Below are 121,896 nucleotides of genomic sequence, written 5' to 3' on the forward strand. Positions count from 1 at the left end.
GTCTTCAGTCTTCTTTTAAATGTTCCAAAATATGGAGTTTCTTCTGAAGGCCTTTGTTGTAAGATTATTATTGATTGACTTGACATCTTTTGGAGTTTCTTAATGTGTAATAAAACCTTCCTTTTTTTCCTTGGGGCTTTCCTAGAACCATTCCTTTAATCTTAATCAAATCCATAACTCGAAGGGATACCTTTCTCCACATATTGTGTAGATTTCTATGAAACCTGAGAATCTAATATTACAAACAGTGCAGTAGACAGAGAATTGAAGACAGTTACAGTTAGTCTCCTCCAATGCCAGTCAAGATCCTGCTCCCATTGAGGTCTCTATCAAATCTCTTATTGGTTTCAGTGGAAGCAGGAGCAGGTCCATTCAGTTCAAAATAAGTCAGTCCTCATTTGCAGATTGACCAGAGCATCTGGGTGTCACCCTCTGTTTTCTCCCAGGGAAACATTTTAACACTAGTAGGGTTCTGGGGCACACCTTGAAAGACAGATTAGAAAAGTATCATCCTACTGCTTGAAAAGTCCAGGTACAGAACTTGATTAACATTTTATAACAACCTTCTGCACACAGGTTACTGAGCAGTGGTAGATGGGTTGCTGCATGTCACCTGTGCCAAGTTGGAGCATTCATGCTTCCTGAGCTCTGCTGTCCAGTCTAGAGTATAACATAACTCCCAAACAGAAAGCATTATTCTGTGCAATCCTAGAAAAGTGTAGGGTTATTGGAGGTTTGTTATGTAAATGGGCCCTGGATGTGCTGCTTCCTCCTGATCTACTCTCCCCTTTCTGCTTTTTAACCCAAATCAACTTTCACATTGAACCACTTCATGAAACCTTGGTGCAAGAATGAAGGAGACTAAATGCTGCTGAGGGAACTGGCATCCAACAGGAGCTCCGGGAGAGCAACTGTCCCAAACCAGGGGAATCTAATATAAAAGCAGAGGTGCCCTACAACCACCTCCGCCCTTGCCCTGATGAACTGGATGTGGCATCATTCCAGGTTATAACAAAGAATTAAGAACTTTGCCTGCCTCTTGGATTAGGAGACCTACAGACTTGCCATCAAGTGTGACCATTGCAAGGGGCCAAATGCTGCACTGTAACGTGTGTATAACTGCTCTGACTTCATGGAACCACGCCGCAGGCTTGATGCTGTGAATTGCTGACAAGTTGAGAGCGCTCTGGAATGTGCACAAACGGGCTCTGTGTGAGACAGGAATTTGGCCCATAAAGTTCACATAATACAATATACGTTAAAACAGCAACTAAGGACACTAGTGTCTAAGTCCTGCAGCAAGAGCAGTGCTGAATTAAAATACAACACATGCAGACCCTGGACCACATGCAGGACACAACTGAAGATTGTGGCAGAGTATTTAAACTTCAGATACATTAGTTGTAGTGAGTCCTACCTGCTCTCTCAAATGTGTCTAATCTGTATCGTGCATGTGACGTCTTTTCATCCATTTCAGATGCTGTTGGAGAAGCTGAACGGAACTGTTCCATGCCTGCTAGACACCACCACGATCCCAGCTGAGGAGCTGACCATGAAAACATCCCGCTCGTGTACTAACTCCGGGATCGGTGAAGGAATGGCAGTTAGCAATGTGAGGGCAGCCAATGGGGAGGCAACGCTGCACCCTTACCATCGGACTTTCTCACCCCACTTCCATCACTTTGTGGAGCAGTGCCTGCAGCGTAACTCCGACTTGAGGTACGGCCATGATGGGAATGCTTGGTTACGGATCTGCTCTAAACACCATTCGGGGCTTGGTTTAAAAATTGTTTTAATCCTGATCCCTCACCATGGCTTTTGAGTTGGGTCTCAGTATTGGAGTTTCATTCAGTGATCTCGGATCAAAATCATGGCTGTGTGAAGAGGTGCCCCATATGTACTGCAAAAACACTGTCCAGAATACCTATAAAAATATAGCCTGAAAGCGGTAAGAATATGTAACGCTTTCATAGGACCTTGCATCAGGGAACCCAAAGAAGTTCAGTTATTAAGCCTCACAACCTTCTTGGGAGGTGTTTTTTCCTCATTTTACAGATGGAGAAACTGAGGCAGGGAGGTTAAATGTCTTGCCCAGTGCTTCACATTGAGTTGGTGGCATATTGGGGAAACTAACTCAGGATTGGCAACTCTCATTCTCACTTGACCACGTTGTCCCAGAAACAGTTTCATTATCTAACCAGGAGAGCTCAGCTTGAGACTTCAATGAATAAAAGCTGAAAACAGAGCAAGAACAGCATTTCCTTTTCTAGTTAGCCAGGGCCGTGTTGTGTCATCTCGTTCTGTGATAAACTTCTCTGTAACTAGAATAGACTATTCATAATTTGGGCTATCAGAAGTTTTTGCTGTGTCCTTGGGTACAGCTTCTTTCGCTGTCCAGAGGAGAGGCGTATACAGGGCAGTGATTGTCCCTGTGATAACTGCATCACATGGCTTCTCAGTTAATGATTGCTCTATCTTCAATCATGCTGCTGTCTTACGAAAGGAGCTACAGATCCCATGGCAATTTGAGAAATCTTTAGGGGATAACCTGGTCATTCAGGCCAACAACTTTGCCTCTTGTGAAGCAGATTCTAATGGCAAAGGCGCTTAACTTCTTCCTTTGTCAACCCCCCTGGGGATGCCTAGAGGATGAAAGTTGCTACGGTGTATAAACGGGCGAGGCCTGTGGTTGAGATACAGCCCTGAGTCGGGAGACCAGGATTCTGTTCCAACCTTCACCGCTCATTTGCTATGTGACCTTGGTTAAGTCTCATCCCCTGTCTGTGCATCGGTTTCCCCACTCAGTAAAATAAGAATCATCTTGACCTATGACAGGGTGAGCTTGTAAAGACCCAGAGAAGAAGCTGTTAGAAGGTCGGTGTCATTTATGCTAATCACACTCAACTCTGGTATGGTGATTCATTCCCTTTTAATTCTCTTTTGTACAGGCCAAGTGCAAGCACCCTGCTGAATCATTCCTTTTTGAAGCAGGTAAAGTGGTTCATTTAACCTTCTGGTAGAGGCCTGTGGCCTTCCCTCAGCTGTGGGGAGCAGAGTCCTGAGGATGGGGGTGGGAGGATGTTGCTGTTAACTACTCCTCTCTGGATAGCTCAGCACTGAAAGCAGCATTTAGACTGGGGGTTCTCGCTAAATGCCTACAGCCAGGGAGACCCAAGTTTCAAAGAGCTTGGCTTGCATGGGTATCTTTGGGGACAGCCTACTAGTTGCACAAAATCATCTTAACTTTTTTTTCTGGTTATAATCCAAACTCAAAAGAAATCTCATTGAATTTTCCTTCCCCCTCCACCCCCTTCCTAATTTGTTTTTTTCGATTTCATTAAGTCCTGGTGTCAGTGGAGGAGTGGGTATTCTGGCAGCAGTGCCAAAGATCTTCCCCTCCCCCAAACTCTGCCGGCCTCTCCAAGTGGCGGAGTGCCATCAGCAGTTTCTGAATTGGCAGAGAGGTGTCACTAGAAAAAGACTGAGGAGGTTTATCACCAAGTTTAGAGTGCACAGTGCCAAACCCTGCAGCGCTCCTAACTCGGGCACCAGAAGATTGGGTTAGACGGACTGACGTCTCTAGCCGGTGGTATGTTGTGCTGCTGCTGTTAGCCCAGTCCATATTGTGACGTCATAGACGTGGTGCGAATGGTACTAATGCCGTAAAACCTTTGCCTGTGAGAATAGCTCAAACCAAAACTAACTTTCCCTCCGCCCTCAGATCAAACGTCGGGCGTCCGAAGCACTTCCTGAACTACTGCGCCCTGTCACACCAATTACCAACTTTGAAGGTACACGGCCACAGGATCCCAGTGGCATTTTTGGACTGGTATCCAGTCTGGAACAGCTAGAGGTGGATGACTGGGAATTCTAGAGCAACGTGGCAAATAATATGGTTCTCAAGCCCTTGAAGGCGCTTTCTGGACATAGTAATTTATTGACCTCTCTCAAATGAAGCCAGGATGAATGTTACATGCAGAAGAGTTTACATGACTATGGGTAAGGAACTTCACCTGGTCGTTTACTTGAGGAGTAGAGCCTGGAATCACCCTTGGACACAAACTAGCTGGAAAAAGGGATCTGTGTGTAGAAAATGCCGAATGTTTCCTGCCTGGTGCCAGGAGCCTCCCAGCTCTTGCTGTTGAGCACCAGCTATAGGCTGTATTAGGAGTTTTGCTCGCCAGAATTGAGTCAGTCCCAATTTGTTGGTCTTCATACACATCGTTTTTCCCATGTTACTGGCTCTCTACTGATCCTAGTTCAGAGGGTTCTGTGTGTCTTTAGATCGCCCCTTTGTTTTGTTCCTTTCCAAGGGTGCCTTTGAGACAAACTTGGGAGAGAGAAGCAATGCAACTCCTCTTAGACTTGGACATTCTCTTCTAGACCGCCAGGTTGTCACTGTGGCATTCTTCTCACTCTTTTGGCAATAACAGATTTAGCCTGCTGCTTTATTGAGAGGAAAATGGAAGATCAGACAGCACTGGAAAAAGATGTCCCCTTCTATTCCAGCCGTGCTCAGAGGCTTGGAGATTCCTCTGCAAGGCTGCATTCGTCTCTTCAAGGAGACGGGGTAGATCTTTGTGGGGTTTTTTAAACTCTTGCCATGTGGTGCTGAATGCCCTGAAGTGCAGATCAGAGCACCCCAGGCTTCTGGGACTAACCAGCCGCTCCTATCTCTTCATGTAGCCACCTCAGCCACCAGCTGCATTTTTTAAAAGTAAGATGTAGTTTTGAAATGTCTTTGAAACTGCACCGTACTATATTTTACAACAAATGCCATTTATCTGGCTGGTCCCATCCTGCAGCAAGGCTAATGTCACTGCATGAAACATGCTGGCCAGCTTCTGTTTCTGAGAACCTACCATGGGGGGGCGGGGGAGGGAATGGGAAGTTTGGAGCTTGCTCTCTCTGTGCGTTGCTTTCTGTGCAACTCTGTGCCCTGCCCTGGGCGGACCCTCTGCTGCTGTGGGAGCTCTCCCTTCCCTGTGGTGGTCAGGTTCTCCAGACTGCATTTTAAGGCCTTTTGTTCATCCTTTCTTAGCATCATAGATCTTCCTTCTCAATGAAGCACTGAGAATCCGGTCCTGTACCGGTGGTGACCGAGAACAGTGGTGCTGGCAACAGGTCCTTTTTGTGTTTATAAACTGTACTTGAACCCGAATAAAGTTTGTTACTCTAGTTTTGTTGCCAAAACAAATAAAAATGTAAGTATTTCTGAAGTGTTCCTTTTAATTCCTTAGCTCTGGCAGATGCTGAAGGGTCCCTCTCCTCCTTGACCAGCCTGACTTGGCCTGTGTTATGCAGGTCGTCGCACAAGATGATCACAATAGTCCCTTCTGGCTTTAATCTGTGAATCGTGTTGATCTGAAGGAGCAACTTGTAATGAAATGTGGTGGGCGGATATTGCCGTTATACCTGGCAACAGTGTCAAAATGAGGCCCGTGCCACTGACCTTCCTTTGCAAAGCGCTGTGACATGTACTGAGAAATGCTATAAAAGAGCAAGAGATTCTCGTTTTTGCTTGGACCTTCTGGTGGGTGGGTGCTTTACACATACTAAACCCCTCGCCTTTGCTGGATAATGTGCTAGGAAAGGGTAACTTTGCCCACCACTGAAGTGTGGTCATTTAACACCACAGCAGCGTGAAGGACAGGAAACAAATACAGTACCCCTGACCCTACACCTGGGAGGAAGTTTAGAGGCAGAATGTCATTACATGAATTGGAACGGGCCCAGGACACAATCCAGAGCCCCCGTTTCTGCAAAAGGTGCAGTGGGACCTGGCCAACCACAGACTTGGCCAGATGTCAGCTTAGTGTTGCCTGAAATGAGGCTGCTTCAGTAGCACAGCCACCTCCTTTTCTAACACCAGCCTGTGGCCTGAATCCCTGGAAGCACTTGCTACCAGAGGAAATCAGTGCAGCTCTAACCTCAAGGACTGGCCTAGTTTAACTTGTGACATCTGCCAGGGTCACAGTACAGTGTAGGAAGGGAAGTGGTTTATTTGAAGCTGTGTGAAACTAAAAGGGCTGTGTTTTTTCCCACCATGTGAATGGCCCTTGTACAGATGTAGCCGTCAGAAGTAGGCAGACCTAAAACTTCTAGCTAATGACCAACAGTGGGACCCTTGTTACTGGATTATCAGGGGGCTGTCTTGAAGAGGTGAAAATCAAGACACTGCTTTGAGACTCTTAACAGGTTTAGGGAGGAGGGGGAAAAGGGCTCTTTAACCCACATGTAGAAACAGCCTGGGATGATACCTAGGGAAACAAAAGAGCTCCAGGAAATTACACCTATTAAACTGCTCTGCTTAATTTAGTAAATGCCAGAAATAATCCTTTGTGCATGACAAATCCACCCTGCTTCACCCTCCCTCAGTGTATAGCACTGCCATGGTCAAGGGGAAAACCTTAGGATACCCAACCCCTGTTTTCAGAGGCATAAAGCTCCCCAAACTAACCTGTGAGCAACTCCTGTTGGGTTGTGGTGGTGACAGCCAGTCTAGCTGAAGATTGATTAGATGCCCTTTTAATCTTGTAATTTAGTTTAGATTTTAAATGCTGAAAGAAATTGTAGGACAGGGGGCTGGAGATAGCTAAGCAATCACATGAAATTCAGTAGGAGGCTCCAGCCTGAGCTCCTTTTCATTGCACTTAGGACATGAAGAGTGGAGGGCTGGGATGTTTTCATATAGTGTTGTGAGCAACATGTAAGAGGTTGATGTGGAAAGCTGAACCTCTCCCTCATGCTGTGGAGGGTTTAAAGACAAGTACACCCAGGGCAAAGCCTGTAGGATATGACAGAGCAGAGGGGCGGCTGCTAACAGGCACAATCAATGCTACATAAAAAGCAGACCAGAGTGACTAAATAAATGTGAGACTGGCACCTCTTTTAAAAGCATGATGGCAAAGATAAATGGACAAAGTAAAATCCTGTAGACATCCTTCACGGTGATGCCTGAAAGGGGGGAACATCTGACATTTCAAGGGTTGAGGTTTTTGAAAGTTTCATTTTGAACGCGGGGAACTGGAAACACCCTCATATTTGTGAAATTCTTCCCATCCTTCAGCCTGCTCTACTAGATATGTTTAGCCTCCTCCCCCTGCTCTAAACTCTTAGCTCCTGTGGTGTCACTCACCCCAGCAGCATCACCAGTTAAATAAACCTCACTAGGACCAGCTGGGGCAGAAGCTTCTCTGGGTTCATGCTTGGCAGGGAGCAGAGCCCATGAGTAACGTACCTGTGGCTCAAGCTCACTGGGCAAACCAAGGCTTCCTTGTAAAGAGAGAGTCTCACTATGACGACTCATTGTGTGATTTAAAATGCTGTTTGCTGCAGCCTGGAGGTAACATAGCCTCACTTGTAGTCCTACAGGCATGGAGGGTGGGGGGAATGTTACAGCCCAGCATGCATGAGCCACCTCAGCCTGCCCACCACCACCTTCTAGCACAGGAAAGTTGCCTGACTCTGTTATTCTTCTCAAGAGCCACCTGAGTCCTGGCACTGCAGCAAGGGCTCTGCTGGCACATTTTCTCTAGCAGTTGACTGGAGGCTGTCTTGTGCATTAGCCTGGCAGGGAGACACATCTTAGTCTCCCACTTTCACAGGTCAGAACCCGCTGGGGTGCTGACAGCTAAAGGAACTAGTCTGGCAGCTCAGCACAGGGGGTTTCCTAGTGATCCTTGCTGGTTGGGTTAACAGGCAAATCACCTGCCTGTGACAGTTTCCCAGAAGCAAAATCCAAAATGGACAGGTCTTTTCTATAAACTTTTATTGGGATATTACAAAAGCTTAGGGGTGGGGATGGGAGGGAGAACAGGGGATAGAGTTGTGCTACTGTGGCTCATCTCCATGCTCCGAGGGATCCGACTCCTCACCCTTGTGCTTTTCTAGCTTTGCCATTAGCTCTGCAAAAGACAAGAGGAGCAGGGGTGAGGCTCTGAACAGGCCCTGTGCTTCACAAGGGCTGCTGCTCCCCAGGACGACCATAAACAGCTCTCAGTGCCAGCTAAGGGCGAGAGGGAGCCATGGAGGGTAGAGTTGGCTGTTTGGTGCAGCTGGGTTGAAATGAGCCCTGGAACTGCAGCTCCGCACTCAGGCAAGGATCCAGTAAGGTGTCAGGCATGGGACGAGCCAGCGCAATGCCAACTGGGAGCGGGGCTGGAGCCTGCAAGAGGCGGGTTTAGGCAGATGGCTGCGATGGCTGAGGCAGGACTCGAGAGGTGGGAGCTAATCCCCAGCAGACAGAGGGAAACCTGATTTCTAGGCCATTCCACCACCTCCTGCCGCAATGGGATCCAAAGGCACGCGCTGCACTGACCCTCTGGATGCTCTTGGCTACTGTGTCCTGTCAGGTTGCTGCCCTGCCCTTAGCTTCCTGGCTGCTCCCCTGCCCAGCTCATCCCACCAAGGCAGAAGAGGAAAACTGGATCTGGCCCATCAGAAGATCTTCCCGGCCCTCTCTGTTGTTGAGCTCCATGTTTGGCCCCACTTGGCCAGCTATACACTGGGGAAAGAGCATGCAGCTCTTGGCACTTACAAGGAGATGGAGGCTGGAGACCAGCCCAGAGCTTTAGCCCAACTCACTAGGGCATCTGTATTTTCTGATCTGTTTAACAAGGTGAGTGATCCAGGCTGTGCTAAGCCAAGCCACGCCATGCCACCTGGAGAGGAGACGGCCCTCCCTACCCAGTGCAGTAACATCCACCCCTGGGTGGCACTAAAGAAAGGCCTGTGATGCCGGCGGGGAGAGGCACCTTTGGCTGGGTTGAAGACACCACTGGTTTGCTGGTCGCACACGTAGCAGCGCTTGGATTTGCGGTAGTGCTCCAGGGCGCAGCTCTCGCAGAAGTAGTGTCTGCACCTGCCCGGAGGGAACAAGGGGGCCAGGTTAAGTCTCCCACAAAGACTGCGGCCAGAGGAGATAGACCTAAAGTCACCATCTCTGGGAGGCACCTGGAGACAGGAGGGCTCTACTCTGCTCATTCTGTTGGGACCTGTGGGGGAACTGAGCAGCTAGCGTTCTCCCTGCCCCGTAGCAGCAAGCAGGCACCTGCGAGGGGCATTACAGCAAGGCTTGGCCTGCATGGGGTTGTTACAGTACAAATGCAGCAAAGGGAATGTCCCACAACCTGGAGACTTAGGAACAGCTGCAGCCCTCCCGCATGAGAACAAGGCCCAAGGCCTTATGCCCAAGAGAGTTGCCTCTGCTCCCAGGAACGGGGTTCGCTGCTTCTGCAGAGATCCCAGACCAGGGAGCATGACTGAACTGTTCCCAGGAGTCCTACATGGAAGGCGGGCTGATGCTCCAGAGACCAAACCCCTGGCCATGCTAACAGGACATTGTCAATCAGAGGAGAGGCTCCCAGGCCAGGCCCAAAGATCTCCCAGCTCACCACTGCTGGGATGGTAGGGTGGGATGCCTATCACAACACTTGGATTCTATTTCCAACTCTGCCACCAAATCACTCTTTGACCTTGGGCGAGTCCCTTTGCCTCAGTTTCCCCATATGTACAGTAGGGATAATGATGTTTATGAAGCACCAGTAAAGCATTGGGATGAAAAGTCTCAAGGCTGGTGATAAAAGCCATGCTTTACAATGGACAATGAATGCATTTTGGGAGCCTTGGAGGGACAGTGCTAGAAAAACGCCAGGGAAGGGTCCAGGCAGCTAAGAACTGAAAGGCCCAGATGCAGCGTCACTGTGAAGTGGGTAATAACATTGGCCATGGAGAGAGAGGGATGAACTCAGTGAGACTGATCCAAAAGCCAGATGCTTGTGTCCCCATCCCAGCAGCAGAGGCGGCTACTTACTTGGTAACCACAGGGTTCTTGAAGGAGCTTCTGCAGATGAAACACTTGAAGGGCAGGTCCTCGTCATCGCTGCTCACTTCATAGTTTTCCTCGTCTGCGGGAGAGAAAACAATTAACCACGGTCAGGCAATAAGGGGGCATCCAGGTCAGCCCGCCACAGCCCGGAGCACGAACTACCCCCAGCACAGGAAGCACACAGCAGGTGGGCCTGGTCCGTGGCCAGAAATAACCCAGCTTTGGCAGCTCGGCAGCTCTGATGTCAGCAGCTTGCGTGGGAATGAGAGATAATTAGGTCTAATGAGCGAACATGCTCGCTGCTTATCTCACAAGGAGCAGGTTCCTCTTCCTCGCCCACTCACTGCTATAAGCAGACACCAGTGAGGCCGCCTTCCTAGTGTTCCTCCCTGACTAGCTACCACTGAACCAAAGCCAACTGCTTCACACATAACACGGCCTCTGGAATTTTCTGCTGCCGGTCAGAAGCACCACCCAGCCTGTGGCTGTGAGATGCAGCAACTGCCACCACCTGAGCTACATAGCGGCGAGTAATAGCACTGTTTCCCATAGGGAAATACATGTGAATGTGCAGCTGGAAGGCAGTGAGATGTCACAGCAACCCCACTCCACAAGTTGGGAGATCGCTCACTCTTGGGCCATGAGCAACAGCAGATCAATATCCTTTTAGAGGTAAGACTACTTGGGGTGAAGTTTTCAGAAAGTACAGGATTTATCATAGCAGATCAGGCCATTAATTCCTCTTGGCCACAGTCCGCCTCTGGCACTAGGGCATACCTGATACTTCAAACCAAGCCTAATTCCTCTGTCCCCACCGCCCCCGGGAGATGAACCTGGCACACTGGGCAATGCTGCTCACAGAAAGGGTATTCATTCCAGCCCCTGTGGCGATCAGCCATCATCCTGAAACAGCAAAGTTGTTCAGTCCTTTCTTAGTTCTCATAACAGCAGCAATTACTGGACATAACAATCCAGCTGCAGGATTGGGTTCTACAGTCCTGCAACAGGGAATTCCACTGTTTTGTGACCCGCTGCAATGAAGAACTGTCCTTTTTAATCTTTAACTTAAACCTGTGACCCATCACTTAACATGTCTTTTGAGACAGGGAAGGAGCCACTGATCACTTCTCCTTTACCCTTCATACCTGAGAGCCCTCAGTCTAGCCCATTCTAAAATACCAATGTTGCAAGACCTCATTAGAACGGAATTGAGGGAGAGAAGGGAGAGGACCACTATTGTACCGTTGACTCCGTAGCGTCCTTCGTCCAGTTCACGTTCAATCTGCCAGCCGTGTTTATAGTCAGAGCGGTCGTGGAGGAACTTACAGCTGTCTGCCACAGGACAAACAGACAAGGAGTTAGCTTCCCTCCCACCACTCTTCAGTTACCGCCTTTTGCAAGTGGTTTATAAATGGATGCTTTGCCCAGGAGAGGGGTAACTCACCAGAGTGCAATCCCCACTCCAGTTTAATGCAGGGGCGTGGCTCATGGAAACTACAGAACCTAGCTTGCGTCTCGATCTGATCAATGGAGCTCCCAAGCACCGAGCGTCACATCCAACATGTAACACAAGCACTAAGGAATGGACAGAGCACATCCCCTCACATACTCTCTTATTTTCCTGCCAGAGGGAGACTTTCCCAAGCTTACAGAGGGACACTCAGTGGTAGAGTTGGAAATAGACTCTAGATCTCTGACTCCCAGTCCAAAGCTGTAACCATACGCCCATGCTCCCTTAGTCACCCCTGTCAACAATACCCACTGAATGGACAGATTCATCTTCTTTCTACAGCATTTCTTTTATCTTAGAATCATGCTGAGATCCTGCAGGCTGAGATCCACCTAGCAAGGTGATTACTGTATTTGAAGTTATAGAAATCAATTGCCTTGGACCCAGCACCTTGTACATTTACAGCACTATATAAACAGATTCAGGCTGCCTGGAGTCTGCGGCCATCCTCCAGAAATGTCCTGCTTAGATCCATAGACGTCCTCTACTCGTGGACCTGCAAGTCCAGGTCATTAACCATTAAATGCTGCCGTTGGCCTCTACAAGCATTTGGCTGGGTTGAGTCTGGCAGTGTCTGGAGAACTTGTGCCTGCCTAGACGTTCTTCTTAAAAAGGGGCCAGCTAGTTAGTTTGGGACTCAGGATGGGACATGGGTGCTGCAGAAAGGAAAAGGGCCATTCACCTCCAAAGCCACAGAAGCCTGTTTCCTTGTAGTCTTTACAGATGTCGGGCTGATAGTCCCACCGCACGGTGGCCCTCAGGTGCTCCGGCGCTCGGATGGGGCCTTTCCTGAAAGGGTGGAAGAATGCTTAGAACGGGCGCATATGAGATGCCTACAGGCAGGTTCTGGTTTGAATCAGTCTTCAAAGGGAGGGTAAAGGGGCCAGCCTGCAACACTGGAGACTCAAACTCTGTCCCCAGAACAGACACATTTCTGCTGCCCAGGCTGCAAGCTTCTCCACATGCTGCCCGGAGAGCGTGGCTCACTGAGCTAAAGAAATCGGGTCACAGATCATTGTTCAGCAGCACCTACCTGACCATTCCCGAGGAGGCGTTCCCCATCGATGTATCTTTGGGCTTCACGTATTTCTGATAGTTATTGATCCCCCGGTAAATTTTATCATCCTCCTTCCCTCGTAGCTCCTACATAAGGAAAGCAAGAAAACAGACAGGGAAGAAAGCTCCATCTCTCAGTCCCCTAGATCTGCTTCCTGACCCCACCAGCCCCCAACCTCCTCTGCTATCCATCCTCCCTCCACCTCCCTCAACTCCCTTCTCAGAGCACTAGGGATGGCCACAAAAGCCAGGAGGTGCCCATCGTAACCAGGGAAAAGGATTTATATTTGGCTTGTCAAACTTAGGGGAAATAAAGCTTCCTTCCACCTCTGTTTTTCAAAATCAGTGGGTGAATTTGGTGCTCCTGAAAGAAAGGCTTGGAACAGGACTGGCTGCCCACCACAGCTCTGCCAATGCACCTCAGTCCAGACCTGCTGCTCCCCACCCTCAGTCCAGACCTGCTGCTCCCCACCCCCATTCCAGCCCTGGGCTCTGCACACCTAGCTCTGCCAATGCACCTCAGTCCAGACCTGCTGCTCCCCACCCCCATTCCAGCCCTGGCTCCGCACACCCAGCTCTGCCTGTGCCCCATAATCCTGACCTGCAGCCCGCTGCTATCCCAGATCTGGGCTCCCCACGCCCAGCTCTGCCCGTGCCCCTCAATCCCAACCTGCAGCTCCCAGTGCTATCTCAGTCCTGCCCCACCAACACGTTCACACACATCCCTCTGCCAGCACACCTGCAGAACCCTGTTATTCCAGTCAGTTCTGCCAAAGCTGCTTTGGCCTGATTTGCAGCATCCCTCTTTCCAGGCTTAGACCTCTCAGCCACAGGTCCCATGTAAATGACCAGGCACCCATGGCTAATCTGCTTCTGACCGCTTGCACTAAGCAGGTCTATCTGAACCCAGGCCCTTCTCCCCTACTAACCCCTTACCCCCACCCCCAGCACACTTCAACTGGGAAGCAGCCCCTCGGGTCTCAGCAAACCCTCCTGGTGGGATGGACAAGGAGACGGAGTAAAGCACATGACTAAACAGACGAACATTTCATCTCCCGCCCCAGAGCTCTGGCTTTACAGGTCATGGCTGACTGACCTCCTGGATTTTCTGGCTGCGCTCAAAGATGGCCTGGGCATCTCTCTCCTTCTCAGTGTCCAGCTCATACACAGCCGTTGCTCCCATGTCCTCCGGACCTACAGGTTTCTGAAATGCAAGAAGCACATTTCCCCATTCACAGTCAAGAGAAGACTCCCACGGTGCAGAAAACTGCTCAGATCCTGCAGTCAGGAACACAGGATAAATGCACAGCGCTGAAGGAATGGGGACAGTCACTTTCTGCTTATACCAGTTGGTTGCTTGTTGCAATTCACTCTGGTATCCTGACAATGAACCTAGCCAGGTTGGTGTCACTTTGCCATTTCACTTCCTGGTTCTCTAACATCTCGGTCCTTCTATCTTCCTTCGTACTCATCCATGGATTTTATTCCCAAAGACAGGGAAGCATTTACCCCTATTTTGCAGGGAGTTGCCCAAGGAGGCCGATGGCAGAGCTAGGAACTGAACCTAGGTTTCTAAATCCAGTGCCCTAACCACTAGGCCATGCTTTCTACAACGGCTGCTGTGTCTGGATTTCTAACCCAGCTGTGGGCGGTTTGCCATTTAATTCCGTTAATACAGCTATTCGGTTTAGATTGTTTTTTTAATGTCCTGAAAACATTTCTCTTAATACTGGGCTTCATCAACCCTTTAAGTACAATTCTATCCAGGTGGGAGCGTCATGGCATCGGATTACAAATAAACTGAGCTCTGGAGTTTCCAGCAGAAAAGCCACACTCTTCTCCAGCACCTCCTTTCTGTTGGGTGGGGGTGGGGGCGTTTGAAACTGACAGCAGCAGCCCTTTCTCTGACAGCCAAGTGCTGAATAATAATCACAGCCCTGAGCTCGTCACAAGGCCCTGTACAAACACGAACTAATAGATCCTTGCAACCCCTGTGGGAGGCAGCTCAGCGCTACACCTGTTTTACAGAGGAGGAAATGGGGGCACAGAGAGGGGGAGTGGGCAGGAATGCACGTCAAAGCCGAGATCTGGACCGTTTCTTGCCCTGAAGAGCTCAGTGTAACTCAAAGGCCTGTCACTTTCACCAATGGAAGCTGGTCCAATGAAAGCTCTCACCTCACCCTCCTTGTCTCTCTAATATCCTGGGACCAAGACAGCTACCGCAACACGGCAAGCATGAAAAAAGTCTGTTTGCATTACTAACACCTCCTCAGATTAGCTAAACTAGATCCAATTGATTTCCCATACGTGCAGGCTGTTCCTTTCAGACTCTTGTTCAGCTCAGGGCAATTAAACTAGATAGGCCAGTGGCTGCTTCTCCTGCATTAAACCATGCTGTTCGGATTTCTAGTACCACAGAAAAGTACATGTTACTCCAAAAAGGCCCTTTGTGATGTTTATTTGGGAAGACAAGTCAAAATTTCTACACCAATAAGGATTTGTAGACACACACACCTCTCTTTTTGTAATTGCATGGTTAGAGCATTGGACTGAGCATCAGGACTCCTGGGTGCTGTTTCCTCACTCTGCCACTGACTTGCTGTGTGACCCTAGGAAAGTTATTCTGCCTCTCTGTGCCTCAGTTTCCCTATCAGCAGAATGGGGATAAAGTTAAAGAACTTTACAAGGAGGTCACTGAGTTCCTTGCTCCAGTGGTTGGGGTGTTAGTCTAGGACACTGAAAACCTGGCTTCAATTCCTTGCTCCATCACAGACTTCCTGTGTGACCATGGCAAGTCACTTAGCCACCTTGTGCCTCAGCTCTCCATCTGTACAATGGCGATAATAGCACTGCTCTTCCTCCTGGGAGTGTTGTAAGCATAGATCCATTAAAGACTCGGAGGAACACAGAGACTATGGTGAGAGACATTAGAGAGAGAAAAAAGCACCAGATGGACACGAAAGAGAGTTAAAAAACAAAACCTGATCCTGGGACCCAATCATAAAACCAACCAAACACGCCTTCTGGCAGCTGTTGTGCAGACTAAGTGATCTAACTGTGCCTTCTGGCCCCTTTTAAAGCCACGTGCTGCACTGTGCTTACCGCCGATCTCGTTGATTTGTAAGTGACCCCGATTCCTTGCGACTTCTCCTCATCGTCACTGCTGCTTGCCCCATACGAGGTCTTCTCTTTACCACTTTTCCTGGTCTGAAAGATGGGAGGGCAAATATATGAAGAACTGAGAAAGATCCACCACCAGCAAACTGAGCACAACACTTCGCCACGTTCCCCATCACATGTTGGCAAGAGATAGTGCTGCGGCCCAGGAAGGCAAACAAGTGAAGCTGTTGAAATCAGGGCCCATACAGACACAGCACTGGATTAATGCAGCCACCTCTGGGCTGGAAGGAGGGCAGAGCAAAACACCTTTGGTTCTCCTAGACCAACAGAGGGGTACCACAAAGTTAAATTACTGCGTTAAGAGAGCCAAGTGATAGGTTTAATTTGGATCTGTGGGCCTGCAATGTTAGAACCATTCATTTCCCTCAATCTACAGCACATCTCCAATGGGTAACAATAGGAGGTTGGAGAAAAGATCAAGCAAGCCCATTGCCAATAACTAAATCTATACGTACATTACAGACGTCTGCCACCATGCTCTTGTCAATCAAGGGTGTGATCCTGGACCCTTATAGCAGTGCCGGCAGAGGCCCCTAGCGTAGATGCTGCTGTGCAGACCAAACTGCATTGGTGCTGGTATAACTTTTTTCAGTTGGGGTGGTGGTGAAATAAGCTATACTGGTAAAAGAGCAAGCTGTGTTGATATAAACTGTATCTAACTAGAAGCCCTTTGCTGGTATAGTAGACCAGTAGAGTTATACTGGCAAAAGACTACCGGTGTCATCCTGGCCTAAATTTTCAGTTACTAAAGTTACTGTGGCATACTGCATCACTTTGGGTAAAAGTCACACAGGACATTTTAAGATCCTTCAATTACTGCCCCTTGTTGCCCATTTTCATATGCATTTACCTAACCTATGCATTCGCACACCTAGATTTGTAAAGTTGCGTCCTTTAGGTGTCCTCATTAGGCTTTACAAGATATTACGCCCTTGAGAGGAGAGGGAAAGTTCACGTCTCTCACAGTCGGGCATTGGCCAAGGAGGCCTGCAGACCTCGGAAGTCAATTCTGCACTAGTTACTGTCTGTTCACATTTGAAAAGATTTTCTCACAACCAGAAGGGCTCAAAACATAGGGTGTTTTTTTTTTTTAAGTGAGAATCTGAATTCTGCATAATCTGAATCTGTCATGGGCTCAGATCAATCTTATAAACTGGCTGGATCCACTCCAAAGGAGTGTCTGGCACTGCCATGGCTTGGCGAGGACGCAGTCTCGTGGAGCCGGTGCACAGAGCCTTCTGCAGATCTCCCCCATGGATTTCCTGGGTCCGAACGTGGGACCCATCCCGCCCCGCACTCAGCGGAGAGGTCTGTTACACGTGGAGTGGGATGCAGTGACTGGCCAACGCGTGGAGCTGGGCATCTCTGCAATGGGCTCTGTCACCTTCTGGATCATGGGGTTGTGGGCTTCCCGCCGCCTCTCCTTCCTGACCACCGTGCTCCCCTCATCGCTGCTGCTCCCTGCAGAGCAAAAGAGCCCATCAGCCAGAGGGGCAGGCGTGGCCAGGCCAGGCCAGGTCTTCAGCCCCCAGCCCCACTGGTGCCCCATTCCCTCGCCCCAAGGAGCACTCCCCACATGCCAGGCCCTGGGCATGGGGCTCTTGGGGGCCACTCAGCCTGCAGGGGGACCCGGGCCCCTCTCGGGGTCAGGCTGGCTCAGCTCCCAGCATGGGGGCTCCCAAGGCCCCTCCAGTCTGTCAGCCCCCCCCGCTAGGATAGTGGTACGGTCCAGACCCCTCCCCCCCCATGATATTCGCACCACTCAGAAACCCTCAACCCCCTTCCCCAGTGATAATGGAACAGTCCCGAAATCCTCCCCACTGCTAATGGGATAACCCCTCCCCTCGTCATATTGGGCCTGCCCAGAAACCTTCCCCGAAGATAATGGTACAGACCAACCCCGCCCCCCTCCATGGTATTGGGACAGCCCAGCGCCCACCCCGGCGGTACAAATGGCATGGCCCGGAATCGCTCAGTGATAATAGCACAGCAGGAAACACCCCCCCCCCGCGCCGGACAATGGCACGGTCCGGAGCGGGAGCGGGAGCGGGAGCGGGAGCGGGGCCCCTCCCCCATCCTCACCCTGCTCCTGGTCGCTGCTCGGGCGCTTGCGCCGCCCCCTGCCGGCCGCCGGGCCCCGCTTCTTGAACAGGAAGCTGCAGACCGGGGTCTCGTCCGCCATCTTCCGCCGTCAACGAGACGGGTCGGGCCGGGGAGCGGAGAGAGGGACCCACCGGCGCCAACGAGATGGGCCGGGCTGGAGGAAAGGGCAGGAGCGGCCGGCAGCGGCGCCGCGCGGCGCCCCTAGCGGCGGGGAGGAGGAATCGCAACCGCGGCCTCCCGCTCGCCGTCTGGGAGCAAGGTCTGGAGGGAGCGAGCGGCCGCCCAGGATGGGGGAGCAGGGGCAGGAGAGCCCCAGGAGGGGAGTGCGCGGCAGGGTCCGCGGGGAACTGCCCAGGATGGGAGGGGGCAGCAGGGGCCCCAAGGAGGGAGCTTTCACCTTCCAGGGGCTGCCCCAGAGGGGGCAGCTTCCCCTCCCCGCACTGAGTGGGTCTGGTGCAGCCCCCCGTCCCATGGGTGCTCTAATTCAGGCTCTAGCACTGTGGCTCCTGGGGGCGTTAATGAGACTAGCCCAAGGGGCCAGGCTGGGAAATGCCCCCCCCCCCGCAGGTGAGCGTGGCTGGTGCAAGCCGCGTGTGCCATGAGGAAGTGGCCTCCTTGCCTGTGGGGCAGCTGGAGGAAAGCTGAGCTCCTGGCCACTTGTGGCCACAAAAGATCCCCAGGCACTTCTAGTTACAGTGTCCGGTGTTAGCCTGGCTGTGCCGGCCAAGTGCCACCTCTGGCTATTACATTCTGCCCCTTGCTGCATCCTGTTAGCTGCCACATCCCAGCCTACAGGTGCCTGCGTTCCCATCTCCCTGTCTATTGGTAAAGCTCTTTGCGATCCCTGGACAAAAGGTGCTAATAGAAGAGATTATTATAGGCTACACTGAGTCAGTGGCAGCTGTTTCTGAATATTAAGAACACTGCTGTTTTCCAGCCTGCCAAATGAATGCTGAGGTGGCATGTATATCTGTATGCCTGCAGCATCTGAGAGGTTAATTCCTCCTCCCTGCACCTGTGTCTCATCTTCCCCCACCCCGCTCTTTTCTGTGCCTTGCCTCACTTCCTGTGAGCGGAAAACCTCACCAATGCAAATCGTTTGGTTCCTCTTCTTGAACTGGTCAAGCAAGGAGCGGTGGCTGGCAGCATGGGGTGCCATTCTCAAGTACAGAGGATTTAGGGTCTTTGATAGGGGATTTATTGGTGATCCTGGCTGGCTCAAAGAATTGGGAGAGGAGTGGGTTAGAGTTCCCTTTGTCTCTGGATCAGGAGTAACTACGGTGACCAGACCGCTTGATATTATCAGGAACATCCCAATATTAGGGGCTTTGTCTTATATAGGATCTTATTACTCCCCCCCCCCCATTACTCCCCCACACCCGGATTTTTCACATGTGCTATCTGGCCATCCTAGAAGTAACCAAAAGTCTTTCTTTGGTGTCCTGTGTGAAATGAATTGGTGCATTCTGCTAAGAGTGGATGTAATGCCAACAGATCCCATGGGCAGGATCAAACCTGGGACCTCTGGAGCTTAGTGCATGAGCCTCTACCACATGAGCTAAAAGTCAACTGCCTGTTAGCTAAGGCTGTAGAGCAGTTGCATTAATTGTGCTCTAAGTGGTCTTGGTGCCACTAGATGGGATACGTCCAAATTGTACCAGACGTCCTGTTGGCAGCAGAAAGGACAGAAGCTCGTTCCTAGAGGTGGGATCTCTCTTTCCAAGACGTGTTGATTCTCAGTCCTAGAGGGGATGTCCAGTTTGAAGGTATATTAGTGCCCAGTACAGGAAAGAATTGAAACACTCGCTTGGCCGTGTGTGGTCAGGTCTCCATAAACAGCCCTCATACAGCTCTGCCAATGCACCTCAGTCCTGGTCTGCAATGACCTCTCTTATTCTAGTCCCAGAGCCACCACAGCTCTGCCAAGGCACAGTCCTTATCTGCGGTACCCATTGCTATTCCAGTCCCCAGGCCTCTGCCCAGGCATCTCATTCTGACCTACAGCATCCTCGGCTACTCCAGTCATGAGCTTTTACTCAGTTGAGCTGATGCACCTCCCTCCTCCCTTTCTGGTACTTATACGGCCCCACCACGGGTAATATCTGAGCAGAACCCTCCTGAACTTTTCTTATGTCTTGTTGTGGATCATGGCTGCTAAGGACTATAAAAAGGGCCAGATTCTATTGTCAGTTACACAGGCGTCCTCTGGAGTAACCCCTGTTGATGGACTTATATATAACAGAGAGGCATCTTGCATGGTCTCTTACAATATGTGTTCATGACTTATGCCAAACTGTTCCACTTTGTGTTTAGCTGTGACACTTTAAGTATCTTTCCCAGACCTGAAGAACAGCTCTGTGTAGTCTGAAAGCTTGTCTTTTTCACCCACAGAGGCTGGACCAGTAAAATATATCACCTCATCTCCCATGTCTCTGTAGGAACCGCAGAATCCTTCTCCATTTTGTTCTCAGACAGATTTACACTTGGTTCTTTAGAAAACTCAGTTGGGTTCCCCATTGAGTCTTGGCCTCAGTTTCCTCTCTTTTAACAAGATTGAATCCTTTCCTCCTGGCCTTGTTTTGATGTAATGAAATGTATATGAATCTGTCCTTGTCACTGTTCAGAAGGTGCAGCATGTTCCTGCTAACTGATGTTAGAGGCTTTAGCTATTTAGGGATTGAGCAGGTTTCTGATCAAACAATGGGCTGCCCAGGACCATCTGTCACTCCCTGATTCTTCCTCCTTTTGTCTTCCTGTAATAATCAAGCAGGTCCCTGTTCTATAATTTAATCTCCACGGGCAACAAAACCAGACAATGCTGCTCAGATTCTCTGGTTTGTGGCACTCCTGACCTGGGAGTGGGGGGTGCCTATTGTCTCAGTGTGGGTCTGAAGGACAGGGCTGTCAAAAGCAACCTCTAATAATGGCTGTTCCCAGGAGAGCTGCACCTGCTGTTGGCAGCCTGCCTGAGCTATGGCTTCCTCCGTGGGTGCTGCAGCAAAAGGACTCATCAGTGGGGCTGGGGAAAGCAAACAGCAGGACTAGGGAGCCAAGATTTTCTTCTCGCACTCTTGTGGGTGTGTGTATGTGAATATACACACACACACGTACCCGCACACCAAACTATACGACACAAATTCATGCAAATAAATGTGCGAGCACAAACTCTCAGGGAAGAGGAGGGGCCATGAAAATGAGGGACCAAAGGGCTGGTAATTTCTGCTTGGAAGCTGTTCGTACGACCCCCTCAAACGCTCATACCACCACCCAGCTTCTGAAAGGGCCACGGTAAAAAGGAGAGAGACACAATCCAGATCTCCCTCCTCCCTTGTACAATCTCTCCCACTCCCCAGTCCGTTTACATACACACCTGTTGACCTGATGAAATCTCTGACCTCTGGGTGGAACTGTGGTAGCTCCAAGCCCTCCTGATTTCCCCAATATGGCCACAGGGGCAAGCAGATGGGGACCGGGGGAGGAGACAGTCATAGGACATGCTGGTGCAAAGGAGCAAGAGAGAAGATCACATCCCCTGCGTTACCTTATTCCCACTCCCCCTGTGGTTGCATCAGCTTGAGTAGAGATCAGGATGCCTGTTGGCCAATAACAGCAACCAGAGCGTAAGCACATGGTACCATCCAGCCCAGGCCTATCTGAGCTGTAGTAGCCCTCTGAACCCAAGGACCTTACAAACATTCATTTACCTTTATGTTCTAGTCCTGATTTTCTGCTGGAGAAACTGAGGCACAGAGAGACATGACAGGGTCCCACCAAGGAATCAGTGGCAGAGCCAGGACTAGAACTCAGGAGTGCTGGCTCTGTTCTTTGTCTCTACTGGAAGCCGCACAATACAGAAGGATGACTATGGAGCTGGCTCTGGCCAGGCTGGGGAGTTCTCTGACCAGTACCAACTCCATCGCGTGGATGTTTATGGTGTCCGGCCTGCTGGCGAGGGGAAGTCGCTGGGGGAGGACAGTATCAGGAAGTCAGAAGTGTGTGCAGGTGAACGTGGGATGTGATTTACACCTACACACACACACTCCAGCCTCCTCCTTGCTCTGCTGTTCAGCCTGCACCAGTGCTGGCACCTTGCTCGTCACCATAGCAACAAGTAATAGAGCTGAGCATCATTCTGGAGCTTTGCTGGGTGTGGTGGAGGCTGAGCTGGAAGAATGAGCCTGGCTGGGGCTGCAAGAAGAGGGCAGGAACCATGAATTACCATGGGGCATGAGAATCCAGCCTGGGATCCCCATGAAGGGAAAAAATGCCAGGTTACCGAGCACTAGAGGATGCCCTGTGTAACAGAAGGGGGAGATGCCGAATGCCTTTTATTGTGCATGCAGCAGGGCTACTCAATCCCCTTTGTCTTAGCTGGGTAGCTAAGGCTCCTTCTCCCCAATTCCTGCCAATGCACCTGATTTGGGGCCTTTCTTCCACTATTCTGGTCCGACGCCTTTAACACTGGGAAAAGGTGGGTGTCCTGGCGTGGAGTGGAGCAGAGCATAGGGGGTGGGCTGCTACACTCTCTAGTTAAGGTCCTCGCCTCACAGATGGTATACACTCATTCCCATGCTGCGCTTTGTGCAGTCAGTCACTCACTCAGCCAGAGATCAGATTAATGAGCAGAGGCGAGTCCTCTTGTCCAGAATGTTCCTAGTCTTTTGAGAGTGTAAAACAGGAGATCCTAGCAGTGTAACACAGGAGATCTGGGCTCTAGTCCTGGCTCTGCCACTTTGGGCAAGTCCCTTCCCTTCTCTGTGCATCTGTAAAATGGCGCTGATGATCCTGGCCTCTTTTGTAAAGTACTTTGAGATCATCTGATGAAACATACTGCACAAGAGCCTGGTATTTGTATTGATTAATCTGTTTCCATGTCTCAGTCATGTAAGACAGCTCCAGGTGCAGAGATGTACATCTCTAGCACACGGCAGGGGTCTGTATCTCTCTGGTGGCTACGCTTCCAGCTTCCTAACACAAAACCTAAACCACTGCCCACAAATTGACCTAGCCAAGTAGTAAAACACAACCAAATACACACACGTCTCCTGTACGGGAGCCAAGAGGCCTGATTCTTCACTGCCCTGCACCTTTGTCGTCACTTACACAGTGCAATGGGAGTGCGAAATGCTACAGAAGGGTAACAATTTACACCCTCCCTTGCGCTGGTGCAAACAATGGCACAAGATACAGGGCAGCTCTGTAACTTCCTTATTCTGTCTTGTATTGGGTGTCTGTCAGTAACGGCTCTCAGTGGCTTTTTGATCAAACAGCTGCTTCTTTCTCTTCAGAACAGTTCCTTCTGCTGCGCTCAGTTCCCACGCTGAGGTGGGGCCACGCCCCGGAGACTGTTTGCTGCTTTGGTTGTTTTTCGAAGCCGGTGTGTGGGTGGGAAATATGCTCCCTCTCCAAGCACCTGAGCAAAGTTGCTGGCATTCTGGATGTCCTCAAGAACCAGAGACCCAGGAAAGGAAGGAAGACCTCTTGGTCAGGGGAACAGGTTGGAAGATCTAATTCAGTTCCCTCTGTCATAGACTATCTGTGTGACTACGCGTATACCTACACTGCATTTATAAACCAAGGCTCAGACTCAGGTTTGACCCCAACCCTCCCTACCATCCACACACAACTCTTTCTGACTTAGCTCAGCGAGCCCTCTGGACCTGGGTCCTAGGACCCACCAGGGGAATGGGTCCTAGGACACACATCCAAGCCCTGTCATTTTGCAGTGTGGATGCAGGTCGAGCTGCAGACCTGAGTCAGAACGTCGGTGTGGGCGTGTTACACGCCCATGAGACCCAGGTTTACGATGCAGTGTGGACGCTCAAGCCTGGGCTCGGAAACACCAAGTCCACAAGCCCAGGTCCCACAGACTCGTGTTTACAATGCAGTGTAGACGTACTCTCTGTGCCTCACTTCCCCATCTGTGCCATGGGGATAGCAGCACTGCCCTACCTCACGGGTATATTAAAGGTTGTGGGGTGCTCGGGTAGCAATGTCATGGAGGTCAGTTAAGTACCATGGATAGAGCCAGTCTTCTGAGTTTTGTTTAGTTGTTTTTGGTTCCTCCTGTAGTGTTCTCCCTCAGCAGCAGATCTAACATATCACTTTGGTGTGGGTGCATGCTATAGCTGTGACCTTTGTGGCTTGCTAGACACTTTCTGTTTGAAATCCAGCCTCCTCTCTCACTTACTCAGCTTGGCATTGTTGTATTTCTTCTGTACTAGTTTCCTGGTATATGTTTCTTTTCTAACTACTTCAGGCTGATTGTCTTTGGCTCCAGAAGCATATTAGTTGTTGGTAGTAAGAGTTTTGTCCTTCTGACCGTGGGTTTCTGAAGTTGTGATCCCAATAAAACATCCTGGGAAGTGTTGTGATGTTTGAACAATGCTAAAGTCAGATGCCTTGAATCCACTAGGGCTGGAGGTGGTTTTTTATTCAAGGATGAAATCCCGGCCCCATTAAAGTCAACAGGAGTGTTACCATTGGCGTCAATGAGGCCAGGATTTCAGCCCCCAAGCCTTTGCTATTTGCATTGACTTTCGCGCCCACTCATTTGACTGTGCAGTGCGGCTGTACCTGAACTGATCTATCCAAGGGAATCGCTGAATTGAGTCATTTGGGAAGTGTGGGGAATTTTCTAGTATCCCTTGGTGAGCAAAGGGTACATTGCTACCCAGTGTGATTTGCAACAGCTCAGTTGCATTTTTTTTTTTAAAAGACCTAGTAGTCATTAGTAAAAGACCTAATGAGTATCTTTCCCATTTCTTTCCAATAGATCTACACCAGCTTTGGACCAAGGACAACAAGGAATCTCACGTGCTTTCAGTGGTTCTTTTCCATGGCGTTGCCTGTGTTCATTGTAGATTTCATACTCGGATATTTTCTCTTTCATGGCAGCATTCATGACATAATGGGGCATCTGCGCCTCTGTTCTTACGTCTCACTACCCAGATGGGCACTGTGCATTATGCATAGTATTTCTGAACTTAGGCTGTGGGGACTTTATTATAGTGATCATATTCTTAACCAAGTAATTTAGTGTCTGTATTTGCTCAGCAACATCTAATTTTACCATCCAGTCAAGTTCAGTGGTGTCAGTGATAATGGAACTTTATGGACGCAGTGTCATTGTTTCTGTGTTGTTCCCTGGATATCAGAGAGACTAGAGACAAGGTGAATGAGGTAATATCTTTTATTGGATCAACATCTATTGGTGAAAGAGACAAACTTAGGCGCTTATGCAGAGCTCTTCTTCAGGTCTGGGAAACATACTCACAGGGGAAGCAGATTGTTTAGCATAACTTGTTAACACACATTTCAAGGGATTATGCAAAGTGAAGTGGCCTATTAACGCCCCTGTAGTCACACGGGGTAATGGATGCAGTTTTATGTCATATGTGTCTTTTAGGCCATACAGTGGGATCTGTATCTGTGTCAATGTGATGTGTTATTTTGTTATTACTTCCCAGCCCATTGAACACCTCTGGAAATTCATTAATGTTTTTTGCATTTTGTTCTGTAGACAAATTCTGCACCTGTTAGGTCACCTGGATGCATTTGCAGATGGATGTTTCATCTAAACACACCGAGGGCTTCCTGCATGACATCAAACTGTACTTAAAACAATATGTGTCCTTGTAGAGACCAGTGTAACTGCTACGTAGGCGCCTTATGTGAAACCAGCTTAGTTTTTATCACTAATTTGCTACTGGGGTTCTTAACACATTTTCAGAGCAGAACTCCCCAACAGGTTGGTGTGTGACACTGGAAAGAAGTGAACGAAGGACGAATTTAAAAAGAGCTGTTGGAACTGAGCACTGCGTAGTCACAGGCTTTCTGGGTGCCCTTGGGGAAATCACTTAGTCTCTCAGTGTCGCGGGGTGATACTAATGCTTCCTGTCTTCACAGAGAGGTTATGAGGGTGAATGAATTAAAGACTGAGGTGCTCAGACACTACAGAGGTGGGCGGCAGTAAGCACCTTCGATGGATGCCTTCTCGGGTCCTTGGGAAGGGAGCGTGTCTGCTGTGAACCTTAGGGGGAGGGATCTCCCAAGGCAATGCATCAACCTTTGGCTGAGCCTGTTGTCCCCCAATCCCTACAAGCTTTAGCAAGCCTTGGAACTTGGGAATGGAGCTGTGGGAAGGAGGGAACCTCTGAGGGCAAGGGGGCTGCCATGAGCAGAGAGAATCTTGCCCCATAGTGTTGCTAAATGGGCCTGAGCATCTCTAGCCTAAGGACACTGCTGACCCCCTCTCCATAGATGGCTGCAGGTCTGATTTTATGACCTGTAGTGCCCGATTCCAATACTTGGCGGTAGTTCGGGCTTCGGTGGCACTTTGGCGGCGGGGGGTCCGCTCCAGGTCTTCCGTGGCCCCAAAAGACCCCCCTTGCTCCCAAAATCCCGCTGAAGACCCCCGGAGTGGGGCCCTCTTAGGCACGGGGCCCCAGGGAATTGGGGGCATCAGCTTAAAGCCGGCCCTGGATGGCTGAGCCCGAACCCCAGAACTTTGCCAGGGGGCTGTTTGGAGAACCAGCCCCAGCTTGACAGCAGAGTAGGAGGAATGATGGTTTGCCCTGGCACTGCCAGAGAGGCAGGCAGGCACCTGAGGCATGTGCCCTGGAGAGATCTGCTTTGGCAAGGCTCACATTGGGACAGGCCAAGAAAGCAACTTGGATTTTTATTATTTTTTGGGGGGGGGCAGAGAGAGACGGGCTAGAGGGGGGCTCGGAGGAGGGTGGGGGTTATAGGTTGCTTCACACAAAGGAGAAAAGCAAGGAGCCAATCACAGGCTGCAGCCTTGTGATAAAAGGACCAGCGAGGCGGCTGGAGGGAGCTGGCAGGAAGCAGCTCGCAGGGCTGAGTCTGGGCAGCAAAAACCCAGCCAAGGCTCCTGCGTTCCTGGCCAGAGGGACGGACAGACCCTGCCGGGGAAGCTGCCTCTGCTCTGCAGCCCCGCGAGGAGCCCTGCCCGGGCACAGGGTGAGTGCCCGGTTCTGCGGGACACAACGGGGCGCGCGAGCTCCGCCGGCCGGAGGAGACAGGGCTGCGGGGGGGGGGGGGTGATGGGAGCTGCTGCTCATCTCGGGGGCGCGGGGGGAGCAGGGACCAGCCCCCGGCGCCGGCGGGCTGGAGGGGCAGAAGGATGCCCGGGTGAGTGGGGGGAGGGATGGAGAGAGGCAGACATCGAGCCGGGGAGAAGGAGGCGCATGGACCATTGCACAGCGGGGCGCTCCAGCCCAGCCCGATTTATGGGAAGGGGGGTTCATAAGACAGGCCAGACAGAAGGGGAAGGCGCCTGCAACTTTTGCTGTCCGAGGAGGCAGTGGGGCCAGCATCTCCAGGCTGCATGAACCCCAAGTGTGGGGGCTGGTTTTGGCCAGTGGCCAGAGCTTAATTTGTGCCAGGGCTGAGCCCTGGGCCAGGCAGTTCAGGGCCCTGTCGCCTCTGGGCTTGTCGCATCAGTTATGAAAGTAAAACAATTGCTTGAGCCCCAGCACCGCTTTTGTTACACATTAAGCCTTGCTGGGGGGCCCCTCCAGGACATGGGGTCAGCCAGCGTGAACCTGTAGCCCTCTGGGGACAGGAACACCTCTCTGAGCCTTGCCTGGCTTTGCAAGGTGAGGAGCTGGCCTGGAGGTGAGCAGCAGCGAGAATGAGCAGGCCAGGGGCAATGCTGGGCTGGAGAGACAGCCCTGAGGCTGGCTGGAAGAGTTTGGTCCTAACTCGTGGTCCATCAGAAATGCCTTCTTGGTCAAACTGAACCATTTGGTGGCAATGTAGCGGTTGTGATGGAAACTTCAGTGAGTCCAAGCTAGCTTGTCTGGTCTGTTCTCTGCTCTGTGGTAGGGACATGCCTATGGGATGGGGGAGATGCAAGTTCAAGGTCCTGCTCTGCCTAATTCAAAGCAGGGAACTGAATCTGGTTTTCCCACAGCCCAGGGCTATTGAGGTGTTTCTCATGCTCTCCTCCCCACCCCACTTCTTGTTTTCCAGCCAGCCCTTCTCACCCCCACTGTCTGCACCGCATGGTTGTTTTTTCCTCCCTTGAATTTCCCAGCCTTGGTTGGGCTGTAACCTCTTCAGCAGCTCTTTGTCACATGCTGCAATACACGCGAGGGAGGGGCTGGAGGGGTGTGTGTGTCCATTTTTAATGTGATCAGAGAAACCAGAGATGGAAGATGAGCTGTTAGATCACAGCTAGTTTATCCCCCTTGGCTAATGCAGGATTATTCCTGACAGTGCATTTCCTAATGTCTCATCCAGTCCAGCTTTAAACCTCTTGAGTGACAGGCTTTCATGGCTTCCCTTAGGAGATTGTTCCAGGTCTAGGAGTTTTAATAATAAAATCTTGCTCTTATTTAGCACTTTGCATCTGTAGATTTGAAAATGCTTTCCCAGGAGGTCAGGATCATTGTCCCCATGCTACAGATGGGGGAAACGGAAGCACAGAGAGATGACACACTGACCCATTTGATTCGAATGGATCATTTAAAACCTAGTCCAGTTGAAACTGACAGGAAGTGACTTGTAGGCCAAACTTGTAGGCTTGTTAACCCCAGTCAAGGATCGGGTCTCCATTGTGCTAGCTGCTCTGCAAACAAAAAACCAAGAAGACAGCCCCTGAGGGTGCTTCCGTCTGCATGTTAGACAGGATGCAACTGGTAGATGCAACAGACCCATTGGCTGAGAGGATGAGAGAACTACAAAGCAGCGAGAGTTTAGTAGAAAAGCAGAGAGCGGCAAATTTGAAGGGGACAGTGGAGTTTCAGATGAATTAAGCCAGAACGACTGGCTTTCCACACCCTCTAATGTCTCCTACTTTTTTTTTTTAATGTCTAGTCTCCAAATCACCTTGATCCAGAAATCCCAAGTGGTTTGTGTTTGGTCTCATCGGCACTGGTGCCATTCAGTACTAGCAAGGTGTGGGATAGAGCTCAGTTCGACAGTCTTAGCCCTGCAAACTGTGATCCTCCAAGAACTCCCATCAGTGGCTGGCTGGGTTCTTGCAAGCGTTTCTTGGGAGACACACTAGCCTGGATGAATGGAACTGAGTCACCCTGGAGATGGAGTTGAAGAACTCTGAGGGGTCCAATGCAGGGAGAGGTGGCCTGAAGCCAAGGAGAAGTCCAGTCTTGGTGTTTGAAGGGGGACTCTCAGGCAGTAGAACTCCAGCGTGGTCCTTGTTACGGTTTTTATAAGGGCCTTTAGTTTGTGTGGCCAACCCAAAACCCAGGAAGAGGCTTGATTATCAGAAGACAGGAGCTCATGTTCTGAAAACTATGCCCCTTTAAGGTGTCTCAGGCTGGACACCCCAAAAGTGAAGGATCCCAAACCACTAATCACCATGGAAAATCTTGCCTTTTTTCTGGTGTGCTGAACACTCTGATATTCCATTGACTTTAATGGGACTCGTGAGTGCTCAGCATGCCTGACAAATCAAGCCTGTGTCTATTTATAGGCTCTCTAGCAGAAGAAAGCATAAGTGTTGAGCGCATGCTCATATGTGAGCATCTCTAGGTACATTCAAAAAAAACTAAGGAAATTAGCAGACAAAAACATTGTTAAGATCTAGTTACCATTGTCAGAATGGACAAGTGGCTTCTGCTAATGCACCTTAGGAGAGTGGGTAGCTGCTTTTTTTTTCAATGCCAGAAAACCAATAAATTGTACCTTCCGATCTACGTCAGAATGGTTCTCTCTACGAGCCTCAAATTAACCGCTCAATGCCTTGTCTGTCCCGCTGTCTTAGCCATTTGCCTGTACCCAACTCCTCCAGACCCTCTAGTTCTAATCATCTACCTGTGGAACTCTCCGCCCCAGTATGACTGAAAGTCAGAAACCACTGGAAGATTCTAAAAGTGGGGAGCAAATGATTTTATGGTCAGTGTAATTTGCAGCACTGTGGTATTCAAAGTGCCTGGGCCAGGGAATGAGCTGAGAGCAGCTGTGGGGATCAGGAATGAATCCCGTGCTCCCATACACAGCAACGTATGCCAGTCTGGCTATGTTACGTGTATTTCTTTTTCCAACCCTGAAGCGTCAGGTAATGGCTGTTGCCAGGAGCAGGACACCAAATGGACCAGTATTTCAGCATGGCAAAGCTAATGCTCCTATGGGTTGGCTGGTGTCTAATTAGCTGAGCTACACAACAAGGGCCTGATCCTGAGATGAGCCAAGCACCCCCGACTCCCACTCACTTCAGCGTCAGCTTTCAGGATTGGGCCCAGCCAGGCTGCAGCCAGCTGGTAATCGTCCCAAGGGCAGCTATGATAGCGTGTGGAACCTCCCAAGGAGATGGCTTCCCTGCAGTGACGCTTGGAGTCTGCTGGGAGGCTTTAGCAAGCGATTGCTTAGGGGGGAATCTTTCTCCCTCAGGATCAGCCAGTGAGCTCATTATGGGCAGCCTCCTCAGCCCCTGAGGGGCACAGGGAGTCCTGGGCCACTTTCTGGGGAGCCAGTGGGTCTAGAGGGAGTAATGTGCAGCCCCCCTCGGCCAGACAGAGGGGCACGGTGATGGAAGGAGGAGTGAAAAAGGACAAAAGCTGTCTAGAGTTTATGGGATTGTCTCTGGGGCAGCCCCGGTAGGAACATGCCAGAGTCCAGATGCTTATCGGACAGACATCAGAAAGTGTCAACTCCAGCAGAAGATTTGCCTCTAAACCCCTTGGCACCTCTGACCTGCCAGCGAGAAGGCTGGAACTGGAGTAGGGGTTCCCTCTTTGCTCCAAATTCCTGGCCATGGGGGTAGAAAATCCTTCTGCCACATTGGAGAGAGGGTCAGGACTTGACCAGCGGTAATGACAATAAACAGATGTGACCCAGCATCTTTACCAGCCGGTCAGGTATTTACGTGCCTAACTCCCACTGAAATCAGTGGGTGCCAAGAGCCTATAGACCTTTGAGGATCTGGGCCTTATGGCATGGAGCGAGCCACAGGGCCCTTAACTGTTCTCTTCATGAGAGTCAATTAGCCCCAATAATTACCACATTGCAGTCTCATGTGCAAGTCCTAAATCTCCTAAAAGGAACTCTGCTTCCACCAGTGACCAGACTGCCCCAACCATCCCTCCAGCGTTGATTCCAGGCACCTCTTTTCCTGGTGGCTGGTGCTCACATTCAGTGCAAGCTCACAGCGCTCTTGAGGCATCTATCATGGCCAGCGTGCTAACTCAGGGCTTCCTCTGCTGAGAGTTGGGCCTATCAGTCTGAGAGGTTAGGGCAGATACGGTGCTGCTGCTCTCCGGCGTCAGGCAGGGGAACCCTTTGCCCTGCACCACTCCAATTCCACTGGCGTCCAGCTGACTCTGCACCTATCAACTGCAGGAATCCACCAGCAGTGCTTTCTCCATACGCCTCCTTAAGACTTGCCTCTGTTGCAGTGCCCACAGGATGCTCCCGACTGAACACAGCTGGGCCCGGGGCAAGCGGAGCCCAACACTACTTCTGGGAAACATTCACTTCTAGTGCTAGCGCATCTGCCCTCTTCCTGCCCCAGTTTTTACATTGTCTTGTCAGATCTCTCTGGGGACTGTCTTCTGACTACCTGTTTCTCAGCACCTGAGGCACTACTGCAATACAATTCATAACAATTGTTTGTTTTCTAATTGACTGCTCTGCTGTGCCTCAGTTTCCCCTGGCCATAAAGTAGGGGAGTCTCAGCACCCCCCCCCCATCTGACAGGGAACTGAGGGGCTTGCACAGTGCTTTGAGATCCCACTGTTGGAATCTCAACATTCCCATCTGCCTGGTGTCCTTCCAAAGACACCTGCTCCAGCCTCTCCCATTTTGCTTCCAAGGATAATTCTGGGGGTGAGTGGGAGGGTTTTTTCCTCTCCATTCCAAAGTGGTTCGTGCATTGTCACCCCTGACAAAGGCAGTCCTGTTTCTCCTAGAAACTTATTTCCCTTCAGCAGCTCATCTGCAGATTTCCTTCCCACAGGCAATCTTTCAAGAGGCAACTCGGCAGCAAGATGTGTCTGGATAAAAGATAGAACTGTGAGCTTGGTGCTCTATATCTGCACCCGGCTGCTCCCAATCCTGCAAGACACTGCGCAACTCCAACTGAAGTCAATGATAGCTGCCAGGTTAGCATCTAGGGAAGGTACTTATCTTTCCCCTCACTGTACTATCTGAGCACCCTATGAAGTAGGGCAGTGCTATTATTCCTATGTTATAGATGCAGAGCCAAGGTCACACAGGAAAGCTGGTAGCACAGGGACTTGAACTCACACCTCTGCAGTCCCCGGCAAGGGCCTGCACCACTGCGCCATCTTTTGTCTCCCCAACCTTGGCTCTAACAGAGAATCACCCATGCGCTATTCATTCCTGGTCCGTATGTTTCCCAGTGTCTCACATGCGGTACAGGTCAGAGCACTAGGGGGCGCTCCTAGTCTGCCACAGACTAACCCCGCCCTCCCGTGACCTGCTCCAGCTGCTCTTATCTGCCCGCCCGCCCCTCCAAGCTTCCAGTGAGAGCTCGCATGTGAGCCCTAAGCAGGCTCAGACCCAGGGTCTCTCCTAGCTTGCACTAATGGGCAGGGTGGTAAAGAAAACCTCCCTCCTGCGGATACTCAGTTAGGTCCCCGATGTGTTCCCCTGCCCTCTGTGAGCCCGTCTGGACCCAGCAAAGTGGATGCTCGCACTAGTGCAGCCTCCCAGCCCCATGGGGATCAGGGTGGAAAGCCTGCTGCTGATCTAGCCCAGGCCAGTCAAGGCCCCAAAACTGTTGCTATAGAAACGGGGGCACCTCTGCCCGGTGCAGTGGGTTTGGTGGGTCTCAGAATAGCTCCACATGTCAAAAAAATTCAGTTGGTGCAAATTGGTGCCCTGACTGGCAGAGAGGGCAAGAGCTGAATGGGCCATGGAAACTGGGGGTGGACAGAGGTACACTAGTGACTGTGTGTGTGTGTGAAATGTGTGCTGTCACTGCTTGCACACAATGGCTAAGCCAGGAGAATCAACCCCAAGGGCTGTCAGGCTGGGCTCTTTCACAGATGCTTCCCTGGTGCAGAGGGAAGAGCCGTGTCTAAGGTACTGAGTGCAAATCATCCCCCTGTTCTGGCAGAGCACGTGTTGATATGGATACCTGACACCTTTCACCAGCTGGAAATTCCCTCAAAGGACGTTAGCAAATGAGGCCAGGCGCCCTTCACATGGTGCTGTTTCTCATGGACCTGCAGTGCAAGAGAGCCTTCCTGCCCTGCGCTTTACCCTTGGGAAGGTCTGACGCAAAGGCACAATGATCCGACCAGTAAACATACTCCGCGCAGTGCTTGTAATGGGAACCATATGCTTGAGAGGGGCCCGGTGCCTGGCTTGCTAGCCCTACAGGAAGCATTTTGGCTTTCCAAAGGACCGCTCACCAGCTGGCCAGAGGTTGCTCCAGGCCTGTGCTGAGCGACCTGGGAGAAGAGAATGCAGTGAGGGGAGGGAGGAAATCTTCATCTCTGCTATGCTGAGAGGTACCACTGCCCCTCATAAATATACTGCCGAAAGTCTCCTTAGTCCTGTCAGGGCAAATGGCAGGTGTAGATTTCACTGTGGCAGGGCAGATCGTGTCCTCTGAGTGACACGCCAGCATGGGGCGATGGTTAGCAGAATGCAGAGTTGGACAGACTCTGTGTGTGCCCATGGGTGCGTGGAGGTTGTTCGTTGCGACGATCAGGTACTGTTTCTTTAAATCTGTAGCAGGAAACCGGGGGTGGTGGGAAAGATTCTAGGCAGAAACTCTTCAGTGAAGCAGAGAGGCAGAGCAGCTTAAAGGATAATAAATATGTGGAGATATACGTAGTCATAGAACTGGAAGGGACCCCAAAAGGTTATTGAGTCCAACCCCCTGTCTTTACTAGCAGGACCAAATACTGATTTTGCCCTAGATCCCTAAGTGGCCCCCTCAAGGATTGAGCTCATAACTCTGGGTTTAGCAGGCCAATGCTTAAACCTCTGAGCCTGTTTTCCTTATTCTAATAAAGTTCCTTGTTCAGTGTCAGCAGAAAGTGACTCATTTTGTGGTGCTGCACCATTGTCACATGGCATTCGTGGGTGCTGGAGTCCCTCCCACCCTGTAGATACCTTCAGCTTGTCTACAGAGACAATAATTAAATAAGAGAATGGAAGGGCCAGATCCTGAGGTCCTGACTCTGGCACACACTTGCTGAAGTCTCTGGGAGTTTGCCTCAGCCAGGACTTCAGGACTCTGCCCCAAGCAAGTCCAGCGTGGGTGAATTGTCATGGATGGGCGCAGGCTTCCTTCATGCTGTCCTGGTGCCCCCTCCATCCCACGCCCTGCCCTTTGTAAAACCCTGACCTGGAGGGGCGCCCTCTAATGGTGAAGGGGCAGGTCAGTCATCATCGTCTGTTCCATTCGTCCTCTCTCTGATGACACTGCTGGCAAGGGGCAGGAGGTGACTGTTCCACTGGGGGTCTGCACTGAGTACCCACCAACTCATTCCCCACAGGTTCCCAAACAGGCGTCGGGTGGCAGCAACCGTTGGCCTGAGCGGATGTTCCAGCTGGCACAGCGAAGCGGGAAACACAAAGTTTCCTCAACAGGGATTTTGTGCTATGACTTAAGATGCCCCAAAGCCCCGAGGGGCTCTGCAGGGTGAGAATCCCAGCAGGAGACATTTCCCACATCTCCCCTTCATGGTCAGCCCTGCTCACTCTCTGACAAGCTCCACTGCTGCTGAGTCAGCCCAGAGTTGCTCCCGACTGGGGGGAATCCACTCCCAGCGGCAGCAGGCGACAACGCTCCATTTCCCAAGAGCATCCGACACCGAACGTCGATAGGGGCCATGAGAAAGTGGCACCGAGTCTGCTTGGTTATTAAAATAAAAATAATCAACTCACCCCTTTTGTTACTGCCAGTGTGTCAAGCTGCCTGCGCTCGATGGGCCACAGATGCAGATCAGAGCTGGATAATGAATCGTTAATTAGCACCCACTAATAGAGAGCCTTTCATCGCTGGATCCCAAAGTGCTCTACATTAGAGCTGGGTGGGAAACAGTTTTCCTGTCCCATGAATATATTCAAGAGTTTGACATTTTTCCCTGTCTCAGACTGAGATGAAAAGTCAAAATCTCAAATATTTGTGAAACAAAAAACGGACCCGCCTGCCCCCCAATTTAAGTCAGTCAGAACATTTGGATCATATCAAAACATTTTGTTTCGATGTCGACCCTTTTTCTATTGATGAGAAAACAACCTGTTGCAAAATTCCTGACCAGCTGTATTCTACAGACAGAATTAGCCTTGCAAGGCACAGCCCTCCATGGGAGGTCCAGTTGGTCAATATCACAAGTGTCACCTTGCAGGTGGGGAAACTGAGGCAGGTGGCTCCATGATGCCTTGACCAAGGTGTCAAAGTGAGTGAGTCGCAGAGCCAGGAGTAGAAATGACGATAGGATTAAGCAGAAATCACTGCAAACCCAGCCGTGATCACTAGGCTGCAGTGGGCGTGATTCTCATTTGCACGTAAAGGGGGTGTAAGTGGCACTGCCAGAGGGGTGTAGCACCCCCCTTTTCCACAGAGATCAACTCCCATTTAGACAACAAGGACTCAAGTTTTCAAGATCCCAGTATCCAGCATGCACCCGCAGTGCTGGCCTCTTTGGGAAATGCAGCCCCCTCACTGTGGGTGCACCGAGTCCTTGAGAGACTGACCCATAAGGCACAAGTGTGCACGACTAGCTGGCTCCCTGCACCTAGTATTGCAGAGCCTGATATGTTTCGTCAGTGCTGGTTTATAGTCCAGCCAAATCCTGATTGGGCAACCTCCTGTGTTGAGAGACTGGGGGCCCAACTCCTCCCTGGCGTGACGCCACTGAAGTCAGTGGCGTCGTGTCAGGGATGAATCTGGCCCAGTCCCCTCCACCTCCATTCAAAGACAAGCTCCAGTTACCTAGCTGGTTTTTGCTGCTTCCTGTTGCTCTGTTGGCTTAGTTGCTCTGTTGGCTTTGTTCCAGCAGGAGTGACCTTAAGAGCTAAGTATCCTCTGTGGTGGGTGGAAGCAAGTGTCAATCCCCCTCCTCCTCGCTCTTGCGAGGGCATCAGGCGATGTGTGGCCAAGGGCCAGCGACCAGTGCCACTTCTTGGTGTGTAACGCGCACCCGCCACAGGCAGCACCTCTGCATATGGCTGCTTCCCTCTCTCTCCTCAGCTAACGCTGACCTGCTCTCCCTCACACAAGATCGCCTTCTCCTGCCATGCCTCTCTCTCATCTCTGGTTCGTTCCAGAGCTCAGCCCCTTTTGTTCACCCGCAGTGTCATTGTCCCACACACGCTTTAAGGGGCTTGTCTGTCCCTCCATTGCTGTAGTGTCGGAGCATCTCGCAATTGCTAGTGTAGTTATCCTCAGATGGGAACAGATGGGAAACCAAGGCACAGAGAGGCTGAGTCTTACCTGAGATCACACAGGAAGCCAGTGGCAAGACCAGAGAGTGGGGTCCCTGCCCACTGCACCACACTTCCTTCCTGCTCTGTGACTATTTCTTCCTGTTCTAGAACTCTGTGAAACTGTAGGAACTGAGAGGCAGTGCTGCCCAGCGGCTAGACCCTGGAGTGACACTCAGAAGGGCTGGGTTCTGTTCCCGGCCAGGTGACCTCTTTGTGCTCAGTCACCAAGTTCAGCGGGGAATGATCCAGCCTGGAAAACCCAGGCCCTTGATGCCATCTGCAGAGTTTGCTTGTTTAAAGCTGTTCTCCCCCCTCCATGGCTGAGCATGCAGGCTCCGTGTTGCCATGCTGATCGGCCCCATGTGATTGGCAGGGGCTGCCCAGGTTGGCTAGAGGATCTGGACCCATTAGCCGCCTGCAGCACGCCAGGGATGTCTAGCCAAAGCTTTCCCACAGACTGATGGGTGGTGGCTGTGGGCAAAGCGCAGTGAGCAGGTGGTGGTTCTCGAGCGGCAGCACTGCGCTCCGGACAGCGGTTCTAAAGAAGAGGGGGTGGCACGCAGGAAGTCTGTTCTGGAATGGCTGGGATGACGATGGAGCCTGGAAGGAAGTTCTGGAGCAGGGGGAGAACCCCCTGTAATGCTACTCTTGGCCACGATACTGTGCATGGAAAGGCTGCTCTAGAGACACTGGTAAAGCCTCTATGGGCTGGCAGGGCAACAACCTTTCTGGATGCATCGACGCTGACAAGTATGGGCCCCGCAATTCACCGTCTGTGCAGCTCCCAGCAGCGGAGGCTGTAGTGTAGACATGGAGCCAGTGTTCTTACCATCATATCCTCTGACCCCGACTCCTGAGCCCTGTCTGCACTAGCACCTCCATTGGCAGGGTGGCCGCATTGTGGGTAGCTGCCACCCGGTGGGTTCTGACCTAACACAGGATGTTTGACCAACCCTCCTGAGCACACCCTTCCCCTGGCTGCTTTCACGGCTGCCTTCTTGTCCTCTGGCAGGAAGGATGTGTAGCAACATCTCCTATTCAATCCCCGCAGAGCTGTGCACCGCGGGGCCCCACCACTGGGCCTTCGTTACTGAGACGAGGGGGTCTGAGCCGGCTATGTGCACAGAGGGGAGGGTTTCTGCCATGGGTCTGCACAGGGCAGGGGGTGCAGGGGGAGCTTTGGTGGGGTGTGTGGAAGGAAAGGTATTGAAGGTGTGGGGCATGGTGAGGGATGTGTGAAGGGTGGGAGTAGGTGAGAAACCTAGGGGCTTTCTGCACGTCATGGCAGCTGTTTCCCCATCTGTTGGTGTCTTGCTCTCTGGACATATTTTGGGGCGGTGGGGATGACACTCCCATGACCCCAGAGAACAGACAGATTAGGCGCTGGGCCCCCCCGACTGGAGTGGGTTTACATCAGGGCAGTGAGGCACGGGGCAGTGCCAAGCCCCCCAGCGTCAGAGCCTGCGCCCCCCACCCCGCACTGGGCAATGCTGTCACTGCTCTACCAGGGCAGACTATCTCTGTGTTTTCTCTGTAGGTCTCCCCAGCCCTGAGCGTCTCCTTGGTGCTGAGAACGTCACATCCCCAGAGGGCCAATCTCCTGACTAGGACAAAGCATCTCAGCTTGTCGCTCGGCTCCACCGCAGCCGCGACTTCTGCTGGAGCTTGACGGGGCCCGGTAAGAGCTTTGTTTATTTTCAGCCCTGGTTCTGGCTGGAACAGGAAGCTTCTCGGGAGGTCCACAGACCCCTTTGATGGTCCTAAGGAGGGAGAGGGCCCTGATTCACTTTTGAAGGGTGTATGCCCTAAGGCAGGCCCCAGGCAGGGGCCCAAGCCCCTCCAGGTGGGTCTGGTGAACCCCCTTGTTAGTGGGTGTTTGTATCCAGGGTTCTGGTTCCGGCGGGCAGTGGCTGGCCTGCTCTGACCCCGCCGGGCATGTAACTCTGGCTGCGCAGCTGGGCGGAGCAGGAAATAACAAGCAAACCACAGAGGAGACGGGAAATGAGTTGGGTAAAATCTGAGCCACTTTCTCAGGGGTTACAGCGCCTGCAAATCCTGTGCGCTCGGCCTGAGGGCAGCGTGGAGCCTGGTGGTGGTGGTGGGGCACCTCCAGCTAGAGCCGAGGGTCTGTGCAGGGGTATGACCCCAGCTTTCTTAAAACCGTGCCCAGTCTGTGTGTGTGCCTGCTTTTCCCCATGGCTTAGCAACCCCCTGGGAGCTGGGCAAGGCCCCCCACTGCTTCAGATGCTCCCCCAGGACTTGTGTGTCTCCAAGTCAGCCTGTTCTCCCTACAGACAGATCACTCACAACCCCGTTCTGGGTCCCTCTGTTCGCTGGGCTCCCTGCCTTGACAGAATAGCTACGTGACTGGCCTGGAGTCTGGCTGTGGCATCTGCGCTGCTAACGGCTCTGCCGTTATCATTTCTCTGTAGCACCTAAGAGCCCCAGTCATGGGCCGAGTACTGTACAGTCGCCCCCAAGTGCATGCTGGGAGGCTACTAGCCAGAGCCATTGTGTTTTTCCAACTGCCCCCCATGAAGTTAGCTGGCTCCAGGAAAGCCCAGGGACCCAGTGCAGCTACACAGGGTCTCCCCATCATTGTCTGGGTCACGCGCCATGTTCATTCAGTTATTGCAGACTGGTGCTCCTAGCCTGTTACGCAGCAGCTCCCTGTTTACAGGCAAGTGCCTGGCCACTAGGGTGACCAGATGTCCCGATTTTATAGGGACAGTCCTGATTTTTGGGTCTTTTTCTTATATAGGCTCCTATTACCCCCCACCCCAGTCCCGATTTTTTCACACTTGCTGTCTGGTCACCCTACTGGCCCCTGGACTAAACTCAGCTCAGGGGTGTAGCTCACAAAGGTATTTAGGTGCCTAACTCAGATTGATTCCAGTGGAAGTTAGGCACCTTTGTGAATCTCATCCTTAGTGCTCAGGCTGGGATTTTCTAAGGGGCCTGGGAGATTTGGGCGCCTAAATCTCTCCGATTCCTTAGACAAGCCCAGGAGCTTGATCTGAGAGGCTGGACCCTGGGGAAGGAGGAAGGTGTTGTCAGGCAAGGGACAGCACTGAGGATTTGAACCACCTCCTCCCCAGCAGCAACAAGCTACTCAGTTACCACTGCGCTTTCCCTGTGTCACAATGTGGAAGCCTGGAGCTGCTGCTCCCTGGGGCTGCTCCGCAAATTTGCCCAGGACCCAGCTTGTGAATTCACCTGGTCAAGGTCAAGTCTCGAACTGGTGATAGCTTGTCTGGGGCGAGGGAATGGGTCTGCCCTGACGAGCCATGCGCCTCTTGGCATTTCATCCCCAGCTATCGCAAGGGGCCAGACTTAGCCACAGCCGCCCGGCAGCGTTTGGCCACCAACGTCAACCTCAGGATTAAACCAAAAGACAGAGGGGGAAGGAACCATGTTCCAGGCCAAGGGACCAGCCACTGCGACCTCCACTCACGTAAGTGTCCTCCTTGCCCCCAAAGAAACTGCGTGTTCCCAGGGGCAGAGAGTATGCACTGAGCGCTTGGAAACATGCTTCTGGTCATGGGTGATCAATCAGCCATTACTGCAGCTGGTCGACTAGTTAAACCCTGCTAGGCGTAATGCAAACCCACTCCGTGTCATGCCATCCAGGGGCAGCTGGACCGAGTTTGATGTGGCTGCTCGAGACTTGGCTAAGAGCGCTGGGTATGCTAGTGCCAGAGGTCCGTGGGCCAATGCCCGCTGAGCCACCCAGGGTGAGTGTTGCATATGTGAGGCTTTTTTGGGGACTGCAGCTTGATGTGACACTAGAGGCTTGTATTCCTCACTCCAGTCGCGACGTGGCCACGATCCCTGGCATTTTCACCCTCTTTATCATGACCGTGTCTGCTTGCAAAATTGCATCTCCAAGCTGTATTGGTCACCACGGAAAATATTTCAGTCATCCAGTCAGGGAGCAGAGATGATGCCACGTCACTTGGTTGACCAACCAGACAACAGGGACAGTGACTAGTCTGAGCAACAAATTCACTGCTAAGCAGGGGTGCTGGAAGAATTTTTATAGTGGGGGAGCTGAGAGCCATTGAACCAAACTGGATATAATAGAAACCACTTCAAACCAGGGGGTGCGGCAGCCCCCGCCCCCTCGCTCCCCTAATTTCAGCACCTATGCTACTATCCCATTGGCTGAAAGCAATTGGCCCAGGCTATCTGGAGGATACTTACCAGTACTGACCATCTTAGAAAAGAATCAGGATCAGTGATGTCTTGAGGAAGGGTTTGACCAGAGGTGGTGCCTTTTGGGCCAGCTTTTCACAAGAGCTCACCCCCGCGTTGGGTGCTGAGCACTGGTGAAAATCGGACCATTAACTATCACAGTGTCGGCTGCTGGGTACTTCGGAAAATCTGCCCCCCAGTTGTGACTGACAAGCAATCAGAAATTTGACCCCAAGAAAGCAGACATCTGATTAGCTGGGTCTGTGGCCCGCCCGCCATGTTACCACTCACCCCTTTCCTGCCTTGGGGTGCTGAGTGCTTATTTGTGTTTCCATGGCAGTCTGTGATCTCCATCAGGAGCATATGTATCAGTCAGGATCAGGCTAGGTAGAGATGGACAAAGACCCGAGAACATCCCGTGCTAGGACAGGAGCTAGTCCTTCCCCCGAGGGACGACGTGGCGGATATTAAACAGGCAGTGGACTTAATCTGAGGCTGCTGGGAAGTGATGAGACATGGGACGCTGCCGATAGAGCTGCCCATGGATGTATTTCAGCTTCAAAGTGATGATGATTTTCCCGGTTCAGTGAAGTTGTTCCCAGGGGCACTGAGCGTGCCGGCCAGGCACAGAGATGTCTGGGCCCATTTACCCATCAATGATGAGACATGCAGGTCAGTTACATGGGCGTCTGTGGGACTGTGTGGAGGTTTCGCTCTGCAGTTGATCCCTTGGCAAAGGGGCAGCTTCTTTTCTAACCCTGCAGCTGTTCTGCCCAGTCAGGGAAGTCCATCTAGCTTCACAGGGCCTGATTTTCTTCTCCGTTCTACAGATCTCTCTCCATTAAGATCATTGGATGACTCCAGGCTTGGGCTGGTGTGAGTGAGGCCTTGTCTTCACCTTAGGGTGACCAGGTTTCCCAAGTTTATAGGGACAGTCCTTATTTTGGGGTCTTTTTCTTATATAGGCTCCTATTACCTCCCCATCCCCTGTCCCGATTTTTCACACTTGGTGTCTGATCACCCTACTTCACCTACAGCGGTGCAGCGGCACAGTTCTCTTGTCGACATCGTTAATCCCCAAGAGGCGGTACGTATGTTGACGGGAGAAGCTCTCCGGTCAGCGCAGCGCTGTCTATGCAGAGGGTAAGGTTGGTGTAACTCCGTTGCTCAGGGGTATGGATTTTTCACACCCCTGAGTGACGTAGTTATACCGATATAAGGCTGTAGCATAGACCTGGCCTGAGAGGAGAATTTGGCCCCTGGCCTCAGCGGTATTGTGCCAGGCACTGAGAACAGCTGGGAAATATCTGCGGAGGCGGATCCTGGAATTGGGCATTTCCCGCATGTGTGTTACACAAATTATTTCCCCTGAAAATACCGATGGAGCCAGAGGGAAAGAGGCGGCTCTGGGGAAGGCGAGGGAGAGCCGAGGGGGTGGCTGGAGGGAGAGAGAGGGAGCCTGTTCCGGACAGAAGCCTCTTGCCGTAGCAGGCTATTGTGGGGGGATAGAGAGGAGGCTGGGGAAGTGCAGAGGGAGGGGAAGGAGAGAGTTGGTCGGGGCGGCTTTGATGCAGCAGCCAAGCCTGGAGTTACAAAGCCTTAGCAAACAGGCTGAAACTGGCATATTTCCATTACCCAGTTCATTGACTTCCCTGCTTGCTGAGTTGGGTTACACTGCTGAGCAACGTGCCAGAAGCCCCCGTGTTCCTGAACGGCTGGTTGAGAGATGAACTCTCTGGGCCTGATCCTCCACCGCCATGTGCGACACACAGTCACTTATGCCAGTGCTCCCAGGTAAAACGGGGAGTGACTCACACCCGCGTTGCGCTGTCAGCGACAAGCTAGGGGAGCAGAGTCAGGCCACTGGGTGGAGCGGGTGAGGTGATGGGGCAGATGAAGCCGGGGTGGAATGGCAGTAGAGTCTCTGGGCACCGGGGCTGGGTGAGATGATGCAGCTGACATCGGTAGTGCCAGGGTGCAGGGCCCTGTGCCGCTGGAGTGTTGTTATGCTTATAAGAAGCACAGAGGATTGTTTTCAGGGGAAAAGGCAATACGCTGCATTTACTGACGATACAACAAATTAGCACATGCATTTAATTACATTACACACACACACACACATACAGAGTCCCACCAGTCAACGTTATAGTTACCAGTCCAGAGTCCAGATCGATCCAGTGGCCAGCTAGGTTGATCAAGGGTAGCAAGGAGTCCGGTTCTGTCAGTTCTGACACCACGCTCCGGGGAAGTCTTGGCAGGGCGAGCCCAAAGTTTCATGGCAAGGCCCCCTGTTTATATAATGATTTTGTTTTTATTGGGTCCAATGAGTTTTGCACCGTCCTGCTGTAATTAATTGTTTGACGAGTGTTTGGTTTTTTAAATTGTTGGGTCTTTTTTATTTTTGATTTTTTTTTTGAGGGAGTTATTTTATGCTGGTTTTGATTAGAGCTCTTTCATTTTTATTGCTGGGGCCTGGTTTATTTTTTGAGTTGTTAATTTGCCCGTTTTTGACATTTTAACAGGGGCGCGGTGCAGCTTCCTGGTGCGTAGCCCGTTTGGCACTGGGTTTTTTTTAGACTCTGGTTTAGTGATGGCCTTGACACTTAATTCTATTTTGTGTGTAAATAAAAAAAATGTATATTAAAGATTAATTTACACGGAACATTTTGAACAGGGGCCATTGCACTGCAATGCAAAAGACAAACAATGACGGCTTCTTTGACTTATTTTAAAATGCTAAAATCTACAACCAAGTGGTGACCCTTAAAGGTTTGAAATTAGTGCCTAGACAAAGAAATTCTGGCAGATGCATGTCTACCAATGGCATATTAAGCCAGTCCTTTTTGCTACTCAGAAAGTGTGGCTGGCAGGATATGGTCAAATCATACAGGAATACATTTCATTATTATTTTATTTTAAATTATACAAGCATAAAATGTTACTATTACTTGTCCCCTTTTTGACCCTTCAAGACCAGTTCGTGAGTGGGTCGTAGTTTATACAACTGTTTCAGAGCAATATATTGAGAGGCAATTTGAGCGTGTGGGTGTAATTTAACAAACATGTTTTTTATTCAACAGCACATACAAGACATTTCTCGCAAGCAAACACAGGCCACTATTAACACAACTAATATCGGGTGAAACATAATAGACAATATGCCCTTAGAAGCTGGGGACCAGCCTGTAAAAACATCATGCCAGTGATAAGCTGGGTTTTTTTTAGACCTAGCAATTTGCATGTTTTTATTTGCATGTAATATTTGAATGACACATTTCCCTCTATTCCTTTGTGTCTGTGCTTTCTCCGAGATGATTAAACAGGTTGATCCTTTCGGTGGCAGGCAAATGGAGCAGAGCAAGTATATCTGCAGTGAGCTGTGGTCTGTTTAATGCAGCTGGAGTTGAGTAATGCCTGTGTTAGTGTCTCTGCTTGGGAGGCTGGGGGGAGAGGAGAATGGAAGCAGTCAGAGAGGAAGGCTAGTTTTGTGGCTGAGACAATGGATCGGGATTCAGGAGTTCTAGAGTCAATTCTCTGTTGTGCCACAGGCTGCCTGGGTGACCTTGGACAAATCACTTGACCTCAGTGACTTGTGCTCAGTTTCTCATCTGTAAAATGTAGATACCGAGACTTCCTTTTTACCACCCTTCAGCTGGTTTATCTCTTCGGCTTGTAAACTCTTCGGGGAAGCAACTGTGGGTCTGTGGAGCACCTAGTGCGGTGGGACCCTGAGCTCAGCTGCAGTATCTCAGCACAGCTGTAATACAATGAAATAATAAGTGCAGCCAGCCAGTCACGTCACTGACTGGATTATGGGCTGCAGTAATGGGTGCATGTATCAGCAAGCATCATTCCCGAGCCATGGATTAAGGGTGGCCATCAAAAGCTAAGCTCTTGCTTGGCTTGTCTCATTACAAAATCTCTGGGCTTCCTGTATGACAAGGGACAGCAGCTAGAGGGGGGGGCTTAGCTGGTAAAGTGGGGTGAAGCATCTAGCCCCCAAACTCTGATCTGCAATGCCTGAGGATTCATTGAGAGGTGTGTCTGCCTGTCTGGCAGCTGTGTTGATGTGGGGCCATGTTTTCCAAAGTGCTCAGCTCCCAATTAGGGGTCAGAGTAAAGGCCAGACTTCTTAAAAGTGGACCCGATGTGCTGAGCCCTGGCGAATCCGGCCCTGATTGTGGGGGCTGGGCTTTTGAACATTCTGGCCTAAGCATGTTGAGTGCCCTCTAGCGGTAGTGTCAATTATAGCACTACTTAGTTCAGGACATGCCCGTTGGCCTACGTTACCCAGAAGCCTTAGGAGGAAGTTGATTGTTTCATATGGAGCATGAAACATAAAGCCCAGTGTGTCATCAGCAACGAACCTAAACGTTCTTTGTAAAACGAACCCCCTCCCACACGTGTCTAATCTGCCACAATCTCCCTGCTTCCCAGTCAGGCACCAGGTATCGCTTTGCTGCCTGGCCCGCTCCTTCGCCTCCTGCACGTTGGGTGAGTCTCTCACTTTGATTTCTCTCCCCCCCTAATTTAGGAGGCAAAGAGCAACTCTGGAGGCAGCACGGTGCAGCGTTCCAAGGTACCTGCCCCGCACGACCCTCTCATCCCCATTCCCCACCGTCGGGGCTGCGTGTTCTGAACGAGGCGGCGTAACTCAAAGGCAATGGATGCCTCTGGCATGCCGGGGGCTGGGCCAAGGTGGCTTTTGCCCCGAGTGTGTGATAGGCGATAGAACAGAGCACAAGGCAGCTGGTTCCCACATCACCTTGTGCTCTGTGCCTATAGCCGCTGTCAAGCGAAGTGGGGCTGGGTCACCATTTGGATGGAAACCTTCAGGGAAGAGCTATTTGCTGGGGGTGGGCCGTGGGGGGTGTGTGGATGTCTCTGGTTTGCACAGATCCAATGCCCCAGCATTCAGGCTAATTTGAAATGCTAATAATGACCCAGTGGGTGGGCCGGGGAGGAGGGGGGCGCTGCCAGACACCTGTGTTCCCTTGATGCTGTCGGGCACTCAACAGTCGGAGCTTTCCCCTCACCCGTCTCCCTTTGGTTTCGGTGCGGCGCAGTCGTTCAGCCTGAAAGCCCAGGTGAAGGAGATGTGCGCAGCCTGCCAAAAACCCGTCTACCCCATGGAGCGGCTGGTGGCCGATAAATTTGTCTTCCATAATGCCTGCTTCTGCTGCAAGCACTGCCATGCCAAGCTCAGGTGAGGAGGGGGCTGGGCTGGGGGCGAGGTTGGGCTGAGCCCCCAGGAATCACAGCCCTTTGCTCAGACTCGGGATCAAGTGCTGGGGTCCTGAGAAAAGCCGTGCAGGGCGAGGCACTGCCCAGAGCTCTCCTGGAGGCACCAAAGGCCCGGAACCGCTGCACCGGCCGGAGCAGCAGCCCCAGGCGTCCCGGCATGGCTGGAGCACAGGTATTAAGGGAGGAAACTCGAATGTTGATTGAATGCAATCAGCGGGCCTCAGAGCACTGACGCACCCCAGGTTCCATGCCAGCCTGCACTGGGTCAGTACTGGGAGTCTTGGGAGCATCGCTAGTTTGGCTTCTCCAAAGGCCGGGTCAGGAGTGTGGAGACATGACAGGGCTTTTCTCCCGTCCTACCCCTCACTGATTCCCCCAGCTCCGCTCCCCAAGCCCCTCTGCTCCCCTCTGCCTCACATTCTCCCTTTTTGAAGTCCCTGTTGCCCTTGCGCCCCCTTGTGGCCTTCTGGCATCTCCTGGCACTCGGCTGCCCCCGGGGCTGGCTGACCCGTGCCGCCTTCCTTTCAGCCTGGGCAGCTATGCGGCGCTGCACGGCGAGTTCTACTGCAAGCCCCACTTCCAGCAGCTGTTCAAGAGCAAAGGCAACTACGACGAGGGATTCGGGCGCAAGCAGCACAAGGAGCTGTGGGTGCACAAGGAGGTGGAGAGCGGGACCAAGACGGCGTGATGGGGCCCGTTCCCGCCCCCCCACCCCCGTGCTGACCCCAGAAGGGGCAACGTGGAGCGTACAGCTGAACCGAGGGCTGACTGAGCTGCTGTAAAGCAAAGGTGACCCGCAGGGGGCAGGCAGATGCCACCTGGCTCCAAACAGCCACATGGCCAGAGCATAGGGGGGTGTCCTTTGGCAGGTGGGTGCTGGGAAACACAAGGCTCAGTGGGGACGGTTGGATGGGGCCGACCTGACTGGAGGATAAGCCTTGAGAGCAGGTGCTCGGTGGGAGAGGGTCAGGACTGGCCTGCTTGTATCTGCTAATATCTATATGGCCCCCAACCTTGCAGAAATTGGGGAAGAGCCACTGGGTGCCCGCCAGATGAACATGCAAAGTGCACTTCCGTTAACCCTGTCCCCATTCATGAGGCCCAGGAGAAGGAAGCAGCTGGGAGCCTACAGAGCCAGTGCCTGGTGTCAACTGCCCCCCTCCCACTCCCGACCTGCCTGCCGGTGCTCGCGTGAGAAGCAGGGGGGAGGGCGGGGTCGCTCTTTGGTTTGCAGCAGCTCACGCCAGCTGAGGTTGTTCAGCCTTCCCGAGGTTGCCCCGTGACCGTTTAACATTGTCTGTCTGGTTTTTCTATTTGCCTTTGATTGGTATGTTCTGCACTGGGCCGTGGCCACGTGCTTTTTTTGATTATTTTTGTAATACAGGGTTTCCGAGCCTTGCCTGTCTCATTCTGCTTTCTGGGGGTCAGAGCCGATGGTGGGGGTGAGTACCCCCTGCTGGCCAGATGCTAGAGTTGACTGCCCCAGAGCACCCCCACTTTGCCAGCCACATGGACAGGAGGTGCGGGGGGAGGGGGGGGGAGGCTGCCTCCCCTGCCTGGGAGTCATACCAGGCCCTTTCAGGTAGCATTTCTACGAGTGAGTCACACGGGAATCTCCTCACGGCTGGGCTGGGCTGAGCTGGCCATCACCCAGGGCAGCTCAGCCTACAGGTACTGCTAAGAGCTGACTGGGTGAGTCTAACTGAGCCTGTCTCCAGACTCGCAGCCAGGGTGTCTGAGCAGGGGACAGGCAGCAAGCGAAGTGCTGGCGGCTGCATGGAGAGAGAGAGAGAGAGAGAGAGAGAGAGAGTGTGTGTGTGTGTGTGCACCCACCCTCTGCCAGATGCACACATGTGTGTGTACACAAACAAAGCAGAACTCATATAGTGAACGCTGGCTGACTTCCAGCACACTCAGCGCAAGGTGCCTGATGCGGTTAAAGGAGGAGGGGCGAGGTTGGCTAGCAGCTGGTGTAAGGGAGGCCAGCGTGCCATAGAGGCTCCCACCCTTTCCCATTCAGCCAGTACCGCTGCACAGCGCAGCTAAACACCAGTGTGCGTTTCCCCCATGATCATCTCAGCTGCTGGTCGGGATTTGGGGGTGGGGGAGGGCACGGGAGCTGCAACCCCTCGCCACTTGCCAAAGCCAGATTCTATAGTGACACAAATCACAACCCAGTCGGCTTTCTGATGCACCCGGGGCATGGCCACAGGCTTCCTTCAGCAAGTCTTTGGGCTGCTCTGTGCCTCAGTTTCCCCATCACCAAATTGGGGAGCGGTGAGCCTGACCCACCTTCTCAGCCCCTGTGGGGGGTAGGGGCGTGGGAGAGGGATCATGAACCTCCAGGGTGGGCCTGCCCGCCCAGTGCTGGCTCTCATGCCATGTGTACGAAAGCCTTGGTGCTAGGCCAGCCGGGGGCCTGCACTAACTGGGTTGTGCCAGGCCCGGTGAGGGGGGGGGGGGGGGGGGGGGGGGGGGGGGGGTGCAGGCAGCCGGTCTCCCTCTTGCCCCCATGTGTGGGTCACACAGCATGAGGGCTGCGGTGGGTATCACCGTGCTGTAATGATGGGGGGGGAGGGGGCAGGCCGATGCTCCAGAATGCCCAGGAAGCAGCGGCAGACGCTGGTTCTGTTCAGACACCAATTGGCTTGGCTGCACGCCTGGCTACGCACACTGTGGGGGTCAGACACCCAGCAACATTGGGCTCTGACATCAGCGGTTGTGCCCCAGTTCCATGGCGGGTGATTTCAGATGCTTGGGGCCGAGCTGCAGCACATGTCCCCTAGAGAGAGGCTAGTCGAAGGCCTGAGCAGCTCCCCCGTGCTACAAGGTCTGTGCCTTGGCCCCCAGAGGATTGCTGGATGAGGGATGTGTGTAATGCTGGACCCTGGCTGGGGCAGCCGCACAGTGTGAACCTGGCCCCTCCGGCTCTAACCACAGCAGCCTCTCCTGGCTCAGTTCAAACCCCCAGCGCAGGGAGTGGCTGGGTCACGGCACCTCACCCTGTCTATGCCCAGCCGCTGCCACTAGAGGCTGATTGAGAGCCACATCCAGCAGGCCCACGTTACATGGGCCCCACGGTCCTGGCAGGTGGCTCTGTTACACACGCATCCCTTGGGATAGGCCCCCCCCACACACACAGCCGGCTCTGCCTCAGGAGCCAGCACATACCCCCCGAGAGCCTTCAGATGGGTTCAGCCCTCCACAGAGCAGGGGCAGCTGTAGTATTCGACACTGCGGCTCGATGTCCCATGAGGCCAGTGCAGGGCAACGCCAGTTGGGATCCATGGTGGAGGCGGGCGCAAGGGAACACAGACTGGGAAAAGAAGATGGCCTGCCTTGTAATCCACAGCTCTATGAGCCACAGGGAAGGTGTGTCTCTCCCCGATCCCTGGGGGTCCCTTTGTGATCACTGGGCCCCCCCACCCATGGAACTAGAAGACGATAGTGTAACTGCCTGGCTAGTGGGGGAATGTATAGCATTGTGCTTCAGTGACTGGAATGAGCTGCATGTCATAGGCCCTATACTGCCACTGGAGAGACCCCTTAACCCAAGGGCGTCATTGACTGCAGTTGGCAGTGAAAGGGAAGGTGCACAGCAGCTCCCAGAACTGGGCACTTAGTCACTTACAGGAAAGTTGTTTCTTAACCCTTCCACCCCCCTTTAATGAGCCCCTTCCTCCCCGTACAGCTGGCATGAGAAATTCTACGCCAGCCTCTGGGCCGGTGCTGCCAGCACAGAGGAAACCCTAGAGACCCATGGCTTGTGGTCTGAGCACCGGCTGAGCACCCCACCCCAGCCTGGGCACAGGGGGAAGGGGTTGGATGCTGGCACGCACCTTGGCATCGGAGAGTGGTGGTTTTAATGCTGCAGGGTGCCCCTCAGCCACTAACCATTTGGGGCAGATGCAGCCCCTGTCCCATGACTGAGAAAACATCGTAGCACAGAGAGGTTGCAGGGTCCATCTTCCCCAGCCCATGAGGCACCAGATTCTTTTTGCCTCACAGGCAGATCCTGCTGCAGTGATTAGGATCCTAAGCTGGAATAGGGTGATCAGCCAGCAAGTGTGAAAAATTGGGATGGGAGGTGGGTAATAGGAGCCTATATAAGAAAAAGACCCCAAAATCAGGACTGTCCTTATAAGATTGGGACATTTGGTCACCCTACCTGGCTGGCCCAGGTCAGCCGGCCTTGATGTGTGGGCAAGGACTCAACCCCTGGGAAGAGAGTCTCAGAGCCCAGGCTCCAGCCCAAATGTCTATGTGGTAAATTTTAGCCCTGCAGCCAGAGCCTTGCAAGCCTGAATCAATTCACCCTGGCTCAGACTCCAGGGGGCTGGGTTTTGATTGTAGCATAGCCGACCCCTCCACAATTAGAGCACTGGCTGGTAAGAGAAGAGAACCGGGTTCTCTTCCTGCATCTGCCACCAATTTGCTGGGTGACTGGGTAAATCACTTCCCAGCTTAGCACTCTCACCTCCCACCTGTTTCTGGCTGGTCTATTTTGCTTGTAAACTCTCCAGGCCAGGGCCTCTCTCTCACTCTGTGGTTGACAGCACCTAGTCAAGTGGGGCCATGGACTCAGCTGGAACAGATACCTGCTACCACAACCCAACTGCAAATAAATGCTGGCAAAGCCAAGTGGACAAAAGGTTCAGCTCTCATGGAATGTCTGTGTCTGGAAGAAATACTTAAAAAATGCCCTAAGTGCCCGTGACCCCACCTTAAATGAATACATAGGGGCAGCAGGAGAAGGGGAAGGTCTTACATTTGCTTTTCACTTTCTGTGGCGCTCGTTTATCTTTTCTTGGGTTAGCTGATGAAAGCAGACGAGGCAGTTTCAAAAGCCCGTTTCACTTCCTCCCACTTGGCACACACAGGATGCTGGTGGTTGGGTTCTCATTTGAGAGAGAGAGTGAGCGAGTGTGTTGCCATTCTGAAAAACTCCCAGGTCATTTTAGATTTTGTAACAGCTCCTGGGAGAGGCGGGGTCGGTGGGCGGGCGAGGGAAGGAGGAAAAGCATTGCAGAAATTGGGGCCTTAAGTTAACCCCCCACCCAAACTGAGAACAGGGATAATGACTTTTCCTCCATCCTTCAACGAAGGCAGCAGCAAACCTCGCTCTTCCTTAATCCTGCCCCCCGTGCGGGGTCTGTCCACTTCAGTGTGGGCTAGGAACTCTCCTGGGGCATGGAGGGATGAGCAGCACGTGTACACATCCAGATGAGAAATAGAGAGGAGGCCAAGGCAGGGCTTTGATCACCTGCCCTGTCCCTGCTTCCCTGAGCACGAGCTCCTCAGCCTGAGGTTGGGGCGGGAGCAGAATCCAGTGATCAGCCCCAGACACCAGGATGGAAGGAGAGGACAGTTACGTGATGAGCGGAAGCTTTATGCTGGGGAGAGTTTGAAACCCCCACAGGCCCTGCCCCTCAGGCCCAGGGTAGAGGCCACCGCATGTGCCGGTGAGGGAGAGGGCAAGGGCTTGGGGTGAGAAGCAGGTAACTTCGGCCCCACCACTTGCGTCATCTCCCCTGCTGCGTTTGTAACCTGGGGAGATGCAGAAACAGACTTTCCTTTAGAGGCTCAGCGGGAGCCAGGGACCGAGGGACCAGCAGGGCCAACCCCAAACCTGCCAATGTCACCCATCACACCTCAGGAGGGAGTTTTTCAAACAGAGATTTAAACCAATGGTTCCCATTTGGCCCAGGGCCAGAATTCGGGCCCCTGCAGGGCTGTGTGCATGCGGAGGAGAAGGCAGTGGTAGGAGTCAGCTCTGGGCTCCGTGTAAAGGGGTTTGCGTACGTGGTTTTGTAAATGAAGGCTTGTTTCGCTGGGCAGCACAGAAACAGAGAGCCAGCTGTTCCCTGTCTCAGAAATCCCCACTTCTGCTACTCCAACCATCTCAGGGCTGCCCTTCCCCTCCTCACCCTGGCCTTCTGCCTCTGCACACTGGGCCTGCACCCCAGCTCCTAGCCCCTCCCTGGGCAAGCAGGGAAACCCCTTGGTGCTCCTGGCCCAGCAGACCTGCCCTGTGCCCCAGGGGCTCTGGCTCAGGCAGTAGCCCAACGGGGCCCAGCTGTTTTAACTACCTAAAGGGGATCGATTGCTCCTTCTGCTGAGCCTGAAAGAGGGGCTGGCCCACGCTGTGGTTTCCATCCCTTCTAAAGGCAGAAAGGCCCATTATGATGATCTGTGCTGACGTCCTGTCCTGCAGCGCAGGCCATAGGACTGCCCTGCATTCCCTCCTGGGCAGAGTTTATGGAGAATCCACCCCCTGGCCCTGGTGCATTGTTCCAGTGGCTTCTTATCTGCACTCCCAAACATTCACTCCTTACTCCTTATCTGAATTTGTATAGCTTCAGCTTCCAGCTGTTGCATCTTGTTCGACCTTTAGCTGCTCCATGGAAGAACCCTCTGATTTAATTTCAAACTAGATCATGGTCAAGTCACCCCTTAACCTACTCTTTTCTAGGCTAAGTCGATTGAGCTCCTGGAGTCTACCACTCGCAGGGAGGTTTTCCAATCCTTTAATCATTCTCGTGGCTCCTTTCTGAACCCTCTCCAATTTCTCAGCCTCCATACTCTTACTAGATAGGTTGAATGAGGCCTGTGATGGTCTTTGGATCCAAGACCACCCTCTCTCTCAGGCAGCCATTGTCACCTTTCAGCACAGTAATGAATTGGGGCTGTGTTTAATTTGCTTTCTGGCTGGGGAGACTTTAGGTCACCCTTGGGTCACATTTTCAAGTTCTTTTCTCCATGAGGGTAGAAACTTAGTTTCATTCAGTATAGAACAAAGGTGACTTCAGGAGCAGGGGCTTTACGAAAAGCCCTGAATATTATGAGACTTGTGATAACATCACAAGAGCTGGCAACACAGACAGGCCCAGAGACACCATTGACTCCAGGGAGAGCAGGCTGTTATCCTGCTGCTCTGTTCCTCTGGCTAACAGCGCAGAAGGAGGCCTGGCCTCGATCCCTGGCTCCATCACTGGCACCTCCTTTGGGCTCAGTCGCCCAGTCTGTAAAATGGGCACTACGCTAATAGAGCTTGCAGGACGGTGAAGAGCAGAAGCTTGCCCTAGAGCAGGAGTCTTCTCCATGGCTGGATGTAGAAGACAGTGCCAATGCTTTGAGCTACAGTTGGATTTTGAACTGCACCATCACTTGCAGCTGGAAGCAGCAAGCTGTCAACTTAAAAGTAAGAGCCACCTTTGAGATCTCTCCCTGCTTTGGCTCAATTCACACATTCTACCTGCCACATTAACAGCTACTGCCATTAGAGGCTCTGCAGAGCTGGGAGTGAGAGTTCTATTTCAAATCATAGACTATCAGGCTTGGAAGGGACCTCAGGAGGTCATCTAGTCCAACCCCCTGCTCAGGGCAGGACCAATCCCCAGCCAAATTTTTGCCCCAGCTCCCTAAATGACCCCCTCAAGGATTGAACTCATAACCCTGGGTTCAGCAGGCCAGTGCTCAAACCACTGAGCTATCCCTCCCCTCAGTCATACCCCAGTGCTGGACATTGGCTCTGAGCCCCTATGTTGAGGCATGAATTCCTCCTACCCTCCCTGGGCTGCCGCAGGGTTGTAACATGGCACTAGATGGCTGCTCGTAATTGGTGCAGGCCAAAGCCTGGAAGCAAGGAGTGTGGTCAGGATTCTTTGAGTCCCCAAATTTGGCCAACCTGTAAAGGGCCAAGATCTATCATGGAAAGTGATCTTGCTGCTCAGGAGGGCAGCATCTCAGCAGGGATTACTGCTGAAGGCTGCAATGCCTCGCTTGGCTTTTCATTCCCATTGCTGAGATGGAAGCCAGCCAGCATATCCAGGAAGCGCAGAAAAAGTCAGTTTTGTGCTCCCCTGGTGGAGCTGCAGCCACTCTGCACTAAGGGGATTCCCAGTGCTGGGCTGGGCTAGAGAAACTGTTCAATCCACGCTCATTTCAGATCCACAGCGAGGAAAGCCACTGGCACCCTTTGCCAAGCAGAACGAGCCAGAGGAAGAGAAAGGCTGCCCTGGCTCCTGACTCAAGGCAGTTGCAGAGAGTCTAGATAGTGTTGCAAAGGTTATTTCAAGGGGAGCATCTACAGCCACATTCCAGCCCCCCAAGGCTCCAGCCCAACAGTGAAAGGGGCTACAAGGGCACCTACAGGAATGTCCCCAATTCAGCAGTGACCTATGCTTCATTTCTGCACAGCCCCCAGCATAGAGACTTGCCAGGAAGGGAGCCAGGGCACCATGAGCTCCAGCATTTGGGGCTCCAGAACAGCACCTATGGAGCTTGCCTATGGCTGCTGTATGAGCAGCCCTGGGGCTGCTAACTTACACCTGGGGCTGTTGCAACACCTAAAATGGCCCAGAATCTGCGAGGCAGAAAGGTGGCATATAACAACCTTGGCCTCCATTGCTCCTGGGCTGTGCCTTCTGTGTCTGTCATGGGATCCAACACAACTGACCAACTCTGCAAGCAACACACTAACCTTTTCATGGCAGCTCATTTCATGCACAGGGTCTTTTTGTTGCAACTCAGCACAAGCCTCAAGCTTCCCCTCCTCTTTCCATGCCTTGGTTTTTGCCCAGCAGAGGGACTTTGACAGATCTGAAGCCAAGCCAAGCCAAGCCATGAGACGCTCTGGATAGAAACATGAAAGTGTTCCAGTTCTCAGCCATGTAGGGTTCAGGGCGAAAAAATAAAAATCCACTGAACGTTTACACTGTCAAGCTGTAACCAAGTCATTACAAGAGACAGGCACCTGGAGAAGATCACAGCAACATGAGAGAACAGTGGTGCAGCCAGCACCGGCCAGTGCGCAGACAGCACTGCATGCGCGCACACACAATTCAGTGAATGCCATTGTCAGTTCACATATTTCTATCTTAAAAAAATACCTATCAATTTTCAGAAAGGAATCTTTGGCTGTGACGTTTTCAGGCAGTTCAGTAGATCACTATGGATAAGATTGTATCTTTGGAGAGAGACCAAAGCCCCGCATTCAGCACATGCAAACACAGGACTTTTCCTCTCAAGATTAGACAAAGTCCACTATTTTTCCTAGTAACGAAAATGTGTAGAATGTTTTATTTCAACTTCCTCTTCCATAGCATAGGTACTGTATGCGATCCTTCATGTCCTATAAAGAATTAATTTCATACCAGGTAGTTGAAGGCTGCTGTCAAATCCCCCCTCCCTTGCTCATCTCTTCTACAGACTAAATAAACCTCTCCTCTTAGGTCATGTGCCCCACCCCCTAATTATTTTCGTTGTCCTCCGCTGAGCTCTCTCCAATTTCATTCCATAATGTATTTATTTAATTTAAATCTCATTCAAAATAACAAATTCTACATCTTCTATTTAGGCTCACAATTTGTTTAATACTGGTGCTGTAACTACATCAAGCAAAGCCACAATTTACATGTATTGGGTTCTTCTAATATGTTCTCAATAGGATAAAAAGTAGCTTCGTCAGCCTCAGCCATCCCTTTCCGGGGGGCCCATTGATTGTTGTCTCATGGGGCCTGGAATTGCTGTCAATGGGCCTGCATATATACACACAAACAATATTAAAGCCAGAAAACAAGCGTTCCCAATTCAGGAGTTATAGTCCCACTAGAAACAATCATTAGGATGTATATAATGTAGCACTTTAAGGTGACTTTCCCTTTAAATGCAGCATTCAATCACTCTGAGATTAAGGCAAATATGATAAATCTTCAAAGTCATCTCACTTGCATAGTTGTATCATGGTTACTCATAATACTTACCATTACAAGAAACAAAAGGCAGAGAAGTTATTTCATGTATGAATCGATCAGCACAATGTCTAGTCACTTTCACGGTCATCTCCCCCCAGTCAGTTATTTTCTGCTCTATCTTCACTTCCATACATGGTAGCAGGAAAGGGGCAAATATTTAAGAAATAGGACAATGATAAGGCCACCTACACGTTGGCAGAAGAATCAGATGACTCAGGAACCGTAGTTGTGAAGTGTGCATTAATACTGTACCCCCAAAAGCTACCAGTAATGTTTACTGGACACCAAGTAGAATGAAGCTACCAGTATCATGAAAGAGACAGAAAGTGTCTTATTGTCCTAAAACAGGGTAAGAGGAAAGAGAAGAGGGTGTCTGATTTTAGTGACATCCCTAGAGATGCCAGGTTCTTCATTCTGCAAGACCATGAATTTAAGGATCCAAGTTAGCCCCAGAACAGTAATGGTGGAATGGTACAAAGATATTATTTGGCCACACTGAAGACAGACATCCTGCAGTGAGAGACACGACAGAGTTAGGAGATGTGGGGTGATTTCTAGCTCTGCATGAGAGTTCTGGCTTGGGACAGCCCCTGGTGTCTGGTTCTCAAAGGCTTTGGGACTGCATGGCTTTTTTTTTTTTTTTTTAACTCAGTCATTTCACCCTTGGGGTTGATATTGCATCAGATCCTTAACCCCCCTTTACTCAAATCCCACCACACTTTACAATAACCAACTTTTAAATATTTGAACGAAATGGTAAATAGCTACTCCCAGCCGGGAGAAAAGCAATCCTGGAGGCATTTGGGTCCTGTTCAGGGAAGCCAGGAGGACTCAGGTCCTGGCACCAGAGCAGAACACAACGAACAGATTGAAAAAGACACCAGAAAAAGCCAGTGACAATTTGAGCCATAAATTTCTCAGGGGATTAAGGGTTCTGCTTTCTCCTGAGGTACCGTAAATGAAAGTCAGACCTGAAGACATTTAGACATATTGACGGCAGTGGGAGGTGGCATCTAAATCCCCTAGGCAGCTTTGAAAGTCTCGCTTCAACTGCTAGCAAGCTCCAATGAGACCAATGGATTCCTCCTCTCTTTCGAGCCCAAAGTCCCTGTTGTATGTGCTCTCTAGTCTGGCTACTTGCCCCAGGTACAATGAGCTGGTTTCTCCGACTCTCTGTTTGTTTCCTGGAAGGACCAACTAGCAACCTTCAAGGGAAAGCAATTCTGGAGATTGCCATTGGTTGTGGCTATTTAGGTCATGCGCACAGCTGGCAGCATCCGACTGTAGGTGAGAACTGCCATAGAAGCTCTATGGACTTCTCTAGGTTACTTCCCCTGAGAGCTCCAGCTGGGACCAAACACAGCAGCCAATTAAACACCACAGGGTGCCGTAAGCATATCACCCCAGGTCTCCGCATGGTCTCATCGTGGATCAGAGTCCAGCTCAGTGTCTGTTCTGATATTCAGAGCCTTCCATGGGATTGACCTAAGCTCTAAGCGACCCTCTCTCCCTTCCCGACTATGACCGCCTCTCACAGCCGTACCACTGTTAAATAGTGCAGGAGACAGCTCTCACAGGAGCCAGACCTAGACTATGCAACTCACTGCCACAGGGGATGGGAATCACCCCCTTCAGAGCTAAATGCAGAGTCCGTCATCTAACTTTGCTTTCTCTCAATCAGACAAATGCCTGATAAACTAACCAAGCTGTTCTCCTGCAAGCTGGAGAGGAAGAGAATGGCATTTCTATTTTTGATACTCGGATGGCACTCATACCAGTGTGATGGGGGCCACAAAAGTACTTAGAGGTGCAGACTCTCTTCTGTCCCATTCTGTCACCTCCCTTGGAGTTGCAGAAACAAGATGACAGGAAGGGCAGATGCTTCCCACCCCTTCCGGTAGCAGGGAGTTGGCCAGAGGGGACATACCAACCTGGCCTCAGGACTGATCCTCATTCAATGCTTCACAGTTAGGATCTCTCTCCCTCTATGCCCCAGGAGAGTCACTGGGGCAAAAAAACTTCCTCAGACCAAGCTCGGTCTTGTGGATGAAAGTAGGTCAGCTCCACTGGCAATGGAGCCGGTTGTAACCACGTTGGGCCTAAAATACGAGACACAAGGTGAATGAGGCAATGCCTTTTATAGGGACAACTTCTATTGGTGGAAAGGACAAGCTGAGCTTCAAAGAGCTCGATGAAGCTCGACAACTTGCCACTTCCACCAGCAGAAGTTGGTCCTTCTCTCTTCCGTCTAAGAAAGGCACACGAGCATTTACACCACCTGAGAAGCCAGCTTTCATATAAATGATAATTTTATTGTAAATAAACGATACATTGGCCTGGCTTTGCACTGCAAGCCCCCGGTCGGTATACATCATCAGATAAACTACTGATTCAAGGTCTTCTGCACAATCCAGGTTAAGACAGTAATATCTTCCTGCGACCCATAGGTCGTGTCAAACGTGGTTACAGACTCCAGAATCTTCTAAACTGCTTCCCAGGCACGTCTCCCTCCCAGCTAGGAAATTCAAACCCAATTCAGTGTGATCAGCTCCTAACGTTGCCTGGGATAGTCACAGGAGCCTCTGGGAGTTGGTGCCCAAATCCCACGGGGCATTCAACTCCCTTAGGTCTCTGAAAAAAAAAATCAGTTAATTCCCAATTGCAGGGACAGTGCCTGGGTGCTGGACACAGGTTTCACTTCACATTCAGACACTTAATCCCCCCAGCAGCCACAGTGACTAAGCACCAATCACTGGGCACTTGTCCTATCTGCTATATGGTGCTGGACACCTGGCCCTTGCATACCAGGCAATAGTTATACAGTGGGGATATACATTTCCTGAGGCATCAACAAGTTCTACAGGCCTTGCTGGCACCTCAGAAATAATGTGTGTCACCAAAGTAGGCACCAATTCCCCTATGGATCAGTTTATTTTGCTTATTAACAGCAAAATAAGGGAACTGCTTTTGTGATCTACAGCTTCACTGAATACCTTTGGAATATTTTTTTTCATGCACAGAGGCCAAACTGCTAGAATTTACAGTGACTGGGAGAGAAATCAGAGCTACTGGAGAGGAAGTGGATAACCTGGAATGCACAGAATCGTCACACCAAGACCAAAATGCCAATTTTTTTGTTTCCTCACAAGCTCAACAGGAATTAAATCCCCGCCACGCCTGGTTTGTTCCAGTGCTAAGTTGATTGCATGGAACATGCAGGTGAGGCATTCAGCAATCTCCTTTCTAATGGGGATTTTGCAGATATTTCACCTTAATGATTTGAGGTCTTAACTGTCCCAGGAGCAATGGTTTGCTACAGGGTTATCCTTCAGAGATTCTAATTCTCTTCATTACTGCAGGACCTTTCACTTGAGGATCCTAGAGCTCATAACAAGCACTGAGTCTCCCTCCCTTCCCGGGCGGAGCAGCTGAAGATGTAAAATGAGATTTGCAAGAGTCACAACTGCTTAGTTTTAGGCAGACAAACCCCTCAAATGGGCTCTACTGTCATTTACATAACTCTGGCAATGCCAAGAGGCCTTAAAAGAGTGGATACAAATGCAATTTCTGCCCACTCTAAGGCCCCTTTATGCTGACAGCGTTTAGCGTAAATGAGAGTCAGTCCTCAAGGTTGCTCCACTTGGGACAGATTGAAAATTTTCAGTTTGCATGAACGGGGGTGAGTGCCTGACAGGCCCGGTGAGGAACCAAAGGCGGCATTTTGGGTTGGCACTACTCGTTATAAACCATCAGCAAATTCTCTGCAAAACCAGCTGCTTTTTTTTCTCCTTTTTAAATTCATAAAGGTGTCAAATTTATTTCCCCCCGTAACAGTCGAGTCGATATATATAAAAATCACCAAATATGATCTTTTACGATATAAATAAAAGTATGAGGCATCAATGTTTACATGATGTAAAAAGAGCTAAAAAGGAGCGATATAAACTACATTCATAAAAGTGCATCTCCAAACACACAAGTAATGCTTTGGCTTGTACTTGTGCCGAACAGGCGGCATTGGGTCAGGTACTGGAATACAAGAAGTCCGAGCTGGCTTACCGTGCTCTCAAAGACGGACGTCTTCTGTCACTGTACAATTGCAATTTACTCTTCCATTAATAAAAACTGGAATACAAGTGTATACGCAGAGTAGGCACATTTCAGCATAGGTGGGGAGTTCCAGAGCTCTGGATAGGATCAGCAGCTCTGGCAGGGTAAAGGACTTGGCACGTCAGTCCAGGATGCTATTGGCTCTGCTCCAGAACAGCATTCCAGGGATACGTATGAGGTAAAAGCCACAACAGATCCTGAGGATTTAGTTGCTTTGAAACGTTAAACAAGTTGCACCATTTCCTCAGCCCCCTATTCTATTCTCCCAAACAGTGATGTGCTGGGTAATGAGCAAAGACCACAGAAGCCGGCCTTGGTCAGTTCTGTGAGGACAAGCTGGGTAAAGAGAGGCCAAAGCAGACAGGAATGCTGCACTGGTCTTCATGGCTGCTCTACACCTACAAGTTAAATTCTGTAGCAGGAAAAGGCTCTGATCTTTGGTACATTTCAAAAGGTAAGAGCTGGCTGCGAGTTATAAAACCACAGGCTTGAATGACGCTGCCATTGGCTCAACAGAAGGACTACTCAGTCCTACCTCTACTGAGAACAAGTCCAATTTCCCATTGCCCTGCGCCTCATGTCGTCATTTGCACCAGTGCAAAGCATGTGTGTAAAATACTCCCAAAACAGAGTGGTAGTGTTATACCCTCACTTTACACTGGTGCAAGGGAGGACAATGCATAGGGCAACTAAGAGTGAGGCTGTATGTTTTTAAAAGGGACACTGGCTAGAAACCTTGGCTCAAAATCTAAGTTTTTGTAAAAATCAACAGATGTGTTTCCATAGGAATTAAATAATTTCTGGAAAGATGCTTACAAGCCAAACACTGCATCCCTGTGTTAGTGGCTGAGAGCCTGAAAGTGATTACAATCACTAGCCTGCTTTCATTGCTTAAACATGTCTCAGTTTGGTCCAGGAAAGCCATTTTAGATTACACCTTTTCAGTTTTATTAACCTGAGGTGTTATTTACTCCTAGGTGAGGAGATGGTTTAATAAAAACATGACTTAATCTGCCACAAGTGTGCCTTTAAATGAGGTCTCATTACCTTCAGTCCTGTGTCGCTAAGACCAGGACTAGTGTACCAACCAAAATGCAGCATTTGAGACTAGCAAGTCACCAGTGGCAGAGATATCAGAAGCTTGGTACAATCCATGGCAAGATACAACAGAGCAGGGGTTTTCAAACTTCATTGCACCACGAGCCCCTTCTGATAACAAAAATTACTACACGACCCCAGGAGGGGGAGGAGCTGAAGCTTGAGCCCAGCCAAGCCCTGACGCCCTGGGCGGGTTGAAGGCAGGTAGGGGAGCTGAAGACCCAGGACTTCTGCCCTGTAACCTGAGCCCCACCACCCAGGGCTGAAGCTGAAGCCTGAGCCATGCTGCCCAGGACTCTGGCTTGGGCTTCGGCCCCAGGTGGTGGGGCTTGGGCCCCAGCAAGTAGGAAGCCAACCCTAGTGACTCCATTAAAACAGAGTCATGACCCACTTTGGGATCCCGACCCACAGTTTGAGAATCACTGCAATAGAGCAAAATGTTCTGTGTATGTTATGCCTCTCTCTCTTGGGGCCCAATCCCATTTCTCTAGTCGATTTCAGACAGCATAACAAATGCTCTTTACCTTTACCTCACTGACTGACATGTCTCAGTTACAAAAGCTTCTCTAACCTTTTTTTATTTTATTTTTTTTAAAAAAAAGATCATAGAAACCTAAAATGAATATTTCCACATATACTGAAACATGCAGGGAAAGATCACCTTTGGTTTCGGCTAGAACGCCCAGTGAACTAGTGTCCAGCAAACTCCTCCCTATGCACGGAAGGGCAACCCATTTTCTTCATGTAGCTTTGCCAGTCTGGCCTAATGCAAGTATTCAACCTTTCCCTGAAGTAAGTTCTCTGGCAGCATTGAAATCATCTTTGGTTTAAGGGATTGGTATAAATAGTTTATCACTTGATAAGACAGGTGCAGCGGAAAGCCGTCCTGCAAACTCTCCCTTTCAAAAGAGGTTTGTTTGGAACAAGAAGTCTTAGGGAGCTACAGTGAGGACATCCTGTCCTGACACTAGGATAACTTTGGCCTTCAAAGTCAAGTATGGACTCCCTAACCTCGCTGAGAGAGCCCTTTACCATAGACCCTATAAAGCATGTGTTCTGCTGGAACCTCCTCTTTCTAATTATCCTGACATTTGGATAGCAAAACAACTCCCTCTCCCACCCCGAATCCCAGGTTTCATTATAAAATAATACTATTCACATATTTTCTGAATCAATATTTTCTGAACACCTTCAGATGCTGAATACTTAAGAAGAAAAATATATAATTATATATAGAGCGTGTGCTCAATGACACATGGCTTTGCTGGATTCTTGTACTGTAGAAGTCTGGAAAGACCTAGCAGTCTGGAAAACAGAGCGATCCACACCATAAAGTCCCCTGTGGAGAGCTGGTTTGGGTGGCTGCCGTATGTTTCTACTCTGAACATAACTCCTCCAGTTCCCACTTTGGTCCAGATTTCTGTTGCCTACATACATTCAACAAGAAGCTTCCTAGATCCCTCTGCTTGTGCCTGCAGAAAACATGCACCTCACAAGATAACAAGGACAAAATGCAGTTCTGTGTTGCACAGCCATTGGTAGAATGAGCATCAATCCAGCAAAACATACCAGGACACAAGGCCGGACCACAGGTTCCTCAGCATCACTTGCCCAGAGGACTAGGACAGCTGAGAGAGCATTTTGAAGACGCAGCTCCACAACGGTCATTTGCATGGTTTCACCAGATGGGCATTGAAAGCTCAAAGTGAACTGCTGGCATGGGAGGTAATTCAGTACAGGAGCTGTGCAAAGTGATGTCTGAGCAGCTCTTCGGCTGAAGGTCTCTGCCGGGCTTCCACAAAGATTCGCTTTAGAAAGTCCCGGCAATGTTCCGATATGTGAGAAGGGAGCTGGGGGTTGGTTGGCTGGGTGGCAATTTTGAAAATGGCCGCCATGGCTTCATATTCTGCCCAGGGTGGTTTCTCGGTCAGCATCTCAACGACAGTGCAGCCGAGACTCCTGGAGAAACAGACAGGAAAAAAATATGAGACAGAGCTTCATACAATAATGCTTCGCATTTACGGAGGAATCCCTAGCAGCAGGTGGTCAGGTACAGCTCTGCCCTGAAAAGGGTCTATAAAAATGGCTTCATACTCAGATCTATTCCCTGCATGGATTCCAAGCCAGATCTGCTGACAACTGACATCACTACTTTTTACTGGTGTGCTGAGAGTCGGCAGCTCTGGGAGAGGGCGCTGGGTTCCACTGTGGCTCACACAGCATCAACAATTTTTTAAGTTACAACTGTGCAGCCCTATGTCCTCAAACTCTGTCCTCAGTTAACACCTGAGTTACCCACTGAAGGCAACAGGTCCACACAGATGCCACTAACAGCATCATTTGACCTTCTGAACTCGTATCACAGGTGCTGGTGCAGAAGTAGGATAGTACCCAGCTGAACTCTTAGATCCCATGGGGAGGTTTGCAGGACTGCAAGATAGAAAAGATCTCCTTGTACCTGTAAATTGAGTAAATCAAAGATGTGTAATTTCACCAGGCCATTTTGACAAAATCACTTTTCAGAGTAGAAAGACACTAAGAGCCTTGTTATCCTTGTGTGGAAGGAAAGCTCGTATTATCCCCCATTTTACAGAGAGCCAAATTCAGCAGTGATTTGAAGTATGTGTAGCTCTGGTGACTCGAATGGAAATGTGCTTGCATATGATGGCAGTGAATTTTGCTCAAGAAGAATTAAGTGACCTGCTCAAGGCCAAGAGGGAATCACTGACAAAGCTGAGCAGTTCCTGGCTTCCAGATCACACTTCCTGCTTGCTATTAAACAGGGAAAAATTCCCTATTCATCTTTAAAACAAATCTCCTCTGATCTGCGCCACAAAGAATAAGATGTTTCAAAGGCAGATTCCCATCAATCACCAAAGCAGGGGAGGAAAGGAATTAAATCTGACGCAGACACAAGTACCAGTTTCTTAACAAGGTTTAAACCCAACAAAAAAAGTTAACACTGGTTTCCCCACAGTCTAAGACTTAGTAAGAGAGTACAGAAAATGCAAACCATGTGTGCTGATGTGCTGGGGTTTGCTCAAGATCAAACAGGGATATTTTACTGTTTAAACTGATTTATACCATTTAAGCAGATCCAGTTTCTTTAAGATATTCAGCAAACAGGAAGGTTTTTCATGTCAAGTTTTTCTAGCAACAACAAATAACTCTCATATTTTGCTATTTAAGAAAAAAACTGGAGAGGCCTGCAGCAGTGGCTGAGCGCCAGGTGGCAGGATCGGTTACGTTTCTCTCTCTCCTCCATACATATCTTCTCAGAGACTAACATGGAATTGGAAAAGTCTGACCCCAAAATAACCATCAGGATTGTAAAGCCTGGAGCTCAGCCAACAGCAGTGCCCCTCTGATGGGAATGGATCACTGTTAGTATCAAAAGGAAATTTACAACTGCATCAATCCTGGGGGGATGCACATGTGCTCCACTCTTTCCCAGAGATTCCGAGTTGGGAGAGACCACTGTATACTGGGAAAAATTTTCAGTTACAATTCTGTTAAGTAGTTGTATGAAAAATAATGCAGTCCTCATTTAATTAAGGAGACATAAGCACTGCTTTTACTGGTAACTCTTATTAAAGCTGCACAACCTAACTATAGCCCTGGCCAGCCCACTGTCTCTAGAAACTAATACTTCAGGGATTTGGGGCTGTTAATTCCTCTATTGCGTGAGTACTGTTTCCTGACTTGTGCTAATCATAGCATGTATACAATTTCCATATGTTTGTCTGCCAATTCACCTCAGTCCTGACCTACAGCTCCCCCGTTATCCCAGTCTGAGGCATCCCCTCCCCACAGTTCTGTCAATGAACCAATATCCTAACCTTTGTCTATAATGTGCTGTATATGTTTATGGCGTTGAAGACAAACTGAAAACAGGACTCTATCCCAAGTGGCTTTCTGTCTAACCTAGATGTGACACAGTTAAGGGATATAGGAAGGATGGAAGTACAATAAGAGAGAGAGTCTTGAACACAGACATCTTGATAGTTTCTTCCCTCTTGCCTCTGTGTCACGATGTAATAGTTAGAGGGACCACAACCTTGCCGAATGGATTTTTGAAGATGAAATTGCACAATACGGTCCGCAGCAGCCCAGGGTCTCATGGTGTGATCAACTAGCCCTAATTGTGTCAAAATCATTTTCGTTTTCGATTCGGCTAAATTTGAATCCAAATATACAGAGGCAGGGCTGATTCATTAACAACTGACCACATCACCTAGGACTCAAGAAAAGCTGTGATTCTCTCTGTGGCATATAAATAAAACTGAACAATTCCTCACCATACATCCGCTTTCCTTCCATAACCCTCTCCGCTGATCACCTCTGGACTCATCCAGTATGGCGTGCCGGTGACAGAGCGGATACCTGTTCCAGACATACAGATGGTCTGCAGCCGTTTGCTGGCCCCGAAGTCCCCAAGCTTCACATTCCCAGCAGAGTCACGGAGAATATTGGCTCCTGAAGGGAAAAGAATTCAGGCAGCTGTTGTACAATCCTGCTCTCGGATTTGAAACCTGTAGAGTTTATATCTGATCCAGATGTGCCTGGGTTCATGATAGGCTATTTCCCAATTAAGCCTCTGGTGACCTGCTATGCCACCATCTTTGATCTCCAGGCTGCAATCAAGCCATTTGCCAACAACAGCCAGTTTAGGGAAAAAAACACAAGGAAGTGAAGGGGGGAAGTGCTGAGTCAGTGTTCTCATTGTTGCAGTGCCTGCAAACAGGTCTGGCAACCTATAAAGGGCCCCTCTGGTCAATGGCTGAGACTGTACCTAGCTCTGCTGAGAGGGGTCCTGTCTGGGGGCAGGTCTGGTGTATATTCTGCTTGCCAAAAAGCAAAGATTAGCAGATGGAACTAATTAGATGACTTTGAACTCCTGCAATGAATAAGTTAGCCCATGTTATCTGCTTGGAGGTCCTGTTTACCCTGGCCAAAGGGAACTGGCAGATGGTGGCTTGCTATACAGATGTAAGCTAGAGCCTAAGAAGGGCCTTTTTCACTTCCTTCAGGCTCGCAATGGGATCTGGAGCCCCTCACTATTGCTGACTGATAAACCTTACGTACTTAGGTTTGCAGGGCCCTGTGCAGACTATTATAGCGGTCCATAAGTGTGTATATCTGGCATTGAGGATGGGGATGTACCAACGAGTAACCTGCCAGGGAGCACAACGCTCATGTGACTAGCTTTAAGGTGAATGTACAAGACCCAGCAAGAAGATGCTGTTTTAGCATCAGTGACGTCCTCATCTTTATCAGCCTGGTAATGATGTGATGAGGACCTACAGGTCTGTATAGGATACTCCACCTGGCCCTCCACTGGATAACAGAAAACTGTGCTGACAACTATTGTTAACCCTTAGGAGACTGGCTGGCTCCTAAGAGGATAATACTAGGAACTAGCAGTTTAAGGATTTTGTGGGTCACACAGGACATTAGTGCAGGAGGCCAGAGAAGTTTTTCTGCAAGGAGGAGGTAAGAGAGTTTGGGACAGCAGCCTGAAGGAAACCGTGCGGTCAGAAGCTGTTGCTTGATCTGGACAGGGTGTTCTTAAGGCATCCTGCCTGTCCACCAATGAGGAGGTAGTTTGGCCAGGCACAGGCTAATCCAGGAGGGAACCAAAAAAGAAGCAAAGTAGGTGACAGCAGGTGGGAAGCGAGGGAATCAGCCAGGAACAAAACCTCGCTTTGTTGGGATGTGGGAGAAAGGGCTCAATTGCAGATGAGGGATTTTAAAGATTACAGCTCCCCATCAAACCATCCTTATTAGAACTCCCCAAATGTCAGCTCCTCCAGAAGCTGCAAAGTGGAGAACAGCGCTGTGACATTGCACTCTACATGATTTTATGAAAATATGCTAATAAGTGTGAATATAATGTAACTGGAATATGCTTCATGCAAAAGGTCTCTTGTAAGATATCATTACAAAGTTTATAATTTACTGAGTGTGGTCATCCTATCTGTATAAATGTACCAATCTTGTATCTGAAAATAGAAATATGAAATATAAATCTGAGGTCCTATTGTAATTATGCAAAGTGTGGGCCATTAATGGTGGTTTAGAATCTAGATGGCTCCCATCAACTAGGATATATATATATGTGCTGGCAAGTGGGTAATGAAGTGACATGTGATCATGTCATCTGAACTGGAATCCATCTTTAATCTGGTGCTTTTCCATTTAGAAGGAGGTGTGGGAACCCAGAGAGGGACAAAAGATTCCTGCCTTGTGCAAAAGATATATAAAAGGGGTGGAACAGAACAAAGGGGGCTGCAGTCATGAGGAATTCCCAGCTACCACCTGAGCTGAAACAAGGACTGTACCAGGGGAAAGGATTGGGTCCAGACTAGGAAGGCATCCAATCTGTGAAAAAGTTTATTGAAACATTTCTGAGGGTAATATTTTAACTGTATTCAGCGTCTACTGCATTATGCTTAGACATGTGTCTTATTTTACTTGATAATTTACCTTGTTCTCTCTGTTATTACTTGGAACCACTTAAATCCTACTTTTTGTATTTAATAAAATCACTTTTTAATTATTAATTAACCCAGAGTATGTATTAATACCGGGGGGAGAGGGGGGCAAACAGCTGTGCATCTCTCTCTAATAGTGTTATAGAGGGTGAACAATTTACGAGTTTACCCTGTATAAACTTTATAAAGGGTAAAAGGGATTTATTTGGGATTTGGACCCCATTGGGAGCTGGGAATCTGAGCGCTGGAGACAGGAGCACTTCTTAAGCTGTTTTCAGTTCAGCCTGCAGCTTGTGGGGGACATGGTTCAGACTTGGATCTGTGTTTGCAGCAGGCAAGTGTGTCTGGCTCAAACCAGGCAAGGGACTGAAGTCCCAAGCTGGCAGGGAAAACAGCCTCAGAAGTAGTGTAGGCACATCAGGTGGCATTTCCAAGTGGGTTCTGTGACCCAACCCGTCACAAGTGCATACAGCTCTCCTCTTCCTATAGGCTGCTGATAAAGGCCCTTAACATGTACAGTGGGCCCTGAGAAGGCCATCATAAAAGAGATGTTACACCGATGGCTCAAGCTGGAGGCTTCCAAGAGTGTGTTTAGATTTTAACAAACCCCAAACATGACATGCAGCCTCCTAGATAAATGCTCAGCCCCCATCTTCACAGCTTCTTGTGTTGGTGCATACATGCCCGAGATCGGCCTGATGCTCTCACCCTTTATGTCCCTGTGCACAATCATGTTGCTATGAAGGTAGGAGACGCCCTCAAGAATCTGGCGGGTGTACTTCCGGGTCACGTTTTCCGTCAGTGCACCATAGGCCTTCAGCTGGTCTTTCACTGAACCCTATACCAAACAGCAAATGGAAAAGATTTGCTCAGAAAATGACAAGCCACAGGATCTGCAGAATCCATTCATTACCCAAGAGTTTGTGCTCATAGCATGGTTAGCTATTCTGAACTGCAAACTAGCTGAAAAATAATTTTTTCTACCAAAAAGATCTAATCTCTTTAGCTTCTTGTCCTCTGGGGTAGAGGGATCAGACTGTCTTGACTTTTCCTTGGCCGCTGTCACAAATAATTATCCCGGAGTAGGATGGAATATAAAAATACTCTAATCTCTTCAAGGGGACCCAATATCTGGTGTCTTCTTGGATATTGCACAGATCAGTGCAGAACTACCAGCTAACAAAACCGTTTTTTTGACAACAGCTAAGAACAAGAACTACACTAAACAACTATGGAACAGGAGAGACTCCAGTAGGACACAGGTTCCATCTTGCTGCCCCAGGCAGTGATAAGTAGAGATCTGTGTCAGTCACAAAGCTCGCAGAAGTCATGGCTCCAGGGTCAGCTGCTTAGGTGGCCTTTGGGACAGCCACACCGGCCACTGCTGGAGTGGCTCTGCAGCCAGCCGCACCAGCTGCTGCTGGAGTGGCCCCAGGGACCACCCGAGCAGCGGCCCCAGGGGTTGGCAGAGCAACCACTGCTTGGCCACCCCCAGCAGCGGACCTTGGGCAGCCCCCAGCAGCTGGTACCTCTGGCACCGATCCCCCGCCACCAGCAGCCCTCTGGTCCCCTCCTTTCTCTTCCCCACCTCCGAGCAGTGGCTTCCCCTTCTTCCCCCAACCAAGTTTTAGAAGAAAGTCATGGACAGGTCACAGGCCCATGATTTTTTGTTTATTGCTCGTGACCTGTCCATGATTTTTTTTTTTTCCTTTTTTTTTTAAACTAAAAATGCTATGACTAAATTGTAGCCTTAGTGATAAGGAACTGAGTGGAGGCTGGGGTCACTTGGGAGACGGAGTATGAACATGCAGAGCACATGCATGATCTCATCAGCCAATGCTGGTTAAGAGATTCCAATCTCCTGTGCATGGGGTGCATGCTCACCAAGAACGGGATCCACCTGCACAGAGACTTGAACACTTGAGAACTCCAGTTTCTCAAAACACTATCTCACAGATAAAGTTCAAGGCATATAAAACCGGGCCTCCCAAGTATCAGATCAGAGACTGTCGAAAATGTCCCAGATCCTCCAAAACAGCCTCCTTTAACCACCACATAATGTGCCTGCTTCTGACGTTAGTAGCTAGAAGCTATTGTTTCAACACTGAAACTACAGGAGCCATCCCATGCCCTAGTATGTTTTCCAACCAATGAACTTATTTGTATTCTGGAGGCACTCACAACACAGTATGTGCTGTCCAAACACACAGGAAGACACGATCTCTTGCCCTGATGAGCTTCCAATCAGTTGCAGAGTGGGAGGGCAGGGAAAGATTTAAAAATACACTATCACATATTTTTATTGTATAATAAATCCTTAGTTTGCCTCAACTGTTTGTTTATTGGTTGTCTAATTTCTAGAAGGCTTTGTAGGAAGAGACATTCAAAGAAAGAGAGAAGCGTGGTTTTAGAGAGGAGTTCAGGGAGACTGTTCCATGCACAGAATATAGGAAGAAGGTGTGGGAGAAATGGACAAGTGGGTGGTTGAGACTGAGATACTTCCATAAGACAAATGAAGAGAAGTAGGGAGGGGCAGAGGTGTGACAGGCCATCAGGGTTGAACTTAAAATGTTCAGAAGGAGGAAAAAGTTGAGAAGGTTTGAAGCGTGCAGTGACCTGGTCAGGGTAACAGGCAAGGACAACAATTCTAGAGGATGTGTTTGCTCTCTTACCCCAGGCATATACTCCATGAAAATGGTCAAGGTCTTCTCTGCTCGGTCCCGGAGGCAGCCATAATACTGAACAATGCGGTCATGCTGGAGATTCTTTAGCAGCTGGATCTCACACTCCAGAGCGCTCACTTCCTACAGATGTTGAGAGAGCAGGTTAGGTACAATGCCTAAGGACCACCACATTTCAACAACCCTTGCCCATGACACTTCCACAATGCTACTAATCTGATCCCTTGTGTCTGTGGGCTCGGTGTAAATCTATCCTCTGGATGGCATTAGCTAAGGCAGACCCTGGAAAAAGCTAATGTTCTAGTGACTACCAGGTTAATGTTTATTGTGTAAAAAGTTTGTATGTATGATTGCAGGTGCTTCACATGTAATAAGGTCTAGCAGACAGGCAGTGCTGTCCAGTGGGCTGAGTACCAGGGACTCCTGGCTTCTAGTCTTGACTACCATTGTCTTACTGCATGGCTTTGGTCAAGTCATTCTAAAAATAAATTATTTTGCCAGCTGTAACATGGGAATAGTCCCTTCCTCCCAGACTGGAGGGTTGTGAGATTTTTGTTTGTTTATTTTTTAAAACAGCAACTGAATATAAAGCCCTGCAGACGTGCTAGGAGTGAGTGTGTAGTATCCTCAGCCCTTTAGATACCAAGGTATTTCTTAGACGCCCTTAACCTAAGAATTTCAATCACTGGTTTCCTGCCCAGATTTATGCTAGTGAGTTTTACTCAAATTCAAGCTTAGGAAGGGACGCTGATCTTGTAGGATCTAAAGCAACCACACACATGAAGATTCTCTACTTTATCCTTGTCACAGATGCAACAGGGTTCTATAGTACAATGGCAGAAGGGCTATCCAACAATTTCAGGCTGAATCAGAGATCCTGACTGCACAGGAAGCACATCAGATTTTCCCAGAGAATGAGCACGCTGACCATTAAAGGTATCAGGGCACAACTGGTTTGTAGAACAGCAGCATGGTCCCCCCAGACATTCCCACTGATTCAGTCCTCCACATCCTGCAACAGTCTCCTCTGCCATAGGACAGATTCCTTTCATTTGTGGAGAGGCTGCATCTTTCCAAGAGGAAGGAACTAGCCACTACACAGATAACTGAAACCAGGTTTGGGGCGTCAGCACCTCCAACACACATTCCAGCCTGTTCTCCCTTGGCCCAGCATCATTGTCTGATTTACAGCAGAGATATGGTGTAAATGAGGGCCCACTATGGTCAGGGCCTCACTTAAACTGGGATCATAATCCCCACTGCTCAGTTAGAACAATTAAAGCTTCATGGATCAATTCTCCCACCTCACAGTGAACTCACTAGATGCTGGGAAGCTGGCACGTTAAACTGGCAAGGAGGTCCTTGATGGCAATGCACACTAGAGTCACCGTGCAGGCATCAGCAAGTTACTCCAGTACTCGAAGGCCACGCACCCAATGGCCCCCTGCTCCCATTTCAACTGGAATGCCAGTTAAAACTGGTAAGAGCCAAGTTCTCAGCCTGGATGTACAGGCTTCCTTTTGGCCAAGAAGTTAGATATTCAAGTTCAGTTTGTTTAGAGAATAACAAATCCTTAGAAACTTCTTGTAATGGGTCAACACGAGATTTACCATTTTTTACCCTTAAGGGGGCTTTGCAAACACAAAGTTGTATGTCAAACCCCCAAATGTCTCAGAGTTAGTTTTTCCTCTTGCACTTTTGTCTAACAAGGCCAATAGTAGCCACTCAGCACCCACAAGGAACTTGGCAACAAGCCAGTAGGGGATGAAGGAAATAGATTTCAGTTTCAAGCTTAAGCTATTCTCAACACTAACAGAAAAGTGATTTTTAAATGACTCCTTGCAGCCTGGAGCCCTAGCACAGGCAGTGGAAGGTGTTAGCTTCCAGAGAGACAGACACAGGCACATTACAAAATCTCAGTCTGCATGCTTAGGTTTGGCAGGTTTGAGGAGTTCTTTCAAATACCTTGCTTGTTTCAGGACTGTCTGGGTCAAACTGGACCTGTTTAGCTGCAAGCTCTCTGCCAGTGTCCACATCGTAGCACAAGTACACACGACCAAAGGCACCCTGTCCCAGAAGTTTCCCTCGTCGCCAGTTTATTGGGGCACTTGGAGCTGCAAACAATAATAATCTGCACAGTTACAGTGCTAGTTGAGGATCAAAAGGTTCTGTACAAACATCAATCCCTATTATGAAGTGATTTCAATATCCATTTTACAGCTGGGAAGTGACTCTTCTGAGGTCGGTGAGTCAGTGGCAGAACCCTGACAAATTCAGGGCTCCAACATGCACTCCTAGAGCCCTGCTCTAATCACTGAATCACACTCACGCTAAAATGAACACATGGAACAACAATGAAATGCTGTTGTGAAGTTCCACTTGGAACATATGTCCCAAGTTGTTTCACTGAACTTAGTGATGCTTCACTCCACCATCAGGGGTTCCTCTGAGATAAATCCATTGGAATGCAGCCATCATCTCTGGCCAGGTAAGCGGTCTATTGCTTTGGAATGCAGTATTTCCTCCCCCTCAGCATCCACTCAGAAGTTGCTATTACCTCAGGGGAAGGGAGGCGAATATTAAACCCCTAATCTTTGCTGCAGTTGCTCCCTGCAGGGAATAAAAAGGAGATGGGTGTCCTGCTGAGGGCTAGTTTACACTGGCAATGCTAAAGCACTGCCATGGCAGTGCTTTAACATGGCTTGTGTAGTCACAGCAGAGCACTGGGAGAGGCATTCTACAAAATCACCTCCACGAGAGGCACAGCTCCCAGCGCTGGTGCACTGTCTACACTAATGCTTTACAATGCTGCAACTTGCTGCGCTCAGGCAGGTGTTTTTCACACTCGAGTGAGAAAGTTGCAGTGTCGTGAAGTGCCAGTGTAGACAAGCCCCAAGATCAGTTCTTTCCTGCTGGAAATGACAATAAGAATGAGATGTTGACACCATTTCCAGGGGTCTTATCACAACTGTGGCTAGAGAAGTGTTTTGAGGGGACAAAACCTTTGTTCTGTATAAATAGGAAACTCTGGTGTCAGATTCCAATAATGGAGCTGAACTACATGTTTTGCAGACATTTACACCAGCACAGAGAGAAACAGGAGTAACACCATATCGGGGAGGTAGTGTTTTATCACCACTTTGCTTCTAATTACGAAGAAAAGTTTGCAAACAAAGCATTTTCATTATAAAAAACAAGCAGCAAGCAGCCAATTTGAGGATGCAAAGAGGCATAAAGAATTGACTTTGCTATTGGGAGTCAATGTTTCAAAGAGGTGAATTTGATCTAGTTAATTTGCTTTAAACAGTTAACCCCTACATTTGTCACTAAACTTAAACTTTCAAAGTTACTGCACAAGATCTTTGATGCTCTCCACATTCTAACACTTTGTCCTTTCGTACCTATTTTTATGAGGAAATAGCTTGGATATTTTTATTCTTTACAAACGAAACATTCCCAAACAAGTCCAGGGTTTCATTAATACGGAAATACATCTTACTACCAGGAATCGCAAAAACAAAAATAATTCTTAATTAGTAACACACTGTAGCCTGCAAGCCTCATTCTACACAAGATAAACAGTACCAATGAAATAAACAGCTCTTTAAGAATTGCTTAAAAACCCTGGACATCACCTGGATTCAGCTGATTTCAGATTTTACCTTGTAGCAGAATTGCCAATGCTTTTTAATAAGAAAGCTAATTCTTTCAGCGTGAGCTTGCAGCAAACAGACCACTGCTGGTATGGCTCACGGAGACGGACATGGTGCTGGGTATTTTAGGGACTGCTGTCAAAGTATTTTTAAATCCACATGTTCTCATTTAGTGACACTAGAGCTATTTCAGGCATCACCAGTTACTGGAATTTCTCTTACACAGTCAGATCATAATGTACCAAAATGAGAACTGCTGAACAGTGTGACCAGGACACTGACTGGGAAGCAGAAAACAAGCCTGATATTCTAAGTCTGGAAATGCTTTCCTAGCTGGACTCTCACTGGCTTCTCCCACCACTGGGGGGAGCTAGTCTATCCAGCAGAAGGAGCACCAAGCTCTGAGAAAATTCATTTATAAGCATCAGGACCCATCTACCAGAGGAGCCAGAGTAGATGGCCATGTTCAAATGCAACCCTGAGGCTGCATGGCTTTGGGGCAGTTTGTCCTAGTGAAGCTCTTGGACAGATGGACACCAGCTCCAGGTTCACTGAATTAAGAGTCTTCTCCCCTCATCCATGCTGCCTTCCCATAGAACCTATAGTCCCAGATTGGCTGCTTTGGCATCTGACACTTACATTTGGTTGGGATGTTCCTTTCCTGCACGGTAAGGGAATTCTCACTGTCAGCACTCCGCAGGCGCCCACGGGGGTCCAGGTATTGCAATGCCAGGCCTAAATTCTCCCCATTGGTGCTCAAGGAGCGGCTTGATGGCACTAGCGTGAATAGGTTCCCTTGGTGCCGCCGTATCCGGGGGAATGTCCTTCGGCCTGAAGATATTAACAACAGGGAAGAGGGAGATGAGGAGAAAGTTAACTGTTGCCAATAGCGTAGGCACAAACAGGAAAGCATGGCCAGAGCTTGAGTCCTGGGGGAAAGGGAAAACAGACGTGAAATCCACCACCGTGCAGGTCACACACTGAAACGTGCACATTCAGAGTATGCTACTTGAGCGCAGGACAACTTACCCTCGATCATAACCAAGAGAGAAGGGAGGGGGAGTCACTTTACTGCTCTCATTCTGAGGCATACCTCCTCTGCAGCCTCACCAAGCTCCAAACAGGAACTTACTCTTAAATTAAAGCAAAGTTTGAGGAACCTTAGTGGGCAAGCTGTCATGCAAGCTCTGAGGCACGCTAATGGGCACACAGGCTGCAGTAAGAGGATTGAGAGACTGGCTTGCCAGATAACACCTCAGGCTTACAAACATAACACAGCACAAGGGGTAGTTAACTAGGGTATGCAGGCTAAGACTAACTTAATCTCTACGATTACCCAAGCAGCCAGCAGGTCATCTAACAGACTTATTTCTTTAAATCCATCAGTGTCTTACTAAAAGGAAGCTTTAAAGACTCTTTAAAGTGAGCCGGATGAGGTATAGCTGGTGCCAAAGATCCACGCAGGATAAAAATAGAAGAGGGGACCCCCAAGGAAGAAGCCTCTTTATGTTACAGTCTCCAGCCTGTGGCCAAGGTGCTTATTCATCATCCCAGGGAAGGCACTGTTCAGCAGAGATGCCCTCACAGAGGGAGGGCAGAGAGGGAGCAAAGGATGGCAAGCCTGCATCAGTAGGGAAACCTGGTATCACACATGACAGCATGCATCTTGAGCTACTACCACCACGCATGGCACCAGTTGTGCACACAAGAAAGCTGTGTGTGGAGAGGCTCTCCAAATAGAGAAGTTACATTTGTGCCCTAGTTGTTAAGTTTCCCACAGCCACCCAAATGTGCTGGCTCACCTTTGGAGCTGCTGCCTCCTTCCCCTCCAATTTCAGCCCAAGAGATGAAGGGCTGCAACATACTCACCGTCACTGTAATCTTTGTGTTGCATGGAGACATGGTAGCGCCGAGGGTACGTCCCTCCTTTCCCTGCTTTGTCATAGATTTGATTCTCACGATCTGGTAACAGGCAAGAAGGAGCAGAGAACGAGACTCCTTATGCAATGTAAACAAGTTCTAAAGGCGGCACATTCTGCTATCAGCAGGCTTCATAGGAAAAGGCAGTAAATTCACAGCTTTTCATTGAAAAGTTCTCTAGATGTATCCAGCAAACAAGGAGGGATAATCACCAAAAAAACAGAAAATGTAAGGACAGAGACTAATATCTGCACATAAATTAGCTACACTAAAGTCAGAACCTGTATTGATATCTATAACGGATGCTTGTTATATGAGGTGCTGATATACCTGAGAATTCCTGTCTGTTGTCAGGGTAGCTTTGCGCTCTGGACATCCGTGATTTCCGAAAAGAAGGGCTATTTGAAAAAAAGATCACAAGCCATTTCAGACCGATATTTACAGCAGTCAACACTGCAAGTTAATTCAGCTCCAGATGGGTAAGTGCAGGTCTCAAAACCTCTGCCCCAGAAGCAACAGAAAGCCAAGATGCTACACAGCAACATGACTGATGCGGCAGTAATTTATTTCCTGCTTTTATGCTATGAAAGTTACAAGTTAAAACCTGGCTAAACCCGTTAGCTAGGTTCAATCTCCCCTGCTGGTCCAGCTTGTGCGCCTAGACTGTTTGCTCTCTGGGACAGAAAGTCTGTTACTGGTTTGACAGTTTCCCTTACTATACAGGTCAACATACACTTCTCTCTCTATGAGACCAAAAGCAGCCACCTTGCCACAATATGAACATGGTTAACAGCATCTTTTGAGTCTCTCTCTCCTGCTCCTCCCCAACACATGGCATTCTGTGACCATGCTGAAGAATAGTCCCTTCGTTGGCAGCAGTGGCGGAAACCTTTGTCAAGGTCTCCCAAGAGGTTAAGGTGGGTGGTTACACAAATATAGTCTTGGCTGCAAAACCAGGCTTCTCTCATCCATTTCTCCTAAATTGGTTTAGAAGGAGTGAGGCTGACCCACCTTTCAGATTCCCTAATAAGATTTCTTTCTTAGCCTTCCTAGATCCTGGCCAATCCCAGCAGGGAGCAGCCAAGCCCCCTATTGCCAGCAAGGCAGAATTTAGCAACATGCAGAGAGGGGAGGAAGCTGAACTCCTCCAGGAGGAGGGAATGAAATCCCTCATTTCCCTTTGGAATAAATGCTACATCATTGTATAAACCCCACAGATCTAGTGTAATGATATGTCCTGTAACATCACAATTTGTGGGGGGTTTTTTCAAGTAGTATCTCGTCAAATTTCAGTACCCTGTAGCCAGATGTTCTCCGACAGTCTAACCCCACAATCTGCATACATTGAAAGGCTGTATTTTAAACAAACAAGGCATTTAAGCCCCACTTGATTCATTTTATTTTCTGGCAAAACCATAATCTTAAAATGCAGTTAATTCTCTCTAGGAAGTATATTGGGAAATTATGTAGGACTATGATCCTATTGTCTCTAAGTAAAATGATTTAAAGTGCAAAATAAACTGACCTTTACACAACCTCATCATAATTTGATCACATAAGACCTCTTATCAGTCGGTCTGTACCTGTCTGCTGATCTGTCCAAGGACTGACAACTTCCTGATACGGAATTTTCAGCACTGCTTAGAGGGTCCAACATCTGTAAAACAAGGTAATAAAACTGCAGTAGTAAGCTGAGTTGATGTTATCACATAAGATGCTGCAGAGAAGGATGCAGTGGTCACCATTGCCAGAGTGAGTGACTGGGGTAAGTCCAGAAAGGAAGGGGAACTATTTAGAAAGTACACCTCATCTTCCCCCCCGGTGGAGGACTTGCTGGGATTATGGTTGCAGCAGTTTGGAGTCACCATGTTATTTTAGATAATGGAGAGCCCTGACATGCACGATACGGTTAGAGTCATACAGTCTGTGTTTATATATTTAAGGAAGGAAATATACATCATATTGGAGAACAGTCGGCCTTCACAATGTATAGAGCTGTTCCACGCCCCCAGCCTTGCCAATGTGAGTGTCACCTCCCAGCTCCCATCTGTGGGCCCCATTTGACTCCAGCAGCAGCAGAGATTCCATTCCCTGACCTCACCTCTCCACTCACAAAATGCACTGTGGTCCTGCTTCCTGGTGTGTTTGAGTCTCTGCAGCCTCTGCTCAGACAGGAAAAGATCACAGAGCCAGGGGGTGTGACCCTAGGCATGTGCGTCAAGGGTACACCTGGAGGAGCTCACTGATGGGTGGCGAGCCTGCACTGATTATGCCTAGGGATTGCTCCTAGCAGTATAGCAGAGGGTTTCAAGGGCTGCACTGGAGTGGTACATACACGACATTTATAGGTGCATAGTTTAACTGAACAAGCAAGCAGCAGCTGTTTGCTGGTGAATATTCTAGGATGAAGGCAGGCACAGGGAAGACTGCCAGCAGTGTTGGTGCTTACTGGATTTATTCCCCACCACCCACACGTTTATACTCACACACTGTTCACTGGTCTCTGGGATGAACTCGCCTTCGCTGTTTATGCTGGTGTAAGACCCCTGGCGAGCAATTCGTTGTTGCCTCTCTGGAACATAGCCAGGGGGAGGTGAACTTCGGCCTGTGTTCTGAGAACCTGGACCACAGACACAGAGGGAGGTTTATTACCTAGATGCTTAATGAAACAGAATTCAAGAACAGCCTGAATTCTGGAGCTCTCAAACATTCACGATGGTGAGAGCAACTCTGGAGCTATCATAACGGGTATGTGCAGAGACTTAGCTCATAGGTGCTACTCACTACAATGACTTATTCACTTGCTAGCAATGCATTCAACAAACAAAAGGACTGCTGTTTAAAATACCACACAAGTGTCACCTGTGAAGCCCCTGAACCCCAACAGATCACAGCTATTATCCTGCCCTCTTCTTTTTGAAACAGACCTCATGACACTCCAGGTGCTGCCTCCAATATCTCAGTGCTGGAAGGAAAGTGATGAGCACTCAAAGGCAGAGGGCCTCCTTGCTATCCTGACCACATAATAGAAGCATTATCCCCTTGCTGCCTGATCAGCTTCTGCCTACACAAAATGCTCCTGTCAGGACAGCCATTAATTACTACATGCAAAACACAGCACCATCTAGTTTGAGCAGCAGCATCACCGACACCTAACTAGCATCACATGCGTTAGCCATTCCAACATTTAGTGTTTCATTAAATATACAATATGGGAGACCTGCAGCAGTGCTCGGTTGCATTAGTAAGCACACCCAGCAATCTCTTCCTTGCCACGTGAGATTGGTACTGCATAAATAGCTTGAAGACTGCACTGCACATATTAATGCTTCAGTCTCAACCAACCTGAATGAGTCAAATACTAGAGGACAGGAGAACGATTTCTAGGGAAAGATTAAGAGCACATCACATTTTACTTGAACTTAGGGCACTGTGGTACTTACTGTAAGAGGTTTCTGGTCAAGCATCTGCTTGACTGGAGTGTCTGTGTGTGGGCGCAGAGCGTACGCTGTTTACTGAGGGTAGCCTAATCCCCAGCATTCTTCTTTCTGTGCTTCTCAGAGTGCTTCATAAAGGGATAAGGATACTGACACTTCACGGGGCAGGGGAAGGGACAGGCAAAGCTAAGGTAAGAGCCTGATTACCAGAAGGGCTAGGCTAAGCACTTACAGCTCCGCCTGACCCAAGGTGTGAGTGCTCAGGACCTTGAGAAAAAAAGATCAGGACCAAGGGGACTTACCCAAGGTGGCAGAGTGAGTCAGCAGCAGAACTGGGAAGATACGACTCCCAGACTTGTGTGCTTATATGATGCTGTCTCTAACCTATGCAGTAGGCCCAGCTGCTACAACAGGCACATGAAAATTGGCAAGTGCTTTCCTAATACCAATATTTCATACAGCTATTACTAATCTGCCCCGCCACCCACTTCCAGTTTATTACACTTGTGATAAGTAAACTGAGATCAGGGCAACGTGCACACTAAGATAACTTGGAATGCATTGGGCTCCCAAACACGTGAAACAATTTACATCTGCTTTTTAAAAAAATTACTGTCTGATTTTCTAAGAAAGCCTCTGGAGTCACATGACACTGGCAACCAATCAGACATAAGATAAACAGGAGAGCATGCAGTATAGCTGGGCAGAGTCAGGACAGCACACTTTCACTTTTTCTGATACAATGCCATGGCTTGATGAAGGGAGCCCAAGTTCCACTGGCTTCAGGCCAGCCGCTATGGTGGAAAGGTCACCGTCACTGGGCAGGAAAAGGAAGTTGGTTCTAAATCAATGTATATCAAGGGAAATGAGTGGAAAAAAACACAAGTGCTGCCAGACAGCCCGTACCATTTTCAGTTTTGTTTTTTGTTTTTATAAAAAACTTATCCTTACTTCAGAAACCTCAACTGCATAGCAGGCAGAGTGCCTGCTTTATATGATGGGTATCCACACAGGTGTATTCTGCACATCTAAACCATCACAACAGAATACTGCTCTGTATTAGCCTCCCATCTACTTCTGGCATAAAAGCAGAGCTTGAAATCCTCCAGGAAACTGGGTTACATTCCTCATCCCAAATTAAAACGGGGGTGGAGGGGAGAAAGAGCAGCCACCTTCTATAGGCTAGAGTACAACCATATCAGTGACAGGAATGGAGGTTTCTCAAGGTTTATTTTTGGGGCTACAAATGAGGTGCCTGCCTGCCACCTAATCTGTCCCATGGCTTGCCAGGGCTGAGTAAGTCTGCTGTAAAAAGTGACATTTGTGTGTTTGTTGATATCACTTTGCACTGCCTCCCAGCTAGCTAAGTAGTTTGGATCTGTGAAAAGTGATTTGTATGTTTGTTAATATCACTTTTCACAGACAGACTTACTAGCTAGCAATTCTAGTAAAAAACTAACAAAAAAGCAAAAGGAACAACGACAAAAAGACAAGAACATGCAAAACACCTTATTTATGTTTCTATTCTGTTTAGGTCCAGTAAAGAATAGAGACAACTGTACCCTGTTATTGAGTCTGCAGAAAAACCCTATCATAAATAAATTACAATGATTTGGACAGATATATGTGCATATTAATTAGCTTTAGGAAAAACAGTTTTTCAGAAAAATTGTCATACCGGCCACCAGTAAGAGTTGGTGGCTGCACTTTGAGGCCACCAAAAAAATTTGTTGCAAGAACCCCTGAAAGGTATACTTGGTCCTGCCTCAGTACTGTGTGAGGGACTAAAATGACCTCAAGGTTGCTTCTAGCCCTACATTTTTATGATTTTATAATTACATATCAAGATTTCACACACAAAAGAAGCTTATTTATAAGTCACATTTGCGGATGGCATTTCTGTCCAAACAGCTTTCAAGGGGTATCTCAGAGTCTGTTTTTTCCTTTTTCACATTAAAAGTTTACAGCCTTTAACAGTAACAGCTCTTAGCACTTCTCACCCACAGATCTCAAAAATACTTTACAATTATGCAAGGGAACGTTACAGATAAGCAGCTCAAACTAGTCAAAGCCACTGCAAGAAGGGGTCAAGGATAAATGTATGCATTCATGGTAGCTTTAGGTCAACAAATTAAATAGTGCACTATAACTTGCCTTAATGAATGTGTGTGCAGCTAAGGACCTGGCACAGCAAGAGCTTCCTGGGAAGTACTCAGCACCCAGAACTTCAAATGAAATGAATTGGAGTTGATACTCAGCAGCTCACAAGAATTAGGGTTTCATTATGGAAGTGACCTTCAGTGCCTTGTTGTGGCTGCCCTACTGCTGAATGAAACACAGCTGCTTTGGAAGTCATTACTGAAAAGTGCATGTCTGCTACAGTCAGCAGCCCTGAAACGATCTTTCAGCTGGAACATGAATTAATTAGAATAGCAGCAGTGAATAGCTCGAGAAATGAAAGGAAGGTACATTTATTTACTCTGATTTTACCCCAGCTACCTACTATATTCACCCTTTGTTTGATCATCTGATACTAGCCACTATCAGAGATATCAGAATATGCAGGACTCTGGTCTGATCTGCTATAGCAACTTCTATATTCCTAGTAAAGCTTTAATCAAGGCGGCTGATGGATCCCAGAACCCACGATTTAATTCATTTGTAGTTTTGTGGACTTAAATGCCAGTCTAAATAAAAAAAGTTTAATGGACTAAATATGGCCTTTCCAAACCTCTAATCTCAATGAATTTCTGGGACATCTCACTTAGTAACTCTTTAGCTGCTCAAAAGATTATATCAATATTCCTTACTATTCTATCACAAACGTATAAAGGGCTTTTGATAAGGAATTATTTTGCCCTAGGAGCAGCAAAGAGTCCTATGGCACCTTACAGACTAACAGACGTATTGGAGCATGAGTTTTCGTGGGAATATACACCCACGAAAACTCATGCTCCAATACGTCTGTTAGTCTATAAGGTGACACACAGGACTCTTTGCTGCTTTTACAGATCCAGACTAACATGGCTACCCCTCTGATATTTTTGTCCTGGGAATATTCCTACAATCAGTCAATAGATTTCTCAGAACTGTCTCCTCTGACAGCATGAACATTAATGCCTAATGGATACACATGGCTAAGAATACAAAGATCGTTGAGAAGTGGTGAGAAATACTCACTGACAGACAGGAGCCTACTTCTGGGCTCTGGTGGCTGGTAGGCTGTGTTCACATCCCCCATGGATTGGGAAGTTTTGATCCTGACTTGTTTTGGCAGCCCCGAATGTGGTGAAGAACTAGTCTGTTGGGAGAGGAGAGAAAGCAGAAATTGAGCAGCCTGGACTCATTTTTCAAAATATGAATTTTACTGCTAACAAGAAGGTGCATGAATGACAGCCCTGAAGACTGAAGTCCTTTTCATGCAGAGAGCAGGAACAATATAGGCAGCAGCAGGGCAAGGTTCCCGATTACAGGACGAAACAGGTTGAGAAGGTTCTGACCACTAGAGAACATTCCTCTTCACAATCTGGAATGGAACCCAAGGCTCACCATTCCTTCGGTGTCATCAGGTGTCTGAAACCCACTGGCAAAGTGTATGTTGATCTAGTTCTGGTTGATGAGCTTTGTGTGGGGGTGGCTGGGTGGGGTTTAGTGGGCTGTGATATACAGGTGAGACTGGATGACGTGGAGATCCCTTAAACTATGTTTTGTCCTCCTCTAGTAACTACAGAGGATGACAACCTACTACTGTTATAAGTTTAAACCATCAACTCAAGTGCCAGAGATCGAGTTATGGATTTAAAGGTTCCAATCCTGCTCACAAGTCACATGGGTGTCAATGTGATTCCACATGATGAAATTTGTTTTTTCTGTTTTTTAATAAGCTAGGAAATTGCACACAATCTACATTAAAATTACACAGTCAAACATACAAATTAGGAAATCTCAGAATTAAGATTGCCTGGACAACCTTAATCCACCGCCCCTGCACATATGAACTACGATAGTCTTTAATTACATGATCATATTTCCTCAGGATCTCTAAGTGAGTCAAGGAATAGATGGAGTAACTATTCAATATTTTGTTTTAACCTCACTGTTCAGTGGTGTCACTCCAAGCCTTATTATAGCACATTATTCAGATGATGCTCTGAGGGCAGTATTTTAATTTCCTTGTGGTCTTTTCTATGGTGCTTATCACTATAGTATCTGAGTGCTTCAAAAATATCTTATTTTCACATCACCGACGTGAAGTTAGAGGATTATTCATGTTTTAGAAATGGGAAACCAAGGCACAGAAAAATTAAGGTAAAAATTGTTCGCTAATTTTGGGTGCTCATTTTGAGACACTTAGGACCTGATTTTTCAGAGTATTTAGCATTACATAGTAATTTACATGTCTATTGCCTTTGGCTGCAGCTAAGTATGATCAGTACTTCTGGTGATTAGATCCCAAGGTCCGAAGTTGGGCAACCAGAAAATGACCACCTAGGAGAAGCTGGGTTAAAATGCCTTGCTTAGCATCATATAGGAATTTTTCTGGAGAGGCAGGGATTGAATCCAGTTCTCCAAGGTAACATTCAACTTTCTTAAACCTGAGATCATTCTTTCTCTTCCTGCAATCCCCTGCCTCATATAAACCTTCCAAATTCTGCAACAAATGAGGAAGGGGTCCTATGAACAACCTTCTAACCTCTGAATGAAGCAGGGAAAAAACAGTATGTGATCATGTAATTAAAGACAGTTTCGTACTGCATATGCACAAGGGAGCTGAATTACATTTTCAAAGGCAACCTTTTGAGTGCTTCATTTTACATTAGAAGACTATGAATGTTGCAGTGTGTAACTGGTATATAAAAATCTGACAATATTACTATACAAAATCAAAGTCCCTGAGTCAATGGCTTATTGGGCTGACAGGGTTAAGGCATGTCTGTTTCACAGCCAATGGTACACAAAGGGTGATGAGACCGACATCACATCTGACCACCTTTGACTAATCTAACTCAACAGATCCCATACGCATTTTGCAGCTGGGTGAAGGGGAGGTCAGTGTGACACCGGAACCCACGACCTTCACAATTGTAGTCAAGTGCCTTAACTACCTAACCACTGCACCTTATATTACTATACACAGCATGCAAAATATTAAAAAGTAATGGCTTGATTTTAAGGTGAAAAAAAAAGAAAAAGTGGGAACTAAGCTTACTCCCAAATCTTTTTTTCAGATCCTAAGGTGGTGCAGCTGAACAGAGCCTCACAGGGTCTGAAGGACATATGCATGAGAACTGAGGTGATACAGAGCCCTGCTCGACACCATGAATAGGATTTCCAAAAGCACTCAGTGTTGGCCTAACTCTGCTCCCATTGAAATAATAGTAAAACATTATTTCATTGGGAGCAGAGTTAGGCCAATCCCACCACGTATCTACCCAGCTATTAAAGGAACATGGAGAGCACTGTCTTTGGGGGCAGAAGGGCATCAATGAATCTTCAACAGGAACAAATAGCCCTACTAAGAATGCCATCAACACACCTGACTGTAGTTAGATACAGACAAAGCCAGTTCTCTCAGATCTTGTGAAGGTGTTTTCTATGGAAGGGAGGCTAAAGCAGTAAACAGATGCTAGTTGTGGTTGCAGTTAAGCTAACGCTGATGCTGTAATCCACTGTCCTCTGACTGCTTCATAAAGACGCCTAGGCAACTAGAGATAAATTACCAATACTAATTCTTCCAGTGACAAAAGGAGGCTCTGTATTTTAATGAAGGTTTGGGATATTGTTCATCTAACCCTGTAGATAAGGATCTAGTCCTTCAGCCTACCACAGGACTTTTTAAGACAGATGTTTACAACAAATTGGGTAGATACCTTTTATTTAAACACCCAACAGCTCTCCTCTTCACCCTGCCCCTCCCTGCAGTGGACCAGAGACCGCAAATCACTAATCGCTGGCAAGATACAAGTCAAATTCTCTCAGACACTACCTTCCCACCGATAGCTGCAACAGCAGCTGAGATTTAGTAAGACTGGCCTAACCACTCTGCAGGACATTTTCTGTTGAGAGCCCTCGCCTGTAGGGCTGGATTCCCTGGTGGCAGACCAAAGCCAGAGCTTGGTGAACAGCAGGGTACAATGAAAGACTAGTTAAGTTCATTTTTTTCTACCAAGGCACAACACTTTTGAGCCAGGGATTGGAGTGGGGGTAGCTGTTACGGTGTCTCAAGTTCTCTTTATCTCTCAATTTTTTGAGATTTTTTTCTATGGACCAGATCCTCAGCTATTCTATTTTGTAAATCCACTGAGGTCAACGGTGTTACATCAAAATCCAATGAGGATCTAGCCCCACTAAATCTTCTCTACAAGCTCAGGTGATAGGCTATAGCAGTTCCTGCCATCAGCATCTGTACTGGTAGAAAGGATCAAAGGCAGAGTTTATTTTTAAAAGGATAAGGTGCATAGCTGCCCTGGCAAGAGGCACAATATTAAACGAATACAAGTACTGTAGTAAACTCAGTCTCTCACCAGTAAAGTCACAGCTAGTGCAGTAAAACTAGGTTAGTTTTACACACATTTGTGCCAAAGTCACTGCAGCACCTTTCCATCCAAAAAAAAAAAAAAAAGAGCCCAACCAAAACAAAATCTGCATCCTGTACTTCAGGAAAAAATGCTTCCCGCTGCCTCGCTCAGATGAGATCATGCATCCAAGAAGCCTCCTTCAGGCACATGGGCTTTTGCTTTATCACATGCAGGGCTCTCTTGTCAAGCAGCTTGGAGCTGAAGAGGAAGTCAGAGGAGAGGGGAAGCAGTGGCACTTGCTGAAGCCCTTGCTGTGCAACAATCTGCTTCCAGCAGAAGAGGAAAAAACAACTAAGAGGACATCATCATAGCCTGACTAATGGCTGGTGAGGGGAGGAGAATTCATTCTTTACTGCAGGTGGTCACTGGTGGCTTGTGTAAAGTTTGGATAATCTCTTACACCTAGTAGTAGCCTGAAAACATTCAAGTTAACGGAGGGCAGTAAAAACATGATTGTTTCTTCTCCAATACCAAAAACGTAAGGCTCTCTTTTACAGGATATTTCCTGATCGCACAGTGGTGATGTTAAACCATATCTGAAGGTTACTGTATTTTTATTTAATGTGGACCGTGATGTTTGAGAGATGCTGAAGTACCTTTAAGTCCTTAAATCTGACCTCTCCAAGAATTACAGGTGTGCTGAGCACTCATCCTTATGGAGAAGTCCTACAGAATTTAACAGAAATGAACTTTCAGGATTTGATAGTAGCTATATTTAGAGTAACTTTTTGTGCAGCTCCATGTACCAGTCTCTGCACGTTATTAGCTATTTGCATTTAACCATAAACTTTAGCTTTAAAAAAGTTGCGAGGATCTAATGCTGATGGATATAATTCACTAGCGCTGTTGACTGACTGTATCCACTGTTTTCCTATAGCAGCAAGCAGCACAAGCCTCCGTCCTGTCAGTATGGCTTAGCCCCAACACATAGCGCTTTGGGGGAAAACTCTCCTGATGGAACACCGATTTTCATGGTGTCTCAGTGCAAAGCACAGCAAGTTTCTGATGTGGGAGCTGGAATTGAGATCCTTCAAGCTCATCTAATACAGGCAGAAGTGAACACCCATCAGATGGGAGCAGCTTCCTGATGAATTAGGTTGGATTCAAACTAGTGACCTACAAGCTGAAAGGCTCTGTAGCTCATTAGGCAACATCATGAGGCATCCACTCCCCCAAGAAGTGCTAATATTATACCTTCAAAAATAAGGCTTGCTTTCTGGAATGGCAAGGTAAAATCAAGTTCTGACTTTTAAGGAGTTTACAAGGGCAGGGCCTTCTGCTCTCTGGGCACACAGGCAAAGTGTCCCATATGTTGTACTTGGTTTCCTCCAAATACTCTACTAGCAAGTGCCCCACCTTGTTGTTATAGGGACACTGCCTACTCTAATCAAAATACTGTCAAAAACCCAGCCAAACAAATATTAAGTTATAAAATTCACACAGTATGTGCTATCTAATCAAAATCAACTCTCTATGAACCAAATCCACTAAGATCACCTGGTCTAGTTTAACGGGGCATGCTTCTGAGGTGCTATTTATACTAATTTTAACTCTTAAAAGTCTGCTGAACCAGGAAGAAAATTAAGCCAATACTTACTAGTAAAGTCCAAGTAAAGAAGTTATTTGAATGTGGAGCATAGCAGTCTTACTACTTTATATTGCTTCTCTTACTGGAGTACCACTGCAGTGCAAGGCTCTTTAACTAGGGGACATAAGGATCTCAAGGTGAAAAATCTCAAGCATTCACTTAGTTGCAGTGTCACAAAATTGGTTACCTACATGGTTTCTGTCCTGGGACAGCAGTAATATTCTAAGGCTTTTCACATTTGAGCTTCGGTCCAAGATATCTACTGCTTTATCCAGGTCATCTTGATTTTTCAAGGGAATAGATAACTGCAAAAAGAAAGTAAGATGTTAATGCTCCCAAAGCAAACAGTTAGAAATTAGTGTGATTTTTGCTAATAGTGCCATTTCTCCCCCAGAGCTAATTTACGCAGTAACTGCTAATTTCAGATGAAATTTGGGACTTTAAATTCAAACTGAGTCTCTAGAGAAGCCCCCGTGTACTTTTCACGCTGCCTGGAAAGTGTCTGTACCTCATTGTTCATGTAGTGGAGATCCAGTGGTTGGCCAAAGGCTGTTTTCACTTTCTGCTGTACATCTTCATATCGCACAGGTCGGACAAATGGAATAATTCTGGAGGGCAAAAGAGACAGTCGCTGATTGTCCAAGCAGAAAAGATTCACTGGCTAACTGATATGGTCAGAACCGAGTGAACGATTCCAAAACATTAATTCATTCAAATGTTGCACTTTTCTGTCACAAATTATCCTTAACAGAGAGTGATTTTCTCAAATGTGTTAGTTAAATTCAAGTAAGTGTTTTTGCAAGGGATTCTTGGCTCACAGCTCGCTTGCAAGCAGTTCATTCAGAGTACATATTACAAGTTAGAACTGTTTGACAGGACACAGCATGTTTCTGTTCCCTGATTAGATAAATATGTAACTTACACTGGTGAAGTATCTCCCTCTACAGGCTGGTTCCACGTAAGAGGATGAGTCTACTAAAGCTGCCAGCTAAATGAGTTATCTCCTTAGCTCAAGAAGTAGAGACTCACATTTGGTTCTGAAGGTCACAAGTTCAAGTCCTGCTGGAGGCCAAGATTTTGGCTAAAAGTGAAATGACTCAGTGTCTGGTGCAAATACTCAAGTTTATGAATTTAAGACCTACTTCCTGATAATATTTTCCAATATTTGCTTAAAATTAGCCATTTCCACAAACATTCCCACAAGTAAACTTGTTACCTAGAAGTGTCTTCTTGCCTCTAACAGAGAAGGGCACAAGCACACTTGATTCAAGTGAAAAACCCAGATTCACAGAAATTGCTTTGCAGTGTTCACCCTGCTTTGGCGATCCTTGAGCATCCAAGTCCCAAAATCTTGAATTGCAGCACCAGCAACTGCTGTGCAGTCTGCTGCTGCTATTCAAATACTCGCAATACTCAAAGTTTTTGTCAATGAATATAGCTAGATTTAACTGAGACTGGACAATGTTGACCATTATTATTAGTATTGTTGTAGTGCCTAGGAGCCCTCATCATGGATCAGGATTGTGCTGGGAGCTGCATAGAAAGAACTTGTGCTAAACAAGCCTGATACTTCAAAGCTTAAAGGTGGCCAACCACACAGGAAGGACATCCCTCATTTCACAATGTCAAATATTACACAACTGGCCAGGTACATGGTGCGATTTTGTTCAGTTACCTCTGAACTGGCATGGGAAGTTTTATACTCCTATGTTCCAAACAAAATACTGTAAAAGATATGACAGACTCATACTCCATGCATTGAAAACACCATCTCAAATCTCCCAAGAGTCAATATAAATAAGAAATATTTAAAAGGAGCACCACCACCACTTTCCTTGTGTACCTATAGGTAACATGCCTTTGGACTACTCTATCAACATGGACATTAAGAGGCCAGTACCAAACTCGTTTTTGCCTGTCAGTAACCTACACAAATGACAAGTCACACCAGCACCTGGGGTATGGTGTGCCTTCTTCCTGCTAGGAGCCTAGTTTTCTCCTCTTGAGCTCTAGTCAATTACTGAACTTTGCTCTTCCTTGCAGCCCTTCTTATATGAACCTGATGTCCATGATTGGCTACTCCTCTCAGCCCCTTTCTAATCGGCTGCCTCCAGCACAGCCTCCCAAGGGCTGCTTTTAACGCCTATTCTGCCAGTGAGGGGCAGATGCCCCATCACAACGGGTATTCATCAAAATACAGCCATTCCTGAAACACTGATAATCTGCTTAGTTTTCCCTAAATATAACCCTCTTGCCATACTGAGATCCTAGTTACACCATTTAGCCATTTCAACTGAGACTGAGGGGGAAAAGAAATTTTAAAACCAAAAACTAGGTAAACAGCCAGAAGCAATCCAAAACCATGAATGGTGTGGCTATTTGTGGGGGACAGTGCATGACCCTGTGGCATAGTCATGCTTCCAAGGACTGCAAGCTTTCCTTGTTGAGTATTTATTACTGTTTCACTTGCTTTGAATAGGAACTTGAAAGGTTTCAGGCAGCAAAGTAATAGGCAACTTCAGTACTGACTCTTATAACTGTTTATTTTGTTGGAATGTTCTTGCTGTTGAAAGTTGTCAAGTACTCAGCAAGTCATATATCCCGACAACACTACATTAGAGGACTATTTTTCCTCTATCCAGTGGAAGGATTAGTGTTATGAAGCTCTGTGCTACATCAGAACTCTAGCCCTATTTACATCAACACTAAGCAACTGCGCCTGTGAAGTGAAGGCCTAAAGAACAGCTCTCTCAGCTACCTTAAAACATTTAACCCCTTCACTGACACTCTCAGGACATTCATGTGTCAACAGATCATCAACCCATTTGAATGCAATGTTAGGACACATCAGGAAAATGCGTTTCCCAGACACAGGAGTCATTCAGTACAAGAAGGGTTAAAGACATATCTGTGGTGGGGAATGAACTGGAGAGCTCAACTGACAAGAGTACAAATTAACTAGCCCTTCTCTCTACCCAACCAGTCCATGGAGAATCCATCAGGGATGCTGGATCCCCAGCAGCCTGCCCTCTCCATTCCACATGGGCCAGGCCGTATGTTTGCCCCTGCCTCTCCACTTACATCTGCTTCTGGGCCTTGCAACGCCTCCCACCAGACTCCTCTCTAGCTTTTCTATTCACTTTCCTTCCATTCATCACTCTCCACACTCCTTTGTTTCCCAAGACCAGTGGTTCTCAACCTATTTACCATTGTGGGCTGCATCCAATACTACCTGTCTGGCCCTGAGGATGTCAGCTGATCAGCTCTGTGCTGATGGGCCACAAGTGGCCTACAGGCCGCAGATTGAGAACCACTGCCCCAAACGCACTAGGGTCCTCCTCCATAAATAAACAGAGCTAAAGCCAGGCCCTTAGCACTTGGCTTATATGAACCCCTTTCCCCTACCCTTTGTTTAGATGGTTTGCTCCTAGGTGCAAGGATTCTTGTGTGTCTGGACAGCATGTTCTGAGAGTTACTCTAATACAAATCTGATGGCTGCTCCAGCTTCCTGCTGCTACATGAAGCAAGGCAGTGTAGCTCCTAGTGGAGGGAAGTCCACATCACAACAACCACAACTATTAGCACTAATTGGCAACCCTGCTGTCAGCCTTCAAGGGAGAGCACTGAATAGGCCACTCAGCTCCTGTCCTACCCCCAGAGGCAATCCCTTCAGATGAGGGTAGAGATATGTTGCTTGGGAAGTTCCAGAGTGCACTGCTTGTGCTTACTCAAACCTATGATACTGGTCTCCAACACTGTCAATCCATCAGATTTCACCACCACTAGATACCCTTTAAGATATAGAGGTTTTGTTTTAATAATTCCTAACTTCAGTCTGCTTCCTCAGCCTCTTGCTACTAGATCTACAACATTCAGCTATTTAGAAATAGTCCTTGTTAAAAAAGGCAGCCCACAATAACATTTTCTGCATATTACCAAGAAACCAATCCATGGAAATTATAGTACTTTGGCACTGGGCAAATGTAACTTGGCTCCCAGCTGCAGAGAAGCCCCTTATAAAGGCTTCTATTCTACACACACTGCACGAAAAAACACACAAGATTTGTGGCACCCAAAAACAGCTCTATTAGAGAAGTGCACAGTTTTTAAACTAACACAAAATCATGGAGTTCAGGGTTTAGGGAGTCCATTCCTGCCTGACCACTTTAAATATTTGTGGTTAGATCTGGCAGCTTCTCTGAAACGAAACACACACACTTACATTCTCAGTGCAGGCCTGCTGTCTGTAACTGCATGCCACTTTGGGAATGGGGAATTAGGGCAAGCGTAACTGCATAATTAGACTAACACACAATCAAGCTTTTCATTTCAATGTTACTTAAAAAAACCCCACTTTCTACTTCCTTGAGTACTGTGCCACCTTAAATACAAGCACTTGGAAAGGAGATGCGAGAGACAACAGCACTGTTGATGAGGTTCCACTTCCGAAGTTACCTTGTCACAACACTGTATATCGCAAAATATTGTGGCATGTCGGACAGTGGCTCTGTTGTACTCCACAGCATTCCTATGTGACATTCGAAGCCAACTCATGTCAGCGCTCTATTAGGAATGCAGTAGATCATGACTATGACTACTTTTGGACTTTCTCTTGGTGTACCAAAATGATTAATGTGTTGTGTGCCTGAATTCCTACAAAGAGTGAATTTTGTGATATGATCCAATGGCTTGTGGAAGCAGGGAAAGAAAGAGTGGGTTTAAGTGCAGCCATTTAAGTGTCAGAGACAGAGCAACTGTTCTGTCAAGTCTTAGCCTAATATCGCAAGACCTGTAGAAGCAGGGCTCACGTCAGAAGCGAGTAGAAGACAGCAGAATACTTCTAAGTAAAGAGTCTTTCCCCTACAGTGTCTACCACTCTCAAACTGCTATGCAGTGATAATGCATGGACATCAGAAAGTGAAACACTGGAAAAAAAAAAAAAAAAACTGACCAGGTTGTTTGACTTAGGATAGTGAAACTAAGTAGTAACACAAACTGAAATGAAAAATAACGAGACTGCCAACTGGAAGTCACTTCAGGCTAGAATGACTTATTTTTTTTCTTGTTACTATAATTAATATGTAAATTGACTAGAACTAAAAGAATAGAGAAAAAGCTCTATCTTAAGTTTATTTTGTGCAATGGACAGTAATTTGGGTACAGCCAATTTCACTGTTTGTCCTGCATGGTCCGTTCCTTTTTGTGTGAGTCTTTCATGAAGCAACAGGGAAGAGAAAATGTTTTAAAAATAGAAAAATAACTGCGCAGCCATAAAATTCGGCAGGGAAACTCCGGGCAGGTATGAAACCTGAAACTACTCTAAACAGCTAGCCAATTTTTAAAAAGAAGTTCAAATACATATTTAAAGGATACATCAGATTAAGTTTTTAGTTTTTCTATAGTGCAATAACTTTTTAACTTGACATCATAAGAATGATTTTTCTAGAGAAATCTAAAGGGTCCAATAATGTGAGTAATGACATCCCCATGAAATCTAACTTTCTTAATCAGAATCCTGAAGGAGGCTTGAGAGTTCTCCTCCAAAATACTGCTACATACAAAGAACTCAGTCCTCCAATCTTTACTTAAGTCATCTTTACTGACTCAAAGGCCCCACTGAAGTTCATGAGACCAACCTACTTACATGAATAAAGGTTGCAAGGCCATGACTGAAGAAAGTCACTTATGTGGAATTCCTTTGCTTCTTTATTATTTCCAAAGGCAAGCCACTTCAGCAAAGTAAGAGTGCTGGGGGTTACAGACAAGGGTGATGCATGCAATCTCCATTTTCTTTTAACAGTGGTTATATAAATCACAGCACATCACAAGGGCCCAATTCAGTTAGGTACTTCAAAACATGTGTAACTAAGGGCATAAATAATCCTATTGGTTTCAGTGGGACTATGCATGTACTTAAGTATCTTACTGAATCAGAGTGTAGGAGAGGAGAGTTCCTCTCCATTTTTAAAGCTAAATCACTGTATAACCCAGCTTCTCAATTCTAGCACAGGGATGCCCAGCAGCATCTCAGTGAAGCATCCACCTTAAGATTTTATTAACAAGTTTTTATGCAGGATTCACAGATTGAAAAACATATTTAGAGGTTAATTCAATTATGACCAAAACAAAACTAGGAGAGAGTGAATCTAGAATATACACCGACAAGTTCAACTAGGGCAACTGGAACTCGATTTTCACCCATGTCATCTACTGTAGGATTTGCCAACATTGTGCATCAATGGGTCCCTTTTCCCAACCAATGATGCCAACATGGAGGTACTGCAAGAGTATTACAGCTGCTCTTCCAAAACATGGGACATTTGCAACACTGTATATTCTGACTCTGGTTTGCAGAGGCAACCATCAACCTAGCGATTTCTGATTTAAGCTTCCCTCTCCCTCCTTCCCTGAGCTACAAATGTGTGTTGAGAGGCAGAGAGGATATCCATACCTTCTTCCAAAGGAGCCCCTCTGAGCAAGATAAACACTACTGACAGAACCAGAAGGTACTAGGACTGCGGCTGCAAGAAGAGGACCACAAGGAGGTGAAAGTGGAAAAAATAGAGGGTTGGGGGACCACTGAGGAGAGAAAGGGAGAACTCAAGAATCTCAACAGGAACTACTCTTCGCCCCATTCTGGGTAAAGCATTCTCTTTAGGTCAGAGTAAGCCATTTTAGACAGAAACCCACCATAAGCTCAAAGATATAATGGCATGCACCATGTGGAATTCCTGTGAAGTCCACATCCATTTAGTCTGACTAGTGTACTTTATCAGAAACACTGTATATGAGAACACTGAACGCAAAAACTTACCGTCTTTCCCCATTATGTTCAAACTTTATCCTTACATCATTCTGCCCAAGAGAGATGAAACAGAAGATTAGTCCATTATCAAATTCTTTGGCATATTTCATAAGTTATAACAAAGCATACGAGGACCTGTGTGACAAAATATTAATTTGTTCTCTGTTCTCATTCACATTTTTAATACGTCGCAATTTTCAACCCTCTCCCTACTTTAGTCCCAGAAAAAGCCTTAATTTTCCAGTACTCAGGCTGTTTCTTATACCATAAGTTGTCACCTATTTGATGTCAAATAATGAAGCCTGACTTCTGGAAGCATTCATCAGAAACCACCAGATTCTCCATCTATTCTGCTCCACAATAGCTATGGTCATTGAAGCACCATTTTTGTTGGTCCCTTCCTCCCAACTCATTTCACCCAAGCAGAAGCATTTTTCAACTAATATCTTTCTCTCAGTATCACCCCCTGCAGACTAGGAATTTATAAGCAGCATTAATCTTGTTACATCTCAAATTTACTATCTGATGGTTTATGTAAAATGAGATGTGTATCTGGTGCATACAAGCCAGTTAAAATGGATTCAACGCTATTTTGTATCACCACAGCAACATAAAGTAGTCAGGAACATATCTGTCTCTTCAATTTGCAATTGACATATTAGCTTGGTTATCTGGGACAAAGGACAATTTTTTTCTTTTTTAAATATATAGGCAAATTTACCAAGTAAACTTCTAGGATACAAAACTGATATGTGACAGGCATAGTTATCAGGTATTCTATTATTTCCTCTTCTATCAAGACTCACAGGAAGACTGGGTAGATAAGAGGAGGACTTCACATATGTAACATGAGCAGGCATGTGGGGAAAGTGTGTGTGGGGGGGTGACAGGAGAATAGAGCATCATCAGGAGCTAAAGGGAAGATGGGGAAGCAGCATGAGATGGTGACAAAGAATGTGAAAGAGGGGGACTGTGGGGAGTGAAGGAACAGAGAGAGGAGCCATCCATGGCCCCATGCACCAGAAGGGGAGCATGAGCAAGACTGCGTGTGCTCATTTTGGCTAGTTACCCACTGATGATGTAAGGAGGCCGTGGAACTTTCAAAGAGCAGCAACAGATGTAGGAGGCAAGTAACCAAACCATGAGAATTCCTGACAATAGTATAGCATTGCTCTCCTCCGATTCATTTCAAATAACAGAACTCCAGCATGCAAATTAGCTGGGAAGAAGAGATCATGATTGTTTGAATTACTTCTCATGGCACTATAGTACTTAGAGAGTTGGGTGCTACTGAACTGGCCCTGTCTAGAGTCTACAGTTATAATTAGATCCTGAGAGGGAATGTCTACATTGTTATTTTTAGTCTCACAGAACAAGCCCAAGTCAGCTGACTCAGGCTTTGAGACTCGCCGCTCCAGGGTCTTCTTTTGCAATGTAGATGTCCTGTCTGATACCTCATAATAAATGCTATAAAGATGAGGGAGGATTTGCCATTTTATTTATAAAAAGACATTAAATCTCTGCTTTAAGATAAACATAGCCTATGAGGAAGTCACAACCAATACTTTCATAATACAAGTAACTTGTATGTCATCATTTAAAGTGTAGAAGATTTGCCATCCATGTAATCCAAGGTTTAATAAGGTGCCCAATGTGGTACCTGTGCACTAAGCTGTAAACTCAGAGGATGCTAGACAGCACAGGGAGTGAAAGTATAGCACATTTAACCACTAGAGAATAAAGTTTAAGTTCCAATTTAGATCAAAGACAAACCAAAAAGGAAAAAAAAATATCTGCTCTCATAAGGTATTATCATTTCTCTTGCACAACCCTAAGCGATTAGAGTGGATGAAGCCAGCTGTGAAAGCCTTAAAGACAATAGGCAATCATACATATAGGAACTTAAAACAAAAAAGTGGGTAGGAAATGCTCTTTAAGGTAGAGGAAATATCTGGCAGACCCAGTGGTCAAGAAGGCAGTTCAAAGGGACCCATACATTCACTGCCAGTACACAGTATTCCTGAAGAAGTCCTGTAGGTGCATAATTAATTGTTCATGACAAATGGGCTTCCTGACCAGAAGAACAATGATCTTCATCCAAAGTAATTTACATATAACTTTCCTAAAGTTTGCTCAGGAATGGGGGGAGTGCAAGGGGTGTGCTCCCACACTGGCCCTATAAGAGCTGAATTAGGCCAGGTGGGCCCAATCAGCTAACTAGATTGCAAACCAAGGAGATTTAGGGTGGAGGCAACTAATTAGAGAGAAGCTCACCTGGAAAGGACAGGTGGGGCTTCTACAAGAGACAGAATAGAGGGGATGGCTAGGAAAGGCTGCAGTCACTTCCTGGGAAGAGGGAGGAATGTTTGGAGGTTGCAGAGATGAGTTGCCTAAAGTTACGCTCTGGAGAAGGGAATGGAGACTGGCAAACTCAGAGAAGTAGAGAGGGGTATAGGAAATATGGAAGCGGCTCAGAGAAAGGCAGCAAGGTGCAGGGAACAGACCTTGGCTGCTGTGTAGAAGATGCCTGAGCTGGAACCCAGAGTAGAGGGTGGGTCCAGGTTCACCGGCCAGCCATTGTGGGAGCAGCACTGTAGCAGAAGACTGTCGGCGAACAGGAACCTTGATATCCCCCCCCAAGGGAAATCGCAGTAGTGACCTGGCCAGAGGGCTGAGTCAGGAAGAGGACACCTGTGCCTCCTCCTGAGAGCGAAAGAGTGGCTACAGAAGAGAAACTGACTGGGTGTAACCACTGGAAGGAGCGTAGGCCTGACTAATCTAATCCCCAGAACTGCCACGAGGCAGTGCCATCCAACAGTAAGCAGACCAACCCATGACAGGGAAGGGTGAATTTTATGCAGAGACATCAAAAGGGGAACTTTGTGTATTTACTCCAGTTCAGCTGTCTAATCCAGGAAAAGGAGGGCAGAAAGAGTGAAGGAATGATAGGTTATTAAAGATGTTTTCCAGCTGACTGGGTGAGAACACATAACGTGTGTCTTATAAGAGCTTAATGGCATAATGTACAGAGGGATAACAAATAAGAATCCAGTACACAGGTAAGACACTGGGGTAACAATAGAATGACGACAAAATGAGGGTGGGCATGTAACTTCAGCCCCGGGCAGTGGGGCTTGGGCTTGGGCTTCAGACCTCATTAAAATGGGGTCTCAACCCACAGTTTGAGAACCTAAAAGATAAGCATTTACAAGAGCTAAAGGTCCTAGGGTTTTATCCCCACTAATGACCCGGGGCGGGGATAATTTTATGCTGGTGACTGAAATTTAGCCTCCCTGGGGTAGAAGGGTGGTAACTGTATAGACAGTCAACAGTAACACTGCACAAGAGTGCATGAAAGTAAAGAACACCTTTAAGAATTGGATTGCTTTACTCTCTTCCCTTTTAAGCATTCCTCAGACACACAGGCTGAACTAATCCTTTGTCAGCATGTCAATATCATCCCTTCAATGCCTTCCTGAGCACTGTGGAAGACTCAATGAGGAGTCAAGTGTGTGAGGAGAAGTCTAAGGTTGGGATGAAGTTCCCGGAATTTATCTGTGTTTCAGTAGAACTACATGGGGCTGAAAATCTGTTAGAAGCTAAACTTGGGATCTATAGATCCATGGACAATCAGTGACAGTACGGGAAATACTGGAAGAGAGCGCTGGATTCCTGGAAATTACCTACTATCCTTGGCAATATGAGCCGAAGCGCAGTAGATTTCTGGATACTCAGGCAGTGTTAGGGTACAAGGCAGAAAACCAATAGACTCATCGTCCAAGACAACATTCACAGAGAAATACACACAGCTTAGTTAAGAAACTTGTATCTACTGCTCATGAGGGCAATGGACCAAGCCAATGTTTCTTCAACCTGTGGGCCTCCACAGAGATGCTAGATTAAATTGTGGGAGGGAGGTGTGCGCCACAAGCAGAGGAGAAGAGCCACGAGGTTGAGTAAAGCAGCATGACCCCAAATCTAGTCTGACTCTCCGCAAATAACACACTGCTATGAGTGAAGCACTGGGTAGTTTCTTGAAATCAATCCTCCTCGTTCTAGTGACTATTCCACAGGGGAACAGGGCTACACATAAGACTACAGGCTCAGGAAGCAACTTGCTGGCTCAAACCATCTATGCTCACAACAAACAGCTCAGCTCCAAAGAGCTTCCTATAGACTCCCCCACCCTATGCTGCATGTAACATTCTGATGAGTGAGGGAATGGGGAAAGGGAAAAACGAAAAGAAAGCAAAAATAGGACAACATGCACAGGGAGACAGAATGGAAACAAAGGAGTGGAAAAAAGAAAAGAAAGACCTGGTCACCACTGTGATATGGCAAAGCACAATGGGATTCTGGGACGGGGGCCTCCATCTATCATAAGGGAGGCTCAGACAAAAAGTTGAACACCACTGGACTAAGCACTCACTTGAGAGGGGCACAGTTCATTAAGACACTGCACAGTCTCGACACTTACATCCCCAATCCTAAAACTCTTCTGAGCAGAGCGCTAATTGTGCACAATGGAGGGAAGATTTTGTATGATGGACAAATCGGGTGTAGATCAAGAAACCACACTACGTTCATTCCCACTTCCTGAATGCGGCAGAATTTGATCCTGAAATGACAGTGAACTAACTTTTACCCCACTGAGCATCCCTTGCTTGGGAAATACAATTACATGGAAAAACAGACTAACGAATTGATGGATGAATGGATCAGAGACCCAAGTATGACAGCCAGTCTGACTGTGTCCATCTAAGAAATAATGGGTGTTGACCACATTTTGATAAATGGTTTTTGAACTCTGATCCCAAACCAGCAGGGCAATAGAGTTCAATGCTAATTGGGGAGGCTCACGACCATTGTTCATCTCTAACTGTAGTAAAACGTGGCTGATTACACATCTCATCAGGGTCAACCACACTTTGCTATAATGGGTGTTGAACTCTGTTGACCTTCCTCACATTAGTGAGGCAATACATTCAATACTGAGAGGTCAGGGGCAGGAAGGAACTTAACCTGATATATGTAACAGCCTCAAAGCTTAAACTGGGTCCATGTCTCTAAAGCCATTTGACCGTTTGTCGTTAAGCCCAAGTGACCTGAATGAATTCTCTGAAAGTGCTGGACAAATATTTGCACATTAAAAGGCTTGAGGGTATTGCGGAGTTTGCACTAAAATGGGGTTCACACAAATAGCACACAGTAGAGATGGAATTTCTAGGATAACTGGTCTTCAAGACTAGTGAATTCAACCTTATCAGAGACAGATAAGATCTATTTGGGTATCTTTTCCTCCTCTCCTTCTGCTAAGAAGCCAGTGCAGGATTCTTCCCTACAAAACCATCTCCAGAGCTTTGTCTAGATTAGTTTAAATGATTCAACTAATGGGGCTTCCAGCACTCCCCTGGGGAAGGTACATTCTACAGCTACAAGACAAAGGCAATAGGAAAAAAAAATCACCACCACCCTCCCATACCTGCTTAAATGAGCTCTGTAAAGGTCACTGAGCATGAATGTGCTCTTAATTTATAATTGCTAATACTGAAATGGAAGCCAGTTTTCTTACCGGAATTTTTTTTTCTTCTACTGCACAGGCACACTGGTTTGTTATTGTAGGGCTGCTCAGGTGGGCTGGACTGCTGGCATTGTGTTTTTTCTTAAAAGAAAAAACATTAATGTTAGTTTATAAAAATAAAAAAAGGTGGACCGTGCAAGCTAAAACAAGAAAGCCATGTGGTAGAATTTTCAGCCAATCTACCCAGATAATGTCTTTCTACATACACCAGGGTGAGGCAGATCATTGAACTGCTCTGAACAATCAAAACATTGCCTGCTTTAGTCCAATAGAAGGAATAAAAAACCCAAAGTGAACCTAAATCAATGACCTAATCCAAATTAGGGGAGTATAAAGCCCATGAAGTAGACACATCCCTCTGCAATGCCAGGACTTGCATTAAACACTGGTGCCCTACTGCACTTGAAGCAAATGGACCCACTTCCACTCTAGTCTAATCCCTTGTGCCAGGTCATAATTTTCAAGCTCCAGTAAACAATCCTTTACCTGTTTGTTGGAATGAGCAGCGTCTTTATTCTTCATGGTATCAAAGCCAGGCAGCCTGTGACGCCGGCCCATCTGGAGCGCGACCAAGTCCTTCATGATGGAGTTCAGTGCCTCCTGCTCATCTGCAATTGACAAGAGGGAAGTTATTTTGGTGAGTAGCAGTTGGAGAACTTTCAGGAATTCAAACTTTTGTTCCTCTGACTGAGAAACCAAAGATTTTTTTCAAGTGCCCAGAGAACATCTTCATTCACAGCCACTAACCCCCATCACACCTGTATGAGATAGACACGCATCAGCCTCATTTCAGAGGCAGGTAAATGGAAGGGTAGAGAGTTGTCTAAGGCCACAAACCAAGTCCGGTCAGAGCTAGAATTGAATATGGGAGTTCCTGCCTCTCAGGACCATGTCCAGTTCACCTAGCAAAATTTGCTACAGGGTAATTTAGGTCACTTAGAAGAATTAGTTGTAGGCATTTTGTTGCCACAGGAAAACTGGCTAACATCTGTCCCCTTCCAACCTTATGTTCTGCTACTCCAGAGAGCCTTCACTGCTTGATGATAGAGCTAGCCTGCATAACAGCAAGAAAGGAACCAGCCAATCAATTATTCTGAATTATTACTAGGTCTCAAACATTTGTGCTGTCAAGTGCACTTCTCCCCATATCCCCAAAACAAGGGTTCACAGAACAAAGGTTGTTTCCTGAGGAAGCTAAAACATCTTCAGGACACAAGTCAGAATAGGTCAGCAATGAGAAGAGCACTGACTGCTTGCAGAGCAGAGCTAGCAGCTGTAGGTCAACCTCTTCAGGAACACGGTAGGAACCCATGACTGGGATTTCAGCAACTAATTATGTTACTTATACTAGAGAAGTACATGGAGGCTCTAATCAGGATTGGGGTTCATTGCGCTAGGTGCCACACAAAGGAGGCAGGTATGGTCTCTGTCCTGAAGAGCTAACCATGAGAAACCAGCGGCATATATTTCCAAAACTGAGCAGGTAGATGTAGCAACAACATAAATAACTCTGACATTTTATTAGACACCATAGTCAGTCTTATGAATAAACTGGGCTCTGAAGTGTTGCCTGTCATAACTACCAGGGGCCCTGCCTTCAAGTGGAAGTGAGATGGCAAGACTTGCATTGCCTTTTTTCACTAACCAAACAATACATTTGCTCAGTCTGCTGACGTTAGTCTCAATTCTCACCTCAGCAAATTTTTCATCACCCATGTGGCCTGCTAACTATAGGACAGTACTAGTCAAGTGGCCTCTGCTTTGCTATAACTGTGAAAGTGTGGATTAACGCAATCCCCTAGCCTATGCCACAAATATAACTAACTGAGTCAAAGGTCCTGGGTCTCCTTATCCTAGTTAGTTTGTTTAAACTGATGGTGTGCACAAGACCTTACTATGTCCCTTAAACAAGGCTAAAGCCTGGGATTGTCCCAGGTTTTAATCCAATTACATGGACACAGTCATTGCTGATACTACAAATTTTAACTGCAGTGCTCACAACCTATCACCTAACTCGGTCATATTTGTAACATAGATGAGTATAAGAAAAGTTATGAGTTTATAAACTATAATACCTTCCCCCCAGTTACAGTCAAGCAAACATATAGCGAGGCTGCTAAACTGTATCAGCTATATCCCATTTTCACATAATTACCCAACTATCAGGAAAAAAAATGACCTTTTGGGTTAAAAGTTCTCATGTAACCAATACCGTGTAGTCTTCCAGAGCCTGTCTGAATTTAGGACTGAGGTGATGTGGCAGAGCTGTGTGGAAAGCCTAGAACTGGAATACCAGGAGGTGCTGCAGGAGTTAGCTAGACACCTGCTTAGCCTATGCCAAATCATTCACTGAAATTAGTCCCTTGCTTTCAATATCACCTAAATACTATAGAGAGAGTTGTATATGGCATGTGAACTTTTGTTCAAACTACTTACTGACCTATTGGCTTCATTTTTGAAGCACTTTGCTTTCTGAGCAACAAAGCATCGGATGTTATCAGTTAGCCAATCCGGTCATTGGCACATGTGTACATACTATATTCTTGGACTGCTGCACGAAAAGCTTATCAAAACTCTACGGTTTTACTCTATGGTGTTTGTTTCTTTAGACGTTGTATCCAGTTAAATCTCCTCTAAAAGGAGTGTAACCTGGTTATAAAATCTGAGCCAAATATAAACTTTACTTTGAACAAACTGAAAAGAACGTGTTGTCCTCTATGGAGTCTTGCAGAAATTTACTGGTCTTGGGCAGAAAATTGGGGTGGGGATAGCGGGAGAGAGTTGGATGAAGAGAAACCTACTGATGTAGGTTTCACGTTTGGCAGTGTTGTAAGAAATACTAACACAATAGTCAAGGATAAAGCTTTTCTATCCAGTTTTAGGCTGTACTATTTTAAGGTCTGTCATAAACCTGAGATTACAATTACCTAGATGTGCAGACCTTGATATGCAATTTCCTCTCCTTCCCAACGCACTTAGAGCTATCAGTTTATGATGTGGTTAAACAGAAATTTCCAGCTCTCTCGAGGGCTAATTTTTTTAACAATTTTAACAAAACCTGAGTTAAAAACAAAAAACCCAGTTACAGTCATTGATATTTTTTTTTTTTAAATCCACTCTGAACGCATGTTATTGCTCTAGGACAGGGGTCTGCAAGCTTTCAGAAGTGGTGTGCCGAGTCTTCATTTATTCACTCTAACTTAAGATTTCGCGTGCCAAATTAACATTTTTAGGTCTCTTTCTATAAGTCTATAACATATAACTAAACTATTGTTGTATGTAAAGTAAATAAGGCTTTTAAAATGTTTAAGAAGCTTCATTTAAAATTCAAATGCAGAGCTCCCCAGACCGGTGGCCAGGACCCGGGTGATATGAATGCCATTGGAAGTCAGCTCGCGTGCCGCCTTTGGCACACATGCCATAGGTTGCCTACCTCTGCGCTAGAATATTGATTTACATAAGTACAAGCCTAACAATCTTAGAATCAATGGGAACATGAGACATTTCTGAACACTGCAGTACAGATGTTTCTCCTGTACATATGCATTTGTAAAAAAACCTCTTATTTGATGAAGCAAAGGGTGCACATTTATTCCTCATTTCATGTTACACACCTGATCACAAATATTTATTCCTGAATTTAGGTTATTTTTTTTTATAAAAAGACAAGTCAGTAATTGACTTACTAGTAACAAATGAACAAGTTAGATTATTATGCCAAAGGAGGTGTATGTGGGATGAATATATCAGACTTTTCCAAAATGCAATGTAAACCATTATGAGCTCAAAGCAAAAGAGGGAAACGTATGTATTTGTAACAAAACAGCACCCAAGAGCCCCAATCAGAGTCAGTCTTATTTTGCTAGGCTCTGTGCAGAGCCTGCCCTGGAGACTTTTGCGGGATTTCCAGCAGCACTCAGCATTGACCTAACTCTGTTCCAATTGATGGTACTGGTAAAGTTTCCACAGACTTCCACAATAACAGTTAAGCCAATGTCAAAAAAGCCAACAGAATGTTAGGAGCCACTAGGAAAGGGATAGCTAAGACAGAAAATATCATCATGGCACTACATAAATCCATAGAACACCCACACCTTGAATGCTCTGTGCAGTTCTGATAGCCCCATCCCAAACAAGATATTAGAATTGGAAAAAGTATAAAGGGGTTAACAAAAAATGATTAGGGGTATGGAGGAGAGATTAAAAAGACTGGGACTGTTGAGCTTAGAAGAGATGACTAAGGAGGGATATAATAGAGGTCTATAAAATCATGACTGGTACAGAGAAAGTGAACAGGGAAGGGTTTACCCCCTCATATAACATGAGATCTAGAGGGCAACCAATGAAAATAATAGGCAGCAGAAGGTTTAAAACAAACTAAAGGAAGTACTTCACACAATGCATAGTCAAACTGTGGAACTCATTGCCAGGGGGTGTTGTAAAGGCCAAAAGTATAACTGGGTTCAAAAGAAAATTAGATAGCCATGGATAAACCTATCCTCCATGAACTTATTAGCCAAGATGGTCTGGGACAAAACCCCATGCTCTGGGTATCCCTAAACCTCCAACTGGACAACAGGTGATGGATCACTCAAGCTGCTGTTCTATTTACTCCCTCTGAAGCATCTGGCACCAGCCACTCTTGGATGACAGGGTACTGGACTAGATGGACCACTGGTCTGACTCACTATGGCTACTCTTATGTTCCCCTACAGAGTGCATTACTCCAGCCACCATCATGCAGACTAGCCCACTGTGTGTCTCAGTATAGCCTAAGATTTAAAATCAGTGGAACCTCAAAGTTGAGAATCAAGTACTCAAAAATAATGAAATTAAACCATAACTGTTCCCAGCCACATAAGTGGATCTCCTTTCTTCCATATTGAAAAATAGGGATCTCTAATCAAATTTGTTTACATTTTGCATTTGACAGCACTTTGTGTACAGTTAATTTTACTGCTTCCATTATACAATCAATCACTTACTCCTGTTAGCGCAGGTGTTTCACACCCCAACAAAAAGGAGAAAGCTTAAAACTAGAAAAATGTGATTGTAAAACCACAAGAAAACCTATGGGACTGGGATACTACCAGAAAGTATAGCCAACAGCACAGAAGTGGCTAGGGCCCACAATGGAGGACCACAGGGATAGAAATCTAATATCTAATATAAGATCTAATATCAGAGTTTGCTGTGCGTGCACACATAGTAATACTGTTATACCAACACTGATTATGGGTATCATAGTATCGTCCATCAACACAGCCATGTAAAAGATGTATGTTTCAAATTGTCTCCAATCTGGTGGTCTTTTCAGTACTAGAGAACTGGGCTGGGGAAGGAAATTTCGTGTCTTGGATTTGTCCATTGCCTTATAACAAAAGTGTAAAATGTGATCTAGTCAATTCTGACACATTTGAGTCCAATCCTGCAAATTCAAAACAGGTCAAGACACTCAGCCCCTTCAAGTTCAGATACAATGCTGTACTGCAGTTTTAACAGCAGACTGTTTATTTTGATGTCCTTCACAGTCACGATGACCCCAAAGTCAAATAAGCAAGATGGCTGAATGTTTCCGGCAAAGTAGGCAATTTGATTGGCTGAATGCTCCCTAGTGTTATAACATATGATAGACTTTGTTTAAGTTCATTTTGGTGACGTGGGAAAATGAAGATCAGACACCAATCTCCATTTTTAAAGCAAACTGAATATCAAATATTTTATTTTAACTCATTTTATATCAAAGTGTAACTTCAGTTAAGGTCTGTATGGCAATGGAAATACAAATTTGAAAGACTATTTTATATATGTCAACAGATATTTTAACATCAAGATTTTACACCCTCAGCTTTAAAAAAAAGTGAAATATTTGCAGCACTATCAGTTGTATGGCACAATGCAGAAGTTATTACAAATGAAATTTAAGCAACTTTTGAAGAGCACTGAGACACCCTGTTTTGCTAGGTCTCCAGCAGGTCTGGGAAACACAGTTCTGCTTTGTGCGGGAAAGATGTTGTCCAGGAAATGCCTTTCATGTTTTAAAAACTACACTCCAGGATGTTATAACATTGATAAAGGGGAATTGCTACTTACAAGGAAAGTTATTCCTTGTGTAAAGCATTTATTTCAGTTAAAATTCACTCAGATCTGTGTAATAAATGAAGACAGAGAATTTGCTATGGCAGGGATGGAAATAGTTTAAAGCAAAATCACAAAGTAGAAGCATCTGCACATTGGTTAAAAACAGGAAGCCTGTAAACCCCTATAAACAAGTTTGCACAGTATGAGAATTGGAGGGATGGTGACAGTGTAGTGTCCGCTGTTTACTTGTAAGAAAGATGCACACTTCTTAACAGAGGCACCTGGTTAGTTTGATCCAATGACTTGGAAACTCATGGCAAACAATGAATTTTACAAGTTAGAAATACCAAACTACAGCCTAAAGCTTTTTTCCACTGGACAAGTGTAATTTATAGTCTGTCAGTGTACCCTAGGGTGTTTTGTAAAGGTAAAGTATTAATGACACAAAATTGCACCACATGTTCAGGGTCTGCTTTTATCACATGTCTGTACAGCACCTAGCATAAAGGCCTCAATCCCCGATTCAGACCTCGGGGCACTATTGTAAAACACTTACTACTAGTACAACACTGCATTAGAGAATTCTGTGGTAACTTGCTAATCTCACTATCAGAGGCTTATGTCTTCACATTTGACAGTGTCTTAGAAATTTGCAACTCACTTGCCTTACAAACGTCAAAAGCCAAAGCTCCTCTCTGTGACTGCAAGGCATAGAAAAAAAACTGACTCCCTATTCTAACAAAACAGTTAAGAATTGAAAACTGGTTGTTAATGGCAGGCTTATTCCTTCCCCCTCCTCCATAATGCAACAGTGGCTGTCAATGCAGCAAAGCCTAAAAGCTTACGGGTAAGTGTGTGAGCCAAGGGAAGGAAATGACACAGGCAGGAAAAAAGCAGATTGAGGGAAAGACTCAACTGCAGCTGGGCCTGCAATAAGCATTTCAGTTTAGGTCTAGCACAAGACATTCAGTCTCAACACAGCTCTCCCCACTGCTTCTCAAATATACGCACATGTTTCTCTTTAACAAAAGCAGTATCAGCTTCTCCGACACCGCTGAAAAGCTCTGCACAGAAATTAAATTTAGTGGTAACCTCCTATAAAGTGCAAGAGAATCAACTTTAATGCACTTCAGCACTGTTAATGGAATTACGTCAAACTGCAAAACTAATATCCCTTTAACTACTCAGTATATTAACTAAGTTTTTTTGGGGTAATTTATGAAGAAAAGTAGAAAGTTAGATGGAACAAAGTAAAGAATTATACAGTATAACCTAGACTATCCAAACATCTATCCAAAACTGGGTCATTGTCTCCTGATGTCTATCATGTTGAAAATTCCCTCCATTATCTGAATCAATTATCCAATCTTCTTTTATATCATCAAAGACCTCTAAATAATCATGGCTATACAGTAATAGTGCTTTCCTGCTCATAAGTTAAGAGCAATTGTACAAAGCTGGATGGCATTCATTAGTTTAACAGCCGGTAAAGTCACCCCTTTTCATTTTGCAACTCATGAGTGCACACACAAATATTAGCTAAATGATTATGATTAGTAAGCATTTTAGTGGAAGGCAGACTTTCATTTTCTCAAGTATTGTGTGCTTAAAGACCTTCATGTCTGTTTCTACAGAGCAAAACACCAGACTATTCTGCCTCCATTTCTAAGCATGATCAAGTCATGGAGCTAAATGCATCAGCATTTTAATTTATAAGAATTAAACCAAATTATATACATTTGTTTTAAGCATTGTTAGTGATGCTGCATGGATTTATATTTTAACATAAGAACTAATTATATGCAGGAGACTAAATAGAAGAGGTTTAGCAAACCAGATAACTTCAGAAAAAAATCCAAGTTGTAACTCCCAAAACAGTACAACTACACAATTCTGCAGTTAGGTTAATAAAAGTACTTTCTCTGCCAATATACAAACATGGTCTCAAGTGTAAGTTCTACTTTAAATAAATTAAACTTTTCTCCTGGTTTACAATGGACTTAATTTTGGTCTAAACAAGAAACCAGGTAAACTCAGAAAACCTTGTAAGGCACTTCCCTCTACAGTTCACATCTTCCTAAAACATTAACTCCAACAGTTCTGATTGAATTATGACAGCCTATGGTGGCAACTGATAACAGCTCTTCAGCTCTAATACTTGTCTAAAAATGCTATTGTCTGAATTTAGTAAAACAAATGAGGATTGAATGGAAGCTTCACATGGGAGACTGAAGATTGATAGAATTCCAAGTCACAAATAGTGCAATGGCCAAAATTTTCACATTTGGGTTCCTACAGCACAGCACCTAAATCCATATTTCAAAATACGTAAACTGATTCTTAGAAGTGCTAAGTTTCCACAATTTCAGTCAAAGTCAGAGGAGCTGTGGATGCTCATTCACCTTCCAAAAGTGTCTGACTTTAAACATCAGTATTTGAAAATGTTGCTATATATTTTTAGAATTTCACTGAAATACTCTCCAAGCTCTTGATCAAAATTATATTACCAATCAAAAATCAATATTGGTTTTTAAAAAATTCACACAATGTTTACATTCCTCAAATATCACCAATTGTCAAATACCATCAGGCAGTAACAGAACCACCATAACTTCTTCAAAATATAAGACCCTTGACTCTGTAGCAAGAAACTATATTAGTTCCAGTCACGTTCAAGAACGGTTTTCAAGCAGGATTTAATTTCAAGACGAGGTAAAAAAGGACCCATGACAAAGATATAATAAAAAATACCAGAGGTGCTGTTTGCATTCTCATAATACAAGAATGAAACTGGAAGTCAAAAAATATTAAAAGGAGCTGAGGAAATACTTTTTCACACACCACCACCTGATTAACCAATGGAACTCACTGCCACAAGACAAAGAGCTTGGTAGAATTCAGAGAAAGATTATTCCTAGAAGTGTCTAATGATAACATCCATTGTTACAGCAGACAAGAAAAAAGATGATAAGGGATACAAACCCACATTTAAGGGCAGAAGACAACTATTACTTATTGGGGGTAGCCACACATCTCCTGCGACAGTTACTCCATAACTGATCCTGGCAGAGTTTTTATATCTTCCCTCGTTGTTGGAGTCAGCATGGCAATTATCTCCGTAACTGATCCGGAATAAACACCTCCCTAGGGGGGCTCTGCACACCCTCGTGGATAGGGCTTTAGACCAGGCTGTGCCCAGGAGAGGCCTCGCGGGATGCAGCGTGTCGGGGGCTCATGCGATGAAAGCAGCGAGTTTCCCCTGCTAGGGCCTCCCTCGGAACCCCTCAAGGCAAAGCACAGCCGGGGCACCTGGCCCAGGCGAGCCCCAGCCGGCACCGCACCCCGGGGTGCGGGCGACACCCCAGTGGCAGGAGGGGGGGGGAGTCCAGCGTGCAACCCAGGGGGCAGGCACGTGAACCTGGATGGGGGGGGGGCGCTCTCAGCTGGGCCCTGGATGAACAGCTCAACAGGCAGCCGAAACCCACAGACCGGGGTGGGGGGTCCCAGATCCTCCCATGTCCCCCTCACAGCAGGGCCCGGGCGCGCGCAGTTCCCCCCTTCACACTCCCCCTCAGGAGCCGACGGCCGCAACCAGCCCCTCCCCCCACCGGAGCCGACAGTCCCGCCTCAGACTCGCCGCCCCAGCAGACCCCCTACCCATCTCGACGGCGGCCGGGCCCGCTCCCAGGCGGGGCGGGGGGGTTAGCTGCTCTCCGGCGCGCTGTCTCCGGCCCCAGGCTGTCACGGCCGCGGCTCCATGGGAGGCGGGGGGGGGCAGGGCTCAGAGCCGCCGCCGCCGCATTCCCAGGCCCGGCCCGCCGCAGACAACGTCTCCTTGCAGCGGCCCCTCCCCGCGGCGGGACCGGGACAGGGCGAGGGGGGGGCCCAGTCTCTCCCCTTCACCACCTCCGCGAGGCGCACCAACCGTCAGCAAAACAAACCGCTCAGCGGCCGCCGCGCGCGCGCGCACGCACGCGCCCACCGCCGGCGCCGCCGCCTGCCAATCACAGGGGCCGACCCTTCGCTTGTCTGCCAATCACAGGCAACCCACCCGATGTTACCGCCTGCCAATCACGGGCAGCGAGCCCTCCCAGTCACGGGGGCCGAACCGTTCCATGGCAATCACAGCCGAAGAGCTGCAGCGCCTCCTCCCGCCAGTCAGACGGATGGCCCCGCCCCTCTGCCGTCACGGGGCGGTATCAGCGCAGCCCCGCCCCTAAAGCTGCCAATCACCTTGATGGATGTCCGTCTGGCAGTTGGGTCCCGCCCCCCTTCACTATTATGCGTAGGTTGCAGAGCCAGCTGGTGAGGATACAGCTGAGGCTGGGTAAGTGGGAGCCTGCACCTTGCCCGGGGTTGTGGGTTTGCAACGGGAACAATGATGGGCAGGGCTGTTTAATTAAATGTCATTAAAGTAATGGGGCAAGGGAGGGATTCAGATAGTTCCCTCCACTATTCGGCTGCAGTCATCCTTGTGCTTCATCTGCCCCTCTGCAGGCCATGCACCTGCTTGGGTTAGATTCTTTAGCTAACCTCTATGAATTGTGGGTCACCTGCATTTGCTAGATCATTAAATGCTTGGCCTAGGGCACCTCTCTGTTACAGGATTGCGAGGCTCCTGCCTCCAAGAACAGTCAGGTTCCCCAACCGTTGTGGGTGTAGCTTAAAAAAAATCTTGAGACGAACTCTGCTTTTTAGTATGGGTGTTGTTGAGCTCTTAGAATTCACATTTTCTGAACCACCAGGAAGGCCACAAACACTTCATTAAAAAAAATGCAGTAAACGAAGACTAAGATTCTCACATGACTCCAAAAATTGGGGCTTCAAGAACCACCCCAAGGGTTAGCAACCTCACAGTTAATTTTTTGCCACAGTCAAAATAGACCATTTATTTCTGATGTGGTTTCAGTCTTAGGTAATGGCACCCTATTATCACTCCCCTCCTGTGTTTCCTTAACAACTTCATGTAAAAGACTCTGAAATGCTTTTGAAAATCCAAATAAATTATGTCAACCTGTTCCCTTTTATCTGCTACTTTGTTGAGATGCTCAAAGAATTCTAGCGGAGGCAGGATTTTCCTTTACACAAGCCAGGTAGCTGCTGGTTCCCTTCACCTCTAGAGCTGATTGTCAATATCTCTGCAGTGCTAAGGATGCAAATTTTTTTCACAGTCCTGAGCAACGAAGCCAGATCAATCTAATTTTTATGTGTAGACCAGGCTTAACACAAACAAATCATTTAGTATTTCTGAAATGTCCCTACCATCTCTGGTACTCTTGACCCCTATAGTTAACCAGCAGACCTAAGACTTCCTGCTTCTGATATACTGAAATAATTTCTTGCTCTTTGAAGAGTAATTAGCCAAACGAATGAAAAATCCTTAGCCCTCCTGAGTTATGTATATTATGCGCCTATCGGCTTCAGAAGGGTTTTCATAAATTTCAAGGCAAAAAAGGACCATTATGGTCATCGAGCCTCTCCTCCTGCATACCACAAGCCATTTAATTTCATCCAATAATTCTGGGATCAAGCTCCATAAACTGTAATTGAACTAGAGCATCTTCTAAAAAAAGACATTTATTCTTGATTTAAAAACTGCAGGTGGATAGAATCCCCACAACCCTCATTGTTAGAAATTTAACCCTCATTTGCCATTTGCATTATTCTAATTTCCACCTCCAGCCATTGGATTCTTTTTTATGCCTTTTCAAGATTAAAAGCGGTTCAAATAGCTTCTTCCTGGGTACTTAACCAAGTTACCCCTAAGCCCCCCTTTTCAATAAATTAAAAAAGATTGAGCTCCTTAAAAATTCTCATTGCAAAGTGTGTTTTCTACACCTCAGGTCATCCGTGTAGCTCTTTAAATCCTCTCCAATTATTACAACATGCTCTTTGACATGTGGACTGTTGTATTAATTTTGATGGAAAAATGGACCCAGAGAGTCAAAGTAGTTACCGGTCACTGTCTGCCACTAAAGTTGAGTATGGAGACCTCAGACTGCTTAGACTTATGGCAATCACCACCTCTAAACATTTTTATAGCCTTTTATTAAAGATACAGAAAAAGGGAAGAAACAGTTACTTTACATTTGAAATGCTTTATCAAAAGTAAACCTTTCATTTTAAACAGTATCTGTTATTTCCTTTAGCTGTAGGGAAGTTTTTCTAAGGGAACCCTCTGACGGTTTTTTAGCTGGCTTGAAAGATGACCGATATTTTTGGGAGAGAGAGAAAAAGTTAATTGAGATGAACTGAAGCTGCTGTTATTCTTTTTAAAGTCTGAGTCCCCTTCCTGTAAGACAAACGCATACAAAACAGAAAAGAACAGCAAAGGTAAGAAATGCAGCTTCTGTCACTGGTTCTGACTTTTACTTGCAACTTCACCGCTGAAGCAATGTGGGCCCAGCACAGGGTCTTAGCAGTGACAGGACTAATAGGGTGAGCAGGAGGGGTAACCTCCACCTGGCAACCTTTAGGTACATGTTTGGTGCCTTTTCAAGCATTTTATGAAATTGACAAAGAGGTGTCCAACACGAATTTCACATCGGGCTGGAGAGCAAGCCCGCCCTCCCACTCACTGGGCAATGGTGGCTCCTGTCCCACGTGGGCCCAGCTCCCGATTCCAAGTGTTGTGACCTGGCGGATGTGGTCACATCACTCCACCACTGACTCCAGTTTGGCATGGTTGCTTCTCCATCACGAGAAGAAATAAGGTGAAAAGGAAAAACGCCACAAGGGAGGGAGAGGAGGAACCCAGGTGTTATTTAGGATTTAACCAAAGTCCATGGAGGCAGTGATGTCATTCGTTCCTTTCCCTGGCCTGCTCTAGTCTAGTCAGGACATCTTTCAGGATTAGCACAAATGCCCAACAGTGCCATGGTGGAGTCCAGGTGTCCAGAAGACGGTGGCTGCGGCAGCCACGACAATGAAGCTTGCTCCTTCCAGTCCACATGTCCCCAGACATTTTGATCTCTTCTCCCACAGCTGAACTCTCTCTTCTAAGGACCCCAAAAGGCAGTGATGAGCAGAATAGCCCATCCCCTCATTATTTTGTGCACCTATTAGGCCTAGTTTCCAACACACCAACTTTGGCCCATTAATTTCCAGGTCCGTTCTCCTCTTGTTTTCCAGACGTGGTCTCAGTATAGTCCTTCAGCTGCACCTATGGACCCTTTTCTTTTTTGGACTAATCCAATCTGTTCCCCTTTTGTACCTTTGTCTGCATTTTGAGTTATCTCCATAGTTCAAGAAGTAGCAACTCGCATTTGGTTCTGAAGGTCACAAGTTCAAGTCCTGGTGAAGGCCAGGATTGATGCTAAAAATGAAATGACTCGGTGTCTGGTGCAAATACTCAAGTTTATGGGAGGAGGGATAGCTCAGTGGTTTGAGCATTGGCCTGCTAAACCCAGGGCTGTGAGCTCAATCCTTGAGGGGGCCATTTAGGGAACTGGGGCAGAAATCTGTCTGGGGATAGGCTCTGCTTTGAGCAGGGAGTTGGACTAGATGCGCTCCTGAGGTCCCTTCCAGCCTTGATATTTTATATAACAGTCAGAACTGGATTTGTGTTACCTTAGACAGCTCAAGAGTACAGGGCTCTGCCCCACAAGGCACCAGAATTGGACACAGTATTCCAGTAGTAGCCTCACTGACACTGCACATAGAAGTAACACCTCCCTACTTTTACTCAATATTACCCTGTGTCTTGACCTGCTCCCTTCCGGGCACCAACACTGGTGTCTCTGGGTTGCTAGTACAGCCCCCCCAGACTTCCTCTTGAGAACATTTGCCTGTGGATATTGTGCAAATCTAGCTGCTTTTCCTAATTCTATTTCAACGGCCCAACCTCTCTTTAAAATCCCACTGATTGTCACTGCCTCCAAGTTCTAGGTTTGAAAAAACACTGTACTTTTATTTAGCTAGATTAAATCTAGCAAACATAACAGTAGCTCTTCTCCCTCTTACTCCCAGAGGGCAAGCCTAATCTTATTGAGTGCAGCAGCCCTTCTCTTCCTGATCATGGTCTAACTCCCCGGCCCGCTCTGTGATCTTGACAAAGAGAGGTGTCCAACACGAATTTCACATCGGGCTGGAGAGCAAGCCCGCCCACCCTCCCACTCACTGGGCAGTGGTGGCTCCTGTCCCACGTGGGCCCAGCTCCCGATTCCAAGTGTTGTGACCTGGCGGATGTTCCCTCTCCCCTCTGGAACAAACTGATGCTCCTCCAAATTCCACCCCCGAAAGCTCCAACCAGTCAGGCTGAGTAGCGTGTCCATCCAGGAGTCTAAGCCTCTTTATGTCTGTGCACCCAGCAACAGATGTTCTTTTTTGTCTTCATCCCACAACATATCTCAGCATATAATTTCAAATTAACATAGTTCCTTCTCCATACCATTTATACCTCCAAGGATCAAGTTAGCTCTCTTTGCCACAGCATGAAGATGAGAACTCACATTCAGGTGGTAGGTTATCCACCATGGCCCCCAAACCCCTTTCAGAGTTGCTGTTTTCCAGGAAACAAACTACATCAAAACATGTTTGCTTACCTCCAGTTTACCAAGTGATTCAGACTGCTCTGCATCAGTGACCCTCCTCATTGTTGTTTGCCATGATACCAATCTTTCGTCACCTGCAAACTTTACTGGCATCGATTTGGTATTTTCTTCCAGCTTATTGATAAAAACATTGGGGCTCAGAACCAAGTCACACAAGAACACTGACATACCTCTACTCTCTGGTTCCCCCTCAACAGTTCTGTTTAGAGACCTCTCAGCCTGTTTGTCATTTATCACTGATTTTGTATGTTTATTTCTTTAAATTAGGCAGTTATACAGTACTAAATCAAGAGGGAAGTGTTATCCCCAATTCACAGATTAGGAGCCAAGCACAGAGAGAATAAGGGACTTGTCAAAGGTCCCAGAGGAAGTCTGTGACAGGCAACCTGGCTTCAATTCCCTGGTCCTGTGTCCCAGTCCAGTGTCTTAATCATCATCCCTGCATTTTGGCTGAATTTCCATTTTCTGAAGGATACCTGTTTGACTCAAATATCTCTTGATCCTTGCAATTACACATACTGTTTATTTTCTTTCCTTCCTGCTTCCTTGTTTCAGGACATGCATCCTTCTTGTGGATCTTAGCTGCCTCCATGCTGCCTCCTGTATTGAGCTAAAAACTTCCTCAGTTGCCCTCTCAACAGCCCCATATACACATATTGAACAGGAGACGTGACAAGATAGAATCCTGTGGAAGCCCACCTGAGCCCTTGCAGCAGGTATTTAATCACCTGATAATCTCCTGCTGGGATTTCCTCAAAGAAAAGGAGTGAAGTTACTTGAGAGACGATCTATTCCTCATAGGTTCTGGAAGTGCCATCATCTCATGGTCAACGTCAGCAAAAGCACTTGAGAGACCCAAATATCAGCATGGATACCTGATACAGAGCACGAGTCAAGTCACTTCTCTGCATTTCTTCCGCTACTCTTCATTTATCTTGCCTACCTGGACTGTCAGCTTTTCAGGGAAGGGTCTGTCTTACTATGTGTACGTACAGCACCTAGCACAATGGAGCCCTGATCTCACCTGGGGCCTTACAGGTACTACAGATAATAATCCAGCCTCTCCAGGATGAGATCAGCTACCAGAGTTGTCTGTGCCATCCCTAGGCCTAAACCAAAAGTGAAGGAGACCTAGATAAAATGGGTATAAAACTGCTTGAAAACTGGCAGCAGGACCATGCAGGAATGATCGATAGCTAAGAATCCAATTGCAGGGCAGTGTCTGGTGTGGCAGGATGGGTGTAGCCTGGCCTCATTCTTACCTAAAGGCACCAGACACTCCTCTGAAGCAAAACAGAATCACCTCCACTCCCACCCCCACTTAGAGACACACTCAGGGCTGCCTCCTTCCCCAGGGAGCCATTAGGACACCTGCCCCATTCTCTGCTGGTTCTGTATGGTGCCATGCTCTGCTCTGATGGCACCTATCAGTAATGATCTTGGCCAATATCAAAAATACCAGAGCCGCTCAATGGGTGAAAAAGGGATCATCTGCAAACATGATTAGCAGATCTCTATCAGCTCAGCAGAGGGGGCTCTTCGCCAGTTTATTTAAAGAATTAAGAGCTGTAGCCTCCTCTTTACGAAAGATCAAGTAGGCAAAAGGGATGGCACTGTCAAAAGTGGCCTTACCTGTTTCAGAGACACTGACAACTCAGAAGGAAATGATCTAGAATGTTTATGGATCACCCTAATAGATATAGTACAAGATGGGGTACTAATTGGTATCTGCTGTAGATCACCAAATCACATTACAGAACAGGATGAACATTTATCTATGTGTAGAATATAATAAACTGATCATTGGGGACTTCAGTTGGGATGCTATATGGTGGAGGTCTCATGCTGCCAGCAGGAAATCCTCCAACACAAAATTCTGGCTCAGGCCTCATCTTGACAGATAGACAAACTGATCTTTGAACTGAAAATTGGTGGTTCCTTAAACCTGAGGTGTGGCAGATCCACGTTCAAATCCCTTCTCCTCAGGCAAAAAGGGAGGATTTCAACTGGGGTCTTCCACATCCCAGAGCCAGTGGGCTACAAGGCTGAGGGGTGTCCTCTTTTCTTCCCTTGCAAGAACTGCCTTAGACACCTGACTCCACCAGAGGGTACACAGCCAAGAATCCCATACAGCAAGAGCACTAAACTCTGGGATCGGACTTCGGACACACTCCTCTTCAGCATCTTCCATTGGCTAGCTTAGGCAGCTCCCCACCTCTCTTCAGCATCTTCCATTGGCTAGCTTAGGCAGCTCCCCACCCAGAATGCTGGCTTTCGAGAATCCCATTCTCATGTGATGCACTTGAGCACCTAAACACAGGTTTTGTGAGGCTCCTAGAATATCACTAGGATTAAGAGTTAGGCACAATGACTAAGTCCCTTTGTGAATCTAGCCTAACACGACGATCCAGCTCTCCACAGTTGGGATTCAGTGTGCTAGACAACACACCTTCTCCGTCATGTTCAAACAGGCTATTGACCTAAATAAGGTGAAGGAAAGCAAATCACATTCAAAGTTTCCAATCAACAGATCAATTTGAATTAGAAAAGGATGCTATTTCATCTGGATAGATTTCTATAGCACCGCGCACTGAAGTATGTGTGCGCTAAGTAGTAAATTCTGCCATGGTAAGCAAAGGCAGCAGTGGGAGTTGTGTGCGGATACCAAGTGTGGATATAGGCCCATAACGAACGCCCACTGAAATGTAACGTTGGGGCTCACAGGGAAGAGGAAGGGGGATCGAGATGACAAATATGTCTCTCACTGGGTGTCTGGATGCACAAGCCAGTCTAAGAACAGCCATTATTCCAGACTTTGCTGGATTTCACATATCCCAGAGCATGAAGCTATACAAGGCAAGTCAGGATGAGTTTAAAGTGTTAGACAAGTGTATTTGTCCTAAGCGGGAAGTGGCTTACTTGCTACACCCTGGTATACCGACTAATTGTTGGCAAAGCACCCACCAGAGACAGCAGCAGGGAGAAGTCAGTGGAGACAGCAGTAACTAACTGGATGGCAATTGGGAAAGGTTTCCGTGGAGAACAGTGAAGTTTAGATCCTGGAAGCAGCTCCATGAGGATCAAAAAAACTTTTCTAGGTAAAACACATTTCAGAATATTATGACAAATAGAAGCAAAAGGCCAATGTCACTATTTTCCTCTAAACCTTGATTACTGGAACAAGAAGTCTTTGTTTTGGGGCTACGAGTATGCTAAGTGTCTTCAGAGGTAACTCCTTTCTTCAGGGCCATAAAGTTTAGTAAGCATTTCTTTTGAAACCAAAATTCAAAGAACAAGAGGCAAATAGAGATCCAGAAACAAGATTATTTTCATGGACAATAGATTGCATTGGCTGCAATTCCATAAGCTATCACATTCACTTGCATATGAGAGCTAACTGTTTAATGTCAGTACATACCTATTTTACCGGGCTCTTATGAAGTAAAGTGGCACTTCCAATTCAGGCATCAATTTACCTCTCCATCAGTATTACAGAAAACAAATGGTTCCATCTGAGAAGGCAGGGTGCCTCTTCAGAAGCAATAAAACTGGAGGGACTGAGTAGTTAATGAACAGTGCTTTCCACAGTTAAGATTGTAGGATGATTTTGTCCTAAATTTACAACTGACTAAAACTTCAGGGATCAAGTCGTCATTTGAACTAAAAAATAATCCAACTGCCACCCTTTATTTTCATCATTATAGACATACTGGTGATTTATTATTGTGCATTGAAAGTGCCATTTAATGAAGACCAGAATTGTGAAAGAAAAGAGAATCCAAAGAACCAGGGTAATAAGTGCTTGTGTTTTGGGGTTTTTTAAAATTTATTTTAAGATTAATTACTTGAAAAGTATTAAACCTTTATCTATGTTACTTTAACTGATCAGTTAAGTGCTTTTCAAATGGAGCTCTATGGACTGACCTGTTTGTATGTAGTTTTTGTAACGTGTTACTAGCAAACTTAACTAAGTTGGTAAAGTTCTGACACATGAGAACAAAGATGATCACTGAATTTTACTAGCCTTGGAAGCCCATGGAAAATATAAACCAATAACCCCTCTCTCTCTGCACATCAGTGAACCTGCAACAAAACAAAACAAAATCAACATGTTTTAAGCAGTTTTCCTGCTCACCTGCAATCAGTTTTAACTCACCACACAGCAAACTCACCACACAGCGAACTGCAGTCAATCTATAAATGTTCAATTTTTATTACAAAGTATGAAAGGCAGAAAATACTGTACCTAATACACAGGAGGCTGAAACTGAAAAAGGTTAAAAAATTGAATAAAACTACATAGTAAGCAGGAAATAGCATAAAAGGATGCAACATTCCACTTTCAAGTGGTTTCATAAAAGACTGATTTAATTTACAGTTTCAGTAATATGGTTCCAGGGTTCAGGTGTTAAAATCCACTGTAACAAAACCTTTGATATTGTGTCTCCATAAAAATAAACAAGGAATACCAGGACACTGCAGTTACTCATGGCAACAACATGTCTGAGTCTGCCCGATAATGGGATGCTAGGATTCCTCTAGTACAGTACAGTAGCAAAGTTGCAAATCTCAAGCAATATGAAAGAGGGAGGAAAAAAGTGTGCAAACACCTTAGGCTATGCATGACAGTGGTAAAATCGCTATTGCTTTAACATATTTTAGTGAGAACAAGAAATCTGGGATTTCATATGTATGTTTGTACAATCATGCTACAAAGATCACACCATCAGGAAGTTATCACAATGGGACTTGAAATGGGAACAGCAGAAGGGAATACACATAAAATGAACATCTCCTACTTAATTACTAGTAGTAAAAAAAAAAAAGCTTCGGCTCGACAGATTTATTTGTTATATTGTACACTGCTGGCAACCCAAGTAAAAAAAGATCCTTTTAAATAGCAGGTACCACAAATTCATATACACCAGATTATCAAAATACCACATTGCTTACAACAGCACTATTTACTGCCGGAGTCCTTTCCCCTTTGTTTAGCAAGTTCTCTATGCCTTCATTTGGATTTGCCTGACCAATTACAGGCGAGTCTCATCTTATGCGCATTTAACATGCGCGAATTCAGCTTTGCGCAGTCAGCAAAGAAAAAAATGAGAAAAATAATTTAAATACTGTTCATGTAGTGCGGGCAATTCGCCCGCCATTACACTCAATGTAATTTTGACTATATGTGTTTTTTGCTTTACATGCTGACAGCGGAACGTAACCCCAGCTAAGATGAGACTCCCCTGTACCCTCTCGTAGAAGGAAACTTGCATATTTTACAAACAGGAAAACAGACATTCTAAGAGACGCTGACTAGTGTGTATGACGAGAGATGGAACCAGGGCCTGTAGTTTGTTGTGGCTGCAGAACCTTGCAAGAATTAAAAGAAACCCCTCAGCATTGTCCTTTATTAGCTTATCTGAAAATGATGCCAAGCAGGTCGTTTTCCTCACTAGCAAGGAAATTCTAGATGGTATCTATGCACCAGAAGAGAGAGTTTGTGATACTAGGCAGACTAAAGGCTGTCCAGAAGTCTAATACAATAGTGTGTAACTTCCTCTTAGACCTGTTCTTGCCTCTATGTTCCATCTCCAGTTGCCAGACAAGCATCCCGGTAGCTGGTGTCTAGTCACGTTTGTTACTATTTCAGTGCTGGTGAAAGGTGCTGGATCAAAAACCTTAAGAGAGTGAGAGAGCCCCTCTGGCTACAGCATGGGCAGTGCAAGTTTCTTTACTCACCATACCTTTGCCAATGTACCTCACCTATGACTCAGAGTGACCTTCCCTAGGGAAATTTGGTTGCCAAGCAAGCATGGAAAAGTGCTGTTTAAGTGCCACCTACCATTAAATCCGTAGGCTTCCCTGCAGACATTCCCATCTAGAGCCAAATGTACCCTTGCCCATTAGGAATCAGATCTGGAAGCCACCTCATTTCATACAGACCACGGATCAAAACAACGCCTAGACTGGGATTTGAACCAGTGGCCTTGGAGTGAAAAGCAACCAGTCATTCAGAGATACCATAACTGCCCAGTGACTGGATAATGCTTCCCTTGAGTTTGAAGTGGCAGAACCATTTTGTGTGGCAGTGGTGGGATAACGAACCCTTTCAATACTTTGAAGGAGGTATAAACAATTGTACAGCCCTACTGTGCATGGAGCTGCACCTTGTGATTTATCCATTTCTGCCTGTGCTGCATATATCTAAAGGGTTAAGGTAGTCAGCACCAAGGAATTTTGACAAGTCAAAGATCTTTGAATTCTGCATTTTAAGTCACAGAAAGCTGCAGCAATTTTCCTGACATTATGGAATTGACAAAGACTGCAGAATTCACCAACATCCCAAGATAACTATCTACCCAAACCACCTGTCATTACTGCCATATGTTTGAAAGGGCACCTAATTCCAGGGTCCCCCAAACACAACTAGGCGATAACAAAAAGTACCCAAATAAAGCAAAAAAAAGTTCTGTTTGGGCAAGAGGCAAAGTCAAGTGCTTGAGAGATCCCTCCTGGATCATGCTGTCATCTGAATATAAAGCCTCACAATTTGTAGCGGTAACAGCATTTTCAAGTGCTCACATTTTTGGTGTTGCTTCTCAGGTGGTTCTGGCGTGAAAGAGGTCACCATGTGCTGCCAGCCAGAGCCAGTTTGGAACTGCAACATTCAGAGAACTCTCACGCTGTATTTAAGATTTTATTAATCAGACACAGGGTTCAGAGTCAAACGCCAGCCTTAAAGTACTGAGGTAGGAAGGTTATTCCATTCCTAAGCCTCACAAAAATATACCTGCTAAAGTTCCATCTAGAGCACGTAAACCGACATGCTCAGCTTCCTGAACTTATATTTTAAAACAAGAGTCCAAAAAATGTAGGTAGGTGCCAATACATTAGCACAGACATACATTTCTCCAATCGAATCCCAGTTAAGAACGATCTACAGATCACGCAGCTGTGGATTTAGCATCTCATCAATGAATCTATTCTGGCTGCTGACCTTTATTAGCCAGTGTTCAAAAACAAGTAATCAGAAGCAATGCAGATGTGTGATCACAAGTAAATTTTGAAGGGATCATGAATTTTGACTCTTATGGGAAGCAAGAAAGTACCCAGGGGGCCTTAAAGTAAGAAACAACCTGAAATGTCAACCTCTTCTCTTTCTGTACTTTTGAGACCACTGAATTTCTGACTCAAAGAGATTGTCAAAGCAACTTTGACTATTAAATCCTAGCACATGGCAGGGCAAGTTTAGTTGCAGCAACCTACCACAGACAGATTTAATTCAGTGATATACAGATTTAACATACTAATGCACTGGCTCATCCTCCAGCTAGCTTTTAGAGTCTCACCTCATCTTTGGGCTGAGAGCCAAGACATATTAACTGCCCATGTGATAGTTGGTATCCCGAGCAGTTGGGTTTTTCAAATGCAGCTCAACGGCTGGAATTAGCCAGCCAGAGAAAAGATACAAAACTAGTGAAGTTGGAGGAGAAATGGCACTTTCAGACCCATTACGAAATTCACTTTTGTGCCAAGCTCACTGATGCTTAGGGAAAGGTCTAAGGCAGTGGTTCTCAACCTATTTACCATTGTGGGCCACACATGCAGTCCTCTGTTTTGTGTGGTCTGCACCCACACAATATATATACACGACATGTATGGCCCTGAGGATGTCACATGGGCCACAGCTGTGTGCTGACTGGGCCACAAGCGGTCCGCAGGTTGAGAACCACTGGTCTAAGGTCTCCATCTCTATTCTTCCACCTCAATGCAAAATTCTTTAAAGGCAGTTTCTCTGTATAGTCTTGCAATCATTTAAAGAGCCACCACCAAAATGAGTCACTGAACCAGTTATTTCCACTAACTCTGGAAGAAATAATGCTTATGGAGACTTGGCAAGTGGTAAATGTAAGGTGGGCTGAGGTATTTGAATTCATCAGCACAAAGGAACTGTGCAAGATTTCCACATCTAATTGGACTATTCAGCAGGTGGAATCTGCTGCTGAGTAGTTTTTTGGTCATTAACCCTCAGCACCATATACATCTCGGGG

General features: G+C 47.3%; 4 protein-coding genes and 1 long non-coding RNA gene across 10 annotated transcripts in view; 3 read left to right on the forward strand and 2 right to left on the reverse strand.

Annotated features, from left to right (window-relative positions):
* STRADA (STE20 related adaptor alpha) overlaps window positions 1-5,219 on the forward strand; it is a 26,239-nt gene extending 21,020 nt beyond the window's left edge. For all 6 annotated transcript variants that reach the window (XM_075059715.1, XM_075059714.1, XM_032805487.2 and 3 more), the window contains 3 exons: window positions 1,478-1,719; window positions 2,949-2,991; window positions 3,722-5,219. In XM_075059715.1, coding sequence (XP_074915816.1) covers window positions 1,478-1,719; window positions 2,949-2,991; window positions 3,722-3,874 — 438 coding nt within the window. In that variant the 3' untranslated portion in view covers window positions 3,875-5,219. The remainder of the gene's footprint in view (window positions 1-1,477; window positions 1,720-2,948; window positions 2,992-3,721) is intronic.
* A 2,535-nt stretch (window positions 5,220-7,754) lies between these two features.
* On the reverse strand, window positions 7,755-17,786 carry RNF113A (ring finger protein 113A). Its single transcript, XM_032805498.2, has 10 exons — window positions 17,658-17,786; window positions 16,960-17,036; window positions 15,498-15,602; window positions 13,492-13,599; window positions 12,373-12,482; window positions 12,022-12,128; window positions 11,072-11,161; window positions 9,815-9,908; window positions 8,757-8,863; window positions 7,755-7,907 (listed from the first exon to the last, which is right to left on the reverse strand). The coding sequence occupies exons 1-10, from the start codon at window positions 17,755-17,757 to the stop codon at window positions 7,834-7,836; spliced, it is 972 nt and encodes a 323-aa protein (XP_032661389.1). The 5' UTR covers window positions 17,758-17,786; the 3' UTR covers window positions 7,755-7,833.
* An 8,716-nt stretch (window positions 17,787-26,502) lies between these two features.
* On the forward strand, window positions 26,503-46,910 carry LIMD2 (LIM domain containing 2). Its single transcript, XM_032805466.2, has 6 exons — window positions 26,503-26,660; window positions 37,612-37,752; window positions 39,389-39,528; window positions 44,803-44,847; window positions 45,335-45,474; window positions 46,041-46,910. The coding sequence occupies exons 3-6, from the start codon at window positions 39,487-39,489 to the stop codon at window positions 46,198-46,200; spliced, it is 387 nt and encodes a 128-aa protein (XP_032661357.1). The 5' UTR covers window positions 26,503-26,660; window positions 37,612-37,752; window positions 39,389-39,486; the 3' UTR covers window positions 46,201-46,910.
* Window positions 46,911-57,558: 10,648 nt separating this feature from the next.
* Window positions 57,559-108,970, reverse strand: MAP3K3 (mitogen-activated protein kinase kinase kinase 3). The gene is made up of 17 exons (XM_032805464.2): window positions 108,951-108,970; window positions 99,699-99,820; window positions 99,204-99,293; window positions 93,641-93,681; window positions 87,335-87,434; window positions 87,018-87,131; window positions 81,841-81,961; window positions 77,710-77,843; window positions 76,807-76,880; window positions 75,554-75,621; window positions 75,173-75,265; window positions 73,943-74,134; window positions 71,616-71,764; window positions 69,642-69,773; window positions 67,678-67,807; window positions 64,774-64,951; window positions 57,559-62,434 (listed from the first exon to the last, which is right to left on the reverse strand). The coding sequence occupies exons 1-17, from the start codon at window positions 108,952-108,954 to the stop codon at window positions 62,206-62,208; spliced, it is 1,971 nt and encodes a 656-aa protein (XP_032661355.1). The 5' UTR covers window positions 108,955-108,970; the 3' UTR covers window positions 57,559-62,205.
* A 581-nt stretch (window positions 108,971-109,551) lies between these two features.
* On the forward strand, window positions 109,552-118,433 carry LOC142045814 (uncharacterized). Its single transcript, XR_012654693.1, has 3 exons — window positions 109,552-109,620; window positions 114,401-114,561; window positions 114,647-118,433. It is a non-coding gene; the product is annotated as an uncharacterized LOC142045814 (long non-coding RNA).
* Window positions 118,434-121,896: the final 3,463 nt, after the last annotated feature.

The sequence above is a fragment of the Chelonoidis abingdonii genome, chromosome 21 (genome assembly GCF_003597395.2).
Source record: "Chelonoidis abingdonii isolate Lonesome George chromosome 21, CheloAbing_2.0, whole genome shotgun sequence".
Taxonomy (NCBI): domain Eukaryota; kingdom Metazoa; phylum Chordata; order Testudines; family Testudinidae; genus Chelonoidis; species Chelonoidis abingdonii.

Coding starts and splice junctions, on each gene's coding strand:
- RNF113A (XM_032805498.2), bottom strand. CDS start 17,757: ATGGCGGACGAGACCCCGGTCTGCAGCTTCCTGTTCAAGAAGCGGGGC. Junction 12,483..13,491: donor GCAGCCAGAAAATCCAGGAG/GTCAGTCAGCCA, acceptor TTCCTTATGTAG/GAGCTACGAGGGAAGGAGGA. Junction 11,162..12,021: donor AGGCTTCTGTGGCTTTGGAG/GTGAATGGCCCT, acceptor GTCCTGTGGCAG/ACAGCTGTAAGTTCCTCCAC.
- MAP3K3 (XM_032805464.2), bottom strand. Junction 75,622..76,806: donor TTGGACAGATCAGCAGACAG/GTACAGACCGAC, acceptor TTTTTCAAATAG/CCCTTCTTTTCGGAAATCAC. Junction 64,952..67,677: donor TGTGCACAGGGACATAAAGG/GTGAGAGCATCA, acceptor TTTTCCCTTCAG/GAGCCAATATTCTCCGTGAC.
- LIMD2 (XM_032805466.2), top strand. CDS start 39,487: ATGTTCCAGGCCAAGGGACCAGCCACTGCGACCTCCACTCAC. Junction 39,529..44,802: donor CCACTGCGACCTCCACTCAC/GTAAGTGTCCTC, acceptor CCCCTAATTTAG/GAGGCAAAGAGCAACTCTGG. Junction 44,848..45,334: donor GCACGGTGCAGCGTTCCAAG/GTACCTGCCCCG, acceptor GGTGCGGCGCAG/TCGTTCAGCCTGAAAGCCCA.